The sequence below is a fragment of the Carassius gibelio genome, chromosome B14, assembly GCF_023724105.1.
Source record: "Carassius gibelio isolate Cgi1373 ecotype wild population from Czech Republic chromosome B14, carGib1.2-hapl.c, whole genome shotgun sequence".
Lineage (NCBI taxonomy): Eukaryota > Metazoa > Chordata > Actinopteri > Cypriniformes > Cyprinidae > Carassius > Carassius gibelio.
Window position 1 is genome coordinate 26,159,260 of NC_068409.1, and position 144,179 is coordinate 26,303,438.

The 144,179-nt window shown below is 39.2% G+C and overlaps 2 protein-coding genes across 5 annotated transcripts; both read right to left on the reverse strand.

Moving 5' to 3' along the window:
* Nucleotides 1–33,360: 33,360 nt before the first annotated feature.
* Nucleotides 33,361–34,699, reverse strand: LOC127971295 (uncharacterized; the record flags this gene model as incomplete). Its single annotated transcript, XM_052574181.1, has 1 exon — nucleotides 33,361–34,699. A coding segment is annotated over one exon (1,041 nt), but the record flags the coding sequence as incomplete, so codon positions are not given.
* Nucleotides 34,700–47,099: 12,400 nt separating this feature from the next.
* Nucleotides 47,100–107,021, reverse strand: pcdh19 (protocadherin 19). 4 transcript variants are annotated; one of them, XM_052574903.1, is made up of 5 exons: nucleotides 103,728–107,021; nucleotides 100,594–100,921; nucleotides 71,921–71,979; nucleotides 69,346–69,518; nucleotides 47,100–49,712 (listed from the first exon to the last, which is right to left on the reverse strand). In XM_052574903.1, the coding sequence occupies exons 1-5, from the start codon at nucleotides 105,872–105,874 to the stop codon at nucleotides 49,153–49,155; spliced, it is 3,267 nt and encodes a 1,088-aa protein (XP_052430863.1). In that variant the 5' UTR covers nucleotides 105,875–107,021; the 3' UTR covers nucleotides 47,100–49,152. The 4 variants fall into 4 exon arrangements, with proteins under 4 accessions (XP_052430863.1, XP_052430865.1, XP_052430864.1 ...); XM_052574905.1 differs by having other exon boundaries at nucleotides 100,807–100,921; nucleotides 103,728–106,964; XM_052574904.1 differs by having other exon boundaries at nucleotides 100,807–100,939; nucleotides 103,728–106,964.
* Between the last annotated feature and the right edge of the window lie 37,158 nt (nucleotides 107,022–144,179).

The window sequence follows — 144,179 nt, forward strand, 5'->3', positions numbered from 1 at the left end:
CAAACATCAGCCAGCATGAAGTACAGTTTATAAAAGTACTATAAAAGGGGTTCATTTATTTATTTATTGGCTACATGGCCCCTGTAGGAGCAAAACTACAAAAAACATCAACATATATGGGATTTATAAAAAAAAAAAAAAAAAAAAAAAAACGAATCGATTGACAGCCCTATTTATTAAAAATTGACAACGTAGTTCCTATTAGCCTCAGGGATCTTTAGATTGAGTTATTAGAAGTGAATTGTAAAAAGAGGAACAGATTGGAAAAGCACTCATTGGTATCAGCACAAACAAAAGCACTCTAGCAAATGTCTTTTTGGAATAGCCTCTTTTTTCCCTACTTTTTTTTTTCTTTTTGCCCTTAAGTAAAAATATGGTCTGATGTATTGGCAGCAACAGAAAACAGCTACTTGATTGTGATGGAGAAAAGAACTTCCCATCTGCACTTTAAAACTGATTGTGTTCTGCAGATGTCTGCATGTTCACACAGTGTGCAGCATTACTACAGTCTGCAGTGCTTTGAATAGCAGTCTGCCTGTTGATGTTCAACGTAAATGCCTCTGTCATCAAAACTCTCTCCGTTTATTGCACTGTGCTGAAACGAGGCCACATCAGGCAGATGCGCAGCCACAGGCCATCCCTACCCATCCTCATTAGCAAAATGAATGTGAATGAGCACAATGCCAGCTAGTGGGCTTAAAGAGTCATACACAATGATACTTATCAACTATTGTCATTCAGATCTCAGGGCGAGATTCACAGACTGATATCACACAATACAATTTTGCAAGACGGGACTTGAGAGACTTTGCTTTTGTCATTTTGACAATGGGGGCTCCCTGAAACCCCCACACGTCTCACATGCGTGCATCCCCGACAGGACTCTGAATTAGCCCTCTTAATTAACATTTACCAAACATCTAGAAGCCGTGTTAAGGTAATGGGACACCCTTTAATCATTAATGGAAGCAAATTAACCTTTGAATATCAGCAAGAGGAAGGTTGTTAGTCGTACCCTCATCAACCATGTGCTGTCAGCCTGATTGCAGGTGCACAGAAATGCTGCGGCGCTCGGAGTCTGCGCTGGGCTGCCTCGTTGCAGAACCAGAGATGGGGAGGGAAGTAGCATGTATGTGGGGCATTAAGAAACTTATTATGGTCCTGCGCAATTAAATCAGGTCAGCGCAATGCATCGCAGCTCGCAGGAAGCATGTGATAGCCAGTCCAGAAATGCCTTGCATTGAGTTAATTAGACATTCAGTTACTGAACTTGCAGCTAACGCTGTCACTTGATCGCTTCTTGATGGGGTTTAGAGCAGGAGTGCATTTGTAAATTAGCGAAAGCTTGTCATATCAGTCCGGAGAAGCAATACTTTTCTTTAAAAAGAAGAAGCCTAGCTTGATTTTCCAGGGATCATGTTGAAACTGCTTTTGGAACGAGTCTTGTTGTTCCCCGTCCAAGCCCGTGGTGATCAGCGGCATGGGGATTAATGTAATTGCAGTGGGTCTGACCGCACATCTCTGCGACTCTTACAATATCTGACCTTTAAATATCACACTTGGAGCTGGAGTTTGGCAGTGTGCGACGCTGGGCCGTGTGTGTGAAAGTGGACATGTGGTGATGAGGCTGGGGAATGTTTGACACAGCTGTGAGGTGACAGCTGCCTTCAAGCTATCTGCTGGAGAGAAATAAACACATCAAGCCCGTGTCAATATATTTGCACTGCATATATTATGTATAGACTTATATAAGGTTCTATGATTTTCGAAAAAATAAAATGGAATTGAGTATAATGTGGAATATGATGTAATTTGGAAAAAGTAGAGCTGTATGGACTAGTGTCTGTGAAAAAAGTTCCAAAAGACTGCTGTTTTAATGTGAAATCTTTATGTTCTGCATGCCTCTGAGTGCCACAGTTCTTTTACTACACATACCATACATACTTTAGCAAGCACAATGTCATTGTGTTTTCAATTTTCACTCTCTTACGTCTAACTATATGAGGACACTCCACATTGACTTTATCTCAAGAGCATTTTTGAGAGTCACTTCTCCAGCATTTCATATTTTCAATTGAGAAAACTTGAGAAAAACACAGAGAAACTGAAAGGTCTTCATGACAATCTGTCTAAATAATTTAGAAATAAATTTTACTATTGTGCAGTAAAATGTACTTCTAAAAGTAGTAAAAAGAAATTAGCAAAACTTTATTTTGTAACTTTATTTTTTCCATGTTTTTATTTTAGCAGTAAAACTTTTGTGCAGCACTCACATTTGGAAAGAAAGTGTAAAATATTAAGTGTTAACTATATATATATAGTTAAATTATCAATTAATTGATTAGATGTTCTTTTTGATTGTTCAAATTTTATTATTTCACTGAAACAAGATACAAATTAAAACAGAAACATTTGTAAAAATAAAACTGTGTAAATGCAGCATATCTCAGCTTGCTGTGTTTAAATTTATTTGTTTACTTCCTTATAATTATGTAATATTTTACATATTCACACATACATTTCAGACGTTAATTGTTACATTCAAACTTTCTGAAATGCTAAGTTCTGAAATGCAGCAATGATTGGTTTTGACTTTCAAATGAAGTAACGTAAACCTGATATATCTGATATATCCATTATTCAGATCCTCTCCGCACCATGTGTCCGTATGCCTGTGAGCCCTCGTGAGCGAAAGAGAAGAGCTATTTTGCGGATGATAGTTTAATGCAAATCAAATAGAGTTCGGCCATAATTCAGTCATTCTTTATTCATGAGCGTACTCCATGACTGGCCGCTGCTCTGGCTGTTGTGTTGTGTGGAAGGGAAGGTCAGGGTAAGGTGAAGTATTGGCATGCCTGCATCTGAGGCGCGCTGGAGCGGACCATGACAGAAAGACAAATGGCCGTACGTGTCCGTTCAGGGCTAGTGGCTATGATTGTCTCTTTAGAGATTTGTGGGTGTCAATGAGCAGCTGGGGGCGAGGTGGGCTGCTTTCTCGTTTAGGGGCTATCTCCCCATTACGTTTTGCTCTGTCTTTGAGGCTTAGACTCCAATAAGGAAACCTCGCCCAGCCACTCTGAGCATGAGCGGGCGACAGCTTCTGGCTCTGTCTCCATGATAATAATTATGAAAATTAATAAAATGTGTCAAAGCATGAGAGCCAGCGGTGCTTACTAAATCATTTATGTGGCATTGATTCAGACTAAATTTTATCACAACAAATCAGCAACGCAGCAGAACTTTTCTCATGGACTCATTCTCTCACCCAATTTTTAGAATAATTTTTTCATTATTCTAAGGGCTGCTGATCAGATTAAAGATTGTAGCTTCTGTGTAAGAAATAATAGCTAAATGATGCAGTGCTTTCTTAAAAGGGCAGCATTCTCTCAGGTATTCTCTCTCTAACATTTTACTTTCATCACCAGTGTTTAATTACAAGGCGCCATTAGTTAACGCAATAAATATAGTAGATTGTCTTTTGATCGTCTGCATTTAGATATTTAATTTTAGCAGTCTATGGAATGCTATAGAAAAACAATACTTTTTACTTCCTAGCAATCAGGCGGTGTAAATTGAAAGCTCATTAAGAATGACAGCGTAATTACTCCGTGGCCTTATAGTCAGATTTACACTCATCAATAAATACAGTGCAATCAGCAGACTTTGATTATGGTGGGCTCCTTTTCACAACCTAAGTAAGAAGCTCGATAATAAAAGAGACTATATAATTTACTTGAAGCATGAATATCACAACAAATGACAGTCATCCCTCCCTCAGAGCAGACGTGTGGTGAATCCTCTAATTATTCTACCTGCTTCAGTCTTCTATGCTTCCATCTACTATGTTTAAATGAACAATTTGATACTGTATGTTTTTAAAAAGAGATAGACATCAGATTATTACATGGTTTTGTGTTTCTGGCAATGAGAGTAGCCATCTTACACTCATTACATTAGATGTGATCAAATTGCATGCTTGCTGAAAATGAACACCGTTGCCAGTCTCATGTTTTCACTTATACAATATAGTTTTAGCAGTGGGACAAAATAAGACTTTATTTGCCAGGAGTTTGTCTTAGTGAATTGCTCCCAAGATGCTGATGATATATACAATGGAAAATCAACACATTATACAGTAAAATACAGTGTAATGCATTATTCAGTGAAGCACAGTACACAATAGCAATACAGTACAGCATAAGGCAAAAAAAAATCCAGGCTGGATATATTATTATTATTATTATTATTATTATTATTATTATTATTATTATTATTATTATTATTATTATTATTATTATTATTATTTATGTATGTATTTATTTATTTGTTTTTGTTAACACTTCAACATTTGATAAATATTTAAATTAAGTTTTTTTAATTATGGATTAAAATATTCTGCATGTGATCAGAAGTATTATTTCACATATAGCTGCATGCTATTGTAGTATTATAATAACATTATTATTATTATGATTATTATTATTATTATTGTTGTTGTTGTTGTTGTTGTTGTTGTTGTTGTTATGATTATCTTCTGTAATGAGAGGTGTTTAAAAAAGTGGGTACAAAGCTAAGATTTAAAAACGTATATTTTTTATTTATTTATTTTTCAGGACACTAGTATTTATTTGAAGCATGCATGTTCCTGTATACATTTTATATATGCATTTTAATGCATTTTATTTTCTATGAACGTTTTGTGGGGAATAAGTGTTCATGATTTTAATAAAATACAGAGAAAATCAGATGAAAATCAGGACCTTTTGTGTTAAAAAATATTATATTAATTAATTCTAAATATTTTAGTAATAATTTATTACTACTAAATATCTTTTTTTCATCATTGGTTATACAAATGATTTGTATACCATGTAATTTATTAGCATAATTCATTTGTAGTTATACACAATCCTGATGATGTGTGGTGACAGGTGTGTATAAATTAGTTGTTTTACATTTGCTTTGTCCAGTTGGATGAGCCTTTACTCGTTTTATACAGTAAAACTTTAAGTGCTTCACACTATGTATAGTGTGTCATTATGGATGTTAAAGCATGCGATGGATGTTGTGTTAAAGCATTTACTTAAGATTAAATGCATTTCAACAATTTGTGTCCCATCTTGATATAAAGTGAACACAGACCGACAGACAGACAGACACTCGCCTCGTTCTGTTTAAGGATTGACCTCTTCAGCTGAGAGTTTGAAGGTGCTTGTCTCATAATTGGCTGCGTGTGCCCCCGGCCTTTCAGTTGTCAAACACTCATTAGATAAAGATGTGCATATTAAGCTGTTATTGATGACTTTGTCTGATTTATTTGCATTATGTTTTGATTCGGAGGCACACAGAGGAAGATGGAGTTATAATGAGAATCATCATCAGGGCAATGAGGTTGAAAAGCAATGGAGCCATACAAATGTCATTACCAACTGTGCAGCAGGTACTCAATGAAAAAATAATGGCGCTGGGATGCACTGATAGGCACAGTGTTTTAATGCCCCCTAAAGAGGAAAGGTAACAAAGCAGATAGCAGCGTATGTAAAGAGTCAGTCTCGGTGATAGCAGAAGGAAGAGCTTGCTCTATTTTAGCATAAATAGGGTTTATACATTTTCTGTTAGTAGAACAGAGTTGAGATCATTTTCTCGGGATTTATCGGAAAAGGACTTACAGTACATGTTGTCACTAGAAACAGTTGTATATAATAATAAATACTTTTATTTACATATTTATGTTTTTCATTATTTAGGATTGATATTTATATTTATACAATGCTCGATCTTATTATCATCCATAAATATTCATTCAAAACTTCTATATTTTTGCAGCATCTAAAATATACAACCTTTCATCAAGGAACAAGTGTGCCAAAAAATTACTGTGATTTTTTTTTCTATTATAGTACATATAGGTGTGTGTGTGTGTATTTGCAATGTTCACCTGAAAATATTTCACAAGAATTCCAAAGAATACTAATGTATTACACCAGCTGTACACTAACTATAAAGAGAGATAAACTAACGCTGGTTTCAGTTAACCTGAAATCCTGATGTTCTGCGATACCTGCTGCTTATGCACAGATGAGGAAAAAAGCATTTATACATGCACACTGTATGAGTAATGACTCTCTGAACGCATTAGAATTACATGAGGGGAAGTATCACCAAACACCTTGCATGTACACACTCAATACAACGCCTTCATCTCAAAACAAGAGATAACATATCAAATGAGGATGTCAGAGGGTAGGTGAGGAGCTGCAAGTGTATGAATTTGCTACAATCAAACAAAGAAGTGCTTTGTATAAGAAAGAGGCAGCGAATTCTATGATCAAAGGTCTTTTTTTGTTACGCAGTACAATTTCATTTCCTCCAATCTGTCTGCGAGATTAAGTGCCAGCCCTGCAAATGACTGTTATTCGTTTTGATGTCAGTGAAGGCAGACACTCTGGAACAATGCAATATTGAGCCTACAGACAGGCAGATTGTAATCGAGGGGTATACAGTGGAGACATGGGTCTAGCAGCACTCAGACTTGAGGTATTATCTCTCTTGCATGTTTATTTAATGGGAACAGACACAAGCGTATGCATTATGATGCAGGAGGATGTGTTTTGCATGCTGGGACGATGAATCTGATGTACACTTGGTGGATACAGCTGTCCTTCAGGACCACTGCCGGCTCGTGATGACACAAGCGTTCTGAAAATGTTACAAATTGGACATTAGACAAGTTACAAATGTGTGTCAGACTTGACCGTTTTAAAGTTCAACCATCTTCTGCTTATTTTTCAAGAAAAATAGAAGCCGGCCACTGTAATCATCCAGAGTATTGGAACTGGCTGCGATGTAATGGCATATAACAGCCACTGGCTGAAAAAGGGGCACACATTAATAACCAAGCGGCTCCACTCCTTCTCTATTAATCATTAAAGCATATTGATTCATAAGAGCCTTGCTTTCCTCCTCAGTTTAAATGAAAATGAGCTCCAAATTGATCCATCAGTCCATCATTGGTTGCACAGTAAGCATCAAAATGGCTTGTGCTTGGGCCTCTTGTAGCCTGAAATTACTGAACACTATCAAACAATGTGTTTGATGAAGCCTTTAGGGCAGTGTAAGTTAGCACCACACAGAGTCACTTAAAGGTCAGTTGAAGCTGTTAAGTGCTGCTATTGATAGGACTCTTTACAGCTTGATAGCAAGCACAATGAGATGACAATGGTATGGACAAATGTAAAGCATCAGAATGCTGAGATGTGTGGCGGAAAAATCGAAGGAATCGATCGTATACTGTATTGCTGTTGTTAATAACTTTTAACCTGTGCTGCCTTGGTAACTCAGGTAAATCATTTTAAAACTGGGATGATAGCAGTGAACAAACTTCTGATACTGTATATTGAGTATATATATATATATATATATATATATATATATATATATATATATATATATATATATATATATATTTTTTATGTATGTGTGATTGTATAGATGAATGCGCATTCTGGCTTCCCAGACATTACAACAACAGCAATGATAGAAAAAAAAAATATCCTAAATAAACCATTCTGTATGCTGGAATATGAGCAGTCATTTATTCCGTCATCACCTAGGTGGTGATAGCTTGTGCACGCGCAGGTGAGACTGAACAACACGGATTAATACGTGTTTAAACTAAACTCATTTAAGCTTTGCCAGTTCAAACATTTAAGAGCCAGAGGATGCAAGCTTGCGCACAGTGAGAAGATCTGTGTGTATGCTCATCCGAAGCGCGCAAACCCACGCCTCAGATATTAAGCTCTCTCTGAAGTATTGTGTTTAAATGGACAAATTCACACAACAATTATGTCAAAATGCCCGTCTTGGTAAGTGCCCTATAGCAGACATAGCCAGCTGAATGTAGGCCTACTGTATCAGTGCACTGGATCAGTGCATTCTCTTAAAGTGACTTAAAGTCTTTATTTTAATCGAACAGCAACAGCAAAGTAATCACTCATTGCTCTTGATTGAAAAGCTTTTAGAACTCTAATAAAGAATAATCTTAAATTTTTACAATTCAATATGCATTGCTGTTTTTCACCCGATTACTTTATTAAGTTTCTGTACCTAAAAATTAATGCTAGACCTACCTAAAAAATAAATAAATATATTTATTTTTTTTTTATTTTTTTTTAAGTATAGCTTTTCCATAAACATAGCACATTCCGAACTGTACCGAACCCGTGACTATAAAACCGTGATACAAGCCGAACCGTGCTAGCTAGCTAGCTAGCTAGCTAACTAGATAGATAGATAGATAGATAGATAGATAGATAGATAGATAGATAGATAGATAGATAGATAGATAGATAGATAGATAGATAGATAGATAGATAGATAGATAGATAGAATTGCTGAAGATAGGTAATGTAATGCAATACTCTTCTCAAATGAACAGATTGTTTTCTCTGCCCTCGCATTTTTTTTTTCCTTTAAGGACATAACCGAAGTGTCGAAGGTTAATTTGCAAAACATGCTGGATGTTCGACTATTACAGAGGGCATATATATTAGCCCTAATAATGTGTTGAGTTCAATGTGGCTCTTCCTTCATATCAAGGTTAACATAAATGAAGGGGAATGAGAGATTCAGACAAGACATTAGAGAGAGAATTACTTACTCCTTTGTGTTCTCAACTGAATCAATGCATTGACTCAAGAGTTTCAAGAGTTATGCTTTATTTAAGCTTGCATGATTCTCTAATTGACGACGCATTGTGGAAGAAATGCTCAACATTTATCAGCACTGTTCAGTGGGTTTATTTTGGTCTAACAGGAATTTGAAATAACTGATCATGTAAATTGTATTGTATTCATTTATATACAACTGAAAAGTTCTTGAGGTACTCATTGTCTCTCGTGCTATTAAATATTCATTAGGCTTCTGAATACCCTTAAATCAAGGTCTCTGGCATTATCTGTCTCCTCACGGATGTCATTAAGCTCAGCTACATGCCCTCGTGCTCCACACACACTCTCCGATGCAGAGCGGGCCACAGATGGACACGCACGTGGAGGTGTGTGATGGGAGCATGGCCTCAGACGCAGAGCTGTCCCTCAGAGCCGTGTAATAAAATAAACATTGACACACACAGACACAAAGCATGCTACTCAAAAGTAAACTCAGTGTGTGCGTAGAAGAAGCAGAGAGGATGCAAGGCTGGGCGAGAGGAAGAGGTGGTCCTGGGGAGAGGGTGTGATTAGCGTATCAAGCATGCATCAGAAGCCCTCCAAGCTGTCATTGTGTTCGTGGGGCGTCAAGATAAGTAGCTTTAATATTCCGAGTCGTCACGGCATAGCAACAGTTGCCTTTCCCCCACCTCAGAACGGGGCGGGGGCTTTCCGTGAAGCCAAGCTTTAGAAAGTTGCCTGGCCTTTCCCTTGACCCCGCTGCCCCTGTCTTCTTTAGCCCTGACATCCTGCAAGCCTAGGAACAATGAGCCCAGATTCTCAAAGACGGGGGCTCTTGGGAGACTACAGCACAAAACAGTGCTAATGCTTTCTGTTTATCCATTTTAATCCTCTGTGGAACTAGTCTGACCTTCTGCCCTCTGCTCTGACCCCACAAACACACCAGCAACTCCCCCTGAAGACCCGGGTTACCTCACCGACCAGTCACCAAAGCTTGTGAACAAACCCCAGCCACCCACTCATCAGCATATTCTTTTATTAAATCTTCCGGCATCCCTTAAGAGGCCAGAATCATCCTTTGGAATGAACTGATGGTATTCTAGAAATAATGGATGACCTTGAGTGACCTAGAACCATGCAGCAATGTAGTCAGCATTGTCAGATAGCTCATATTGTTTTCTGCAAGCATTCTAAACAATGATTCTACCATATTTTCGTATTGTGTTACTTACAACTTTGTAACAAACAATAACTCTTTGAATCTATTTTAAACTCATAATCATTTTTTAAAGGTTAAAGTTTTTGAAAGCTAATGAGATGACTTCCTTGACAGCATTTTAATGCACTTCCAGTAGTAGAGTATAATGATTGCTTTCCTCAAAATTTTATGGAAATATTGTACGCACAGCATCCCTCAGGGATAATGCAGTCCCAAAGTGTTCATGATGGTGAGAAGTCGACAAAAATCAGTAAGCGTTCAATGCAAGTTCTATCTTTGCTTTGTGTTTCATGCTTACCTCTTAGTTTTACAACATTGAACTCAAAGCTGCAACTCGTCTGCCCATACTTGCTTCTTAAATGTCTTCTTTATGTAATTGTTAGTGAAAATCATGTAATTTACATATTTTAATGTAGCGCATATGCAAATATACTGTAAATAACAATGTGAATGTTTAATAATGTTAAGGTTTTCACACATACTGTATTCTTCTCCATAAGACAGGTTCTAGCACAAAAGACTATTTACTTATATTAAAACATAAGATTATTAATTGCACATTCATATGTTGTTTTTCATCTGTACAGTGCTTTCTATGAGTTGAAATAAATATTAAGGACACTTGAGGGGTAAGCACTCACCTCTTAGGAGGATGTACTTTTGAGTGTTTTTACAACAAATCTTAAGCCTGGTATAAGATTTAAGAATATTGTAGTAATGTTACAGTTTACAACTTTAGTTCAGTTATGTAGTTTATTGGTACCGTTTACTGGTGTAGTTACTGAACAGCTGTTTTCCTGATTTGACAGACATTTTGATATCTGTAAATTAGTACCTGCACAGCAGATTAGGGTTGGTTTAAGTTTTATTTGTAATTGTGAAATTCAGTTGCTTTTTAGTAGATTTCAGTCACTCTTGAAAGTGCATTTTATTTTATTTATTTTTTTTGGATGTATGATCTTCATTTTAATTAAGACAAAACACAGACAACTTAAACTCATAAAAAATACATCTTCTGTCCTTAAATCAGAAATGATTATTGTACTCCTGGCTTTATTTGTGTGGCATTATTTTGCTGCGGCATTAAGCAAATTTAAGGCTTAAATTTAGTTAAAAGCCTTGTTTAAAAAAGTATTTATAATCTGTAGTACAGTGGTTGGTAAAAGGTAGATGTGCCATCAGCCTTTCATTTTTTATTTTTTTTTACTGAACTGGAATTAAAAGTAGAAAACTGTGAAGATGGATTTGATGAGCAGTGTCCTTTTATTCTGCTGACCAACTTTAGTAAAAATAACTATGTTCTGAAGCTGTCTTGCCATTCCAGCTGGATATCTGCCATGTTGACGGATCCATCAAATGATTAATGGACAAATCTCTTGGGATGGGTCTGATCAATTAAAAATAGATACTGAGACAGTCTGCAAGAGCGATTGAAAAACAAAACGCATCAATTACAGAAGGATGTCGGTTCTTGTTTGGTGAACCACATTGATGACTAGACCAAATTTGCTGTGAAGCCATTTTCAGTTAGTTTCTTAGCTCATGCCTTGACAACTGACAAAAGAGTCATCGCTTTGCTAGAACGCTGTATGCTTGGAAGATTCTCGCTAAACATGTAAGAGGTAATAATTGCAAAATGCTAAGGACAATTAGCACAAATAAAGGAAGATCACGAATGACTGGAGCACAGATGGTGCATGCAAAAACACACTAGCGTTTGTCCAGGATGTCTTGCCAGTTTCTTAGATTAATTCTGGTAAAGGTTTGATTGTCCCTACAAGGAAAGGGTTTCATTAGAGCTCTATCTTCTGGAGCAATCACCACTCGGTATTTATTGAGAAATTGCCACTTTGAAAGGCTGCATCACGCAATCTATAGTCATCATGAGTCCTCTTTTCTTACCTCTGTCTTTTTTTTTGTGAAAGACAGGTTTGAGTTGTTTGAGATGGAGCCTGACTGATGGATGTTTTGGGAGATGAATTATTTGCAGTAAGTTTGCCCTTGAAAATGAATTCACGGGAGCATAGAGGGCAAAGCCACCACAGCAGTGGGAGCTCAAATGAGATTTTAGTCAACTGTACTGACCACTCACTGCTTTATGCTTTGCTTATGAGTGCCCTTAAGTCTTTAGCTCACCCTTTGGTGCTGTATATGTGTACTTTATTGACTCAAGGAAAGAAAGCGTATTTTTCAGGGTAGCGGTAATGGTCTGAAATCTAATGACTCATGACAAAGAATTGCTATTTGTTTGTGTGATCATTTAAGTGTTGTGCCTTTTGATGGATGAAGAAATTCAAGTTATGGACTGCAAGAATATTGGCCTTGAAATGTGAAAGAACCGAACTTTAACCCTAAAGTAAAAGAGGTATTGTACTACTGCTACTTTGCTTTGCTTTTGCGTGTGATATTTCGGTTTTCTCACTTCAGTGAGAAGTTTTGAGGACACAGCACTCCCCCAATTCCTGTTGTGATTTTCCAGCCAAAAAAAATAGACAGCATGTGGTCATTTTAATTATTTAGTGTTTTTATTATTAATTCAGTCAAAAATAAGAGAAATCGTTACAACTGGCAACCAAATATTTCTAAAAAAATATATGTTTTTTTTTTTTTTTTTTTTGTCTTCGAAGTTCAAACTTTTACTTGGAGTTTTCCAGCGTGACCTTTTAATGACATTTGACGATGTTTTTAATCCCGAGTGTAGCTTAACCTTGAAGATCTGGTTGCCCTGCTTTGCTCACCATGATGATTCTTCAGGCAGGGCATTCTCTGACAGGAGATGACATCATGTTTCATCTGTACTGGACAGTCTCTTTGCTTCAATTGCGTTAGTGTGACTTGAGGCAAACCTTTGGCTTTGATGAAACCATTTTGTCCAAAGTTCGTCTTTCTTCCCCATAGAGGTTATATTGGATCAGTGTCAGTAGATAAATTGTTGGTGTATGACTGAAGTCAAGTAAGGTGAAATAGGAACATGAAAAGGAAACTGAGAAAAAATATGGCCTTGTCCCTCTGACTCTCATTAGAAAAGTCGCATGTGGTTGAGTGCACCAACAAAAGGTCAACAATGGCCAGTGTAAATGCAACCAAGAGTGAAATAATCTAATGTGGGGCAGTGCAGCATATTGTCAGATTTTCACAAAGGTTTGAGTGCAATGACAATGCCAAATCAATGTATTTTGCAGGCATCTCTCAGAATACTAATACACAGATGACTTTAGTTTGAAAGTGCTTGATGTTTCTCTCTGCTGACAGGCCTTGATTGATTGGATGACCAAAAGTACCAAAGCATTTCAAGTTTAATTTTGATCATACAGCTTACAGCTTTGCATTTTTTAAAATTGTATTTTAATGTTAGTAAACATTAAAAAAGTGCAATTAGTTATGTTAGCAATTTTTATTTTATTTATATTGATATATTATGTTATACTTCTGTGCCATACTGTATCTACATGCTATAAATGTTACTTTTACTATGGCTAATAATAGAAATGAATATTCCAGGTTTAAGCATAGAAATGCATTTTATTTCACCATATCATGGCTAAAACCCGTGTATTTTGTACAGGGCAGTCTATCCAGCAGGGTTTTGTGCTTTATTTAATGTGAATCACAGTGTTCAGGGAGAAAACAAAAGTCAGCATGTGTTTTCTTATGAAGAACACCTGGTACAGAGATATAGCTAATGATTTCAGTAACCCCAGACCTAGAATATGTAATTATCTACTGCAGGCCCTTTTACTTCATCTGCCTGCTTCACTGTTTTGTTTATACTGAAGTCCATATATCCCTTCTTAAGGCTGGTGTGTTTTTATAATATAATATAAATATCGCATGTTAACACTGATAGGCAACTAAAAGTAAGCCATTGTGTTGATTTCCAAGTAAAAAGAAAAAAGAAAAGAAAAAAGTGGCTACGTGGTGCTTTTAGATAGTTTTTTGTTTGAGTATTTTTGTGCTTCTGTTTAGTTCCCCAGAAACTGCAGTTCACCTTTAATCAAATGGAAACTTTGCAATGTCAGACTTTTCTCCTAAATGACTTCAACCATGGCAGCATGAAGACTGCTCTTCCCAAGTACGGACATCAGATCCAAGGCTCATCCAGACGGGGGAACTTGTTCAAGCACTGTTAGACCCTCATTAAAAGGCCATTCTGAGAGCTATACAGGTAATTGAGATTGTGCTGATCACAACCTAAAGGAAGAGGCTGACGCTATTCAAGTCTACTGGAATTGAGGCCTGGCAGTTGGAGGCATTACAAGGTATGCTGGACTTCACTTACTAACTGGGAAGCTGTAAGCGTGGTATGTGCTGCAGTATGGATGGATGTACTGACACTGTCACCTCGTCTGCCTCATTCTGTGAGGAAATCTGTCTGCTCAAGAAAGCAGTCATCAACAATAATAAGTCCTCTCTCCGGAGATTTGACAGGGCTCAGAAAAGCAAGGAAGTGGTCTACAAATCAGGAGGCAGAATGGAGGACAGGGAAGCTAAATTGAACAAGGATGTACTGTCTGCAAAGAGGGATTGCAAGGAGCAGCTGGACCATGACTATACAAACAACAGCAGTGTGAACATCTCAACAAATAGTCAGCAGGCAGTTCAAAGGGGAAATGATTTCTTAAAAAATAATAATAATAAAAGTATAGGAGATCATGATAGGCATTCACAAAAAGTCTTGTTTTTTATTTTTATTTTTATTTATTTTTTTCCATTCATGTTTTCCCATCCGTGTTTTCATGAGTGCGGCTCATGATCTCCTATACTGAGTAATTTAACAGATTGATGCACCAAATTAAACAGATTGAGTGATGGAAGAGTGCATTGGAACCGGCATTGTAGAACTGCATTCTTAAAAAATAAAAAGGAAACCACAAACGGATGAATGAATGAAACAACAAAGACTGGAAATACAAATCAGACGTACCTAATGTACCATGATAGTGGTTCAGCTGCATGTGCAACACTTTGAGAAAAATCCTAAAGAGGGTAAATGAACAATTGATAATGATTACTCATTCTAGCATACAGTGGTCTTGTTGTTGTTGAATGTATTTCTCTTGTGTTGCTCTTAACCATGCTGTTAACCAGTCATTCACAATGATCTTTGACCATGATGACAAAAACTATATAAATTATATTTAAAGCAATAAATGTTGATATCTATCTTATTATTCAAGTGTTTATTTTCATCTTTGTTACTATGGTAATGACCATATTACTCTTAAACTACAATACCACACTTGAAGTCGACGTTGTGGTATAGTGTTGAGCATCTTAAAAACATTCCTTTTTTTTCTTATTAATTTAAAATCTGAGCTACAAGCTTGTTACTTTTATTTTTATTTTGTTTTACTTTACTTTATTTAGATTTGGAATCGGTTACTTGAAAACATTAGAAATACAACAGGAAGAAAATCTCAAATTTGAAGAGTTTTTGAGAAACAAGTCGAAAGGAAAATAATCTATTTTTTTTTTCTTTTCTCAGTGGATGTTAACAAAGGCTTGGCTGGATTTTAGACTGGCAGCTAGTAGCCAGTTAAACTGTGTACAATCTCTCGACATCCAATTGTTGACCACTGACATGAATAATTGGTTGGTATCATCAATACCATCTGTCCCTACAACTTGCAATATTTTATACACTTGAGGTGCCCTGGAGTTGTTACAAAAGCAGAATACTTTGCTATAATTGGTATAGTTTGAAAACCTACCTTTTAGGGACCAAGTGGGACACAAGGGTAACGATAGTCTTGTCAGCTGATGCGCTTTATTCTTGAAAAGTGCTTGACCTGGCTGGCTCTGGAGTGTCACTGTGCCTTGAAGGATACAGCCAGAGGTTAGTGTGCCCAGGACTCAGGCGTCAAGCCTTGTGGCAAAATTGAGGCTTTTGAGCAAATCAAATCCACCAGCAGACAGTCAGAGACAGCAGAGTTTGACCTATGACACCACACTCAGGAACAGCTATAAATTTGTGCTTTTTCATTTGAGAAGTCTTCACTCAGCCGGCAACATGAATACAGACCCAACATATATATATATTTTTAAATTGTTGTTGTTAAATAAGTACAATTAGAGCAGTTTTCTCAAATAAGCTGTCAAATCTACACTAACAGGAGGTGATTACAATGCTACATGTCTAATACACTCAATGAGCTTTCCAAATAATTCATAACTTGGCTGTCTCTTGCAATTACAGAACAGTTGATGTTGATGTCCTTATGTAAGGTGATATTTTTTTCATGTCTTTTCTGCAATTTCTTGCAGGTTGGATGTTTTCCCATTACTATGCCAGCTATATGAGATGGAGATAACAAATAACCATTTAGCCTTACCTCCACGGGTTTATTATATGATTGGAAATTATAAAATTATATTGGTGGAAAGACCTACCACCTCAGTCTGAATAGCTGAGTCCTTAGCCATCTACAAGAAACAACTTAAGTGAAAAAGTTGTGACATTTGCCAAATATGGTTACCTATACTCAGAATTGGTGTTCTGCATTTAACCCATCCAAGTAAACACACACCCGGAGCAGTGGGCAGCTATAGATCCAGCACCCGGGGAGCAACTGGGGGTTCAGTGCCTTGCTCAAAAGCACTTTAGCCATGGGTATTGAGGGTGGAAAAGAGTGCTGCTCATTCACTCCCTCCCTCCTACAACTCCTGCCAGCACCAAGAATCGAACCGGTGACCTTCTGGTAAAATCTGGCTCTCTAACCATTAGGCCACAGTTAGGTAAAAAACATCTGTTCCATCTTTATTTGACCCTCTAACTCTAGAACTATTCTATTCTATTCTAAATATATATATATATATATATATATATATATATATATATATATATATATATATATATATATATATATATATATATATATTTAGAATAGAATAGATTTTATGTTTTTCAGAAAGTTCCTTATGCTCACCAAGGATGCATTTCTTTGATGTAACATACAGAAAACAGTAATACTGTGAAATAGTATTGCAATTTAAAATGTTTTTTATTACCGTTATTGTGGAAATCATGATCAAGTTTTTATTTATTTATTTATTTATTTTATTCATTTATTTGAAATTGATTTTTTATTTTTTTTTACAGTGTAAAAGTCTACTGTCACTCTGGATCTATTTAATGCATCCTTGGTGTATAAAAAATATCAATCTTACTGACCTCAAACTTGAATGGTAGCGTAAATGCCATGTTGTTGTCAATTAATTTTGCCCTTCTTTATTACATTACCCATTAAGCTGCTAACAGGCTAAAGTATTCAAGTGTTTTTTAGACCGTTTTCTCAGCCTGATGTTGGCATGCTAGGCATGCCATTTAATCATGCTAAATGTCTTTTTGTCACTTAGGCCAGCATGTTAGGAAACTATTTACGCTTCCAAAAGGCAACGGATTGGTGTCATCTCTGCTGTTGATCTTAAATTATATCACACACATCTGTGAAGTGCAAAGTCTGACCCCAGCTGTTAGCTAATCCAGCTCTTGACCCATTATCCATAATTTCATACGGTGCAAATGCAAAGTAATATATAGGTAGATCAGGGCCGGGGCCACATAACATTCCAATCACACTCACAACCCCACACACCATTTATCTCTCATCAGACAAACTGAATGTTCCCTAAATATGGAATAAAATGAGGGGAAAAGTGGTTGCTTATCGAGGAACTCCCAGGTGGCAGTGTTTAATGTATAATTATGGCGTGTGGCATGCAGCTTTCATTTTGAAGAGATCTCTGGTTTAATTACAGAGCTACCTCTGTTGATAGGAGTGTCTCAGCGTCTGCTGCCGTTGTCAGCTAAAAAAACTCTGTGCGATCCCATGTTCAGATACTCCACATGTCTCATTAACCTGCCGGCGCTGCTTGTGTTTTTCCTTGCAGAACTGCAAGACGTTAGTCTTCTAAAAGGCAGTAGAAGAGTTCCTTCAGCAGCCTCAGTGTTTAAATCAAACGTTTGAAGTCCCAGCTCTATATCTGATGACAGTCAACCACAGGATGAGATGCATATGGTAGACATGCAGTTGTGTGGAGAGGTATTCAGTTTTGAATCATCCATATCTGTCTCATTATTGTCAAAATAGTAAAACCATTGAAAGGCTGGCAAAACAATTGTAAATATAACTTCCATGTCACCATGTTATATGTCACTAAATGGCAGTAATTTACAATAAGCTAAAGTATTTTACAGACAGTCTGTATGCTGTCTGTGAGCACATCAAAGGTGCCTGCATAGATCTAACTTCTTGTACTCCTGTTTACACAAAAATAAAAAATAAATAAGACCCAATCGTTCAGTTTGTGATGCTTTTTGCTAAAAGCCATCAGTCTTTCCATCATCCCTGTCCTGTACTAAAGATCACAGTCTTTTCAATCTGATGGCAAGCTTTAGCTGGATGAAAACCATAATATATGCATATCATATGCATTCAGTTTGTGCTAAACTATTGTAGACAGTCGATAGGTTTCTCATTCATCCACAAACTTGATACCAGTGGGCTGAAATTAAATGCTTTGTTTTTAAAGGAATAGTTTGCCCATGAATTACCACATGTTAGATTTCAGAGCTTTGATTCTCACACAAAGCTATCATATGAACTCTGAAGACTTGGAATGAGTTGAGTTTTAAAGACTATATTATGATTTTTCAAAAGGATTTTTTTTCTTTGTCTTTATAGCAATTTAAGGGTATAAATAACCATCTTCTTTTGTTGTAGGGAGAACAGAACCTCTGACATTTTTGCTGAGAGCCAAGATAAATTTAGTGTCATGTTCAATAAAAAAAAGTAAGATTTCAGGAATACAGACATATTGTTAAAGGTATATTATTGCTCATAATAAGCCTTTTTGCATTAATTAAGTTATAGCATTGTGTGTTTTGAGGCATTATGACAATTGAGTTGTAAGCAAGAAACATCAAACAGGCATTCTTTTTAGATGCTTTATATGAGATTTTGCATGGCTATTTTCAAAACTATGTCATAGTAATAAATGGCACAAGACAATACTTTTGCATTTCAAGCATATTGTCCCCCATTGAAAACAGTATCAAAGAACTGCTGTTGATGTGATGTGATGACTTTAATCTCATAATACTAGCACTTAATTCTCATAATATTGACTTTGTTCTCATGAAAGGCATATTCTCATTCACATATTTTTGTAATGGTGCAGCATTTGACATCATGTATTAAGTAAAATAATCACTTCAATAATCACAATCAATTATCTCAATGTTATGACTTTTCCTTTTCATTTATTCAAAATATTACTACTTTAATCATGTAATATTATAATTATGTTGTGAAACCTTTGACTTTATTCTCATAAGACTCGTAATGAGATTAGCATCAAAACATTAAAACAACTTAATCTTACAACTTGATGCTCATAATTTTTAAGTAATCCTCCACATTATTATTTCAATAATTAATGTTATAATTTTAATCTTGAAATGTTTATTGATTGTAATGTTGTTTTTGTAACGTTTTTCTTAATTTCACTAAATCACCTTTTTAATATTCAAGTTTTCTCATCCAAACATCATGACTTTATTCTTGTATGAAATTATTCTTGAAAATTTTGTTTAAAAATGTCTCAAAAAGTCATACCTTTTGTGTTTCACAGGAGAAAGGGGGAAAAACACAGGGTTTGAACCACTGAGTAAATGATGATAAACTTTTTGGGTGAACCATTGCTTTTGGCCTTTGTTATTATCATTTAGCACTGTCAATATAAAAAAGTAATGCAAAGATCAAAGCAGAAAGACAAGATGAACTATTTGAAATGCATTATTGAGTAGTGGTGGATACTGTTGAGACCACCTAGAGCAGATTTTTGAATAATTGCCCCCATAATGGCATTGGCTGTGCTTTTTTGATGTAAAAGATAAATATTTCACATGCTGCTTCAGAACGCCATCATTAATATCACCATGGCATCAAGAGTGACCTGTGGGAATGTGTTCTGAACAAAGCACTTCCTGTGGCATTCCTCTATTTGATTTCTTGCAGTAACCTCGGCGATCGGCTCTTAGGGCCAATTAATTCAGGTCACAGTTTCATCTTATTGGTCCATGCAGCAGAGTACCCAGCGCTGATGCAGCCTGAATACCAGCCAGGAAGAAATGATTCTCCGATCCCCTGGCTCCTATAGGCGCCTGCCCGAAACCACTCCCAAACTGGGCAAGTCCTTGGTCTGAACCCAATCTCAGCTGTCAGACCAGAGACCTTTCAACTTCCCTTTTAATTTACCCAGTATTTCTCTTTTTCCCCAGGAAAAAAAGCTTTTTATTCACAAGTCAATCTTTCGTAAGCCGCCTGTAAAGCTGTTTGTTTCTATTAGCATCTCATGGCGATAGGGTGTAAGAAGACGTCTGCATGTGCTTGTATGTGTTTGCATGAAAAAGAGCAGGCTTGTGCTTCTGTGAGTGGCTTGCAGATTACAAATTAGGGCCGCATCCTTTGCTGAGCTTGTGGGCCTTAGTCTGAGAAGCTCATTACCTATTCAGGTCACTGTGGGACAACAAAGCTGGTCTGCTCAGAATAAGCTGAATATAGCCGATGCACTAAGGGACGCTCAGCTTATTCAGGTCCTTGATTTCAGCTCCTCCAATAAAGTGGCAGCTTTGATGTCAGGTAGGTAGGCCTAATGGACAACTAATGAGCCATCACATTGTGGCCAGGCATTTTGAATACATGTCTGATTTTAGGATTAAAAGGCCCGCACGTCTCCATATTGAGATGTATGCGGCTTGAGGCGCTGTGAGATGAAAGATGAAAATGGCTGATTATTTGAATGATTTTCAAGGCTACATCAAGCCATACATGTTTTAGCTGTGCGTAGTGTTGTTGATGTTTTGTTTATGCATTTCCACAGAAGATTACTTGATGCTTTGGCAAGATGGTTAAAGATTTTGGTCTACATGCTCCATATATGCAAAGTCATATAGAGTGGCTTGGCAATGCCCCACAGTCGTTCATAAGCACTAATTTTACAACCATTTATGTGCCAGTCTACCCAAAATCCTACATTTTTTAGCTCTACAAAGAGTCCATATTGGAGGTTGATGAATTCTTTTCAAATATACATATAGCTTTATTGCTTTCACTCTAACTGTTAATGTACAGGAGGCCATTCAACCCAGGAGACCATCATTTTTAGCCGAGCGAGAGTTAAGAGCAGGCTGTAATAATGCAATACAAATCTGTGAATTAGAGATGATTTGAAGTCTGTCGCCGCTCTCTGTTGTGTTATTTTGAAAGGTTATAGGGTTTATAGCACGGACCGGGCGTGTTTTGTAACCTTTAGTCATGATGTGCCAAGCCCCTCTAGGCTGATTGCTGATGCATTAGTGCTCTCGCTTTGAATTCATCATGCAGCGTTTAGAGCAGGACACACTCACAGTTCCCTTTAAAAGCAGTTGTGACCTCTGCTTGCTGTGTGCTGCTGGCTTTTCAGCTTGGTCCAACACAATACATTAATTTCTATTGTTACAAATCAAAAGAGCTCATATGAAAGGGTTGTGTAAAATTTTATCACTGTTAGGATGAGTAAGAATTTTTCTTGCCACAAGGCTGTTTTCTTAAATTGGTGCATGTGTGCACAAGGACTACATTTATTTCATATAAAAGAAATATTAATTCCATTTGAATTACTTGTCAATTTTCTATGTATTTGTGTGTTGTTTGCAGTCATTACTCCAGTCTTCAGCATCACATGATCCTTCAGAAATCATTCTAATATGCTGCTTTGGTGCTCAAAATACATTTATTTTTATTATCAATGTGGAAAATGGTTGTGCTGCTTAAAATGTTTGAAGAAACCATTATATATACATGTTTTTTTCTTTCTTTTTTTTTTTCTTTTTTTTCGGATTTAAATAGGAAGCTCACAAAAACAGTGTTTATTTCAAATGGAATTATAACATATTTTTTTAGCATGAATGTATAATCTCCCTACTGATTAATTTAATGCATTCTTGCAAAATAAAGGTACACATTTCTTTAAAATTTTTTACTGATGCCAATTTTTTTATTTATTATATTCTGGAGCCCCACACATGACAATGTGGGCAAAAAAAAAAAAAAAAAAAAAAAAAGAAAAGAAAAAAATTAACATAAATTTAACAGTAAAATAAACTTTATGTTAAATGGGTAAAAGTAACCAAAAAAAAAATAGCCAGGGGAAATGTTTAATATGCTTAATATTACTTAATATAACTTACTATATCTTAATATAACTTAAATACTATATAAATATAAATAATATAAATCCTTCATATACCTTTTTTCCAGTTTTGATTCATTACAGATGTTTTAAATTACAAATGTGCATCCCTGTTCTCATGTCCATCTCTTGACCACAGGCATTGGTATATGAAGTATTCTTTTAACCAATTTTTTTTTTAGATCTAGCAATAGCACAGCTTATCCCATTCCCCAGACAATTTCCTCATCTCCCACTAGTGTGTTACAGATTCTGTAGGCCTCAATGCAGGCCTGAGATGAACCCGATTGTCATTATATGACTGCGATGGTGATTCTGAAGAAGCAACTTGTGTAATAACTGATCCATTGAAGAGCCACAGATCTGTGAAAACGCTTTGACGCTTTGCCTTTGTGAATCTGGCAACAGTGTGCCAGTGTTAGAGCTGTACTGTGTGAATATAGATGAGTCTCTGATCCCATTATCTAACCAGTTTAACTTGGAAATTCCCTTGGCTAAGTAATCGCTTTTGAAAAGCCTTTAAATATGAACGAGCTGTTTGTCTTGCTGTAAGGGTTACAGGAGGGTGGATGAAATGATAATCAATTTTTTTATGGTGAAAGGCAATGCTGAAATTAGTGATGATAAACAATTGATGAGTAGAATTATTACAACAAGGAAAATGTATGATTGTGATACTGTAAAATAGGAAAATCAAATTGATCAAAGGGTGGCTTGGCTTTGTCTTTGCCTACTGCACATAGAGCGACAGAAAGAGAAAGAGAGAGAGAGAGAGAGAGAGAGAGAGAGAGAGAGTGTGTGTGTGTGTGGGGGGGCTTGAAGAATTACCTGAAGAGTTAAAATCAAATTTTAATTAAAATCAAATTAATTCTTTATTTTATTTTATTTATTTTATTTTATTTCTTTATTTATTTTTTGTTGTTGTTGTTGTTCTAGTACTCTAACCACTCATACATTTATTATTATGTGATATTATTTAGATATGCAAATGCCACATTTATGGAAAAGTGTCAGTCTGACTCAAGATTACCTCAGACTTCCTATCAATTCACCATCAGTTATAAAAAATAAAAATAAAAAAAATAATAATAAAAAAAATAAAAAAATAAAACCTTTTCCTCTCACAGGAGCTGATTCACAGAGGAAATTGGAGGTCAAATTAAAATGGTTTCCTTATAGACTATTTAAAGACAGAGAAAAATAGATTCATAAAATTGTAAGGGACCTTTATATTCCCTGTGGAAAAACATTCCTCCACTATCTTTGAGCAAAGTTCATAAAGCTTCAATTAACTGTGAGGTTTCAAGTTGTGCCTCATCCCATTTCCTTACAGTTTTCAAGGTAGTTTGGAATCCTCTGAGGTTATTTCTCCTTGTTAATAAAGCATATTATTTTACAATATGCTTTAATAACAAAGCCAAGGCTTCCATTGTACTGCATGTTTGATGTTTGATTGAGTCATCTTTTTCATTTCGACTTGACTATTTATTTTTTTATATTTTGGTGGTTTGTAGGATTGACCTGAATGAGATGCAGTGCAGTTCTCCTCCAGTTTACTGCGTGTGTGTGTGTGTGTGTGTGTGTGTGTGCTATTTTACAGCACGGCTACTTTCCTCCACTAAATCCCCTCCTTGCTGCTCATCCAACCGGCTGGAAATCTTCTAAACACCAGCACAATGTGACTGTGGTGATGGTAGCCTGTTTAATAGGAGCTGATCCCCAGCTGTTTAAATATGCAGTCTGTTTTACAGCTGAAACTTTGCAAGCTTTTTAATTGATACTTAGACTTTTTGAAAACACTTTGTGTGTGTGTGGCACTGTAAGGTGAGATAGGCTGGAATGCCATTGTTCTCTTTACAAATTGGTGGTTTTTAATGGGGACCACCATGTTTTAAAACATTGTCTGTAGGACAATCAGCAACATGTCTGATTGTGCCACCCTAAAGATGGTTCAAGGAAACAGGCTGTAATGCATTTAAATCCCTATGGTCAACAGTGTGGGTTTCAACTATAAGGGTTTATTTACTTTGTCTGTTTTATTGCCGTTGGATCCAGGTTTTTCCATTCACTCTTTTTTTGTTTTTGTTTGTTTTGTGGCACTTTGTCTCCCTTCTGTCAGGGCCACCACCCTCTTTCTCTCTCTCTCTCTCTCTCTCTCTCTCTCTCTCTCTCTCTCTGTTTTATTTTCTTTGTCCCTAACCCTCAGCCACAACCCTCATCTTTAACATTTTATAAAACTCCCTGTCTTGTCTTCTTTCTTCTCAGTTATTGCTTACTTTGTTTCACTGTTGTTTGTGCTGTCAGGTTTCTCCATGAGAAGTGTATTGCTGCCATACAGAATGTATTTGTCTCACTAGGAGGGTCAGTATGAGTAGATGATGGAAGGGCTGTTGATAATGAAATGTGAGTGGGTAGCACTGCAAGGACAGTAGACATATTCTCCTGCTCAGCCTGCTGCATGCACCTGCATTGTGAAAAGAAATGAGCACAAATTAGGATGGAGGGAGTCAGAGGAGATGGGGCGGGTGGTGAGATTTGTGGGAAAGAGACAGGCAAAATATTTGAAAAATCATTTGTGATAAATGTTCCATAGGGAGGTCAGATAAGCTCAGCATTTTGCCATTGCTTTAAAGTGCTGTTTAACCGCACTGACCAAACTGGCATGACTGAAATGAAAAATGAATGGTGTGGGTGAACAAGGTTTTAACAAGGTTCAGAAATTGTACTCAATGTTTTTTTTGTTTGTTTTTTTTTTGAGATTTTTTTTTTTAAAAATCAGAAAAAAGGTTGCAACTTTATGTCTCCAAATTTTTACAGTGTATTTCATTTTTACAGTGTAACTTAAAATCTTACAAATTGTGATTGCTTTTTTACTTTAAATCACACAGTTGCAACTTTTTATCTATCAGTTGTGGTATCTCAATGTGATTTAACATTTTCTGTCTTGCATTATGACTAAATCTCACAATTCTATTTTGTTTCTCATAATTGCAAATTTGTCTTACAGTAGGACTTTAAATCTCAAAAACTGTAATTTTGTTTCCTTTAATTACTGCAATTGTGTGATTTAATTATATATTAAATCACACAATTGCAACTTTTTTTTATTTTTTTTTTAGTTTTATAACTTCAGTGTGACTTCAGAGTGAAATCAAAATTTTACAATTGTATTTTTTTCTCACAGTTGCAACATTCATATCTCACAGTGAGACTTTATTTTAAACTTATCACATGAAAAGGTTCTTTCAACAATTATGAATAAACTGTTTTATTCTGCATCCATGGCACTTGCGTCAGTAAAAGTCCAAGGCAACAGCCTTATGTGCACCATAAATGCTGAGAGCATCAATTTATTGCACGGCAGCTTAGCACAAAGACCGAAAAACTGAAAAGCTGCTTGCATAGGTTTTGATTGGCTAGATAATGCTGCCGTTATTTGAGGCTGAGATCTGCCCTGGCCTGAACCACATTTCTGAATTGCATCATTAACGTCCCTCACCATGTCCACTTTGTGGAAAATGGACATTGCAATTGGTGGTTCAGCCTTGCTTGTAAATTTGAAGGCAATCAGAAAAAGGAGCTTGCATTTACCTGTCCCCTCAACCTTGATCAGGTCAATAAAGCTCCTGCAGTGGATGATATAAGCTCTATGATGGGCACAGATGTAATGAGAGAGCTTTAGATGCAGAGTTGAAGAAAATTAATCTGACCTGATAGAACTGAAAGGGAAATGAAACAGCTAAATATCACCCGATAGAAAGACCAAGATTATATCTCTCACAAATGAAATGTCACTGACAGTACTTCATTCAGACGTCCTCACCTGAATATCCATCAAACCATCACTCACCTTTTTCCCCCACTTTCTCTTATCCTCTTATGCACTTCCAAGTTTTACTGTCTGAAACTATCTGAAACTCTGTGCAGGGGAAATGGGCATTGGGGTGACCTATAAATCCTTCATCGCTCACACAAGTCCAATCAATTGCCTGATGTCTCCTAGCCACTCCAGAGTGTTAAGGTCACAAAGTTGAATGTCCCCGAAGCTCCCGTCTTCGTCTCACTCTGATTCTCCTGGCACTTTTCCCCAAAATTTGGCATGCTGCCTCACTGCTCCGGACCCTCCTTCTCTGACTCTAACTATCAAAACAACAGTCATTAGGCAAATTTGCTTTGGTGCAAGATTATGTTAATTATCGCCAAATTATCTCTTCATTAAATCGGGCAGAGATAAATTATATTTTTGATGAAATGGTTGGAGAATGGGAAAATAATGATCCGACTAAAATAAATAAATAAATGCAGTCTTGCGCAAACGAAATAAATAACTAATCAGGGGGAGCAGGCGGCAAGCCGTTCTCTCGCAGCACAATGGGATGTGACAGAATGAGTTTTGTAGAGAGAGCCGAGACCACCCATTCCTTCCAGAAGCCTGCGTGTACTGCTTTCTATAGTGGGACCCATACACTTTCCTAATTGAGGTGTACATTAATCATTCCAAATACCAATTATAATGAAGGCCTTCATCAGCTTCGCACAGCACCCTTTGTTTCCAAAACAAAGTGTGCTGCTCCAAGGAAAGACTGTGGTATAATTTTGTAGATTGATGTCTCCATAATAATCATTATTATTGTAGGTATTATCCTCATGACAAATTTTGCTCTGCTTCTTTCGGGGCGACGCAATTATGTTTGAATGCCACCGCTGTTGAAAACACGGCAGTGGAGGCATTCAGACTTGTTCTGAGATGCCGTAGCCTACCACATTATACCTGAATGTGTGTCAGAGGAGATTATAACGGTGGAGCCAGTGCCCAAGTACTGTATGTTCTAACTCTGGTCTGAGAACGGTGGAAAGATTGGATTGCCATGGCAACGTCAGCAGGACACCTCATTCCCTGTTGCTGGCCTGTGGTTGGTGGCACATAAAAACAGATGGAATGGGTTTGGCTTCAGAGCGCATACGCTCAGATTGGTGAAGTCTCTACGCTCATGTTAGGCTTTTGTCCTTAATCCAAGGAGGTGTGAAATGTTTAATTGTAGCCTAGGTACAATTAGTATTATTACCGTATTTTTACTGTATGCACTTTTTTAAATGCCTTACAAGACTAAGGTTTTAGTGAATTTCTTTTTTGGGTTAAATGCAACCCAGCACTGGGTAATATATGGACAACCCCAGCGATTGGGTTGTTTTGACCCAGTGGTTGGGTTACTACCGAGATGGTCGGGTTAAACATTTAACCAAACCATTGGCACAATAGAGCCCAATCACTGGGTTAGGGCTTATATTTTACCCAGTGTTGAGTTGTGTTTAACCCAGCATTTTTTAGAGTGATGGTATATTTTAAATATGTGTTTAATGGCATCTTTTTGCAAGTTATCCTATTTAATGAAGACCAGCAGACCTATCATTGACACCAATAATTCCTGATGTCTGTATTTAATGCATTTTCCCCTCGCTTTTAGCCATCATAAATTGTAAACCCATAAACTAGACCTTGAATTGAGATTCATCTTTATTAAAGCTACAAAACTCTATCAGCAAGCAGAGTCCATTCAGGACTTTCCATTCTAATATGATGATTTGGTGCTCAAGAAACATATCTAGATATATATATTAGGCCTAAAGTATTATCATTGTTGAAAACTTTTGAAGATAGTTTTGTAGATACTTTGAATAAAGTCCAGTTTTTGTGACAATGTAAAAGTCTTTACTGTCATTATTTATCTATTTAATGTGTCCTTGCTAAAAAACAGTATTAATTTATTACTGACTTTTTGGAACAGCAGTTTAAATATAACCAGGCATGGCATAAATTAAAATATTTGACCTCGTTGTACTAAAAAAAAATCAGAGAAATCAAGATAGCCTTTTTCAAAAAAGAATGGTTGCATTTGGCTGTCTTTTCTTATAATGTATTTTCCTGTTGATGTGAGCACATTATGATTATGTTTGGTCTGTTTATTGTGCAAGAAGTTTAATTCAGCTTGCCTTCTGTCTGTTAAATCGTAATTACTGTATGTTAGTGTGCATGTTGACTAACACAAAGCTTTTGCTTCTCAAGCCAGTGTTCAGTTTTCTTTGACATGACAGCATCTTAAATCTAGATTTCAGAGTGCAGGAAGATGAAATAAACTGTTGCCTTTGGCTGAGCTGAATCCAATGCTTTTGCATTAAGATCCCTGTGACTTCATGCCTTTTTGCCTTTCCTTTCCCTCCACTTATCTTTTCTCTTTCAGCCAAGCAAGGAAATTGCTTCTCTCAATCGGTCGCTGTAGTAGCCCAGTGAAATGTATTTTCCTGATGCTCTTCTGTCTGTGCAAACTGAAACTCAGTGGCCGTACTGTAGATCACATAATCCCCTCAGGGTCCACTGTAATGGCACTGCAGTGTTCCACTGAAACTCACTCACTCACCGGTTGCGTCATCTGAATATAGGTATGTCTTCCTGTTCATTTGAAACAAGTTGGATAAGGTTTGGAAGGAGATTGAGCAGGCGTACGCTTCTCAAGCCTCTCCTCTGTAGTTATTTACCATCGTCATGAAAGCAATTCGAGGGACCTTATATAACTTCAAGTTAAGTGATGTGAATAAAGGCGCTATAGCAGCAGAGCTTTACAGTTCCCACTTCCCACAAACTGTAGATTGAACCTGCGACCTTTGTGTTGGCGGTTGAGATGTTTTGAGTTTGGCATATGATTTGGCCACCGAGATTAAATAAACATGGCAGTCATTGTGAACTGATGGTGGACTCCATGCCCTACAAGGTTATGGAAATGTCCCGGTAGTAAAGTTGTTTATGGCTTATAGACCTTTTTGGTTCTTCTGCCAAACTGCCATGCTGAAATATTAGATGGAGCAAAAATAAACATCAGTCTAATGGGAGACTACTTTTCTATGTACTAGTCGATGACAATACAGCTATAAATGTAATCTACTGTATAATTTGCAACTATCTTTTCTCTTTTTAATACAATTCTACCTCTGATGATCTTCCAAAGTCAGGCTCAAGAGACACAAAATCCAATTTAGTCCTCCCGCTGTACTTTGTACACCTGCCTCTGAGCTCTGGGCTCATTTTCAGCTTTTTGTTTCCACCTTTAATTAACAACTGAGAAAACAAAGGTAACATGCACCACTAAATAGTGCGATGTCACACAGTTCAGCAGAGACTTCCATCGACCACAATTTTACTCTCAAATGGAATTAATCCCATTCTGGCACACTCGCGAGCAAAGTACACTAATGCTGTGTTATATTATTCATTTCTTCATGTGGGTTACCATGGAAATATTGCTTTTGTTAATTGCCAGGGATTTTGTGTTTACAGTTGGTTTAAATGCATTTCGATTTAAAAGGCATCTCAGATTTTGTGCCAGCAAAACACATACCATATTACTTTAGTGGTGCCATTTATTATATTATTAGCATAATTCAAACTATGCACAAACAAATGTATTATATACACATACAGTTTAGATTATATTTCTTTAGTATCACTCATGTTGTGCTGGTTTATATTAAATAAGGGATAATATTTTACAATGTTTTAATTGTTAACAGTATTTAATGCATCCTGTATCATGAACTAACTTTCCAGGTTAATATTTATATATAAATGTATAAAAACAATGTATGTGTTGGATTAGATTCATAAGTATTTGTACCATTGACCTTAAAAATAAAAACAGTTATTCATTATTGTTTATAAAGTGGGAGAAAATGTAAAAAATTAAGTGTGCTACAAATGGTTAGAAAACCAAAAACCACAATGGCAACCATTAAGAGTCTGTTAACAGGTGCATGTTATTGTCTTGTGCACTCTGGCATCCACGGTTCTTGTCCTTTAATTGCACACTTGGTTTTTGCACTTGAGAAATGTGCATCGCTAATGTCTGATTGGGAGCTGATTAGTGAATGAGATCTCCATATCCCATGAATGGCGTTTATTTGATGCAGAGTGTGGAAAGTTTTAGTTTGTGATGAATAGCTTGTGATTCAGGGACCATTTTAATGCGTGATTTGTAAGAGTCTGAAAAGTCAGTTGCTACAGTGACATGCACAATTTTGGGAAACCCTTGCAGAATCTGTGAGGATGTGAATAATTTTAACTGAATAAGAGAGCTCATAAAAAAAATGCATGTTATTTTATTTTTATTTTTTATCTACACTGTAAAACTTTTCACTGTACATTTACAGTAAAATACTGGCAGCTGGGTTGCCAGCCACATACTGTATTTTTACAGAACTAGTACTGTAAACATAATTTACAGTACTAGTTCTGTAAACCGTTGTACTGTAAATTTACAGTAAAATACTGGGAGCTGGGTTGCCAGCCACATACTGTATTTTTACAGAACTAGTACTGTAAACAATTTACAGTACTAGTTCTGTAAACCGTTGTACTGTAAATTTACAGTAAAATACTGGCAGCTGGGTTGCCAGCCACATACTGTATTTTTACAGAACTAGTATTGTAAACAGAATTTATAGTACTAGTTCTGTAAACAGTTTTACTGTAAATTTACAGTAAAATACTGGCAGGTGAGTTGCCATCCACATACTGTATTTTCCTGTCTACAGAAAAAAAAAAAAAAAAATTTTTACAGGGAAAACATTATACTCTGAACTTTAAACAAGAAAATAGAAACCAACAACATTATCTGTGTTTTAAAACATTTATTTTAAAAGCAACGACCAGACATATTGCCTAATATACATTTGGCTGAAATGCCAGCTGGTTTTTTTGTTTTTTTTTTTTACATTTAAAATGTAAGTTGAACACAACACTTTATAATATAGTAATCTTGTTGACATTTAACAAATTTCCTTTTTTTTTTTAAGAAATGTAAAGAGTCAAAAAAAAAAAAAAAAAAAAAAAAAAGAATAGAACCTCAAAATGACTGAAATGGCAGTTGTTTTTTTATAAATGGAATTAACGATGCAGTAATCTTAATTACTTTGAATGTACTTGCTGACAGGTTCTAAACAAAGTTCCATTCAAAGTCTGCAAGTTTTCGCAGAAGTGAGGAAACTGGTGGGCTTACAGTTGCGTTCTTTTTTTGCACGACTTGGCCAGTTTTCTTTGAAGTCACTTTTCCTTTTTTTGCTTTTGATCCACGTTCAGGATTGATGTCAACAAAGCGTCTAAAATGCAGAAAAGAGGAAAAAAAACACAATGAGATATTATAGACTGTGCGTATATATATATATATATATATATATATATATATACACACACACGCACGCACGCACGCACGCACGCACGCACAATATAATCCCCTCATCAGGTACTGAATCAGGGCGTTTGGCTCAATATCATGGTGAAAATGACCCTAGGTTGATTTTACTCTGAACCATCCCTTTAAATACCCTTATTTTACTAAGGCCTAGACCTGGCTTAAAGGGTCAGTTCACCGAAATATAAAAAATATGTCATATATGACTCACCCTTATGTCATTCCAAACCCGTAGGAACACAGTTTAAGATATTTTAGATTTAGTCCGAGAGCTCTCAGTCCCTCCATTGAAGCTGTGTGTACGGTCTACTGTCCATGTCCAGAAAGAGAAGAAAAACATCATCAAAGTAGTCCATGTGACATCAGAGGGTCAGTTATAAAGCATAAAAAATACATTTTGGTCCAAAAAAAAAAAACAACAATTACGACTTTATTTAAAATGGTCTTCTCTTCCAGTTCTGTTGTAAGCGCTCTCACGAAGCTGCTGACGTGTTTTCTGGTGTGCCCAATAACAAAGATAACACGTCAGCAGCATCACTGCAGTGTTGTGAACGCACTCACAACAGACCCGGAAGAGAAGACAATGCTGAATAAAGTCGTAAGTGTTGTTATTTTTGGAGCAAATTGTATTTTCGATGCTTCAAAATATCTGATGTCACATGGACTACTTTGATGATGTTTTTCTTACCTTTCTGGACATGGACAGTATACAGTACACACAGCTTCAATGGAGGGACTGAGAGCTCTCGGACTAAATCTAAAATATCTTAAACTGTGTTCCAAAGATAAATGAAGGTCTTACTAGTTTGGAACGACATGAGGGTGAGTTATCAATGACATAATTTTGCCATTTGGGTGAACTAACCCTTCAAGCTAAGCCCTGTCTGCACTGCAAAAAATGCTTTTCTTTTTGTCTGGTTCCCTGTCCAAATATCAAAATCAAATCCTAAATCTAGATGCATTTACTAGATACGTAAAATTAGATAAGATATAACGTCTTGTTTTCCAAGGGAATTACTCCAAATTAAGTTTTTTTTTTTTTTTGAGACTGGAAACAAGACAAAAACACTACGTAAGAAAAGCATGTTTTGCAGTGTGTGAAACCAGGTCCATATTGTTATTCGCAGTAGTCAGCTGTACAAAACATTTATGAAAAAAAAAATGAAGTCCTTAACAAATACTGTCAAGACAAAGGTTAGTGACAATTGAGTCTAAAACATATATTTCAAATATGCCAATGACTTACCTCTGAACAAACTCAAGGGTGCATGCTGCCTCTTCCTGGTACTGTAAATTGAAGTTATAGAAGGAGGCAAACAGCGCTGCCAGTCCAGTGATGAAGTTGGGCTGTGCTCCTTCACACACAACTTGACCCTCCAAACTCAACATCCAGCGCTGGTTGCTCAGAGATTGACCTTTAATAAAAATAAAAATCTGAATGAAAAAGTAATAATGCTATTGTGGGTTCCAATTTGGTTCTATGTAGTTGTCTATTCATAATTCTACATAACTGTTAAAAGTACTCTGTTCACAGGATACACCATTTCATTCTGCCTTAATAGTGCTTTTGGGTAGGGTTCATCAATACAGTAATACTATAATTTAATTTATATGTGCAATTTCCTATTTAGAGGAATAGTTTTCCCTGGTTAAATGAAAGTAATATTAGGGTTAGTTAGCTGGACTTCACAACCACACAATTTTGCTGAACACAGTTGATTCTTCCATACATATGTTGCCAATTAAAATCTGTTTTTATATTTCTCATACCATCACCACTCTCTTCCTGAAAATGTAATACTATATTGGAACAACACCCCAATGCAAAAAATGCTTTTCTTAGTTACTATTTGGTCTAGTTTCCAGACAAATAACTATAAGTTCTTACATCAAGAATAATAAACTAGACAAGTAAAAATTATGTTTTTTTTTTTTTTTCTTAAAATTGTTTTCTTAAACCTTTTTTATTTTATTTTTTTGCAAAAACATTTCGGAAAACAATATTTTTTTTTACTTGTCTAGTAAATTCTTCATGCAAAAAAGAAAAAAATGAAAAGACACTTGGGAACAAAAAAATAAATAAATAGAAGTTAATTAAAACATTTTTTTGCAGTGGGGCAAGTAAATGATGACTTGCTCTTCACTTTATAAGGTTAAACGACTTTAATGTTAACATACCAAGAAATATAAGGCGTGGACTCTCTGGCAAATTAAGAGAATGCTGGACATCAGATGGAGTTGCAAATTCCTGAAACAAATTTTAAAAAAAAGATCAACAGACCAATCCATAAAAGAGATTATAGATAAATTAGATTGGTTGAATAATCTCTACTTACATCTGCTTGAAGGAAAACACCATCTAACTTCTCTTTGAAGTGTGCAAGGAGTAGTTGTATGACCATGGCATCCACATCATTTTCACCTCTGGAGAGAATGCTTCGAATGTCATCATTGGTTGGTTTGCTTTTGAAAAATTCAATTATGATTTGTCCACACTCCTGAATAGACAATTCCAAACATCTGAGCACTTTTTTGTCAGTAAGCTGTTCAAAATGTCCATATATATGCCTCTGTGTGAAAAGATATGGCCATTTAGTTTTGATATCTGCAATTGTAGGGGATGGGGTTGCATTGATCATGTGACGCTGAAGCCAATAGGTTTCCTCCATGAGCTTGCAAACGTCTCCTCTCTCTGCTCCAGAGATTCCTTCATGAAGATGCATCTCCTCCATCTTCTGACGTTTCACTTCAAGACTGTCATAAGTTTCCCTAGGTGGAAGATCCGGCTGCCATCTTGTACAACCATACGAGTCAGTGGAACTTCGTTTTCTAGTAGTTCCGGTGTCACTTCTTTGGATCCTATGATGACTTAGTGTATTTGTTCGATTCAGGTGCTCGATGCGTACTTTCAGCTGTGAAAGAACAGATTCATATCCACCCCCAACCTGCTTGTCACCCAACATGTCAGCAAAAGACTTTGGATACTGGCTCACTATTTTGCGACTAACAGTAAGACACTGTGATCTGGTGGGGTTTTTGTCATGTTTTCTCATTTCATCAGCAAGGATTCTAATCATTTGTCTTCGATCAGAAGGAGAAGGTCTCTGTCCATTCTCAACAGCACTCTTTATACCGTCTGGCATTAAGCTCCAGGGAACTTGGAAATTTTCAGTCCATGAATGTGTGACACTGGCTGATGCTAAACTGCTTGATGTTGGCCTTGAGGAGCTTGATGGAGGTGAAACAAGAGTAGTGTTTGTTTCGGGGGGAACCGAGGGGAGAACCTCAGCAGGTGGCAGTACGACTGTGCAGTTCTGATGTTCTGTGTTTATATATATAAATAATCAGTTATTGTATCAACTTACATAATAAACAGTACTAGAATGCATTTTAAAGGATAAAAGGGATAGTTCACACAAAAAAATTTAACATTCTGTCATTCATTTCTCACCCTCACGTCATTCCAAACCAGAAAGACTTTTGTTTACTTTGGTACATAAATGAAGATATTCCTGATAAAATCCAAGAGACTTCTGTCCCTTTATAGACAGTATACTCAACTTCCACTGTCAGTTGAGTATACTGTCTATATGAGTAATCTATAGACCGTAATCTATATGACTCCAGTGGTTTATCTTTAATGTTAGAAGTGGTTTGTTTATTTACAAAATAATATTTACAAAATAATAATCTAAAATGTGTGTTCACACAACAATGTCTGCTCTCATGTCAACACAGCATGGCATGCATTATGGGGCTTTAGTGAACATGCCTTGGAGATAATGTTGTAGAAAATAAAGATTTTTAGGGGGGGAAACAACACACTCATGTTGCTTCATAAAATAGATGTTACACCCCTGGTGTAACATCCATTAATCTAATATCTATGGAGTGACAAAAGTTCTTCAATTTCATCAAAAAGATCTTCATTTGTGTAGTGAAGATGAAAGATTGTCTTGCTTGTTTGGAATAGCTTGAGAGTGAGTAATTAATGACAAGGTTTCCATTTTTGGGTGAATAAATCCTTAAAATTTCCATATACTATATTTGTGTGTGTTTTTTTTACATCAACCTTATCTTTACCTTGATTTTTCCATGAACTAAGAAGTTTTCTGCATTGGATAGGTCTTATAAACTCCAAAATGTCATCTTCTTTTACATAAACCAAATCATCCAAGCCTTCAACACCTTGGTCCATGAGCTTCTCAACAAGCTGGTTGGTTACATCTGGAGATAGGCTTGGCAACACCAACAGTACAGCATCTTTCAGGACTTCTTTCATTCCAGACATTATTCTAAAATTGGGAAGGAATGATGGAGAACAATTACTGACAAGCCACACAATGAATACTCAGGCAGAGGATAGTAATCCAGTAGACTGTCTTGATTTATGCATAGGTAGCCTTGATCTTGTGGTTTCAAGCAATGAACTCCCTGGTCTATAAGACAAAAAGACTGACTTTTCTTTGTGACAAAATACACATCGCAATTGTCATGTACAATAATTAAATGAATGTTCCCAAACACAATTCCCTCATCATTCTTCTGCAAAACAACATGCATGTTTTTTTTATAAAGTGTTCCCTTTACGGTCACTTCATTACATGCTACTGTATTCCCTGCAACCAGCAACAGATCCTTGAATGTCATCATTGTAGTCATTAACATGAAACTCTATTCCCCTCTCTGCCACAACATTTTCAGGGAAAGGGCTTCCAGCATGTAGGTAAGCCTGAAGAAGTTGATGTCTTTCTGCCAATGTAGCACTCAAATTCTTGAAGTTGTGCAATTTTCTCGCACACTGTTTAAAGTATGAGTGCTTACTTTCAAAGCGTAGTGTCCAGAGGCGAATAAGTGGACCAAAACGACCAGTGAGCTCAGGATAATGACACAGGTAGTGGTGCTTTGGCTTAAGGGGATGATTTGGAAAAACCACCTTTCGAGTCTCAATATACTCCTCTATTAGCACTGATAAATATGCAATCTGACCAATATTAATGGAAGGAGCACAGATGAGCTCTGCTATCTGTCTGAGTTGAAGTACTAACTGCCATACCTCATTTTCAGTTGGACTGACAATCTTTTCCCCAACCAAAAGAGGTAAAAGCCGGAGAAAGCACCAATTCTGAACTGCATGTCCACTTAATTTCCCAGTACCAGGAGTCATCTCAACTGGTTTATCACGCGCATCATTCCCAAGATACTTAAACTGGTTAATACGATGATTTAGTTCAGTGTATGTGAACTGTTTCTCCTGATTCACAAGATGATCGATATACAAAGCAAGGTCAAATGACACAACACCTTCAAAAAGATCGTGTCCAAGACAGGGAGGCAATCCTGGCTGGCAAACGTGAAAATATTTCAGGTCATTAAAGGGAGAATTACATTTGACACCAATTGCAATTTCAGTTTGATCAGCATCCAAATCCTTAAGATTTTGCTCATACGACTCCACAGTTCTTGTTAATGCCTTTGTTAGGGGAGCTGAGTTAAATGTTTGGCGGTCAATTTCACAGTATCTGCAAAAGTTTTTACTTTTACTGAAATTCTCAACAAAGCCACCAATGTAATGTGATCCAAGGTTATCGCCAGCTATGGCACACAATGTACCTTTGTGCACCTTTCCATCCGCTAACTCAACACCATTTTCCTCCAGGTCTTTAAGGTCTTTTACCAGAGTTGCAAAGACCAAATCTTGTCCAAAAAATCTAAAATCTTGTTCCCTACACAGCAGAACTAGCTGCATAGGGTCAATGCCTGACCTACAGTGAGGCAGCAGGTTTGCAAGTGTCATGTAAACGGCAAGAATTTTGTGCTTTTTCTTACCAGAACCAAGTGGATTGGCAACTTCAAAAGCATCTTCATACAAGATTAAAGCTAATGAATCTTTATCAGTTTTGAACAGCATATTTTCATCAATATTGTTGCCATCCCATACATCAGAGAGGATATCTTTGGCTCTGACTTCAGATCGTGAATTATTATGTTGTTCTATCACTGATTTACAGCAGAACAGTGCTTCTAAGCTTTTCTTAATAGGAATGTATTGAGCAAAGCTTTCCTTGCCAGATTCATTTTGACCAAGACAGACTGGGACAGGATCCACAAACTTAAAATTGTCTTTATAAAAAGACTTTCTTCTCTTATCAGTGCTAAGTGTATTAATAATAGACCTCCGAAAAAGATCATCAGTTTGCAAGACATCCAAAACACTCTTTATATCATTTTCAGAAATACCAAGTGCAATCAATTTTTCCCCTAGCTTGAGTAGCAAATCAGACTGGCTAATATCATGGATGTCTTGCATCCCCTCAATTACCGACTGAATCACAGATGATGGGAGAATATGCTTTGCCTGTAACTTGAGATAAAACAGAGCCATGTTTTTCAAAAAAAGAGATTCATCTGCATTATCTGGCAAAAGTACATTCTCCAACTGCTCTATGCCATCACCACAATCAAACAATTCAGACTGTGGATGTGAGAGTTCGGCCATGTTAGATGCCTCACCATGCGGCATCTGTACTGAAACATTTGACTGCAGTATACTATGACGCAAACTTTCTGCTGAAGAGTTTCGATGTTTTCTGGATAAATGTGAAGTCAATGTAGACGCTACAGAAAATTGTTTATTGCATGTAAATGGACATGGCACTCTGGTGCCTTCTTTGATATGATTTTTCAAGTGTAAAACAAAGTTTTTCAAATCACTGCACTTTTCTTGACATGTTCCAATATAACACACTAAGGCATCAATTCCTAACTGCTCAACAGATGACTTTGAGGGCCTGTCTTTGTGATCCCTAAATATGTGAGCTTTGAAAGCAGTGAACTTTTTAAATGTTCTGGAGCAATCCGGAATACCACATTTGAAAACGTTATTTGGAACATGACTATGGATTTTCATGTGCTGGCAAAATGCTGACAACGATTCAAAAGTACAATCGCAGAACTGACACCATGGCATTTTTGCACGTGGACTAGACACTACTAAACCATTTACTTTAGCACTGGATTTTTCATCAGATTATTAAACCTGAAACGAAAAAAAAGGAGATAATATAAATGACATGGTAAATCACTCGGTGGAACGAGTGATTTTTATTTTCGCGATTATTATTTTATATAAATTATATAAGCAGGTCATGCAAATGAAATGGTATGCTGGCTGTGTGAAATGTCGAAGTTAAGTTAACTTACTTGGTAAAGAAGGAGTGTTTTTTTCGCGTTAGAAAACCACGTTCGCAAAATCAAACTATTCGTGTAACTTAATGTAGAAAACCGAACGTAATAAATAAATAAAAATAGATTGGCTTACCGTATCAGTCAATTGAACAGTCTTCTCAAGCTCTAAAATCCACTTTTGCTCACAGATGCATGACCGACGCTTCCTCCCGTCTTCATGAACTTCATGTGACGTTAACCGTTTCTGCTGCGTCACAGGCAATATTTGAAAGACGCACACAAAAGCTCACAAGAAACGAAGCTCACACGAAACAAAAAGCTTAATTACAAATTCACAAAAACTCGCACAGTTGGCACATCAGTTGGCGTCATGTCTCATCTGAATTTGAGCGCGAATAAAATCAATCCAACAATGCAATGCATTTACAGTCTGATACTGTATTACGAATTTATCGGGAGGAAAACAGAAATGTGCTGTATGTTTACAGCTGCTCTGTAAATTATACAGCCTTATACTGTATTATGGAAATACAGTACAATTCTGTAAGAAATTCGCTGTAAATTTACAGTAAAGGGTTACAGTGTAGTACTGTCCTGAGTAAGATATTTTACATAAATAATGTTTACATTTAGTCCACAAGACAAAAAAATAGCTGATATTATTAAAATAACCCAATTCAAATCTTCTTAATACTGTGTGTGGTTACCTGGATGATCCATGACCCTTGTTTATTCTGAACAGTTAAACTGAGCACTGTTCTTCAAAGAAAAATCCTACAGGTCCTGCATATTATTTAGTTTTCCAGCATCTTTTGCATATTTGTACCCTTTCCAGAAGTATTTTGATTTTGAGATCCATCTTTTCACAATGAAGACAACTGAGGGACTCAAACACAACTACTAAAAAAGGTTCAAACATGCACTGATGCTCCAGAAGGAAACATGATGCATTAAAAGCCGGGGATGAAAACTTTTGAATTTGAGGATCAAAGTAAATTGTATTTAATTTGTCTTCTGGGAAACATGCAAGGATCTCCTATTGCTTCCCAAGGGCTGTACTAAAAAAAAAAAAAAAAAAGAGAAAGAAAGAAAGAAAGATATTTGAGCAAAATAAGAAACATTTGGACATCTTCATCCTGTTCAAAAGTTTTCACCCCTCGGCTCTCAATGCATCGTGTTTCCTTCTGGAGCATCTGTGAATGTTTGAACCGTTTTTAATAGTTGTGTTTGTGTCCCTCAGTTGACTGAAGAATCTGCAGAAATCTTTTCTTTTTTTTTCCTTTCTGAAGAACAGTGCTTAGTTAAACTGTTCAGAATAAACAAGGGATCCATGAACAACCATCACAAAAAAACAGTGTATCATCCAGGTTACCAGAAAAGTTTTAAGAACCAAGGGTTCCCAGACAAGGGTTCCCTCATTGCAATTGTGAAGGAGGGGGGAAAACTTACATCTAAGATGAGATGGCAGATTTTCTTTCGTTGTAGTTTTTCAGTTGTTTTGCTCAGAAACATGAATGAGTTTGGCGATCTGTCTTGTAGGTAAAGATTAGACGTCAAATGTCGCCTTCCTAAATAATGAAATGTTTATTGTCTTTACAGATAGGCCAAAAGTTTCCCACTGTGTAGATTTACTTGCTTTTTTGCTGTACCATGATCAAGGCTATCTCACATCACATTACTTGGCAACATATTATGCATTTTTAGTATATCCAAAACTGAGCATCAGCATCAAGGCAAACCGCTTCCTATTGATACTGAACATTTTATTTGGATGTGAAACAAAGCTAAAAGCAGAAGCAAAAAAAAAAAAAAAAAAAGCTGCATTTGAGGCTGGAACCAGAAAATTAATTAGAAAACAAACTGGAATGAACATATGAATCTTAGTGGCCAAGCCAGTGTTTCATCTGTTTACTGTTTAAATCAGAGAGGCTGTTTGTTTGGCATTGTCGAAATATTCTGTATCCCTGTTGCTTCATTCTGCTCTCCTACAGATGGATTTCTCTCTTTGAGCTTACTGGTTTATCGGCAGCAGTTCAACATTGTGATAGAAACTTTGGCTGCAGAGAGCACAATGCTTTTTCCCACTGGAGCGAACTTCAAGATGTTGAGGAAGAGCACAGTAAGTTTACTCTTCTCAGGGCAACAGGGTCACCATAGGGAGATATTTCCTTCCTCTGGAAACTTATAACAAAATGCTGAAATATTTGCTCAGTATGCTGTGTGTTTCACTTCGCCCTCCACAAAATGAATGCCCTGGGAGAAAATCATTATTTCATTATATCATGCATATCCATTGTAATCTTTATCAAAATGACCAGATGAGCGCTTTGAGCTCTATCATCATTTAAAAGTCTTTGTAGCATGGAGAGCAAATTCACAGCATTGTCTGTTTTAATAAACAAATACAATCAAACACATATCTCTGTTCTGAAATCTAGTGTGCTGCCTACATAGTCTGTATTTCAAGGCATCATGGCCACATTTCTGACATTCCTAAAAAGATAGTTCAATTTTGTATAAATAATTAGTTATGCATATTGTGTATTCAAACAAAGAGATAATGCTATGTTGCAATGGAAAATAAGTGTAGGATTTATTTCAGGTGCAGGTAATAATTTGATCTAGTCTCAGGATGAGTGAATACTAATCATTCGTTACATAAGCTATCCCTGGTGTTCAGCCATTAACACATGCTCCAACACCCTGCCAAAAAACCCTGCGTGCCATCCAAATCTCCCCAACCCAGAGCTGTTCACCTTCGTATTGTATCACGTACACCCCGAGCTCGTCCTAACCTTGGGCCAACTCAAGACCCCAGTCTCCTTGTAATGAACAGGGTAATTAATGAGAAGTGTAACCAAGCAGTGTGAATTATGTTGGCTTTGTTACCAGTACTATGGCACACAGATGTGTAATAAACCTTGTCTAAAATAAGACCTCTTGCTCAAACATAGACAGAAAAGCTATTAATACAAGTCATCATGGCTGTAATGACTCATATGCACAGAGGAGGACAGAAAGGGGTTTTAAAGGTTTTTAGAACTAACCTGAATATATATATATATATATATATATATATATATATATATATATATATATATATATATAATTTATTAATTTAGAATGAAGATCTTTGTTGAGACTACCTTGAAATAAAATATATTTTGCAAATAATTACAAATAAATTAAATTAAATTATGTTCTTATTGAGTCTATATATCTGTATGCATACCGCAATTGTATATGAAGAGAGATGGTTAAGTAAGAAGCCTCTGTGATTTTAGCCAACCTTTGCACATTTCTGATCTTGCTTGAAAGTGCCATCCATCTTGTCGAATTACTGTAATGTTGAAAGAATAGTCCCAATCATTTTTCAACCCTCTCCATTGTCACTTTTGGGTTTGTATAAAAGGCTGTTGGCCAAGGAAGAAAGGAAAATAATAGCTTTGATTCAAATGGAGAAGACGGAAAAAGATCTCATAGAATCATTCGATCCCTGTCAATACAAAAGCCTCAGGTGCTCTTGTTCTTTTAGTGTGTGATTCTTCTTCTCTGTACAAGGCGGGTTGTCATATCTGCCATCTATTTTTTGCTACCGGGAGAATGTAGTTTGTACTTGATATTGAGAATGTGTATATACTTGAGAATGCACTTTTTCTTCTCTCTTCTTTTCAGATTATACCAAGCATGCAACATATGTTGCTGGAGTATTCCACTTTCACGCAGAAAGTTTAGGTCAACTAATCAACCCCTCTTTACAGTCCGCCTGAAGGACTAGCAGGAGAGATGCTTCACTCCGATTGGCATGGAGAATAATGCAGGCTGTGAAAGGCCAGTCTTTAATTTCCAGCTCTTCTGTTGGCTCTTTTGTCCTCTCGAGAGGGGGCATTGGCAGCTGTTTTCTAGGAGCTTTGGCCCATGGCCTACATGCCCTGGACTGAGAGGACTGGCCTGGGTCAGGCGGTGAGTACGCCAGCTCAAGACTGGCCTCTCTAAAGGCCACTGTCCTCAGACAGCTGACTCAGGGAGTAACAGCTATCAGGGAATCAGACGTGGTTATGATATCATCTGTCACCTTTAGCCCAATTAATGCATGGAGGCTTCCTCCCAGAGCCACAGTGAATCTGGGCAGCCAGCGGTAAACACAAAACATTGTGTCATTTCTCATTTGCAGGGCTGATTAGGGTTGTATTGTGGGGACTACATACAGATGAGGCAGCATTTGTCAGATTTGTAATAGTAGGTGTGAAATGGAAGGGGCTAATCAACCTTGTGACTGACAGTAATGATCGACCTCAAGTCCTGTTGGCGTGTAAACAAAGTGCAAATTCCCCTGTGATGCCTCTTTTAATGATGTGCCTGAGCATTTAGCCTCGCTAGAATAACTTCTCACTTCTTTACATTACTACAAATAAGTACATATCTGTATAACTCGTTTGTCTGGTACATTCAAGAATGTCGTCACTGTAGTAGATTAATCTGGCCCAGTAGATTCACGTTTGGTTGGTTTTATTTAAGATTTGTGAGACAGCTTTTTTAAAAAATATCACATTTTGCTGTTTGTGGGCCCTACAATAAAACCTTTTTAATATATATGAATATTCTCAGCATTGTTTGACATTTGAGGTAGAAAATAGGATGCAGAATTGTAATTTGATTTGTAATGTGATAGAGTAAAATTTAAATGAAATGAAGTTCAAAGCAGTACATATAGCTGCGTTTTGATCTAGAAAAGTAGAGAAAAATAGGTTCAAGACAAAGGGGAAATATTGTTTCAATATAAGAATTTGTATACCCCATCATGGTTATTGATAAAACATTTTTGCACCAGAACAGAAGAACACTTAATTTCCCAGAATGCATTACCTGTGTTGAATTTCTCCTCCTGAAATTTCAATGGGGTATGGCCATTTCAGTTCATATTCTATTCAGATGTCATAAAATGAAGACAAGCTAATTTTTTTTTTTCAGTTCTGAATTTTGCATGTTTTGTAAATGCCAATTAAGCTCTCATTCTCTTGCTATGTTCATTTCTTTAGTTATTTTATTTTTATATGTAGATATATGTGTATATACTTTATTTACTCCCAATTTTCCCTGAGCCATTTGAGATGGACCTCTAAGGGTCCACAAACATCAGTTTGCAAAATTCTGGCACATGTAATGTTGCCTGTGAGACAAGTTATCTCATTACTCTGTGCAGTTCTTTTTTGGCACTGGATTTCAAACCTGGCTACAGTTTAGCAACTGATTGAATTAGTATTGGCCACATTATATGGGTACATTTCCTGGCAGACACTCTTTTCCTTCCTTCCATACTCTTTGGACCCATTGTTTTGCAACTTGTAAATCTATAACCCTATTCTCTATTGTAATGAACTCTGACTTCCTGCAATTCACACTCCCGGATCCTTCCCCTGAAGAATCTCAGAGTTATAAGATGGGTACAAGAAGAGCATAGGAGGCACTTAACATGAATAGTCTTCAGCAAATAGAAATCAGATCTCAATTTGTGGCTAAGTTAAATTTTTTTTTTGCAGGTGCAGGGCCTTTCCTTGTTGAGACGCACTGCAAGGCCAGTCCAACACATAGCTCTGTGAGTTAGACAATAGATCAAACAAAGAGTCATCTCTGTTTCTTTAGTCCTTTGATTTGTATCCTCATTCACATCACACATGGGCTTCTCAGTTCTTTGTTAATACCGCAATTCCCAGTGTTCTTCACTTTCAAATGAGTCTGACCTTCCAGCACAGAGGCACTCCTCCTCTAGCCTACTGTGCACCCCAGGCATCCCTGCACCTCATGCAGATGGGCTGTATGGCTGCATGCAGGTAGACTCTGTGCTGGCTTCAGGTCGATCCGATTACTCTCCTGTGGTGAAGATAATGGCCTTGCCTGAAGGTGTGGATCTTTAGGAGAGGCCATTATCTGCCTGACAAGTCCTCCTTGGTCTTCTGCACAAGGCCAAAGTGTCTAGGCCAGAAAGGTAGCCGGTCGCAGCAGCACCTCAGTATATCACGTGCACTTAAAGTGACAACATCCTACACTGCTGATGGTAAATAATGTGACATAGTTTTTTATTAAGGACAGAGAGTTGCAGGGACAGAGACAGCTATTTAGTTTAATATAGTGTGTCCTCCTCTTGCCGGTCTTAAAGGGCTAGTTCACCAAAAAATAAAAGTTCTGTCATTGTGTACTTTACTCTCATGTTATTCGAAACCCCCCTTTTTTTAAGGGTGGAAAACACAAGCCTGTTCTTATATTTAAAATCAAAATAATTTGGGACTGTGTGGGGTGTACATTAAACAATAAAAGTTGTTCATATAACTTGTATTCTGAAACGATACATGGGGATAAATATGAAGAAATTGACGATAAAAACGTAAAAAATTTACTTCTCAGTTAATATTTTGATGTATTAATCAATGAAACCTCAGTTTATTCCTCACACAAAGCTATCGTATAACCTGCAACAGAGAGTGTGACTTTTGGTTCGTTTTATGGTGCATCTTATTTCATTTTTATCGAACATTGTGTAAGTGATAATCTGCAATTGTTACAGTACCTTAAGGAGGTAGCTCTGGTGTAACCTAATTTGTTAATGTTGATTCAGCGATGCAAAAATGTATTTATTTGTCTCCAGAACATGCAAAAGATTAACACTGTTTCTTATTTTTTTTTTTACTTGTTTGGATGTTTTGGGACAACATGAGGGTGACTAAATTATGTCAGAATTTTCATGTTTTCTGTTAGTGTCTCTTTAAGACATCCATAACTGTGCTGCTAGCTGTGGCCCAGTCCTTATTTGCAACTCTATGCCGTGATGTGTTCCACAATTAGCATCCAAATTAAGAGTATAAAGAAAGAACATTGGCCCAGAGATTTATTGCCCTGTCCCAAAATGCACTCCCACAAAGGGCACAGCAGGGTGACTGGGTTATAGCCCTGTACTGACAGTGCAAATGCTTTTTGCTGCAATAAAGTGTATTTCTATAATATTAAGCACAGCGGTTGGTTTTGATATCATTTTTTAATTAGTAATAATAATAAGCTTTTAATTTTTTACATTTGAATCTTAAAGATAAATTATTTTTTAAATCCTTTTTTTTTTTTTCTTCCTCTGAAATTTCATTTTGCCCTCCAGCCATTGCTTGGTGGGTATGGGATTCAGAACTGGTCCCAGAGGTTGGCCTGAATGAACAGTGGGTCACAATGAGCCCTTTCCCCGCTGCTGGAGCAGCTGCGGTCCTTTTGATAGAATGAGGTCAATTCAGGAATGGAGTTGGCTGGAACTGATTGAGGGGCCTACTCAAAGGAATAAGGTACAAACTGTTTTGTATCGGTAGAAAAGAGTAGCACCCTTCCCCCCTTTTCCCTCCCTGCCTCCCTCTCTTATTTCTTTGCATGTCAATGTCAGGAATAAATCATTTAAATTGTTCTCTGATTCCCCCTTCCACCATTTGGCAAAATGATAATTGAAACATTAATAGGACGTTAATAGGATGTGTGTCCCGGTAACCTTTGAGATAAATCTCTGTATAATGGGAAGAATTCACCCTGACCAACAGCAATCCAGAGTAATTAAACATGAGGTGACGAGGCTCATTTGGGCATGCCTTATAATTCATTTGTAGCTCAGAGCAGTGTGCGCTGCCATTGGAACTGATTTAGCAGTCGGAGGAAGAACGTATTTGTTGGTCATTATGCTGGGTTTGTTTGCAGAGCTAATGATGAGGCCTACAAGCCTTTTTGAATTAGATGCTCGACTTTTAAGCCTTGGGTTAAGTGTAACGTCCTATGAGTGACCCTGATTCTGAATGTCATTAAAACATCATGATATAGTGTAGTGCATTCACTATATTAATATGTTGCTTTTGAGTTTTGTGAAGGGACCTGTTTGTAATGAGGCTCTCTTAGTGTTATTTGGGATCTTTTGTCAGATGTTGTTTTGACAGATAAGTAGCATTGAATTGCACTGGGTAGGAATCCAAGCAATGTTGTACTTGGCCACTTGCGTGCATCATCCACTTCAGCAAAGTAGAACGATCAGCCATTTGAAATTGACACTCCTCAGTTGGATGATTCCCAAACGGCTGTTTTATTTGGCAGCACTAGGTGTATTTTCTGCAGTCGTTTTACATTTTTGCAATTAGCCAGAATCAGGATATCTAAAAACGATGTGGCAGAATGATTCCATGCCGAGGCAGTTCTTCAGATTGGACTGCAGCGAAAACTAATTTTCATTTGATTCTCATCGCTGCAGCCGCCATCGCCACGCACATTAGCATATTACTTTCAAGGAAAATTAACAGTAGATATTCATATCACATTATAGATTTTAATGAATTATGGCAAGACAAAAGATCGCTTAAGAAAGGATAATTGCTGTATGCTGAACTCGGGTTGTGCTCATTACTTTTCAACAATGCCGTCTCGCTCTCTTCCTCTCCAGTTGAGGCGGATCTATTCCATTATGAGCCATTTGATGGCAAATTAAAAAGAGTGTGATGGAAACATGCAGAACTGATAAATTTAGACAAGGAGACAAAGTGGAGAACATTTAATAGTTTAATAATAAGCTGCAGTATACATTCAGTGATAATTCCGTTTTTCATGTTGCCAAAAGCTGTTTGGTGAGACCAGCAAAAACATTCAGCTACTAGATCTATATCTTTTTCACACGCTGCTGCTGTTTGTACTTCCCACAGTATAAAACAATTACGGTAAAGAAACTGATTTTGAAATTTATCTCCATTCCCCGCTATGGCAATTCCACCAATTATTTTTTTTCCTCTTACAGAAAAAAAAAACAAACTTGTAAGGTAGGGCTTGGTACAATGTTCTTAAATGATCTGGAAAAATGAGGGCTGTGCTTGATGAAAGATAGCAAAACTAGTCCGTCTCGGAGCAACTGGGTTTGCTTTACATGTAACTTATATCCATTTAGCGCCTCTCAAATGCTTCAGAAATGAGTGGAACTGCCTTGAGGGATTTGGAATGGTAGTGTTATTCTTACCCTTACTTGAGTATTACGATTTAACAACAACCTGTTATCTTGAAAGTTTAATGTTTGCCGCAGTTTTTTTGGTTTCTTTTGCTATCTCACTCTAAGCTCATTGTACTGACACACTACTGTTGGTGTTGATTTTTATTTTTTTTATTTATTTTTTTGTCTTTTTTTTGTCTTTTTCTCTTTTTTGCCCACACAGAAACTTGATGGCACAAGAACTGACCAATAAGAAACTCTTTTACAACAAGGTAGACTGCAATCAACAGTGGCCAGGGGTAACACAGTGAACAAAAATTCAAGATCAATTAAGAAAAAATAAAATAAAATAAGAATAACAGAGTCAATAAAAAGGGGACAAATAAAGAAAAAAAAGCCAGTTAATTTCAAGTATAACTTACTGATAAAAGAACTACACAGCATTAAATATTCTCATTATACATTTTAAATTATTTATAAAATATATTTTGGCATATATGTTTTTTTTTCCTTTTTGTGTTTGTGTACAAACGCTACTGTAGCTTTAGTTGAACACCAATGTTTATTTTTTTCAGTTTTTACTTTCGCAACAAAACATTAAAGGGATTGTCACATAACAACAGATTATTAAAAATGATAGTAGTAAACCCTAAACAGAGTTTCACATAGCAAGACGTAAGTGACGACCCCTTCTATCCTAGCCCCATAGTCAAAATCCAAAAAAAGTACAAGACCAGAGCACAAAGTTCTAGTAAACTGCGCTCCACTGGCTACAATCAGGAAAGGGCACAGGAGACTTCAAAAGCAACAAGTCTGATGTTTTTTTTCTTCTTTTTATCCATATATATATCTGGCTGTAAGTCTGGGGGATCGGTCTCTCCCTGTTCCAGTTTTTTCGGTGAGCTTGAGCTGATAGCGCAACTTCATTTAGCTCCATCTGTGATAAAAAATAAGCACTGTAACGTCCTCATGGTTTGCTGACATTGGAATGTCTTGAGGGAAACAGAGAAGGGTTGTCTTATCAGACCACTGAGAAGTCACTGAAATGAAATGAGATCTGCAGGAGTTTTCCTGTGCATCCTCCAGCGATCGGTCAGACTGCTCGTGTTAGACAGGAAGAGTCACACCATCCGAAGCGTCAGAGAGTCCCGAGTCCTCTTCGGGAACAGTGAGCGGTTTGGCAGCTGAAGCAAAAACTGCATACCAAAGAAGGCATTAGAAGAAAGTTAGAAGTCTCTTTAGAGTCTACAAGGCATGACTGTACTTGGGTGTCACCAGCGGTGCACTGGAAGGTCTTTCTCCTCTAAGGGTAAGACGTGAGGGCAGGGTGAAGCGTGTTGTGCAGCACACAGTAACCAGCCTGTCCACTGCTGATAGACAATTGCAAAGAATGTACAAGCGTTGCTGTTACTACCAAGCCACGATGACAGTCTGAGCTCGCAGACACATTTTCAGCTTCATTTGTTCGATCTCTGGAGAATACGTTGTGCTGCACATGTGTCTCCCATCCCTAGGCCCGTCGGCTCGACGCTTGCAAAAGCACACAAATACACACACACGCACATGTCGACACACACTCGTAGTAGTGTATGCTCTCTGTGTACACGTGGGAGCCGGTTAAAGCACGATGTCCTTCAGCCGCTTGCTGCCGGGGGATTCCTTCTCACGGCCATCCTGTAGGAGCGTGTTGATCTCCCGTATGGCCGGCTCACTGTCTTTCCCCTCCGGCTGTCGCAGCAGACTGTGGTTGGCTATGCGCTCTGCGTCCCGGCATTTAAGCGTGTTGTAGGTGGAGGGTGGTTTGGACTGAGGGCTCTTCAGGTGCACTGGGGAGGTTATGGGGCTGACGGCCTCCCGGCCATTTCCAGCCTCGCGCACGGTGCCATTGGTCTTGGGGCTGCAGACGGCTGGCTCCGCCGTTTGCCGCCTGCCCCTCTGTTCGGCCCGCTCCTCATCCGACCCATCTTTGCCAAAGGTGGCAAAAGTCCTTTTGATGGTGCCACAGTCTTCATAGTGAGGTACGTCAACAGTGGTGGCCTCGATGGACAGAGCGATGACATTGCGGCCGTGTTCGGGGGACTTTGCTCTCGCTGGCATCGGCACCCGGGGCATCCAGCAGCGGTCCGAGTGGCCCAGGATGCGACATTCATCTTGGCAGTGGAAACCCTCTGACTGATCTGCACAGAGAGAGACAGAGGAAGTAAGAATTAGTTTTATTGTCTAAATCGTGCCGTTTGCACAGCTTCTGCTTATTTGCAGTTTCCTTCATGGATTCCAGGCACAGTTTGGTTTTGAGCTTTCATTTTTTCAGCACATGTCAGAGCAAAGACTGTGGCATGGTGAAGAGCTTTGCTCCATTTTTACGTAAGCTGGCTCTACTGCTTCAACAAGTCTCAATGTTAGAACTATCGAAGGCCTTTTAATAAAGCATTTAAAGTGTGCATTGCTAAATCAAAAGTGGAGTAACACATCTTGTGAGTAACTGTTTCACTCTGTTGCCAGGCTTGATGAAAGGAGGGTTTAGAATTGCAATCAGAGATTTCACAGTAAGGGACACTGGGAAAGTAGCCTCACTGTTAAATGCTGAACATTTCTACGTCTCTGTCATCTAGCTGGCAGTTATAAATATGTAATGATATTTTAAAGCTGTTGTGGAGTTAAAAAAAGAAAAAAAAAGAACGATTTGTCTAAGGCAGTATTAATACAGATCTGTCCTTTGTTGTGTTAGAGGGAAGGGCTTTCAAACTGCTTTTTGAATCATTATAACAACAAAAAAGCTGATCTTTCGCTTGCTCAAGTTGAGGAGCTGTCTGCCTCTTTCTCTTCCCTTTTATTTAAAAGAGACGCATCTGTAATAATCAAGGCAGCTCTCTTTTTATTAGCAGTCAGCCCAAAACAGCTTTCTGTGTGAGTCCTTTTGACTCCATACATATTTCATTATTGGCCATCTGGATAGACAAGCACGACAAGGGCACTCTCTCTGCTTAAATGTTTGCTAATATACACAAATGGCATTTGCATAACAAAATCGCTTCTTCAGAATGCCGTTTCCACATGCACCACTCACATATAAAAAATAAGAGCAATTATAAGAATAATTATAGATTCACTGTCATTAAAATTCAGATCAAGAGCGATAATACTAATTATTTATAATGTCATTGCTGAAAAACAATAAATTACTGATATGTGTAGTTAATTTAGGCATCTGAATTCATATTTGAATGTAGGCCACACAACATTTAATCATGTACGTATAATACAAATCTTAAAAATGTTAAACACATTTTATTTTCTTAGTATTTATATGGAAATCGTGAAGCCTTTTATTTTTTCAGGATTTCTTTGAAAGTTCATAAAGTTCAAACGAACACTGTTTATTTGAAATTTGAATCTTTTTAGAAAAATGTTAATGTCATTAGTCACTTTTGATCTGTTTGCTGAATAGATGTTAATTTATTTTCTTTTTTTTAAAACATTGCTTTCCCCAAACTTTTGAAACAAAAAAGCAGAAAAACTGATTTCAACATTTCTAAAAATAACTAATTGTTTCTTATATATATATATATATATATATATATATATATATATATATATATATATATAGTATATGCAACATTGTGTGCATATAGTAAATAACTGTTGACTATATAATGGTACTATATAATGGTACTATATATGTGTATTCCTGTAGCACGACATTCCAAAGGCACATCAATGAATGTTAATATTGAACTAGCAGTATTTGTAAAGCCATCGGACACCTGTTATTGTTGTACAAATGATTTGTTGCATGACAGGTTCTCACCCCGTCAATAAAAATAGTTGAAGAATCTACCAGACAGATGTTTGTTGACACGTTTTGTCAGCTCCCCTATTGGTAAATCAGCCCAAGGGTTGAGACCTTGCTACACACTCATAGCCCTCAGTGACAGCAAGAGATTGTGGGAAGGATTCACACATTTACATCTGGCACTCCGAGCTTGACGGCTCATCCAATTAAAATCACTAATTATCTGCTTTTCCTGCTCTTTCAGGACTCCGAGGGACAACACAGCTTTGGGCCCTGAATCAATATTTAAAGATTGGAGCGTTGCTTTCCAAGATCTCCGCTGCCAAATCTGTCACTCTTTTAAAATGTGATCTGATGTGATTGACAGATTACTGGCTGAAGTCTGGTGACACTTCGGAACTCCTGCGGCACATGTGAGAAGATGAGAGCCCCCGTGAGTTTGTGTATCCGTGTCTCGGTGCATTACGACAGAGGTTTGACCCACATATATAGACGGCAGCATCCACACCCACATACGTGCATGCTTCCTCATACTAAAACGCAGGCGAGCAGCAGGGAGAATGGAGAAATTAAATTGAAAAAGTAAAAAAAATAAATTGGAAAGTAAAGCTCTGGATCGACTACGGTATCTCAAGTGGCTCAAATTTAGCCCATAATTACCAAGCCCTGTGAACACACACACAAGTCCACATCTTGAAAGGGCTTTTCATCACAAAAAGTCAATGTTATCACCATAGCAACAAGGGTGAGTCTCACCATTATCCACACATACAGCGAGCGACTGCCGAGGACACCACACCTGCCAAGTCGCACTCTGCCTACCCAGAATTCCTTCTTCAATTTCATAAGAATCTGCGTTTCTACAGAAGCATGGATTTATCTGCATCCTGCGGATCAATAGGAGGCACTTTAACAAGATTCAAATCGTGTTCACCTCTTGAATGGGCAATGTATGAAAAAAAGAGCGCGTTTTCCAATTCCCGTTCCTTACGACAAGAGAGAGACACGTACATACATTGAATGTTGTCGTTTTTTTTTAGTCGCGGTCCTTTAGGGGGTCTCCCGTGGAGCAATTCTCTTGTAAATTACATCGGCGTGAAAGCAGAACGCCATTAACAGCTCTCTCGCATCCTGTCAGTGGTTCTCCACAAAACTCACAGATGTTTCTCTCAAAGGTCTGTGCTAACCACAAAACAAATTGCAGTGAGACATGACAGCCTGTCGACCCCTGACAAAACAAGAATCTCTTCCTATCTTCTTTGCCCTATTACTATGAGAGATAGAGAAATATAATGCCAACAAATGGAGCAATTAAAGCTTCAATGCAGCCGATCTTTGAGTTGTGCAGAAGAGAGCAGCGAAAGGCAGACGGCCCTCCTACGGAGAATGTCTATTGAAAGTCATCAGGAAAATACGCTTGCCAATCAGTTCCGGGAAAAGACTTAAAATACAGTCCAGAGCACTATGTCAGAAGGAACATTGGCTGTCTATGATTTAAAGCCTACTAATTATGGTCTTGGCTTTGGCTGGAGGCGGAAGCTGCAATGTTTTCTCACTCTTCCACATTTGTAAGTAAAGCACAGACTTTATGAAAAATGTCACAGGGATGAAAGTCCCACAGCAGTGCTGACTTATTGGAAATTTTGGAGTTTCATTTTTGCACACAGAGGATAAAAGAATGCATGAGGTGTTTTAAATTTGTGTACTGCAATCTGCATTCTGCAAGGCTGAAGAATAATGAATAATGCCACTTGTGATGCAAAGGCTCTCTTGTGAAAACCCAACACTGCTGTCAGCTCGAAACAGAACAACATCAGTTTACTTCATGAGAGAGGAGCCTAATCAGATGAGATGGAGAATCAACCTTAGCTTGTTTGGTTAGCCCCGGCGACTGCAGGTCAGAGGTCACAGGGAGTTTGAAGGTAGACATGGCAGGTAAAAGATTGCACTTTGTTCTCTATCCATATCAGGGTTATGCTCCATTCAGAACTCAAGTGAGAATTCAAATTCACCTCCTGAATTTGAACTGATGTAGCAAACTGGATACGGAATTCTCATCTGAATAGAATTTAAATGAAAACAATAATTCATTAAAAATATAACTCTACATTTCTAACTAGAATTTTTAACATTTCTAACTAAAAGGTGGAAAGATGGGACACTTCAATTTCCAAAAATGCATTACCTTTGAATAGCAGAAAATCAGTATGTTTCTCTTCCTGTCACTCCAATTCTAATTCAGCTTCCTGAACTCCAAATTTCAAACATCACTGCTCCATAAAGTAGGGTTTTAATTCATTACAATTTTTTTTGTTATCATAAATATGGCTAAATTAGCTCAATTTGTGTCTGGGCTGAGTGTTGCATACCCCGGACAAAAGGAATGGCTTTTAATTTGGAAAAAAATTCTGAGCATCTTTTGTGTCACTGCCAGACTTTCATCTTGTTTGGAAGCTATTATGCTCTTCCTTGGAAAACGCACTTTCTTTTTTTTTCAAAAATACAGGCACGAGTGCTGGAGGTCTGCAGTGTTGATGTAATGCGGGAGAGGGCCAGAGAAAATGCCGCTAATGTACCTGTTTAAATAGGCTCAGGCTCAGAGAGTATATGAAGGAGAGTGGGCATACTCAAATCCTCTCAAACACACTCTGCGACTGGGGATGTAATTGCAAACATGGGGCCCTGCAGTTTTCACAATGACACTATTCAGTCACTTTGGATTTACAGGCTCAGGGAAAGAACGTCATTTCTTTGAGGAACAAGGTGAAACAGCCGAAGAAACAAGCAAGACGTTCCTAATAAATCAAACCTTTCTGCGCTACACAATGATGCATTGGTTTAAAGATTAACTATATTAAACGTGAACGTGTTTTGATGCACTTTTGAGCATAAGGATCGTATAAATCATATTTAGACACATTCTGCCTCAAAAAGCATATTTTTCTTCTCGTTTGTCTCTCGGTATTGTTGTTCCGTGTAGACTGATGAAACAATACAGCTGCAGCCGGCTCCTGTGAGAAGTAATATGCTGGAGTCAAATTAGTCTATCTATCTATCTATCTATCTCTGGACCTTGCTGCTTTCCTATTCTTTGTAATAGATGAACCATTAAACCATATGCCAGGTTTATTTGGATATGTAAGATTTGAATAAATGTTTTGCAAGCATCAGTCATCTCATTCCCGTCATTCATTGCAGGGAGAGGAAGAGGCCGGGAGGTCCTGGGTGGCTTTGCGGCACGTTGGCCCAGGATGGGGGTCATGTTGGGAACCCTGTCTCCACACTAACACTATCGCAAGCTGCCATGCACAGGCTCCGACAAGCCAGGCAGACGCTGGGGGCTTCCCACGAGGGAGAGTCCAAGTGCTGCTGTCATCCCAGCCAGGCAATTCAGTCTGTGCACCATAAATCAGCCGCGAGCCCTCAGCCCTGCGGGACCACAAGATGGAGTGTGATGGTCTTGTTTTTACAAACAGTGGAGGAGGATGCGTCACTGAGCCACGAAGACGGCACTCGGTGCAGAGACCTTGCCATCTAGAGCAGCTCTCCAGCATTCTCACTCCATCTGCTCGCTCCCTGTCTTCCTCTTTTTTTTCTCCCTCCCTCTTTCACACCATTCAGAAAATAATGCTGTTTCTGTCTTACCCCTGTACATCTGCTTCTCTCTGTCTTCTCCCCTCAATTCTGTGACTCTTTCAGGAAAAGTGACCTTGACGTCCTCCGTCTTCCTTTGGCTTGGATATTAATTATTGAGGATATTATACTCGCTGCTTTGCCTTGTTAAGGACTGTCACACGGATGGCAAATCAAGGATTCCCTGTGCCTGCTTCTGTGTCTTAACATTAGTACCAGTCAATTTGTCAGGAAATAAATCAGAGTCTGGTCTATCCTGCTCTGGTAAGTGTGTCTGACAGCCAGTCTCCTCAGCGAAACCATCTGCAGTCCTTTAGTCTCAAACGCACATTGACAGCCAACTTACATCTGTGGTTTACCGCCGCACCCTTCTTTTTCGACCACTGCCTTTGTGTGAATTAGTGCCATGGCTCCAAAATATGTCTCCCCCCCTGTCCTCCAGCCCCATCAGACCCTCTGTGGCTGGTCCTAGTTAAAGAATGAATTTCTAAACTGGCGCTGACAAACAATGCGGTAGCCGTAGATTGGTACAAACAGCTGTGTAACTGCATAAGGGAAAAAGTCATTGTGATGCTGTATTATGAATCACTTCGAAGCAAAAATGAGCTGCTTTATGTTGGGGAAGAGGATGGTGGAGGCTAGCAAATGGACTGCTTGATGTTGTGGTAATGAGCTGAGAATGTGCTTCACACAGGTACAATCTATTTCTTTACTTTATGGTGAGAGACAGTTTAGTAGCATTATTTGTTTACAACAGCATTACGGTGTAATTGTTACAAATGCATTTTATATAAAGCTATATGTGATGATTCATTGCTTTCCAACATTTACTATGAACTCAGTCAGATGATTTTGAAGCTTTTTGATACCATAGACTGCCAAATATTATAATCTGCTTTCTAGAGACCCCCTTCCTAAAATTAAACTAATATAAAAAATTACTGTAAATATATTATGTAATTCCTTGATATAATATAATACATGTAGCTATATATTTTCAGTAGAATAATTGATCAGTAGAATATATATTTTTTACGAATTAATGCTAACAGGCAAGGTCAAAGTTTTTTTTTTTGTTTTGTTTTTTTTTTAGCTACCAAATTGCATGAGGAAATTTAAAAGCTGAAAGTATGAGCAGGTGATGACATGGAGCCATTTTGTGCATAAGGCATCTTAAGCATAGTTTAATCATGACTGTTTGCAATGATTTAATTTAACCACTGAAATTAAAAGGTTGATTATGAAGAATGAATGTTTTCCATGGTAACTTCCACAATCTTTCTGCACTTTATTATATAGAAATCCAAAGCTTCAGAGCCACCATGTGCAGCTGAACTGAGCTAAAGGGTTAAAGTTCCTTGAGGAAGGCCAGAGACCGACGTCATCTCCCTGCTGCCGTGCCACTGCATCCTTACAGCTCTCCACTGAATAGTGTCATGGCCTGAGAAGTAGATAGCATGCAAACACAGGGTCAAGCGACCTCTTAGAGGCCACTGATATAAAACATGGGGAACTATTTGACAGAAAAAAAGGATTTTATGACTGTGAGTTTGGAAATTACAGATTAGCTCATTAGTGAACTAGCACAGAGAAGGCCATTGTTAGTGGTACTCTGTGTTCTCGATAATGGCGACCCCAAAATTAACCCTACTCATAGATCTGGCACACACTGAGGCACGCATACCAAAGCAGCCAGTCGCAATAGCCAGCTCTTCTATTCCAAAAGGATTGGTTTGTAGAGGACATCTTTAAATACTTTTACAAATGCTGCATTCTGTGTTTAAGCTTGACCGAGCAATGTAGCTAATTTACTCAGAAACCCTTGAGTCTGAGAAGAGCGAGAGGGGCAAAGTAGACAGCAAATTACATCTGTAAGGGGACGGGCTGGGCTTTGGGGGTTGAGGGTTTGGATGGGTGGGTGGGGGTGGGGGTGGGTGGAACGAAGGATGCAAACGCACTCACAGCAGTGAATTAAATCATTTGCAAGAACCACATTGCTGAAGTCAGTGAACACCCCTGAATTCTACTTGAAGCAAGCCTATGAGATATTCTTCTATTAGGGATTTATTTGCTATTCATAAAGCATCCAGCCTAGAGAATGTAACTGGCTTTAGGGCATGGGTGGCAAAAATAGATTTGTGGGTGGCTGAATGTACAGTTTTTCTTCTGTTTACTCTGTCTCTTGACCTTCCTTGTTTTCAGCTATTTTATTCAATTAATGCTTGCATACAGCTTGAGTTTAGAAAAAGATAAAAGAAAAATTCCCTATAATTGGCCCTTTTCATTTCAGACGAATATATTATGATTTTTTTTTTTTAAATAACTGATTTCCATTTCAATATATTTTAAACTTGTAAAACAAAAAACAGTAACGCAAATGTCTCTACTCTCACTTTTTATGAATTTAATGCATCTTTGCTGAATAAACGTGTTAAATTATCTTTCTGACCCCAAACTTTTGAATGGTAGTGTATATAATCAGACATATTATTTATTAATGTATATAAGATATATATCATCAAAAGATAAATGATTCATGGACTGACCAAAGCAGAAGTGGCTATTTAAAGCCCAAAAGAATAGTTAACTTCCTCTCCCACTGACTGCTATTGCTTCGTCTTCCTTCAATTGTGCTATTGAAATGTTTTTAGGTTGTTTTTAAGCATCTTGTTTTATTCAGTGGGAATAAAGCCGATGCCCTGTTCCTGTCAAGCTAAGACTGACACAAACACACCTGGACACAGTGCAACCTGAGTGCCTAAAATCAATGTGTCTTCTCTTCAACAGCTGGGCCCAAATGCGTCAACCGAATACTAATCTCTCCAGACTGTCATTCCCTGTGCGACGCATGAGAGCGGACTGCTTGTATAGACTCTGTTACATAATTAATGCAGTGTGCCTTCTCATTCAGGCATGTTCATGGTGTCAGTCTTGGCTATGCGTTTTATATTCCATTTTATCTTGTTTTTCAAGCTGGCCTATCTCATTTGCTTTCTTTCATTCTTTTGTCTTTCTCTTCTGCCTCTCACTCTCTTCTTCCTGCCCATGTCTGAGTCTTTCTCCTATTTTCTTTTAACCGACTCCCTCATTATTTCCAACGTGCCCCTTCCGCCTCTCTCCTTCTTTCACATTCTATCTTTTCAGGGAGACTGCACACAGTCCGACTGCTTGTTAATGTCCCATTCAACCTTATTTTTCAGAGTTGATTTACCTTTGCATATAAAGACGGTTGGGAAAGTGCTACCTCTTACAGAAGAACCGCCTCCCATCATATCGTCATTGCTCAGCATGACAGGAGATGGCAGCCAATAGGAGGAGCCCTGCTGGGTCACCTGATGCTTAAATTGGAGCTGAGGTGTGTCAAAACCCAGGTCCAGGTGCACTATAGCCATGCAAGTCGGTAACCGTCTGGCCCCTCACCAGGGACGTCACACACCTATTTCTTTTCACATCCCTAAGGAGACTTAAAGTCTCCCTTTTAATTAGTATTTCAATAGTCTCCACATGCCCAAAAACAGCAGCTCTCGCCAGCCATCGCAAATGCTGTGTAGTACTGAGCAAAATTGACAGGCGGATCGGCACTGCAGCTGAAATGGCAGCAGACCTTGCCTTGAATCGCAGCCAGACGGTGGGGAGGGGACATATGTGATTGCTCATCTATATGCTGCAAAAGCTTACCTTAAAGAAAGCATGAGTCATGCAGCTAGCAGAGACTCAGCAGTGGGGCGTATTCCTCAGTGAAAACCCTGAGATTACAAACAAGAGGAAAAACAGCATAGACGAAAGTCAGACTGAAGTCAAAGGAAGTTAGTGGGTCAGTGGCGATGGAAGGCACCCGGTTGTGCCAGAGGGGTGGGTGGGATTGCGAAAGGCACAATGTGGGCAGTGCTGCTGTGGCTGAAGTTAATTGGATTTCCCCGGTGCCCACTCCTGGCCACATGCAGGGCCGTGACATTAAATGCCCTTACCCATGACAGAAGAATAAGACAGAGTACAGAGAGAGGCACTCGTCTTAAGAAGCCCTACTGATGGTCCCCAGTCACCTCTCGTGCTCTTTCACAATTCCAGCTCAACTGGGGTGGTGCTGGACTGCAGGGGTCAGCAGCTTGGGTTTATGCTATAAAAAGTGGCTGCAGAAAGTATTAGGACACTTGAATCACTTAAAAGATATGAATTTTTGTTCAAGACTATTACAATATTTACCTGGAAATGACTACTCATCTAAACCAAAATGTTTTGTTGTCGGTGAGATTAGGGTTTTGAGAACTTTGCATTTCTTAAAGAATTCTGTAACAATTTATCAAGGTTTCCACAAAAACACTGATTGATATTAATAATAAATGTTTCATGGGCATCGTATCAGCAGATTAGAATGATTTCTGAAAAACCATGTGACTCTAAACACTGGAATAATGGCTGCTGAGCACAGCATAGTTTTTTTCAAAAACTATCATCTTACCCACCCCAAATTTAGAGAGTGAAGTTAGCTCACATTATTGTTCTTTTTATTTTACCATCTACACATTTTTAATTCTGGTTTTCTGTATTTCACAACAGGGTAGCATTCTGCAGGGTCAGGAGCAAAGCCTATGAGAGGAGTTTGACATGGGAGCTAATGATCCTGAGATTAAATGAGACATCTATCACCAATGGGAATCATGCTAGTGACAGCTCAGATTAGGATGGAGACATATTGGAATTTCTGCGATGTTAATGTGACAGAAATTATGAGTAAGACTGCATATTATCCTTTAACATGGGAAGACAAAAAGGGTCTGAGCCCCTGCTGTGATGTTTAGCCCATTTGGTTGCGTTGATCACCAGTCTTGCAGTGCAGCAGCCCATTCCAACCCACTCTTTAATGGATAGTGCACGAGAGCTGGTGAGCATCATTAAAAAACCCATTTTGAGGCCTCCTTGTCTCCCATTAAACTTAACAGCCAGCCTCCCCCATTAGTTTTTATCTTCCTTTTTAAGAGGTTGGGGGCAAGATCCCTAAAACCATGAAGGTTAATTGGCTACCCAGAGGATAGAGTGATTTAGTTCAATCTCCACTTTTTGGAAGCCTTGAAAACAGACCATAGGGGCAGAATGCAGAAAAACAAAGTCTGTTGCAGTGCCACACTCAGAATGCACACCACATTTTTTTTCCTCTGAGGAAAACGGCTGCTTAAGCTCTGGGGAGAGCTGACCACTTTGAAAGGAAAAAAAGGAGGGAATTTGCACGTAAAAGGTTTGCTGAGGTTTTCCGCATTGTGAAGCTGACTTTATACAGAGATGAAGCCTTTGGGCAAGGTGGGGAAGCTCCCAGGGTTTGTGGCCGTAACTGATCTCACTCACCAGTTCCTGTCTTTAATCTTTAATCAATAGCTGATAATATGCTCAGCTGAAGTCATCTCTATGCAGGGGGAATATAAACTGAATTTTAACCCACTGAGATCATCTGCAGTGGGCTGAGGGAGGATGCAGTGAGGACAGAAGGATGAAGGGGTGAGGAGATGAAGGCATGCCTGTGAACTCTGTCAGTCATTGCCCATTTTATGATACGCGTGCGTATGCGTATCAGCCCATCATTTCATGTTTACACCAGGGCAAATGAATATACATCAGAGTGGCAGGACACAGAAAGGCCAGCTGCCCAGGGTTTTAACCTTTTCGGAATGACTGTAATTACCTCAGACGGGCAGGAGGCGTCAATTTACTATTGCGATTCAGGATGAGTCGTAATACTTAATATGGATTAAGTATTACGGCTGTATGAAGACAAAACCGGAAATATAGCAGAGAAAGGGATTGGTCTAGAGCTTCTCTGCACTCAGATGCATGCTGCGTTATTATAAAGGGGATTAAAAGAAAAATTCTCACACTGCCGCAGTGACAGAGCAGCCAGTTCTCCCTTGTATTTTCCATCCTTTTCTCCTCTTTTTTCTCTCTCTCTCTCATTCACTCTCACTCCCCTCTCTCTTTTCTACCCAGCTGCAGTGATAAACGTCTCTTTGTATTCTGGACAGAAAACTGCTGGGTACAATGTACATGTCAGAAGACAGCTGATTTTTTTTTCTTCCTTCACCGCTGCAGAGTTTATTCGTAATCTTTCCTTGAGTGTGCGAACACTGGCGCTCCAAGAAACAAAGTGCAGTACACAACTGACATCTGCTAAAGTAAATAAGGTGTGCAGCAGATTATAGTGTTTGTATAAGCGTGGGTGTGTTATGTATGTGTGGATGGCTCTTGTAATCTGCGCGCATTTCAGTGGACACGCGTTTCGTTTTTGTCCGTGAGCGTGGATCAAGAATGTCGAGATTTAGTGAAGCGAGCTGAGCTATTCTAATGGGAGTTAATGGAGTTGAGTGGGGCTTGCTGTGGGTGCTTTGGGCTTCATGCCAGCAGGGATCTCATCCTACCGTCTATTAAACCGCCTGCCCACCGATTGCGGCTCACTTTTTGGCAGCACTCGCCACACAGTCCAATCCAATCCCCGTCAAATAGAGAGCGGCTGTGAGGATGAAGGGTTCAGCTCGGCATCGGCATTGATGAAATTTAACTGATTGGATAAATTTCTTAGTTCTCTGTGTGTGATCTGCAATTTACGTGACCCTTACAGGGCTCAAATATATATTTATATTTCCTTTCTTTATATATATATATATATATATATATATATATATATATATTAGGGGTGTAACGATACGCGTATTCGTATTGAACCGTTCGGTACGACGCTTTCGGTTCGGTACGCGGTACGCATTATGTATACCGAACGGTTCGTTGGAGTAATTAATTATATTTGAAAAAAAAAAAAAAAGAGAGAGAAAGAAATATAATGATATGCGTTCAACAAGGTAGCCCAATAACCCAAACAACGTAACAGGCAACGCCCCTGACACTCCCGAAGAAGAAAAAAACACCATCTTATATGTTTATGTTAGGCTACTCAGCAGGCGCTCGCTCACTCAGTACGCGCTGAAGGCTCGTTGCAAAATAGCCAATGCGTTTAACAGACTAGAAATGAGAAGATCCCCCAATAACCAACAGGTCTGGTGTTTGGGTGCACTTTGGATTCCCTTTAAGCTATAATGGTGATGGCAAGAGAGTGGTGGATAAAAAAACAACGGTATGTCGCATCTGCAACATGACAGGGTACACCAGCGGGAATACAAAAAAAAAAAAAAAAAAAAAAACACCAGCGGGAATATCTGGGATATATGCGTCAGTACTATCTGGGAAAAGACGAAAAAAAGGAGAAACATGCACGCAGCAAACTATCCCTGCAGCATTTAGACACTATAGCTTACAGGGAATCCAACCCAAACACCAGACCTGTTGGTTATTTTAGGATCTTATATTTCTGGTCTGTTAAATGCATTAGACATTTTGCAACGAGCCTTCAGCGCGTGCTGAGTGAGCGAGCGCCTTAGGGGCCGTTCACATATCGCTCCTAAAAACGCGTGGAAAACGCTAAGCACGTCTTTCTCCTCCTTTCCAAAGCGCTCGGGCAGAAGCGCTCATGAGGCGTCTGTCTTTGCTAAGCAACAATGACGTGCTCTCTCCATGAGACGCGGAAATTTCAGCGAAGGATGAATGGATTTGCAGCTCTAAAAATCGCTTGCAGTAGCTCTGCTACTAAATTTATTTCAAAATTGCAATCCATATACAACTATGATCAGCTGTTCCTTCATCTTGGCTGAGCTCTCAACCTTGTTACGGGAAAGGATGAAGCTGATTGGTTGGTTCTTGTCACATGACCCGCGGTGCGCTTGCGGCATTCTGAAAAGTTGAGATGTTTTTACATTTTGCTGTATCTAAAACGTATCGAACCGAACCGAACCGAACCGTGACATCAGTGTATCGTATCGAACCGAACCGTGAATTTTGTGAACCGTTACACCCCTAATATATATATATATATATATATATATATATATATATATATATATATATATATATATATATATATATACTTCTGCTGGGCCTGCCAATATTTCCACTGACCCCGAAACAAAAGAATTATTGATTTTTTTGGATTTGAATTTGGATATGTCTACACTGTAATATAACTGCATGAATTCATAAACATATTTTTGCTGGAAACAGCGGGATGAAATACAAAATATTACTGATTTGTTTGTAGATTTCAACAAAATATCTGGAAATTTGACAAAACTTTTTTCTACCAAAAAACTGTGTTTGCAATCCATGGATAACATTATCTTGATGACATATCAGCAAAATATTGAAGACAATTTCCACCACTTAAATAAATTAATAAAAACACATTTTTTATTAATAAATAACTATCATATGTCAATTATTAGGTGAAAATTCAAAATTATGAGTGTGAATTAAGACAAATTCTGACAATTTTTTTTTTGTCATCATTATAACTTTTTGCCTATTTTGTCTTGATAATTTTCTATTTTATAATTTTAACTGCCACAATTTTTGATTTTTTTTTTTTTTATCTCATAAAAATGGTATCTCATATCTCATAATATTGACTTTGTTGCACGTCAGAATTTCAAAATGGTAAGTTCGAATTATTTTTGTTGTGGAAAAGGGCTTCCATAGTATAATTTTCTAACAATAGTGCAGAACAAATCACTGAAAACCAAGTAGATGGATGGATGTAAAATATCAGTGAATGTAAACTTCTCAGTGGCAGGGACAGTCTGTCAAGAAATCTCTCACACTGACCAGCGGACCATCCTAATTCTGAGCAATGCTCTGCTTGACCTGGGTAGAAAAATCTGCAGTTGTTACAATGAGCCCATTACACATGGAGTGGATGCAATAGCCCTCCACTGGGATGGACTTTGTCTCACCTCACTATTAGTTACGTTCCGGTTAGAGCACACTAGGGGTGCAATCTGGTTAGTTTCTTTTTACCTTTTGCACCCTAGAGGATGCTTTGCCCCAGGCTTAGTCACCTGTGGATTTTCATGAGTTTGAGAGAAAAAGTAATGTGGATTTGGGTGAGGGCCACGAGTCTGGAAGGGCCAGGAGGGTACGGAGCAGATGGACGTGAGGATGAAAGGTGGTTGGGCAAGAAATCCAGGGTAGTTAAAGACAACTCTCTAAACAAAAAGATCAATCAGGAGAATACAATTTTGCATGCTGAAGATGGCTAAAACCCTCACTCAGTGCTTTTCCTTTTTTACAGTCTCTCTCTCATTAACCCTTAGATGCACGCTTTTTCATTTCTCTTTCCTTTCTGTCTGCCAAATTGACTTGAGATTGAAGAGCAACGGTTCGTGCTCACCGTGACTATCAAAAAGCACATTACCTTGCCTTAATCTTCTCCTCTATGTTGAGCACGAGGCCAATCTCCCAGCATTCCTATCTTCACAAAATTGCACACAGTTACATACATGTCCAACAAACAATTGGGATTCAGCCTGTTTTCTGAGGAGATTATTAACATGCAGCCACAGGCATTGGTCCTGAATAAGCAATGAAATCCTGAGCCCACTTTTCCTCACTGTCCCGCTCTCTTTCTCACTTTCCGTGAATCAAAGCCAGGATTGTCTGGAAAATGAGCTGTCAACCGAGGGTTTGCAATAAGATACATCAACCTCATTGCCAACCCTACAAATAATGAACCGCTCCCTTTTTCCCCCTCTGATATGTTCAATAAGCTACCCATAACAAAGTGCAGAAAGATACGAAGCCGCCTCTTGAGCTGATTAAACCCCATTCTGAGTTTTCAGAAGAAGGGTTTTGGAGACTGGGGATTCAAGGCAAAGCAGAGATATTCAGAGTTGTGTGATTGTATGAGATGTTTTTATGTTTTGAGAGGAAGGCACACCTTCAAAGAGAACGACCCCAAGGCCTGAGTACGGCATGGAAGCTCTGAATAAAAACACGATTAATTTCCTCATTTTTACACACTGTTGTGAAGGTAACCGCTGCAGAGTTAAGCTCCAACACCTTGCAGTAATACTCTGACACCTTATAGAGAGAAAAATGCTTGAATGCAGGAAAAATAAACAGCACATTTAAGAGGCATTCACACAGGCACTCCGTCTGTGCTATTTTTTTATCACTATTCTATTTTACACAGTTGGACCTGGCCAATATACACGTCCTGTTCAAATCCATTGTATTTTGCCTAGCTTGTTTTTTTTCTTCTTCTTTTTTTTACACAAGAATACAAGAATCCACCAATAGCCACACAAACATTTTAAAGTAAAATTCAGTGAGCCTTTAATGTCTGATTCAGTCAAATGTTCATATTATTTTTTTAGGGAAAGTCAGCTGTCATGATGCACCCTTGAGGCTGCAGTTCAGTTCAGAGTCGAGAGAAAACCGCCCCAAACTGTCAAAGACATCATTTCACTTGTTCTCTGCACCCTGCTTACCTGACTCTGAGTCCTCTCTCTGTCTTTCTCTGTTCCTGTCTTCATTTTGACATCTGTCAGCATTTCCATTAGGTGATCAGAGGCCCCCATGCAATGAATAAATAAAATAAAAAATAAATAAATGTTCACCTAAAAGTTTAGGGTGAGTATGCAGAGCAAAAACTGATTTTTATACTTGTCAGTTCCTTTAATATGAGGAAAACTGTCTGGGAAGTTGAGCAGTGTGGGCACGTATACAGATCTTGCCAGTAGCGGATTGGAAAGAAGGAGAGGGTGAATGAGGGGGAGAGGTTTGGAATAGGTGGGGAGGGGTCCATGGGGGGTAATGGAGACAAAAAGGGAAACTCTTTTATCAATTTCATCAAAATCAATTAGAAGCCGGAGTCCGTTGATGGGGCACTGGGTGGTGGAGGGAGTGTGAAATCCCGGGGCATGGGAGGAGATACAAGCCCATGGGGACAGAGGAATTGATGAATAAAAGACTCCCGGAGTCGGGGACACTCTGAGTGGAACATGCTGAAACTCAGCAGCTGCAAATTGAGCTGCCAAAGCTCCTCAATCTCCTCGGGGGGTGGGAAAAAAGAGAGCGGAGAAGAAGAGCTTAATGGTGACTGTCATTTTGTCTGGTGGGACTGGGAACTCTACAAATAGCCTTCAACCAGACCTCTGGCCTAGAACAAACAGTCGGTCCTTGAGATTCAGAGATTCGTTTGGGACTGTGAATGCTCTTGAAGGGATGCGGAAAGTAAACGCACAAATATTTTTCATGTTTATGTGCTATTTATATCAGACAGCATCGTCCTCAAGAGTCTTTTTCTAGTAAACTGATGTATAATTCAATGCAAGGAGGCTTTAAAGGGATCAGTCAGTGACGTCCACACTGTAACACATTCATCACCGTTTCACTAAGCACTGTAGGTAATTCTGCCCTAATGCAATCATTAGTCTTGCCTCTTGACCACTACGGGCCTGCTACAGTAGCATTAGCACCGTCTCCCACGATCTCCTGTCAAGGACACGCCATCTCCCAATAAGTACAATGTTTTGTGTCATAGAAGCCACTATAAATTGCCCTATTCTTGAAAGAATAGAAGCACAAACTGCAGGAAAAGAGACATAGATCCTGGTAATAGAATAAAAGGCTATGAAGGAAGCACCCCTGAGGAAGTGTTTGTGTATTGTGTATTAAGAGACTACCATCCTAAGAGGGCTTTTTCCCCCTGTTCTCACACTCCATCTCACAATGGAAAGAGAAATTGGGGAGGAGTCATTTTAAAACCGGAGGTAACACTGTGTCCCTGGTGCAAACGTTACCTTTTCAAAGAGCTGCGTGAATCATAAACATTTACACTGCTCGGGAGCCTGGGGAGCCAGACGGGAGGGAGCATGCTATCCCTCAACTTCCTGCCTCTGTTTGTTTTCAGGAAGAATGAGGGTGAAAAAAACAAAAAAAAACATGAAAAACAAAAAGCAAAACGGGGCAACAAAGAAGAGTCTTTATATCCTGAGCCTCTGTTTATGTCCTTTGGCAATTGCAGTTTAAACTTGTTTCACTGTACTAGAACACTAAAATGGTAGATCAGAGGTATTCCCACTATAACCGCTATATGCCTCAGTGTCCTGGTGAATGAGTGTGTCTGGTTCCTAGCTGGGAATTCTGCCTCATGTTGGTTTTCAGTGATTCTGTGATTGTCTAAATTTATTACACTTACATCAGACTCTAGTGTAGCAACAAAACCCAACAAAATAAGTTAAAAGAGTAGAAAAACACTGGAGGTTCTATCACAATTTTCAGCAAATGGTCTACCTGAGGTTTCTTAGTCTCGTCCCAGGATTGAAATTCTCATCCTGGGTATCATGTTTTGGGCCAATTAAGTCAGTGAGTCAGCAAGCAACTTAGTAAAGCGCAACAGCGCCCACATACTTTTTCAGCAGCATTATAACCAAACTGGGCAGCTACGAGATGAATCACAGCACTGTAAACTTTGAGATAATGTAAGAGATAATGAAATAATGTAGGCTGATGATTTCGACAAAAGCATATACCATTGATTAGCAACAATATAGTTAGTTACCAGTACTGTAGGTCTGTCTTTGAAGGTTTAGAAGTTATTATTGAAAATCAATTACCTTGCGAAGAAAATGGCAGAGTTTTTCAGGATTGCAATGGAGGATGAATTCCATTATATTTCTGGATATGTTAGGACGATGGTCAGTTAATTTCATATTTTTCAACAAGCTTTAAAAATAAAAATAAATGGCTTTGCCACACGTGTGGCTAAACAAATGAGAGCTGTATGTCCACTGCACTGCATTTCATTGGGGACAAAGGGCCTGTAGGTGCTGCAGAATAATATGATAGAAGACATGCCTCAAAATGGCATTAGTGTCTGATACTTGTCACCATCTAATGGTTAACTTTGGTTAAAACTGATTGCAGTGATGTTTAAGTGCTTGCTAATTTTGCTTATCTGCTGTCCTTTATTTTCAATATTTCCTTGCTCATGAGCAGATAAGAGCTTTGCTAATGATAAAATGGCTGACCTGGAAAGGCTTCATCTACTTGTAACGTTCTCTGTGTACATATTTCTAATTGTGTCCAATTATGTGAGTGCCGAGTTGGAGGGTTTGTCAGAGTGCATTTTTTAAGTCCTATATATATGCATTTCTCTCACCAAGAGACGTCTACAACAGCTTAAACTGTAGTCATGAGACTCGCTAATCATTGTTCATTATACGTTGACAGAAAGTTGGCAGGGGAAGAAATGCAGAAAGATCTCCATCGTGGAAACCCAGAGGCTTGTAAATCCTCTCAGCGGTTTCCAGAGCTCAGACAACACGTGGATGCCGCGGCAAGCCTAACGACACTCAAACAAATCTGCTGATGCATCTGACGCATTTACATATAAAATGTAAATGAGAGGAAGTTTCCTCCTCTCCGGTTGCCAGTTAGCCATACGTCTTGCAATTCATCTGGAGAACAAACCGGCTAATTAGCCTGCTGGAATTAGCCATAGAGCACACGATCTGGACCAAATGAGATCTTAATTGGTTCACCTGCCAGTTCTACATAATTCAAGCTCCTGCTTTACAGAGGGGAAAAAAATACAATGAGGAGGAACAAGCTAAATTCTTTTATAGCCCTTAACTCAGTCTTTTCTCTTCCTTAGCTCTCTTATTAGGCTCTTCTTCCCCAAGCAAGACGCTGAGATCTGTAAGCAGTACTATGAGTCAGACGCAGCCAGGCTTGATTTTGCACATCGCAGGCAAGCCACAATGCCTCATGTTCTTTAAACTCCAATCTGAGAGACCGTCCTGCCGATTTTAATGACCTCGTCTCCCTCAGAAATGCTCTTTATTCTGCTCTCATTCTTTTCAGCAAATGTCAAGCTCTCATTGTAATTCAGAAAATTGGTTGACTAATTTCCATCCGACGAGAATAGAGTTCTCACTATTGACTATTAGCGGCCGCTGGAGGTGTTCAATTGTTCTAAATTACACAGATCAAAGGCTGATTGAGCATGACAACACAAAACAATCGGTGCAATAAAACCATTCGGAGCCCTCTTTTGGTCTTCTCCGCGCTTTGATTCTCCGTAGCGCTGCCACTCGTCGCTCTGTAACTTTGTAGCGTTGAGTGGCAGTAGCTGAGAGAGAACATGACCTCCTACTGACTCCTGCCAACATACCGGATGTCTTTTACGGCAGTCGAAAAAAAAGAAACATCAACATTAATTCCCTGCTAAATGATCCTCGTGAATTATGCATGAGGAGACTGCGTGATATGTAGATTTCCACCTTCAACCTTTGTCAGTCTAATTGCTGCCATTTAGGTCTGGATCTGAAGTGTTGCAGTCGACTGTAGATGTGGCTCACATCCGTCAATAATGTTCCCGGGCTTGTATCAAAGACACGCCAGGAAGAGAAGTGCTGCCGGTGCATTAGCAAGGCGCCTCAAGGCCGACTCTGTCTGCTTGCTACTTTTTTTCTGGATGCTTTCAGCTAGTCGAGACCTTTCCGTCTTACCTTGGTCAGGTAGCTGCGAGTTGTTGGGGGGAACGGTCATATTCAGTACGTCATTGACAGCTGTGTCGGCGTAGTGCCCTCTCTGTACATCATGTTCGCTGTCGGTTTGGTCGCTCTCCTCATGGCCACTGTCCTTCAGACTGTTTCCTTCCATGTCCTTGAATGTTGAGGTGCTATAGCCAGGTGAAGTAGAAAAACGAGAGAGAAAGAAGGGAAGTGTTATTTAACTGTTAACTTTGGTTTCATCACTCTTCACCCAGTGCTACCTTTATTTAGCTCTTAGCCACACATATGGTGAAGCTGAAAAGAGGCGGCTTTTCTCACATTCTGATATGGTGGGGTAAAGGGTCAGGGGTGACTGGTTTATAGCTGTGCAGAGCTCTTATGTGTTGCTGCGGTTAAAGTTCATTGTATATAGACCATGTCAGAAAACTGTCTTGTATATATGTTGGTTGTAGAAGCACCAAAGGGATAGTTTACTCAAAAATGAAAACTCTGTCATTATTTAAGCACTCAGACAATCAAGACTCTATAATAACATTGTATTGTATTTGTAACACAACATGTGACTACTAAAAGCACAATCTGGCTGCTCTAGAACAAAAATGAATTGACTAAGGCTGTTAAGGTCCAAAAAAAATAAAAATAAAAGTTCCATATGGCTTTGCTGCTTTGTATGAGGAACGGACCAAAATTTAGGTCATGTGATGATAATGTAGGTAATGAATTGCAGTGCTGACATATTTGATTTTCTGGGTATTTATTTTTTATTTTTTTCTGACTTTTTTTCTGATAAAATTAATCTTCTGGAATGGCATGAGGGTGAGTAAATGATGGCAAAAATGGAATTCATAGGTGAACAAAAAAGTATGACTTTAAAACATATTTCCATGTTAAATGTAAAAAAAAAAAAGGCTATCAATATTTGAGCTATCAATATATTTCTGGAAAATAAAAGCTTTTTTATTATGACAAAAAGCTACAAATATTTGATTTAATGGGGTTTTCAGAGTAAAAAAAAAAATTAATGAGGTCACTTCTTCTTATTAAGGAGAACTTATTTTGGACATACATTTAGGGAAGTTTACGTAGAGGTATAACAATTTGAGCAAACTGTGCTTTCCTCCTTTACCCTCATCCACTGACATAAAAGAGTGAGCGGAGGGAAAAAGCTGCCAATTGACAGCTGCAGTGCACAAGCCTGATTTCCCTTAATTTGATAGTTAGCCCAGTGGAACACATTCTGCCTCTGAAGCAACAGTGAGGATCAGAAACGCATGCGTACACATACACACACTGACATACAAAGACAAAAGCTTCACTGTAGCCTCTTCTAAGGAGAAAGATAGGAGGAAGAGAGAGAGCGAAGGATTCCAGCAATGTCACTGCAATGGTGGTAGTGAAGCCTCTGATTTTATCAGTCTAATTGCACCTGTCCCAGTCTGTTCGCCCACAGGCTCCGGAGGGGATTTCTTTGTAGTGTCGCAGAGCCAAACAGCCGACACTTGAATACTCTTTGTTTATGTAAACATAGGCAATGCTTTTTTCAGAAGATAAAATTGCTGTAATTGGTTTGAAAAATGCAGTACTGAGGTAAACTGCAATGTTTTTTTTGCTCCAGGTAAGAGAGGCATTGCGGTCCCGGTGCACATCTAAAGAAGCCGGGCCCCAGGCGGCTGAGGACCTTCATTAGGGATGTCTGCATGCCAATGCTCTTTGTCAGTCAATAGCCTCCTTTTAGGTGGACTGAGGAATGCTGGCCAAGTCCTGCCAGTACAAAAGATCTATTGTCCTTGCTCTTTTCTTCCACAATGCAAAACAAGGTTACCTTTTCCTTATCTCTGTAGTCTTACAAAGCCCTCCTTGTGTACTGAGGAAGAATCCCTTGGAATTCCAGGATTTCAATTCTTGTAGATTTAGCTATCTGATTAACATCTACATGGATGTAGCTTAAACGCCCAAAACTCTGCTCTGGGCTACAGCTTTAATATTCTCTAGCATGTCATATGTATACACATTTTTGCAGGGATTTGATGAAATTATTAATACGGGAGAAGAAAGCGATGAGGATGTGCTTAAACACTTGTGATCCTAAATTATTAAAGCTTAACATTGGGCATTTGTAAACATGTTGAGTATTAATATCTAGCTTACTGTATGTGGCCAAACCCTAAGATGGTTTATGAGCCAAAAACATATTTTCTAATAAAGATTTTTAATAACAAATGCAATCTTTTTTTTTTTTTTTTTTTGTGCGCGAGATAAAAAGATACTAATGTATGTACAAATGTACCATAGTATAACTGTATGTCCATCCACTAAAACTAAAATGCAAAAACATCTAATTCTGAAATATCCATCATCAGAAACACGAAACAATAAAAACTTAGTCCATCTGGTCAAGGTAAGAGAAAGCGAAATCTATAGTACATAAATTGTATTCTATTACACATGCAAATGGTGAGCAACATAAAACAGAACATTAAACAGTTACAAAAAGGTATGATCTTGCCGCTTTAAGAATGCATCTAAAATGAGTGAGATAAGTTAATCTGATTGCTGTATAAAGACATACCTTTTAATTAGGTGTGCTCTGCTGTTTACATAACTGGAGTCAATGGAATAATTCTCCGTCTGGGGGAAAGAGACAGAATTAAAGAGAGAGAGAGAGAGAGAGAGAGAGAGAGAGAGAAAGAAAGAGAGAGAGAGAAAACAAAAAATGAATTTAATTACGCAGCAACCAAAATAATGTCACCAGTAATTGCCTTTCAATAGAAATGTTATTTTACACAGAGACTCTAGTTAGCTGCCTGGGCTTTCAAAGGCAAACTCTCCCATTCTCTTTCTAAGCACATGTGGCCTGTTCTGCTGCAGTGAGTCTGCTCCTGTCGTCACTCCTCCAGCCTCCCCCCACCCACAAAACCATCCTTAGTCAGACCACGCTCCTCAAAATGTCATTAAGCCAGATAGGGGAACAGAAGGAGGGGTTTGGGGTTAGAGAAGAAAGTTCCCCATCGAGGGAGAGACGATGCGTCGATAACGCTTTGGGAACGCATTCTGCGTGAGTGCGTCTGAAGCATCCATGTCAACTAGTCCAATGGCGAGAGTGAGCGTCAGGAGTGACGTCACGACCAGGAATTGATAAAAACCCCAACCGGAGCAACCGGTGTTAGCTTTCTGTGCCTCAGCAAGCGATCTGTGTCAAACCTGTCTGTCATATTTACTGTTGTCTTGTGCAAAGTTTATATACTATGGCTAAGCAACTATTCAAACCGTGTGCTTCTCCCTGCCCGCGTTATTTAACGGGTGGGGATACACACGAGCTTTGTGTAGTTTGTTTGGGAGTGGAGCATGCGTTATCAGCCTTCGAGGAGACTGATTGCCCGCATTGTGAGAAGCTTTCGCTTCGCATGCTCCGCTCCCGCTTGTCACTCTTTGATGAGAAGAGCGGCGAGCCTCGCGCTCCTCAGGGTGCAGGACCCGCTTCTGCCGAGGCAGAACGGAGAGTGCATTCCTGGGGTTCGCAAATGGATCTCTCAGCGGGGTTGGAGACGGGTCCGAGGGCTCTTTCTCCTCCCTTACCTGGGAGATCCATAGCTCAAACTCCGGTGTCGGAAGCCCGCCCCGCGGCTTCTTCCGCCCGGGGGGAGAGCCCATTGCTTCGTTGCTCTAGCTCCGAGGAGTTAGATGTAACGGGCAGTGAAGGTGACACAATCAGGGGGGAAGAGGATTCAGCCATCTCTTTCCCCAGCATATGAGGAGTTGGTTGATGTATTAACACGAGCTGTAGATAAATTACATATATCTTGGCCATCTGATAAACAGAGCGCTCGTCCTAAAAGCAAATTAGACGAGCGTTTTCTGTCTTCTAAAACATCGCCTACATCACGGGGTCTCCCTTTTTTCCCTGATCTTCACAGTGAGCTGTCTAGATCGTGGAATAAGCCATATTCATCACGTCTTTTCAGCCCTCAAGTGCGCATTTATTCTGATATAAGAGGGCTGAAAGAAAATGGTTATGAAGCGATGCCCCGGGCGGAGCAGACGCTCGCGAGCTATCTTTCCCCTGGTTCAGCGTCATCTATTAAGAACCCGACTTTGCCCACGAAGCCTTTAAAGATCACATCTAATTTAGTGGGTAAAGCTTACACAGCAGCAGGTCAGGCTGGAGCTTGCCTTCACTCGATGGCTTTGCTTCAGGCTTATCAGGCTGAGCTGCTGGGGGAGTTAGATAACAGTGAGGGAGTCAGCCGTGACGAAATTCGCGAACTTCGTCGGGCTACGGATTTATCTCTCAGGGCGACTAAAGCAACAGCACGTGCTATTGGTAGATCTATGGCTGCTTTGGTTTCTACAGAAAGACACCTTTGGCTTAATCTTTCAGATATTAAAGATAAAGATAGATCTTTTCTTTTAGACGCTCCCATTTCTCATGAAGGTCTGTTTGGTGATGCTGTGAATGAAGTGGTTGAAAGATTTCAAGAAAATAAAAAGCAATCTGAAGCTTTTAAAAGTTTTCTCCCTCGCCGTTCTAATCCTGATGCTGCTGGGCGTGCAAGGCAGCCCCAGCCATCATGCTCCTCATATCGTGTTTTTCAAAAAGAGAGTGTTGCGTCTCGCGCTCCTCCTCAAAAATCACGGGGACCGAGCCAGCACTCACAGCCAAAGCAATCTAAGCAGAAGCCGGATCTGAGGACCGTTCTTCTCGCTAAGAAAGCTTCGGCTCAGAAGAAAAGGTCCTGACGCCAAATGGGTCAGACCTGTGAGGGCAGCCCCAATCGAGACAGTGCGGTGTACACCTCAGTATACGGTGCCCGTCCGGTCTCGGTGCTCTCACGGGGCCGTCCTGCCAACCCCGCCACCCTTGGTGCCTCGGGGCGCAGCGGTCTCCAGCGGGTCTCTGGCGCTGTGTCTCCCTGACGCTGCGTCAGGCTCGCTCCCTCTGAGGGGGGTCCAAGAGCAGTTAGCTCGGGTGGTTCCTGCGCTTCGGCTTCAGGTCCCCGAACTAGCTGTTCTAATTACACCAGAGGCCAGCCTCGAGAGGCTGGTTCCCTTAGTAGAATGTCTGACAGAATGGAAAAGTCTGCCGAATATATCTCAATGGGTCCTGCAGATAGTAGAGAAGGGCTACAGAATCCAGTTCGGTTCTCGTCCCCCACGCTACAACGGGGTGTTGCTCACAGTAGTGCATCCCGAGCAGGCTCTGGTCATGGAGCAAGAAGTGAAATCTCTTTTAGCGAAAAATGCTATAGAGCAGGTGTATCCTCCCGACAGGGCATCGGGTTTTTACAGCCGTTATTTCATTGTTCCAAAAAAGGATGGAGGGCTGCGTCCCATTTTAGATCTTCGTCTGTTGAATCGTACAGTTCAGAAATTAAAATTCAAGATGCTGACACTCAAACAGATCGTGACTCAAATCAGATCCGAGGACTGGTTCGTCACAATAGACCTAAAAGATGCGTACTTCCATATCTCCATCCTCCCTCAGCACAGGAAGTTCCTAAGGTTTTCTTTCGGGGGCAAAGAATACCAGTATCGGGTACTTCCCTTCGGTCTAGCTCTCTCACCCCGCACATTCACGAAATGCGTAGATGCAGCTCTGGCCCCGCTCAGGCTGCAGGGCATACGTATTCTGAATTACCTGGACGACTGGTTGATTTTAGCAGAATCAGAACAGTTGGCGGTTCGGCATCGAGATGTCGTCCTCGCTCATATGCAAAAGTTGGGTTTGAGGCTCAATACCAAGAAGAGTGTGCTATCTCCATTACAGAGGACCACTTTTCTTGGGGTGGTATGGGATTCGGTCACGATGCGAGCCTCTCTTTCGCCCGCTCGTGTAGCCAACATCCTCGCAGCCACTTCGGAGCTAAAGCTAGGCCAGTCACGCACTGTAAAACAGTTCGAGAGATTGTTGGGTCTCATGGCAGCAGCGTCCAATGTGATCCCCTTTGGCCTGCTGGGCATGAGACCTTTACAGTGGTGGCTCAGGACCAGAGGGTTCTCCCCGAGGGGAAACCCACTTCGTACGATCAAGATCACGCGGCGGTGTCTCCGCGCCTTGGTCATATGGAGAGAACACTGGTTCCTGTCCCAGGGTCCGGTATTGGGAGCTCTTTGTCATCGGGTTACCATCTCGACAGATGCTTCCCTTACGGGCTGGGGAGCGGTAATGGAAGGCCGCTCAGCTCAGGGTCTGTGGGAGAGCCATCATCACTCTTGGCACATCAACTGCCTGGAGATGATGGCTGTCTTCAAAGCTTTGAGGCACTTCCTGCCAGACCTGAGGGACCATCATGTGCTGGTCCGCACAGACAATACATCGGTGGTCTCTTACATCAACCGTCAGGGGGGTCTGCGCTCGCGCCCACTCTGCAAATTAGCGCACCAGATCCTCCTGTGGTCTCTGGGGAAATTACGCTCTCTGAGGGCGATGTATATACCAGGGACTCAGAATATTGGAGCAGACACCCTGTCGAGGCAGGTGCTGAGGCCAGGGGAATGGAGGCTTCACCCGGAGGTGGTGGAGCTCATATGGGAATGTTATGGCCAAGCAGAAGTGGATCTGTTTGCTTCTCAGTACACGACGCACTGTCCACTATGGTTCTCCCTTACTCATCCAGCCCCCCTGGGGTTGGACGCTATGGTACAGACGTGGCCGAGGCTACGTCTGTACGCCTTTCCCCCTGTTGCTCTGCTCCCAGGAGTTCTGGAGAGAGTCCGCCAGGACGGAGTAAGTCTACTTCTCGTAGCTCCACACTGGCCGAGTCGAATCTGGTTTGCGGACCTGATTCATCTCCTCGACGGTTCTCCCTTGGAGATCCCGATCAGGAAAGACCTTCTATCTCAGGCCGGGGGCACTATATTTCACCCCCGGCCAGAGATTTGGAAGCTTTGGGTGTGGCCTCTGAGGGGGCGCAACTCATAGAGAGTGGTCTCTCAACTGAGGTTGTGGAGACCATTCTTAGCTCCAGAGCTCCAGCTACGAGGAAACTTTATAGACTCAAATGGAATGTTTTTTCTTCTTGGTGTTACCAACATCAGTGTGACCCCGTCCACTGCTCTGTTGGCTCAGTTCTTGAGTTTTTACAAGACCGCTTCGCTTCTGGTCTATGTCCATCCACCTTAAAAGTTTACGTGGCGGCCATCTCGGCTTTCCACGCCCCAGTGGGTGGTGCATCTCTGGGTCGAGACCCTCTTATCTCTCGTTTCCTTCGTGGCACCTTGAGGCTGAGACCTGCAACTCGTTCTAGAGTGCCGGCCTGGGACCTGGCTATAGTTTTAGAAGGCCTTTCTAGGGCTCCGTTTGAACCCCTAGATTCGGTTTCTGAGAAGTTTCTTTCGTTTAAGACTACTTTTCTCCTTGCTATTTCGTCCCTTAAAAGAGTCGGAGACCTTCAGGCTCTCTCGGTTTCTCCCACCTGCCTTGAATTTGCACCTGGGATGGTCAAAGCATTTCTCTACCCGAAGCAGGGATACGTCCCTAAGGTACCGACCGTTGTCCCGAGACCTATTGTTCTGCAGGCTTTCTGTCCTCCCCCGTTTGCATCGTCGGACCAGGAAAAGTCTAACCTCTTGTGCCCGGTGCGAGCATTGGACACTTACGTTCATCGGACTTCTTCTTTTCGGAAATCCGATCAGCTGTTTGTTTGTTTCGGGTCACCTAAGATAGGTCTTCCTGCCACTAAACAGACACTTAGTAAGTGGATAGTTGGGGCTATCCTTCTTGCCTATGAGTCTTCTGACCTACCGTGCCCTTTGGGGGTCAGAGCTCATTCTACTAGGAGTATGGTGGCCTCTAGAGCCTTATTATCTGGGGCCTCTCTTCAGGATGTTTGTGATGCGGCAGGCTGGTCCTCGCCACTCACATTCGTCAGGTTTTATAGCCTAGACCTGGACGCTACTCCCGGGTCTCAGGTTTTTAATTCTAGAGGCGTTGGGTTTTCTGTCTGACACTCAGGCACTTGTAATATGGCGGTTTGGGTATTCTCGTTCCCAAAGCGTTATCGACGCATCGTCTCTCCCTCGATGGGGAACGTCTCGGTTACGTCTGTAACCTCGGTTCCCCGAGAAGGGAACGAGACGATGCGTCTCCCTGCCATACTTCCTTCATTCCTGTGATCGACTTGCTTCGGCACTGTCGAAGCTAACACCGGTTGCTCCGGTTGGGGTTTTTATCAATTCCTGGTCGTGACGTCACTCCTGACGCTCACTCTCGCCATTGGACTAGTTGACATGGATGCTTCAGACGCACTCACGCAGAATGCGTTCCCAAAGCGTTATCGACGCATCGTCTCGTTCCCTTCTCGGGGAACCGAGGTTACAGACGTAACCGAGACGTTTCCTCTCTTCCAGTGCTGCTTTTCCTCAAACCACTTTTGAGGATGCTAAAATAAACATATCAAAGAAATACATGGAGGAAGGAAATTAAGAGTATGCCAGGGGATTTTTTAACTTCACAAATGCAGATGAAAAGGCCTCAATGATCTGCATACGATGACTCTTTGACCCAATTTGAAAAAGAGACTTCAGAGTCCTCTGGAAAGAAGTGCTTTCTGAATAAATGAATAGAAGTACACAGTAGAACTGGGTGAAATATATATCAAGTATTTGTAGTATATTTGTGGTGGTATTAACAGTGTTATGAAATTAAGCAGAACAATGAATTATGCAAAGACTTTAATGCACTTTATATTTGGCTACAAAATTTTGCAAACAGCATGACTAATTTCACAATCCTCTTTGTCTTTTGCCTTGCAGGAATGAGAATGTTCTTAAGTCAATGGTATAAACGTTGGTAAATTCTATTCATTTTCATCAATCAGTTCAAATTTTCAATTGAATCAGAACTCTAGAACCCAACGGTTCATCCAAATGGCATTTTTCATATTTGCCGTTATTTGGTTAACAAATATATATGAAGCGTTCATTTGCAGATAACTCAGGTTTTTTTTTTTTACAATTTCTCAAAAATCATGTTTTTTCATTATGCATTAGATTTAATCTCAACAAACTGCAGCTGGGATATTTTGATGAAGTAAAAATAACTTAAAAATACAGCACAATAAAACGCAATGAAAACATGATAACAATAAACAACAAAAACATTTAATTATCTGTTTTTGCAAATAAACTCTTAATATGTAAATCATTTTTGCTGTTAATGAATATTGCTCTATTGGTGAATATAATTAAATGTGATTAAATATTATTCCTTGAGTTCATTTGGTTTTGTAATTGTAATTGTAATTTGTAATCTAACTAGCTAGCTAGATTCAACATGCAGGTATTTTCCATGGGGAGAAGCCTGCCTTCTCTCTCAGCTTCAACTTCATCTGATTCTAAACCACGACAGAAAAAGAAGTCGATCGCTTCCTTCCAGGGGTATGTCTAGCCATCAGCCCCCCTGACAACAGCAGACACCCAGACGATAAGAAGGTTAATGCAGACAGTGCAACACGACCAATGATTATGCCGCCAGCCGGGGACATTCATACTAGCTGCTGGGAGACAGATACAAGCTATCATAAATCACAGATGGAATAACTCTGCATAAAGATCTATGATCTCAAACACATGCGCATTTCCCCCATCTGTGTATATCAACAGTGGCTAGGAGATCCCTGCAGCATGTGATGTGCACGTCAAGAACCATAAACACTTAAAAGTGACATGTTAGTGGAATTAATTTCAAAAAGGATTTATGGAATCCCACTTTTACGGTTTTTACTAATTATTTTTCTACTGTCCACCGTAGACCCTCCATCACCAGACAATGCGCTGCTGAGTACCGTCTCAACTCCACACTCTCTAATTACTGCTACACATGATAACGTTTTAATTAGAAGTGACAGCTGACCAGGCGTCGAACTGAGATTTTTGAGCTGGTGAAATCTGGACCCACTGAAGGTTAACGCTCTCTTTTGTGTATATCTGTGCATGCCTGTGTGTATGTGTGCATGTGTATGTTCTTGTCTGCGTGGGTGTTTGCAATGGCTCTAATTAAACCTTAAGTCATTGTAATCAAGGAGATCATTTGTAAAAAGCCATTTTAATTAACATTATATCAGCAGACCACAATTTGGAACATACTCTTGTTTGTTCTCGATGCTGCTCGCAAGGTAGTTATTTGCCTCTTTGTTCCTGACCAGCTTGACTCCATTAATATCAAAGTAATGGGCATGAGCAATTATTTCAGTACTCTAACAGGGCAGGTATATATATATATATATATATATATATATATATATGCAAAAAAAATATTTTTTATGCCACCTGTGCTCTACTTTAGTCCCTGTGAGAACTCATTACAGATCCTTTCCATCTCCACGGTCGTCCACAAAAAGACTAATGAGCAGCAATGGACTGAGTAACAAGGGGAAAGCTTCATTAAAAAGACAGTATACAAATTTCCAAATGATCTGCCTCTGTGTGGCCGGCCCATAATTGGTTCTGAGCAGCTCTATTCGGAGTTCTTCAGGGAGGATGAGATTCCAGGCTGTCCTTCTTGTGCGTCTGCACATAGGAAGCTTTGCTCTCGCTCTCCTCGGCTGTGACACTTAAAACAAATGAGAGCCCTGTTGAAATGCAGTTATGCTGCGCGGATCGCTGACCCTTTTACGAGAAGAGTCGCTATCGATGATGCAGGCTCAGTCATCTCAGCAGATTTCCTTCTGTTGACATTTTGATCTCTCTGCTTATATCAGAGTGGGCTAATTGGAGTAATAGCTTCAGTTATGCAAATGCGGCTGCTGTTCCACCGAGGCATCTCACTGCTGGAGATTACGAAACACGCTTCAATACCGTATTCCAGCAGATATCAACATGTTCTTTCAAGAACATGACAGATAAGTGCTATTATTCCACAACAAAAGCATCTATTGATGTGTGGTGATGATTCGCTAATGGATCGTCATAATTAGTACGCTTCACCCAAAAAGGGATATCAAACTGTATTATGCAACACTCCTTTGTGTGTTTCATTAATTCAGGTTGATGGCCAGAGGGCATTTAAGAGGCGCCCTTGGCCCTTAGAGGTCTTTATGCCAGAGAGCTTCCATGCATTAGCAGCAATCTTCCTGTAAAGTAATGTACTGTATGCCTACACCACTGACCGCCATCAAATCATAAGGGCTATCAATATTTCTTTCACAGAGGTCGGGTTTCAGACTCGGAGATGAGGGCTGCTTAAACTACAGACGAGCTGCCACAAATGGCTACTTAATCAGGTTCTACAATGTGTTGTTATGATCCGAGTGGCCCCAGTTTGGCTGCAGTGTCACCCTATCCCCTTAATTATAGTTGTGTTTCTTCCCACATACTTGAGGGTCCGGTGGGCCAAATCACACCCTAAGAGCTCTGTGAACAAAGGCGGAAGGGCCGGAGAGGAAAGTAATGGAAAGGGCACGGTAAACGAGACCCTAAGCTCATTTTTTTCCTCTCTCTCTTTCTCTCTAACCCACAGACTCTAACCCCAACAGCCCTCCCCACCGAACTCCTCCGACTTCAGCCAGCGGAGAGGAAAAGCAATCTCCTCGCTTAGTTGCCGCTGTGAGATTTGATTTGCCTTCTTCTCAGCGTGACAATTGGTTCCCTAGTCCGGATGTGAGAGCATTCATCGTACGGGGGCCAGATGCACCGAGCGAGCGGAGCAGGAGGTCTTTAGGTGTCAAAGGAATGAAAAAAAAAAAAAAAACACTTGTCACACCTCCGCTGCAAATTATACATTGTCTCTTCTGAGATTATACAACAGCCTGTACCTGAATTTTCACATTCAAATTATGCAGTAATTCAAACTGCACACTATAACAGCAATTAATAATTATCAGACTGTACCCTTGTTTTTACAACCGCAGAAAAAATGCCTGTTAAATCTGATTTCAGGAAACAAAAATAGTTGAATTAAGGCTTGAAGCAGTTTCTTTTTTCATTTTAGGGAGTGGTTGGGAACAAAAAAAAATATGTGTCTTGAAGATCAAGCGAGTCTCCTTTTTCTTCTATCTCCACTAAAGTCCAAATGATCCTAATATGTCACAGTCAGAGGCAGAAAAGCATATTCTCACTGCACTTCCTCTGAATTCAAATGCTGTGGCTAAACACATATTATTTAAAAAAAAAAAAAAGCAATATGTATTACATGAACTAAAAGAAAAGCAATATGAAGGACCTCAATTAAAATAAAACCATTCCATTTACTCAATTTAACAGCAGATCTGTACTCGGTGTTATTTGGAAGCTGAATCTTCAGTCATCTTAAGGCTTATTTACACAGTCCCCAGAGTGCTGGGAGGAAATTGGTACTCATAATGAGTCCTGTTGTTTATTTACCTCCGTCCACAAGGAGCTTACTGAAGAGAGGTTATCATGAGGCAAAGGCAGGTAGCGCATAGCTATTTTCTCATTAACCAAAAAAAAAAAAAAAAAAAACCTGGAGACAGGCTTTGTTGAGCAGGGCTTAGTGATAGCAGCAGAAATGAGCCTGTAGCAAGGGTGGCATTTTCCACGGAGGCTTAGGAGATGTCTATATGTCTACAAATGTAGTGCTGCAGTGAGGCTGCATAGAAATTATGTGTTTACCGTTTGACTGCGTGAATGGAGCAGGGGAGTCTCACACCCACCAGCACACTGAAAGCCAATCTCAACATGGAGTCGCTCTTCACAGACATCACATACTTTCCCTTTCTTCTTTCTACGACATGCATGACTTCCTTTACTTTTATTTCCATTGTTTTTTTGTCTCCTACCTTCTCAAAGCCTTCCCTTTTCACTACACCATCTCTTTGGTGGATCTATGGCATCTCTAAACTGCATGGCACCCATGACGACAGGGACGGACCACCGCGGAGTCATCTCCACACCTGGTAGGAGTGGATTTATCCTTCCTTCCCCAGCTCAGAGAAACATGGCGCTCCTTAGCCCGGTGTTAGGTTGCCAACCCCTGATTATAGAATTTCCCATAGATCCTCTGCCATCTGCTAGTTTATAGATCCCCCCCCCCTTCTCGTACAGACCGTGTGAGCCCTCAGGGAGGCTCGACGGTATAAATGGAGGTGAAGGAGTGCCTCAGGCTCGCCCTGGCATCGGGATGAGATTACGTTTTCTATTTCTGCCTCTTCGGCAGGAGCCGTGATGAATATGAGGACTTGTTGACGTTTAATAGCGGCCGGCTACCTACAAACACAAATTATAACGAATCAATCGCTACGGGAGCCCATGTGACAAATAAGCTGCCATATCCTCGAGATCATTCCACTTCATCACCTGTCAATTCACACTCAACTCAATTTGGCCCGTTTCAAATCCATCTTATTATGAAAGGGAACCATTTTCAAGGGTAAACGCTTTTGGAGCTTTAAAAACTGGCTGTTTTTTTTTTTTTTTCTACTTAGTTGGTCCAAAGTGATTTGTTTTTTCCAAAAACAATTGTAAAAAAAATAGGTAAAGGAATAATTTTTAAGTCGACATCCTGCAGTTACATCTGTATACCCTTCTTCGCATTATTCAACTAACTAAAGCAGTGCTCCGTGGGGACAAAACAGTGTGTTACAAATGAGAAAACAATACGCTTCCCTACCTCATTCATTCAGAGTTGCTTTTCCTGCGAACTGTAGCAGATATATTTCCTTTAAGAAAACAATCACAAAGCTCTCATAAACAACGAAAGCAGGAACGGGTCTTTCCCAGATCAACAGCTGCACCGTTAATCGAGAAGGGAGAAAGAAAATGTCCTTCTATTTGATCCTGTAGAAGACTCAATCTACATATCCTAAGGACTATTAGCTTCATTCATTTTGTGTGTGATTAATTATGCATACATTAATAGCAACTATGTTAATAATTCATACAGTCATCATATGTCAGAACTCTGCCTTTTAGCATGATGATAAGATTTAAATAACCTTTCCTACCATGCATATCTGCATTTCAGCGAGTGTCGTACTCTTGTGTTGTTTGCTAATGTAAGGCCGGATTCCTGATGTGACACTACTCTCTGATCTACTGTACTATGTGTATGTAATTTCTCTTTTACAAGAAGACTTGGGTTGTTGTTGGCCTGTGGTGTTTGGGAATTGATCAGATACTCTGTCCACTATAAATAGTTCTTTCGACGTTATGATATCCTTCTCAACCCGCAGTGTGTGTCTGTGTGTGCGTTTCATAGATTCACAATCTGCTTGGATGTTTTACAGGAAGCAGACTGGTCATAATAGAAGGTGTATGTGTGAGTGTGTGATTGTGGTAGTGCGTGGGTGGGGGGACTTGACTATCGCATTTCATTTTCAAAGGACAATTTAGCCATAGAAACTAATGAAACTCAAATGGCTGCAACTAGCAGAAGTCAGTCCAGTGGGATGTTATTCTAATTCAAATGCCTGGGCTTAACGACATTCACTCCTTTCATTCAAGCGGCTCCTCATATCCACCTGGCCTCACCTGGGATGGAATAGGAGAGTCTTCTTGATGCAAGATAACAGCAGTATATACAAACCTGTGCTGTTTCGCTAGCTTTTAGATAAATGGATGTGACACGCACAGGTTATTCAGTTAGAGTCTTTGTTTTCTTACAGCAAAACAGCTGCTTAATATATATCTATATATTTCTTTTAGAATTCTTTGATGAATAGAAAGCCTTTGCTGTCACTGTTTTGATCAATTTATTGTATCCCTGCTGAATGAGAATAGATAGCGTTGATTTCTGACCCCAAACTTTTGAATGGTTTGTGTAAAAAAATATATATATATATCATAAATTCGTAATATAAAGTCATTTTCAAATGATTAACCTAGCTTTTAATTAGTGTTATCAAATGATTAATCGCGATTAATCGCATACAACATAAACGTTTTTGTTTGCACAATATATGTGTATAAATAAATATATTTCATATATAAACATAACCTACACAATAAATATACACAGCACACATAGCCTACATATAGTATGTAAACGTTTTTAATCGTTTGACCGCACTATTTTTCATTTAAATCCTTAAATGGCATTGTTTGTTACATCTAGCATTTTTTATGATGCTAAATTAGCTCATTCTTAAAATTACAGGTTTGCTCATTATAGATAGAATGAAAGAAAGATAGATGGATGCCAAAGAACTCTAGCTGCACTTTTGAACATGAAGAGAGTGAGTGCTTCGCCTGTTATATTCACAGCTCAGGATGAGCACCATTGAGCCATTTTACACCATAGTCATGCATCTTTCTGTTTCTCTCTCCCACACAGACACACTCACTAATACACACAGAGACTCATTCGGCGGGCGTGAGTGGAGATGAGCGATGTGAACACCTTTACATCAGTGTAATATCCAGCACTGGGCTCCAGCAGGGAGTGCCGACTCATCCATTGTGGATGCTGCTTTTGTTATGAGTGTAAATCATATATCCGCCTGACACTTTGATCCAAAATAATGACATAGTATCTCAGGGTATGTTCTCCCAAATATCTGTCAGCGTACTGAGATGTCTAACAGACGGTCCAACACCCCCACCCCCCTACATTTTCAGTCCATTCGCCTCCCCCGCTGATAGCACGGCATCTCTCTTCACAATGACAAGGCACAAAAGCATCTTTCCAGGCTTATTTTTTTTCTCCTGTGGATGGAAATTTGCAGCAACTCATTACAGACTCTTAGTCTCCCCGGATATACTGACTGTCTGTCTCTGCCTCAAGTGCACTTTCTCTTTCTCACTGTGTCTTTTTATCTCTCTCTTCCCCCTTCTCTAAGATGGATTGAGCCAGCCTCCTTATTGACATCTCCTTATTGACATCCTTTACAGATGAGAAGGCGTGCGTGGAGATGCAATGTGATGCAATGTGCAAACAGGAAGCGGTGCGGTAGGGTGCAGACGGAACTTCATCATCTTTTGCTAATCCTTCCAACCTTCCCCACTTATTCAAACAAACAATGTTTACCGAATTCTTGGCTTCGGATCCCAGGCTCCACAGGTATGATGTAGCTGTTAGCACACAGTCTAGACACTTAGAAAGACTCAAGCTTCTCTATCTCTCCAGTATCTAATAATCATAAGGATTTTTCATCTATCGTTAAATGAACCAATGCAGGTTGTGCAGCTTTGTTTTTACTTAAATGCTTTTTAGAGTCTTAGTTCTTAGTTCATATAATGCATAATGTTTTAACCTTTTAAATATGTATTTTGTATAATTAAAATAAAAAATATAGATATGTATAAATGCATTTTTATTTTTATTATTACTAGCATTATTAAGGACAACATCATTACAATGTTGTTGTTGTTTTTTTTTCCGTTTTTCTAGTATTAAATAAATAAATAAATAACACAAATGCAACAACCTCTCTAAATGCTGCCTGTTGCAGTTTATGCCCTTTTGCACATTTCTACCTTACTGCGCGCTACTGGACGACAGATGTAGTAGTGGCTGGACGGTCCCGTGATGCCCTAACAGACAGATGGGCGGATAAAAACTCCACTGTAATCATAACAAGCTTGACCCAATCAGCACAATTCATGATGCAATACTGTAAGAGTAGTTAGCGCTCAGATTTAGCCACGCCAGACACATCTGCTTCTAATATTTGAAATGGCCTTTTTCAGCAGCTGTCAGCATCAGATCGAGAGCGATGCTTTACCTCGCCACACATCAGTGGCTCATCTGTAGAGCGATGAGCAGATGTTAATCAGGGTGCTGACAGTCTGCTATCACCATCGCACAACAACGTCCCCTCTCGTTACACGAGGGACTGGCAGCAGATATGGGGCTAATTCGAGCATGCATTTCTTCGGATTTTCAATTAGCAATTTGCTTCAAAACCTCCTCCCCACTGTATCGCGACACTTATTTAACACCCTTTCCCTACACTCCTTTAACACTGTACAAACAAATAAACCTACATTTGCAGCGAGACACTTTACATGTGAGCTGACAGGCTCACACCCTTGTTTTACATTCCCACATCCTGGGCCCAACCACGTGTACACACACACTCCTAAGTGGGCCAGTAGGGGTGTTGCTCTGCTCCAGCTCCCAGAGAGAGCAGAGCAGCTTGTGGCGAGGAGGGCCAGATGCTGCGGGGCTTGACCCCACGCGGCCACAGCAGCTGAAACACACCAGGATTATCTGTGCAGACTTTCTTTAATTTAATTTGTATTAGACTGTCTTTAGACCCAAACAGGTTTGGGGGGAGGATGGCAAAGGGGCCGTGGACAAAAAAAAAAACAGAAAACAACAGCATACGGCCCAGAGCATCACCCCTTATGTGTTCAAACATCTGCATTCCTGCTGATAAAGAGATAAAGATCACTTGTATTTGGGCATTAAGCTACTGTAGTTAAACTATCTTCACCATGACTTCCTCGAAATAAAGAGCTGAAATCATTTGGCTTGCACCGTAAAGGATGCGTGGTAATTGTCTCTTATCAAAGCCGTCTAGGTTTATGTGGGTGTGCGTCTATGTATTTTGAGAACCCAACATATCTAAAGCTTGTCTGTGTGACTGTTCAGATTCAGATTGTGCACGTTTGTGTTTGTGGTGAGTCATTTTATTAATCTCTTGTTATTCGGCTCCTCCTGATTAGCAGCCAATTCCGTTTTGTGCAGGCTGATAGAAAATGTGATATCCTATAGAGCTGGACTCTTTTTATTTATTCAGAGGGCTCCGGCTGTGGCCTTTCCATTTAATCTACAAGACATTTTTTCAAAAGCAAAGTGGTGAAATCCCTCTGCAGTTGGACAATTTAAGCTTCAAAACCCAACACTTAACTGGGATTCAAGCTAAGCTTGGGCAAAAATGTTCCCCCTCCATATGCGCAGCGTGGCTGTATCTCTAATTTAGCATTTTAATGCCACTCTCCAGAGAAGGATGACAAGTCATAGCCATTCTGCATGAGGAGCTGCAGGATTCTCTTTATGTTTTTGTTCAGGTGGCAGATAAAGCTTATTGATAAAGCTATTGAGCACTAAAAAAAGCACAGGAAAGCCACACACTTGTGCACACGCAGAGGTTGTGTCAAAAAAAAAAAAAAAAAAAACCTTAAGAAACAAATAACATCAGTGCAGCATAGACAGATCAAGAGTGTGAACATCTATAAAAAGATAGTACTGCTGGAGAGTGTCAAAGTGGAGAAGAGTTAATCTTCCTCTGTTTTGATGGCAAGTGGAATAATTGGGCTCTCTTACACTCATTACACGAGAATAATGCCAACCTAAGAGTTCTCCAACAGCTCCAATTTTGTTCAGTTCAAGCTTTGAAAAATAGCACTTCCCCTGATTAGCAGAAACAGAGGAGATCTGACACCTGGGGTCCCATGCTGTAGGTTAATAAGCAATTTAAGACATTTTTTGAAATTGAGAGTTTTAAAATGGAGTTGTAACATCTACGGGGGAATTTGATGGAGATTTTAGTAGTTTACGCTCAGGTAATTATTGACACAAAATATGCTGTTTCATTCTTTGACTGTATTTGTCTTCAAAGTCCATCTCTTATTTAAAAACACTCCACAAAACCATTCAAGTTTTGTCCAGTTATGCCAACAAACTGCACTAATATGCTAAGTGAAGCTGATTTTTCCTTTTAATGAGTAGAATCCTTGTTATTCTCTCTATTGTTCTCATTATAATTATCACAATCAACTGTCTAGCATCATAGTTCCCATACTGGGAGTGTGGCTTGACAAACCTGCCAAGACTGGCAAACAGCCCCTCAGATAAATGCGACATAATTACTGTCCTGGTTAACAGGCCCACTTTAATAGAGATCATTAGTTAGACTCGAGCCGAGGTCAGCTTAAACAATACAGTGAGACTATCGAGTCTAAAGACAGAGAGAGAGAACATTTATCTCTCCTTTTGTTCATACAAAACCAATACGTAGTGATTTCTGACCATATGAATTTCTTGTACATTGATAGGTGTTCTCATGAAAACCTGTACACATCGGTTAGTACGGCTGGATTCTTTGTTAATAACACCCAGAAAAAAAAGTAACTTTAAGGTGAATTCAGAGGGAAAGAATCAAGTGACGTCCCTCTCCCAGTGGAGAACAGATGCTCTCAGGAGCATGCAGTTAATAGGAGGTTAAAAAGGTGTCACCTTGTAAACAAGAATCTACACACACGCACCTCTATTTTTGCATTGCTCCCTGAGAGATTCTCTCCCCACTGGATACTCGCTTTCTAGACCAAAAAAGGTTGTGCTCTCTCTGCCTCTGCCCCTGCGGAGTCCTATTTCTCTCGCTCTTTACCCCCGTGAGACACATGGCAGCTTCTCGCTTTCATGCAATTTCAAACAACACGTATCCTGACGTGCTGCATTAGTGCTTGTTGCCCTAGCAGCCCTCACAGTGAGACAGGCAAAAACAAAAAAGAAAAAAGTAACACTTCATTAACAGCGCTTTAAACAAACAGGCTCATTTTGGATGCATTCGCATTTTGCTCTGTGCCTCACTGCTGTGAAATAAAAAAAAGAGAAAAAGAAAAAAAGAAGATAAATAATTCAAGTAATGACAACCGCAGCCTTTGTTCACCAACTTCCTTCCAGATCTAAGAGTTATCCACTTTACAAATGTTTGCTTTGCGGTGTTACATCAAGCGGGTAAATAAAACTTCCAGCCATCTTGCCATCATTCCGAATAAGAATTGTATTCAAAGTGAAAACTGAAAGGGTGTACATATGCAGTCCTGTCAATTCACTTGTCAGTCCATTCCCTTGAATAAAATAAATAAATAAGAAATAAATAAAGGCATAGCAAAACAGTTGTGTCTGGGTTTATGAAAAGGATTATTTTACAAAACCTCTGTATTCCAAAACACACCTTTCAGGGCTTTATTGTGTTGCCTTAGTATTTAGAAATGAAAATGTGGGTTTAATGAAAAACTGAGATAAATGTATATCTATAATAAAATTAACAGACTTTATTTTTTAGGGTAGTTAAAGGGACTCATTTGGACTCAAATTGCTTTTGGTCCATAAATTAGATAAATTAGGTCCATTGATTTAGTTTTAGAGGAATAAAACATTCTAAAAAATTCAAATCACTTCACTGTAGATGGTGTAGATGTAGCTTTTGAAACTATACTAGTGAAGTATTATTTGTTTAATTGTACATCATTTTGGTCAACGGTTTGTGTTTTAAATGTGCTAAAAGGGTGACAGATTTTTGTTTTTCAGAGAAGAAAGAAAGTCATAAAGCTTTGGAACAACATGAAGGTAAACTAAAAATGGTTATCCTTTTAAGAATGTGATATAGTAAAATATATGTTGTCTAAATAGTAACAAAGAGATAAAACGTCCTACTGAGGCTAGATTATACAAAGAATAAAATACTGACGGCTGAAGGTCTGGAATCCATGGCAACTTTCTTTGTCCAAGGCCTGCCCATGAGGCCATTTGCCCGTCATGCCAAACAACCAATCACAGTTTGTTTTCGGCGTGGAAATGTCGCCACAATAAAACTCTGTTAAAATAAACTCATGTGCTGCGAACTTTAAATATTTCACATATACTTTAGTGAGTTTTAAACATGACGGCTTTCTTCTTTCATGAGAGGAGTTTGGCGCCACAGCATCTTTTAAAGAACGTTAAAGAATGCGACACACGTGTCTCCCGGAAATCCTGTATAATTCAACCAATCCAATATTTCCACTTTTGTGTGCCGTATGCATCAGAGGTTCAGCCAATGGTCTGTGGGCATGACGTCTAAGGCGGAGATTATACGTGACCAATGGAAAAGGATTTATATTTAGAGGAAATTTAAGAGTTTCAAACAAATCTGTTGTTTAACAGAAAACGGTTTTAAGCTTCCTAGCATACTGTTTTCCTGCCTTATGATTTATTAGCTCGCTACCACTTGTTTTACTCATTCACACCGATATTACATGATCTCAGTAGTTTCAGCTTTCATGTCTACGTATTCTGGGTGACACATAATCGCTAATAAATGGCCACATTATCTGACTGGAACCAGTTTCATATATACACCTTTTTGAAAGTCACTAGGAAGTGTTGAGGGAAGCACTGATAAGCAGCTCTTATCCTTTTAAGACTGCCCCTTAATCCGACAGAGGGGAAGCTGCAGCTTTAAGAGATTTAGCCTGGATTATTGCTAGTCTTCCAAATTAAACCAAAAGTCAGCTTTCTGCGGTTGCTCATGCAAGCTACAGCCCACCACAGCACTGTGACTGGAGTGTTATAATTAGAAACACTCCCTGTCTCTCTCTCTTTCCCTATCCAGCCCTGTAAGCAGCACCCAGGTAACATCTCTCTACTATATGTAAGAGGTTGCCTGCCCATGGTCTCAAATTCTCCAACCTGGCAGCCTGGTCATTCTAGAAGCCAAACCTTGTAAACCAGGGTGAGTTGTCTCGGACACAAGAAGGTCAAATCTGGTCTTAAGCCTGTCGATGTAATCATTATTAAGACATGAACAGATGAAACAGAGTCCTGAGAGTCTCTCCGATGTCCCCTAATCTGTCAGCCGTGCTTGTCGACGGTGCAATAGCACGTCTATAAAACATGCGCAGGACCGCAGGGCTATCGATGGAAGGAAGGGCTCGCAAGAACCTGTGTTCTGTCTAATGGCGAGCAATGTTTTGAAGTAACTAAATCAGCAGGGGCCATAAAATATGAAAATACCATAAAGCAAACACTGTCAGCGGGAGCCCCGAGCTACATTGTCAAGCTACCTCTCTTGCACCTTCGTATTTCAGGACTCGACATAAAAATAGACCACAATAACAATTAATCACGCTCTGTGGGGAGAAGCTAAGAACCCCTGAGAGAAAACTGTCTCTCTCCATTTGTTATATGAAACACCCAAGACATAATAAACAAGAGACCAACAGAGAATAACACCCCTCCGCACACCACCCCCTCCAGTGATATTTGTGACAGATCAACTCGTGCATTCGGGGGGTGTTTTTTGTGGCTTTTTGTCACTATAACGGGCTCTGTCAGTTTGCTTTAGGCTAACGACATCTCAAAAGTTTAGCCCGCTGAACGCACGTCTTTGGAGTGACCTGCACCCCCAAGGACAAATTAAATCTGTATCATTACAGTCATGGAGCAAGACTCCTTAACCACGTGCGACTCCAATCTGATGTTCGCTCACATTCTTCATCGTTTTCTTTTTCAGAGCAGCTGTCTTGTCAGAATGTGGTTAGAGAGGCTGCAGCCCCTGCTGAGAGCACAGTGCCCAGAAACAGAGCAGCAAATCAGAACACACCGATCTCATTCATTAACTTTGGCTCTCTGGCTGCAGGACATCAAACGCTGGACGTGACGAGGGAGTCAAAGCAAACTTCCTTTTGTGCCTTGCGGAGTGGGCTCTGAAAAAAGGGTGGCTTAAAATCTTTTTGCATTTTGTATTGAATTATAGACATTCAATTTCAGGGGCTTTTCACTAGCTGATGTTTATTTTGGTCTGTTAGGTTTTCAAGCGCTTTTGGCTCTGCGTATCTGAGGGTTTCAGGTAAAAGAAAAAAAAAAAAAGAAAAATCTGTGAAGTAGGCCTACTGGAATCCCATTTATGCAGGAGGTTTGAGCAATCAAAATGCAAACAAGCCAGAGGAAAAATCTCACAGCATCTTACAAATAACATCAACATATTTCTTACTAAACTTCAACTTTGTTTCCAAGATTCTCATTGGCCCATATCAACGCTTTTATTTACTCGCTCTCATGTCATTCCAAACCTATATGAGTTTATTTCTATCAAGAAAACCAGACAAAGAACAGCCAGAAGTGAGTGCAAGGAAGATGGGGATACTGGGGTCTTTGAAAAAGAAAGTCGAGGGGGAATGGGCGAAAGCAATGATTGGAGTGGCTAAGGCCCCTGGAAGGATGAACCTGGTCATAGCCCATTAGGAAAGACGTGAGCGGGTGCTACAGCTCATTACATGCTCTGCCTCCTGTTCTATGGCTGAACAATGCACAATTATGTTGGCCTGCTGTTTTCTCAGTGCTACAGCTATACGTGCCTGCCTGCCAACAATCTTGCTGTTCATTAAGCCACCTCACCACACACTCAGCACACCCTCCCTGCCTACCAAGACAAATAACCAAGTTGCCAATAGACCCACAAAGGGGCTGGTTATTCTTGTTCTTGTAAACCCAGTGAATGCGGAAATTAATCTCAGCAGATATATGATGCAATTTCTCTCAAGAGAGACTTTTTTTTTCCTTTCATAAATGGAAGAAAAGCAGAGGCAAGTAATAAGGAGGAGTTCTTGATATGTAATTGACTCAATACATCAGAAGTTTGTATTAGACGCTGAAAAGTGAGGCAAGCGCAGATCAATACGTAAACAATTACATGTTCTGATAATAATCTGTGAAAATAAAGGAGCAAAAACCAACTGAAAAAGCAATATCACACATTCTAACAAACTGCGCCAGGCTTTTGTATAAAACTTTGGAGATAAAAGAGCTAGGAGGTGTTATGGTAAACTTTCATTTTTAACTTTAATTTTTCATTTATCCAATTTATGATAATGCATGCAGTCCCTGGTACTGAAAGATCAATTTAAAGTGAAAAGAAACGTAGAAAAACAAATCCAGTTCGGCCCCTTCAAAAGGTCACTCTGTGTTTGTCTGAGATTATAGCTTGGAAAACAATATATATAATGGCTGTTCTTTCTTTTCTTGTCATAATGCCACAAGAATGTCCAATACCTTCTGATTTTTTTTTACTACTGGGGTTAGGGAACATCCTGTAAACACCCAGAGTAACTAGCCATCAATTGATGGTTAAATACAAATGAATACACTACATTTTGTGTTTTTACTATCTAAGGAACATGTTTAGGGCAAAAAAAAAAAAAAAGTAGATTCATCATTTTTTTAAATGCCGTCGATTTGATATCGATTCTCAAAAGCCATGAATCGATCTTTTCCAGTAGTTATTTCAGGAAACATTTAAAAGAAGATCTGATTAATGTGAATCTTTTCATTAGTCTTCTCCACTAAATGTCACCCTCTTATTTACCTTGCGCAATGTTACAACAGAAAGCCTGTCACTCATTCAGTACTAATCGTGACGGAAATACTGTTGACAAGAACCAAGAACAAGGCAATATGCGTGATTTGCAATGCTAAGGTAAAATTCTATAATAATACTACAAATCTGCAGAAGTATTTGATATCACGCATAAAGGCGGCATAATTTCTGCAATGAATGAATGAATGAATGGCGGATGGTGCAATGCACTGTTTTGTTTAGTAAAGTGCAGACCACGCTTGTGGTGTTTTCAGCCTCTGTCGTCTCACTCTGCTGTTATTAATACATGAATATCAGCTCCAGTCACTTCATTAGCATTTTACCGTTTAATCTGACAAAACTACCGTCATATCACATACACAGCTGCTGCAAGTTCCACATGGCAACCCGTCAAAATAAAAGTTTAATTTTAAAATGAAGGAACTGTCAAAATATATTACTATTTAGCAGTCTTAAGATATAAAACAATGCTACTACTACTATTAATAATACTTATTATTATTAATAAATATTTATTCTTAAAGGAATAATCACATTTGTTTTCATTTTAATTTTAACAGTAAACCTCTGTTGTGCAGTACTTTGTTTGCCAAAAAATAAAAGGGCTTTTCATTTGATTAGGATAAATTCAATTGTTTTATGCCTTCATCTGATTACCAGAAAAATTAATAGGAACATTTTATATGGCCCTATTATTGTTTAAAAAAAACCTGTACCAAAAAAAAAAAGTTTAAAATACAGGCCTGTGGCTCTTAATTTCTTTTTATAAATTCACCATTTGTAACATCAAAAGCATTTGTATTAAACCTATATTTACTGAATGTAATAAAAAAAATAAAAATAAAGTCGAGATTCAAATTGAGAGCTTGTTAATTGATATCGAATCAAATGGAGACATCTGAATCGATCCCCAGCCCTATGTTCTATAAAAGCACGTTCCACCTCTGTACTTATGCATATTTATAGCCTCCCACTATATTCAGACAACACAGTTTAAACTGTGATGCAAATTACTGAACGTGAAAAACAGAGAGTTAAATAGATATTCAATTTCCCTAAAAGGTCTATCCATGTGCAGATCCCCTGATAGTTTAATTGGCAAGTAGGTATAAAAATATTTGGAAGGACATCTGCTCACACAAATCTGATAGTTTGTACAAACACATACAACCCACCAGTTTGAATTTCACCCACTAGGATTTTTTTTCGTATTTTCTTTTCTTTATTCGCTCAGGACAATCCACATACACATACAACTTTCTACATGGTTTGTCACAGTTCATTGTGCTACAGATGTAACTGGGAATATTGCACATTGGTCTAGCATTCACTACACTAGTATTCTGAAAACTCATGTAGAAAGTTGCCTGTTCGTCATTCCCTGTGGCAATGCCTTGTGTTAGAGAATGTAGGCCGACCTTTCCTATCCTATTAATTTAACCACAGGCATTTTCAGTGCTGGCAGCTAAATCTGTGTTAATGAGAGATGAGGCTAAGAGAGAGAGAAAATCATTTATAAAGTTATTTTCCTCTCTTGTGGGTCTCAACTGTATCTGTATCTGGCCAGCTACTTTTCCATCAGAAGTCCTTTTCACAGGTTCCATCTTGTCGCCCTGATCTAAGTGATATCACACATTATGTGTTACTTTGCAAGAGTGTGAAAAAGATTCTGTTCTCTTCCAACTGTTTTTTTTTATTATTTTTTTTAAGTAAACCTGCAAAGCTAATTTCAAAAGTCCAAACATGAATGTATACAGGATCTTAATATATATAATAACAATTCAGTCATGTACAAAGAATGAATAGAATTGTTTGAGAAACACTGAAAAAAAAAACTATAAAATATGCTTTTATAACCACTCCAGATAATCAATAAACATACTTTTTTTTAAAAAAATGCACTCCCTCTTGCTCACTCACTCTCTCACTTTCTTTCATTCATTAATTGATTTATTTAATAATTTTTAGTCATTTCTTCTGATGTTTTTTAAAGGATAACTAATCTAAATGTGATGGAATTACTTTATATTTTCAGGTACTGTAAAATATTTAATAGAGATACCTTATCCTAAAATTTGGATTCTAAGGTTTTACTGCACCAGTATATACAAAAATGCGTAGCATTATTTAATTTAAATATAAAATAAATGTTTTCTTATTACGGCCTCTCTTCCTAACTGGTGATAATACGTTGTCTTATTTTGTCTTAAATAATTTGAAAGTGGACGTTATATGAAAGTTGGGCATTCTGACGCGCTTATGTCTGCTCATGACTGGAGCCACAAAGATAACATTAGGGTTTTTTCTCATTATAGATGAGGCTCGGAATGCCTCATCTGCAGCCTACAGTAAAACAGTTTAAAGAGAATGAGTTTGCTCGACTATATTGCTCTAATAATGTCTCACTTGAACGTCAGAGTTCAGCAAACGATTGAACATTCGTACTATAATGGAACTGTGGCCCTTTTATTAGATCGGGAAATGTTCCTGTTAGTAGGCGACTCTTGAAGGCAGAATGCCAGCAGAGTCTGTGGCTTACAAATATAACCTTCTTTGAAAACTCCCATCTTCATCTGCCAGAATCCAATCAGAACGCATCACAAGGTACTTGAGATAAGGCGTATCTCTCACTTCCTTATCCTTTTTTCTTCCTGCTCTATCTCACGAACTGTCTATTTTGCTCTTTGGCACATAATATAAAAGAAAGAACGGGAAAGCTCAAGTTAATAAAAATATTACAAGTTTAGGTGTAGTTGGCAGTCTGTGTTGTTTTTCTGAACTTCTTTTTTATTTTCTTTCTTTCTGTTTATTAATTCCCCACCTAACTGAAAGTGGCTAAATCCAAGTTCTTCATCAGAGCAAGCCCAGTTCAGTGAAGCTTTCTGAAAGCCCTTCAGGGAGGCAGCATGCTGTGGCCTTTACCTTATCGTGTATGGGATTTAGAATGATTAATTGGCTCAGTCTGACGAAAGTCAGAGAAACTCAAAAACCCAGCAGTTCAGCTAAGTCAAACCATTTTTTAAAACCCTGACCTGATAGGTGAAACAAATGGTTTTTAAAAAGCTATTTTGTGCTACAAAACAACGAATGATGGAGAAGGAATTAAAATTCTTGCGTGCCGTTTTAGGACTACGGGGCAAACATGGGGAAAAAATGATAACTGCAACAAGTGGTATGCAAACAACAGATAATGTAGCTCTGGCAAATCTGAGGGTTTGGTAAACAAAAAGCTCACCAACAAAGGTTTAATTACATTAATAAGGGCTAATGTATTCAACAGCCACTCTTCAGAAATGGAGTCTAAACATTAGACATAGCCCTAAGTGGCTGAAATGATTGGCAGCATATGAAGCGAATGTGTATGTTTGCGTGGCATGACTTTGCTTTCTATACACAAAGTGACATGGAAATGTGTCTCATGCAGAGAAGCCTTATTGTCAAGCTATAAGTGCATGATGGATATGCTACAGATTAGTTTGACACCCTGGAGAACAGGGCTACATAACATCTACACATAGCTTTACTTCATTATAATAAAAAGGTCTACTCTCATGTTTATATGTCTGTATCACTGTGGTACATAAGAGATTAAACTAATCAAATATACAGATCCTTATTGACAGGCTGATCTCAAATATTAAACTGTTTCTAAGTACCATATGCTAGCATTGGGATTTAAAAGCTAATTTCTTCGGTAACAGAATGCTGGCATCTGGACGAGCAGTGCTTAAATTATTGTTCCAAAACTGGAGAGGGTTTTTCTCTGACAGAAAATACAAATAGCAAAATAACAACTTCTTTTTTTTTTTACTACATTCTCCTAAATTAGAATTCTAACATTCTCATAAAGTAGCAGGACGCTTTCTCCAAGCAGATCGATACTTGGTAGAATTTTAGCTTATTACCAGTGACACAGGTGGAACGAAGCCTCATTTTAGTTTAAGCAGGCTGTCATGTACGCTTATGCTGCAAGAATCGCTACTGATCTTGTATAATCAGCTAGAGAGCCGCATCTCTATTATGGCCTGAACTTTATTTTGGAGACAACCAAAGACAGGTTAACCACATGGCTTTCTGAAAAAGAAAATGTGTCTGGCTCCTCAGAGACTGGCACCACAGAACCATCTCCAGAGAGTCAGTGTCATAAACACAGAGCTTACCAAGAGCCTTGAAACACAAATTACTGTTATCACTTTATATATTTTATATTCTATAAGTAAATGAATACATTTTTTCATAAATATTTTTATTAGTTCTTGTCTTAAGCATCTTTCATCCTCTATCCCGCATGTTTTGTAGCACATTAGCACTAATAAATGACTTTACATTAGCATTAATAAGCTACATAAACTGGTGTCTCTAAAACATTTTACATCCATTAGTATCGGAGGCTGAGTCAATGAATTGTAAATGTTGCATATTCTATGCTGCTGAACCTGTTATTTCTGACATACATTATTATCTGCAATAATAAATAGATTTTTAAAAAAGTATATTTTAACCCCAAAACTACTCATCTTTTATCTTTAACACGTTTTTTTTTTTTTTTTGTAGCAATTCTTTGTACTGCATAATTTCTCATATTATAGGAATCTGTATTATTTGTAAATCAATAACAGTCTGCTAAATAAATAAATATTAATCTTGGACAATAGTTTTCAGCCTTATTATGTGTCTGGTTCGCTGGTGGATGTAGATAAAAGGTGTATCTTTCACTGCTGTTGTGCTGTTCACAAAAAAAGCACACTGTGCCTTTCAAAAGCATGCTATCAGTAGGATGAAATGATGTGTGCATCCACTATCTAGATTATCAGATTAGTTTCATTATCAATAAGCCGGCAGCGTGTAATTTTAATTAAAACTATGCAATATTTCTTCTCCTGCTGGAAAAATTGGCACAGCACTCTTCCAAACATACATTTTGTGAGTATAAACTCCAACTGGGACTGTAAAGTAAACAAACAAACCACATCTCAAAATCATGTCTGATTCATGAAATGCCGGAAAACAGCCTTCAGGCTTTGAGATTTCAGGGCAAGGCGATGCGCGGTTAATCACAACTGTGTACCAACCAGTGTGTCCTCGGCAGACCTCTGGGAAACCCTGACTTGTAGAGTCAAACGCTTCCAAGCCCAGACTCGTAATGCATGACAGAGCTATTATCGGTCATTTAACAGCTGCAATATTTGATTGTGCCCCACATAAATGGATGTGTAATTATACGAACAACATCTTTCATATACAGCATGTTGAATGGGAAGCCACTGTATTTTGTAAATGTCACACCACAGTGGAAAGGATATGGCCGACTGTATTCAGCCCGTCTTTGCCCTCTGGTGAAAAAATGTGCAGAAATGTGGTCAATGAGATGTTTGTCAATGTCAGGTGGAGCGCTGCGCATGATGAAACCAGCATACAAATAAACCCACACCTTTATCAAGCCAATCACTGGCCTACATGAAATTGGAAAATGTGCTGGGCCCAGACATCTGACATTAAGATGCATATATACACTGTCTAGCTCTCTCTCTCTCTCTCTCTCTCTCTGTCTCTTCTAATGCTGCATTGAAACAACAAAGCTTTGCATTACAGTTCACTGTACTACCACACTCAATCTACAAGCTTATTCGGCCCACGCCACCCCCCCTCCGTTAATTCTTTGTCTTTTCATCAGTTGAGAAAAATAGATGTTCTTTAATCCTGCTGCTTAGGTAGTTTTATTAAAGGATTACGCTACCATGCCTAGCTACTACATTTTTGTGTTACACACCGTAATTCCTTTGTCCAGCCAGCATGCAGCTTTAAGTCTTGTTTTAACCTCTGTGTAGTCTGACCTAGATGATGGTTTCTGTCTGAATATTCCTCCACTAGTTGGATTCTAAATTCTAAATATCTCCAGTACGGTTTTGAGCATCTGGTGACATCTTAAATATATTAGCGCTTTATTAACTGTGTTTCATTGATTTCCACAGGCTTTGCAAACGACGGAGAGTGCTGGATCAGCCAATCAATGGATCAGTGAGAATTTTACATCTCATCTAGCCAGATGTGAAACTCCTTATGTGTGCTGTAATCCACCCGACAATTCAAACAGCTGTACCACTCGCTACAGTTGAGTGCACAAGTTTGCCTACTCCTTGCAATATATGTTATGTCTTTATTATTTAATATTGCCCTTCATAATTTGTGTAAGATGTTTACACATTTACATTTATACCCTTGGCTGGTGCTTTTATTCAAAGTGAGTGACGTGACATTCAGCCAAGTATGGTGACCCAATTCGTATTTGTATACTGTATTCAAAGTACACATTTATTTTATTTTCCAAAGGGATAAATAATAAGTGAAACCAATCATCCTTCACAACAATGAATACCTCTTCATTGAGGAAGCTGCACTGTCATAAGAACTAAGAATAATTTGTGTAATAATCTGTTTTATTATTCATAGAATCTCTTCTGAAATTTGTAAAGAATAATTGTATTTTGAGAGCTTAATCAGGACAGTACTAAATAAATAAACAAAATAAAAAATTTTCATGATCCATCTAATTTTCCGAACGATAAATCATTATCTTGCAAAATCTGAAACATGTTTATCATAAAAAAATAAGATGCATTATAAAATGTTTATATAGAGCCTACTTTGTCATTGCCACTGTGGTCTTAAAACAACCCAACTGGTTGATTATGTCACTGATGATTACCCTTTCATCATGATAAAGCAACTTTGCCTTTCATTTCAGAAATCCATCACAAGCCACTGCATGCCACCTATGGAGACTGAGAATTTAGGTGCAAATTGTTGTTTCGGCAATGATTGTTTTCAATGGTTGCACCTAAAATTTCATGCAGCGCTAACGATTAGCCAGGTCAGTGCATTTGGCAGATGTTCAGGCTGCAGCTCTTTTGCTCAGCATGCAAAAGAGAGTGCAGAAACAGAGGTGGCCAAATAATCCACTTTGGCAACTGTCCAGTGATGGCTTGCTCACTTTTTTAATACACCTATTCCTTTTCCTAGGTTTTAAAAATGACAAATTATGCATGTAAGTATGGATATGTAAGAACCATTAAAGGCTTAGTTAAAAGAAACTATAGAGTATTTCCACTTTCCTATCTTGTAGAAAAAAGAACAGCAACCACAAATCACCCAAATTCCAGTAAAAGTAACCGCTATCTATGATGGTTTTCCCTAGACCCCACCCTCCCTTGCCGCTGGTAGCCGTGGCAGGCTGAAGGATGGAGCAGACTGGAGCAAATCTCACCTCAGGCAGCGGCATGCCGTTGATGATGAGGTCAGGCTGCTGAGGGCCCTGCCCTGTGAAGGTATGGTGGTAGCCATGGTTGGGTGCGGCATTCCTGGAGTTCTGGTTCTCCACGTTGAGGAAGGTGCTCTCGGAGCGCCTGCAGCCCAGCGGCAGAGTCTGCTGGTGGTAGTCGAAGTAGTTGAGCGAAGAGGTGAGAGACGAGCAACTCACCACATTCATCTTGTCCGTCTCCTCCACGTCCCGTGGCACCAGCCGGATGTCGTTCTTGCTCAGCTTCTTCTTCTTGCTGGACTTCTTCTGGTTGCCGTAGGAGTACTCCGCCACCCTGCGCAGGTACAAGAAACTGAACAGACTCAATAAAGCAGTGCTCAGCATTCCTCACTGCATGCACAGCCGGCGCCAGGTCCTGGCCTGGCTCGGGCTGAGGTGCCAGACCCATATTCAATGGCGGCACAAGAGAGAGCGGCCACATTCGAGCGACCTCCAGCCGCCAATGGAGCCGACGTCCCTCATTTGTTTGCATTTCCATGCTCGGCGGCTCGACTTGTCACAAACACATATACACAATGCAAACATGCCAAACCACAGAAGCACACACAGCGACACATGATATCAAGCGTCATTGCGAGCATAAGTAATAATATTCAAAGTAAGGCCCGCTTTTGTCTGCTTTTTTTCGCTTGTGTTACACACAAGCCCGCTGGCAGGTGGGTTGTGAATCTCAATTCTCTGAGCTACGCTCTGTGGCTACTGCTAACTTGATTTGAGGGTTTTGATTCTAATCACAGTAAATGAGAAACTCTGAGGTCTTGCCCCAAATGATGCTTGGGTTGCAATCTAAACTAAAACTTGAGTGTTTATAAGGAAAGTCAGTGTAGTAAACAATCTTTGTCTTAGCTATTCCCCACTGACCCCTCTCGCTTTTTCCCATGAGGATCATTAGATCTTATAGCCTGAAACAATCTTACACTTATTTCTTTTTATGTCCTCTGAAGGGCACACATTCGCCCTAACGTACGGCATGGGCTTAATAGGACGCTCGCTCTGCCTGCCCAACACAAAGCTCCTCTTTCTGTGCTTTTCATTTGGATGCAGGCTGTGTCTCCCTGCTCCTTACTTTTTTCTGGCTCGGAAAATGATAACGGTGCAGGACCTTATCTTTTTAGGGAGGCAACTAAAAGCACTCTCACTAACCCCCTGTTGGGAGAGCTGAAAGCCTCCATCAGGTTTCTATCTGGAGAGGAAAATAAATGTTAACGACAGCAATCTAAACACAGGCCATCTCTTACCATCTTCCGATCACGGCGAGGTAGATATGCCTAACCATCGTGAACACAATGCGGCCTTCTTGAAAATGTTCACTTACATACGTCTCTGTTAAGATGGATCATTTACCGTGTGCTGTTGCATTAGACAGACAGAAACGTCAAAAACAATTTGAGGTAAAATTATGGTAATGGTTTCAGGTTAAATTTGCAAAAGCAATTTATATGGAAATGTTGAGTGGTAATGTAGCAGAGGGAAATCAACACAGTGGCCAATGTTACAGATTGATAAGTATTCATACTACAGTAGATTAACAAAATAATATTCTCCACTACACACCATGTGTCAAAGACTATTACCGTGCTATACATTTGCATGATTTACCTTTTATGAGTGTAATTATTTTTATGATAGTGTGATCGTTGACAGTAATATTTGGTTGCCTTGGCCTTGCTATTGTTTTTGATTTAGTGACCTCTACGATCACAACCATAATATGTTGCCAAATCATGTATGAAATCTACAGATTTGAGCAACAAGTCAATATTTTCTATTTTGATTAGCTTAAATTTGAGAGAGGACCTAAAGGTCATAAAATTACACCAATAATTTATGCAAACACTCGTCTTAATGCAGAGTGTGTTTGAGGAATCAGACATCAAGCAATTGTTAATTTTCATTTTTAGATGACTCTATCATAAGCTTGTGTACTTTTTCATGGCAATATCAAAGTAAAAAAAAAAAAAACTATTAAATTTAAGATTGATCTGTTTTCCTTCTGCCACTTTGATCTGGATTATGATAAAGACAGCTGAACTGAAACTCTGAAAACTCCAAATCAAATAAAAATGTCAAATTATTGTGACATTTCCTGTGGTGTAAAATATTTGTTTTGTTATGCTATTACAGTACATCAGATTTTTTGTTAGTATCATGATATTTATTTTAAGCTCATGTAAGGGCCTCCATATATATCATCATAATTTGTGAATATATGTAATATTTTTAGTAATATTTAAAATAGTGTATGCATAATAATCACAATAAACAAGTGTAATGATCTCCTGTTATGCTTGCTTCTGTTATCAGCAATTGCAACAAGCAGGGCAAGGCCCGAAGCACATGCACAGTTGAAGACACAGCGCGTACACAGCCAAGATACACATCAAACATGCTCTGTCCTTATTGCTTAATCATTGTATGCTAAATACATTGTATGGTAAAAAAAAATTAAATTCATTAAAATAATATGCTTGATAACTAGACCAGGGTGCGGATTATGGGAGGGTTGGTGAGGTATGTAAGGCCTGAAATATCCACAAGTAAAAACTACAATATTTTTAGGCCTATACATTATTACATTAAGCCACAATTTAATATTTTCTCTAAAACAATGTTAGGGAATTTCTGTCAGTAATTGTTGAGGCACAATTACTGGAGGTTAGTCTGTCTCGTAACAAAAATTATTCTTTGGCGCAGCTAACTACTGTAGCTAACTGTCAGTTACTTCAAATGACTGAGAAAACCTTTTTGTTGTTACTGTTTTCATGATATGTAAATAATAATAAGTTATTCATGTTAAATGTGATACAACAAACAGTAGGCCTACTTATGTTTTGCCTATATTACATACTGACCATACCATTGAGACCTCGAGTAACCTACTGTTGCTATGGTTACCACCTCAGGCCAAAGCAATTTATGCTCGTGAGCAAGTGTTTAGCGCAATACGATTTTTATGGTTGGCCATTTTTCTTGATTCTAGCTCGTTTTGTGGTTACCCCTCTGAAAGGTCTGTGAATAATTCGCACACTGAACTAGCTGTGTTTAACTTTAAACAGATGTGTCAACAATTGTTTGGGTACCTGCAGTTGTATGTTCGGATTTCCTTGTTATCCCTTTTGCACTTGACTGCCACAAAGATCATTGTGACAAACAGGATGACTGCAATAGAGCCCAGGGCAATGATGAAAATGAGAGACAGGTTGACGGGTCCGATTTGCTCCTGTGCATTGAGATCAGGAGAGAGATAAATGACAATATAGGCAGAGGCAGACAGAGAGGTTTGGCCGTGGTCGTGCGCCACCACGGTTATTTGATAGGATGGTTTCGCATTCTCTCCAAACGTCTTTGTGGTTCGCACCTCGCCGTTTATCTGGTCTATTTCAAAGTATGCCATGTCGCCTTCTGAAATTGAATACGTTAACCTTCCGTTTTCCCCCTCATCGTAATCATCGGCTTTTATTTGTGTAACCAAATAACCAACTCCAGCGTTTTTAGGAATGGACACCTCCGCGGTGCCGTTCACCAGGGGCGGGGTGGTCATCACAGGTGTGTTGTCATTTACATCCAGTACAACAATGCGCACGGTGGCGTTGCTGGTCAAAGGTGGATCTCCCCCATCCTTCGCGGAGACTTTGAACTCAAAGGTCCGCGTATCTTCGTGATTAAAAGCCCTAACGCCGTATATTTCGCCGTTTGAGTTCACGGTCACGTAAGATTCCACAGACATGCCCCGCACCTCCGATTTGATGATCTCGTAGGACACGGTGCCGTTCATGCCCAGGTCTGGGTCCCTGGCGGACACCGCCAGCAGAAACGCACCTGGGACGTTATTTTCGAGGACCATGGCTTGATAGTGTGGCTTGGTGAAATACGGGGGGTTGTCGTTTTCATCCGTTACTTTAACTGCGAAAGATTTCGAACTTCTAAGCGGGGGGTACCCGCTGTCCTCGGCTAGAATGGTTAAATTGTACGTGTCTCTCTGCTCCCTATCCAGACGGCCATCAACAAGTAAGGTGGAGAAGCTCTCAAACTCGTTGAGTCTAAAAGGCACATTGCCCTGCAGTCTGCACTGCACTTTTCCATTCGCTCCGGAATCATTGTCTGAGACTCTCACCAGAGCTATTACATATCCGAGAGGAGCGTTCTCGCTCACCTCTACCATCTCGCTGTTTTCTGACAACAGTTTGATTTCTGGCGCGTTGTCGTTGATGTCGATTACATTAACAATCACTTTGCAATGGGCAGGGATTGAATTTGGACCCAGATCTTTGGCTTGTACGTCAATTTCGTGGACGGGCAATTCCTCGTGGTCCAAAACGCCATTCACTGTTATCACGCCTGTTCTGGGGTCGATTTTAAATATCTGTTTGGTCAGGTTGGACACGAAGTTTATGAACGAGTAGACCACCTCGCCATTGGTTCCTTCGTCTGGGTCTGTGGCGTTTAAATCTATGACTAAGGTGTTAATGGGAGAATTCTCCAGCACGTTAACAGTGTACACTGGCTCATCGAAAATGGGGTTGTTATCGTTCGAGTCAATGACTTTGATGTTAAGTTGCACGGTTCCAGACTTTGGGGGGTCTCCGCCATCCTCCGCGGTGAGTTCAAACGTGTACCGAGACTGCGTCTCTCTGTCTAAAGTCTTTTCCACCACAAGTTCTGCGATTTTGGACCCGTCCCCCCTCGTCTTAATCTCAAGACCGAAAATATCATTAGGGGTTATTGTGTACGTCTGAATGCCGTTGCTCCCGGAGTCCGGATCGCTTGCCCCCTCTAGGGGAAATCTGGTACCGGGAGCGGCGTTTTCCGAGATTTCTATGTCAATGTGGCTGGTGGGGAAGCGGGGCGCGTTGTCGTTCACGTCGATAATCTCAATTTTAATCACGCAGATCTCCATCGAGTTTGACATCACCTCCAACGAAATAAAACACTTCGGTGTCTGTCGGCAAACAGCGTCCCGATCAATTTTTTGCTTTGTGATGAGCAGTCCGGCGGGGCTCAGATTGACCCATCGCGGCTCGGAATTGGAGATGACCCGCAAATAAGGCTGTCGGTTTCCCAGTGCAAAACCCGCATTTTTAGCGTCCGCTGTCACATTGGCTATCTTTGTGCCTGCACGCAGCTCTTCTTCCACGGTGTATTTCAAATTGTAAACGGCATCTACTCCAGTCCAGCACAAGAGAAAGCAGAGAAACATTTGTACGAAATCCATGTCCTTGGAATGCATTATACCTGTTGATGTCTGCCTTCACACGCTCATTTGCATGATTTTTTATTAACATTTAAACTTATGCACGTTCGGTCGGATGTACAAAAAACTCCCAATAAGTCAAAGGAATAAAATCACAGTCTGGTAGGCATCCTTTAAAGTGAACGAAAATGTTTATGTCTGCGATGAAATTCATCTGAATTACCCTGCTGATTACGCAGTTGATAACTTCCATTTACTTTATCGAAATCTTATCAGGCCACCCATTGCATTATTCTTTGGGGGATTTTTTTTCTTCCGAAGAAACCTGGTGAATGATTCTTCATATAGAGAATGTGAAAACATTGTGCGAGAAAAACATGGCTTCAACATGAACATTTGCGTAATTCAGGGTAACCGAGATGTAAACCGACCATTTTGAGCCAGTGAGAAAAAAAGAAATAGAAAAAAAAAATCAGTAAAAATGTAGGCTAAATGTCCGCTGGAAGGTCCTCAACTTGTGAATGAATGAAAGGAAGGATCCAATTCAAAAATATTTGCTCTCGGTATCATGATTCGTGACGAATAGCTACTTGCCTGAAATTGAGTTTAAAACATTGTTCATACTCAATCAATCCATATAATGATGTGAAGTTAGGATGTCTCCTCCTTGATCCGCATTTATGTCCATGCACATATCCAACTGAAACGACAGATTCCGATTTCAGAATCAGTCCAGTCTTTGAAACTGGAACAATATGGCAAACCAATATTTAAATATCAGTCTAGTCCACAATTCACTGATATCCCCAGTCGAGCAAGAAGTGGGTGCCTTGTCCACTGAAGATTTCTCTCAACAAGCATACGTTTCTTATATGAAGGTATTTCAGCTGGCCTTAGTCCAGAAAGAAAGAAACTAAATCCGTATAAAGCACTGAGAGAAGATCAGTGAAGAAAAATCAAGCATTTGCTGCAAGCTGTGCTCTTCTCGCCCTAATAAAAGCGTCCGGTTTGAAATATCCAGCCTCTGGATGAAACGAAATAGTTCTTGATATAGTTCTTAAATGTGGCTCACTGAGGTAAACGCACGGCGCGCATCTTCAACGCATACTGTCGAATGCACAGCTCAGTGTCTCGCGCTCAGTCTCAGGACCCGCAGTCCCCACAGCCAATCAGAGGTTACACTGGAGAGCTGGATTTGCTGGTGGGTGGGGCAAAACTACAGCTATGAACTCGGCCAGCGAGCTCTAGTTCTCGCAACGCAGTGCATGTTATCCGTTTTAGTTATGTGTGGACATACAGTTTGTCAATCCAATTATTGGATTTTGGGAGAGTAACCTTTTTATAAGGAATTTCCGAAAAAAAAAAAAACCATATGTGCGCCCAGTTCACACAGCACATATAATTGTCTTCTTAAACAAAACACCAAGTTATTGTAATATATTTTTCCCGATATAAAAAATAATAATAAATAAACAAACAAATAATTGATATAAGCTATTAAAAAAGTAGTGAATTAATTGTTTCATTTGTTTTGTTAAATGTTTCCTCTGACAATAAGCTCTAGTGGTCGGCTGTTGTCATGGTTTCCTCCATAAACTTTTCTTTCGACTTAATTTGGTCTAGATTTAAGTTGACCCTAATTTAGCATATGGTAATGATAATAATGGGTTTAATGATTTATAATCAATATATTCAAAATGAATTAAGTAGATATTTTCTTTACCACTGGGTGCAGCTAGCATACAGAAGTTTCCCTTCAGCTGTATTCTTTGATAGTAAAAATATTAATGTTGCTGCCTAATTTTAGATCCGTCATATCTCAGTAGCATATTATTCACGTCATAATACGCCTAACACGTTTAATTTCGGCAAGAAGACTACGTATTTATTGACTTGTCTGTTCGAGATTTAATAAGCTATTAAATGTTGTTCACGTGTTGCACTAGTTCTAGAGATTAAATATGGCAGTAGCCGTGTTGAGAAATATTAATGGCATAGATGCCTAAGAATGGGAGCACAACATAAACACTACTGTTTGCGTTTGGATCATGCTTTAATTGCGAATCTTTCATGGACCTGCCTTTCATTTCCATCACACATGACGATCACAACATATCAATCTCTCTCTCTCTCTCTCTCTCTCTCTCTCTCTCTCTCTCTCTCTCTCTCTCTCTCTCTCTCTCTCTCTCGCTCGCTCTTTCTGTGACACACAAATACACAGAGACACAAAGGCGCTCTTGGGCGTAACATGATATGAAATGCTATGAGATTTAGATAATTATAATAATAATGACATTATTATTAATAGTTATGGTATTATTATTAGTTACCTTGTGTTTTTGCATCTTACAACGTGTGTTGTTGTTTTTGTTTTTTAGTGTGGCTGAATATTCCTCGTCAGTCTATAGCATAGGTTATAGTGCGCGTGTTTATATTTGTCAATTCCTTAGTATCTGGTTTATGAACATGCACAAAGAGACAGGAGTCATGTGCACACGACAGCATGTTGAAGGTAAATCGTGTTTAAAGTCACAAGGCTGACACCTAGCGGCCGACACCACTTTCACCTCATTTGTATAGACAGTAGCTTTTTTGTTTGTTTGTTTGTTTTTATTTATTTATTTGTTTTTGCTCAGACAAATATTGGAAAATTAAAAATACAAAAGTGCAAACATATGGTTTCTAAATATTTTATATAAGTATTTTTAAATAGCAAATGTTTGAACAAGATAACATATTTGCATGGTCCTGCATGTTAGTTAGTTAGTTAGTTAGTTAGTTAGTTAGTTAGTTAGTTGTGAAAAAACACTAATACAAGTAAGCAGTGCTGTATATTCCTGAAGAGTGGAATCCATAAGATTTTACTTCTTTCTTGTGTCATTTCACTTGAAATGCCTGAATACGTCATATGAGGTTGACTAACCCAAAGACATTGCTTCTTTGTTTGCCATAAAGCCGTGACATCATCTTTAAATATTCCAGTTCATGTTTGTTTCCAGTTTGCAATGCTTTAGGGACAGCTGTCAACCTATTGCTCTGTTGACTGTTGAAACTTGCAGAGCTTCCAATGCAAAAGCAAGATAACAGGTGTATTTTCACAGCTATTTTTTTTCCTCCTAATAAATTCTTAATGATATAGAAAAAGGATGATTGTTGTTTTTCCTCTAGCCTTTTACATTTTTGCCCTGGTATGTTGGACTCCTGCTTGACAAGTTGTTGTTATCAAGTGAGCTCACAGGTTTTGACACACACCTTCATTCTGACATCAAGGTTAATAGATTTAGCTGTTTTTGGCAATGTCAACACACGCCAGAATGCATTATGCTACAAATTGAGTTTTCTCGCATGCACTGCTGTTACAAAAATGCTCAAATGAAGAATGTGGTGATTTTTTTTTTTTTTTTTTTTTTTTTGTGCAACGTTCTTCTAGCACTTAGAAGTTTTTCTTTTTTTGATTTCCTTCATTCTTATAATCCTTTGTGATATGACGATGGCATATGGCTGTTTTGATTCTCCCTGCATATGGATGGTGGTTTTAATCTTGCTGTGTTTCATATGTTGTAATGGAACGGAAATGACCATCAAAGTGAATTCAGCCCAGTGTAAAATGGACCCTGCATCAAAAAAGCAGCGGTGACTCTCAAATAAATAATAATATTGCTCAGCACATCAATGCTTTGAAGTTCTTGGAAATGAAGTAAACCATAAAGTGCAGGGGAAAAAAAACAAGAGGAAGAGGAAGGGAATCTGTCTTTCTTTTTTAAAGGAAAAATAAAATATATTTTCGTATGAGCAGTAAATTCTTAGTGCTGTTGCTGTATTGTTTTCAGCCAAATACCCCTCTAACTGTTAGGACCCTTTGTGTAAATTGCTAAGTAAAGCAGCTCAAAGGTGCACACAGGCTGCAGCCCAAGCTACTTTGTGCAGCGGGAGCCACTCAATCATGCAGTGGTTTTGAACTTCTTTTTTGCTCCAAGCCTTGAGCCAACACTTTCCACAGTACATAGAGAATAACTGATTTGATGCTATATTTTGCTGCTAAAGCATGGCACACTTCTATAGCCAGTCCCTTCTGCTCACTTTGAAAGGAATATCTGAGCTCGGCCGATATGTTGCTCTCTTATTACCCTGTGCAGCAGTGAATAGCATGGGTGCACATTGAAACTCAAGCCTACAGGTGTCCATTGGAAAAGAGAGTGTGTGTGATTTGTTTGAATTCAGACAAGATGGAGGCTCTTTCTTTGGTGGGATATGGCTACAAAGAGGTCAGTCATAATGACCATGGCTGGAAGCATGCAGCAATATGACTGACAGGCCCATCTCCAGTGTTGCCTTGCCCTGCTATCTGTGCCTTGATACATTGTGTTAAAGCATTCTCTCTCCATCTGAGCCCCCCTGCTAAGCTGGGAGGGCACTGTTGCATCAGTGATGGAGCTCTCGATATTGAAATGCTCATTGTTCGTCTCTTGGTAGAACTGAGTGGCAAAGGGCAGTTGTTTTATTTACTCTGAGAAGAGATTTGAATTACAGGCGATTCATTTTGAGCACATTGTTTGGGTCTGCATCTAAATCTTTGACTTTTGTTCTGTATGCATATATTTATTAGGAGATTGAGTTTTGTTTCCAGAGACTCACTATTAGCACCTCGCTGTGTCTGGTACAAACTGCTAAGCAGAGGTCATGATAAAAGATTTGGTCTACTGAGACGAACTTCCCTGCATTGCTCATGAGGCGCATCCTTAAATGTTTTATTGACAGTAAAAGTAATAATTCTCCAGCTTAGCCTTCTTTTTCATTTTGCCACAGGCAGGTTGTGCAAGTGGATGGAGAGCTATTTAGCCTTTCTATTGATACATGATATTAACATGTTGCATTAAATGCAACGACTGTATCCGCTGGAGCCTGTAAAAGCAATTATAAGGCGTTAAGAGGTTTTAGCGACGACTGTATTTAAGATTTCATTAGGAAGAAAAACTTGTTTATGGTGTGAAATGAAACTGCTGTTAACTGTTGTTGGCAACTGTTTACACAGCCTGAGTAAAGACTGGCACAATACCAGAAAACCATTTGCTTCAGTCATCATTTTCCGACAGCGTTTATTGTGTCATGTTTTTACAGATGTTGTACTTTGAAGACATCTCATTTCTATTGTGAATTACGTGTGCAAAACTGAATGGCCTTTGATAAAATAAGTCATCAATGCATTTGCATGTATTTAGATTGGCAACTTGTACTCTGTTATTAGATTAACGCTAAATTAGCAATTAGTCATTTTAAATGATTTCAATAATATGGCCAGCTTGGCCCCGTAATGTCAAAGACTTATCAGCACGAGCTGGAGAGGGAATACTCAAGGGATGAAATGCACACAGCGGTGCCAGTCACGTCATAGGATTCATCACTGTAACTGGCACTCGGCACAGCTGCAACCAATTAGATTTCACTCCACTCTAGGCCCAAACAAGATTGAGCTGTATTCACACTTCATTGTGGAACTTATGACGGCTGCAATTGAGACTAATAATTAGTAACCCAACATCCCATTTGCTTTTAGTATGACGTGTTTAAGAGCACTGTGCACGATTAATTTGAATATTTCAGCATTTAGATAGCAATTAATACATGTAGTTCTGCCATCTTTATGGCAAATTTAATCCCTGTAAGACTCATGTCTCTCTAATGCCGTAATGGTTTTTAATACGTACCTCTTGATGGTATGAGTTTTAAAAGATTAAATAATTTAATTACAATTAATCCTGCCAAAATGCTCTTAAAGGAATAGTTCCTTGGATGATAGGATCATCAAACCTGTATGCATTTGTATGCATAAGAGCCAATAAAATGATCAAGGCTACAACATTGCTAAGTTAGAATTTAGTGTAAAACTGATGAACTTTTTAATATAATAAATTGCATACATGAGTCAAAGTTCCTGCATAATATGCTTATAAATCTATTTGCAAAGATCTTGGTGTACAGTAAATGAGTCCTAATTTTACACCTGTAAAGCAAATGAAAGCCCTGCCTAACACTGTATCATACACAATTAGGTTGCTTTGAGAATTGAGACTGAAACAGTCGAACACCTGGAAAACCTGCATTGCTGTGCCATTTTGTTTACTTATACACATCTTCTAAGCATTCGATGGAATGGTTAGCGATAACAGTTTGGAATATCCAGCATGCTACTGACTTAATGGAATGCAGCATAGAAGCCACGTTAAGTCAAATGAAGCCAAGCGTTAGTTCCTTCCCGGAACAGACACACAGTTTTTATAAGTTCTCTGCCTTTCAGCATTAAAAGGACCCTGAAAGGCCCAGTTTCTACAGCTCCTAATCTCTCATTTGTGGGCTAATGTTTAGCATTCTTTTCTCACCTTACACCACCCAGACAATGAGCATAATCATGTGTTCAATACACCATGAGAGGCTGAAATTCCAACTCTGATTAGGCCTTTACACAGAAATCAGTGGCCTTTGTTTAGCAGTCAGCACAAGTGCAAAGACCACCGTGCACAATCATTACCACTCAAACATACAGTAGCATGGCAGTTCATTCTCGTTGCCTTTGGAATCACCTGTTCTATGGTCATTTATTATGATTCAATGATTATTTTTCATACTTTTTCTTAGCTCGGGGTCTGATTGATGTCAGAACATGTAGCCTAAAACACCTGGAAATGTGCAGCCCTGGGTGGGGCAGCCCTTTGTCTGATAGCATCAGCAGGATGGAGAGCTTATCAGCCCTCATCCCCCTGGGTGTGTGTTTACAGCTGTTCTCTAGTCAAGACAAATTAGCGGAGTATAAGCCATTAGGCCACTTCAGATGTTTTTTTGTGTGCGAGGTTTGTGAGCCTGTGTGTCTTTGTGTTCTGTTTCGATCACTTCAGGTAAATGAAAGCTGGTGGGTGGTGAAAGTATAATCGAAAACAGGGCGCAGACTTGAATTGGTCTTGGGCACAGCTTGACAGTATGTGCAGAGAACATATGTGACATCAAGTGTATTTATTCACAAGGGCTTACCAGCAAATGACATATTGCTGTTGTTTATTTTCCTTCTCTAAATCTGGCTGTCTAATCTAATATCTAAATATATATTTTTGAGTGGCTGGGCCAGCTTTATCCCTCATATTACTGCAAATCTCCTTCGGTCTCTCCATTCAATTGTTAGCTTAATCCACAGAAGAAGAAAAAAAAGATGCATTGAGCGGAGTGCAAGTCATCGCTCTGAATGAAAGCATGTTTATGTGCTCTTACAGGTCAGGAGAAATCGTTAGATAAATTAAAACACTATGCTCAGGGATGGTGTTAGTTTAGAGTGCTTTATATAATCAGCCTATTTAATCACACATAGTTCTTCTTGAATGCATGCTGATATGTTTTTTACATAAGGGTCAAACAGCACCTGTTATATAAACCTAGTCTTACTATCATCATAAAGCCTCGTCTACTTTGCAATTTATTCTTGCCAAAAACCACCCACTTAAACAAGATCATATGAAAAATTCTGAAAGCACATTCTGTATTGTTTCTGCATGCAGTTTATGTCATTTTCTAACAAGATATGCAGTAATAACGTGACAAGCCACTACTTGCCCTTACCATGCAATGCTGCATATCAGATGTGTTTTATAAAATCGAACATAACTAATTCTGCATAGCCATGTCCATATCGAAAGCTCATTGGACCTGCCACTCCTTGTGTATATTAATTATCGAACATGGATGGGCGAGGCTGATTGTGCAAGTTTAATCAGATATTAAAGGTGAATCTCAACAAATCATAATTTTGTGGAAATAAAGTTGATTTATTTCAGTAATTCAACTCAAATTATGAAATTTATGTATTAAATAAATTAAATGCACACAGACTGAAGTAGTTTAAGACTTTGGTTCTTTTAATTGCGATGATTTTGGCACACATTTAACAAAAACCTACCAACCAAAAGAGTGCTTTCTGGTGAAGCATCGTGGATGTCATAAAGTGACAAGGTAGCAATGAGCACGCAGATAGAGGGAAACTGTTCTGAATGATTATGTTTTGTTACTAGGCTATAAAGTGTTGCATCACATTTTCACATCGTCATTTTTGATACATGAATTTCTAAGGCATTTAAATTATTAAAACAATTAAAACATGCTTGAAACCTGTTGCACAAAATATACTACATCCTAATAGTTATTTTTTTTAGTTATCTTTTAGTATACTGCTGAAATAATCTACCTTCAGGTTGTAGGCTACATGTGACTACTTGGAGTCTAGGTTTTTATAAAAAATATAAATTTAGGAAAAATCATAAATATCATATATGATACAGCAAGCCTTTGCTGGATGTTAGCACACCTCTCAATCATTGTATTTGTTGAGTTATATATTTTGTCCCCCTTACCAGAGCTTTGATTATAAAACTAAACTTTTAAATATAATATAATATAATATAATATAATATAATATAATATAATATAATATAATATAATATAATATAATATAATATAATATAATATAATTCTGACAACTATACAGCAGTGTTGGTCTGTCAGCCAATAAACTTTGTTCACAGAAATAAACATAGTAGTATCTAGTTTATTTGTTACTTATTGCTTGAAGCTTATTGCTTGTCATATTTCAAAGATGTATTGCTACTAACCTAGCAAACTTTAAAATGTTAGTTATTTGCCCCCACTTTCCCCTAAATACATACTTACAGTGTTAAAAAAAAATACTACATTTCAGGAAAGAAGCCATTAAAAATGTATTAAATGCAACAATCAGGGCCGGCTCCTGTCATAGCAGCAAATATTGATGTTGCAGGATATTGGACAGATGATATAGGTTTATTACACACTCCACCACATATATCAATTTTCCCTTTTTTTCATATTTTTCCTCCACATCTCATAATGTTTGCTGTCTACAACAGCTTACAACAAACCCATGAGAGAGCCCAGACAAACATTGCCAGAAAGGAGCACTGTGTAGTGTGCAGTAACTGGGGAGGTTTTGCCAACCAGGCCCCACCAGACTCCCCCGTCCAGATGATGTGACAACGGAATTGCAGTTTTTTTTTTTTTTTTTTTTTTCTGGATTGTGATATCAATAAAGGTACCAGTCCGCCGGGACTACTGTCAATCCAATTCCCTCTACCCAAAGCAGAGTTATAAATGGCTTCTGTGTTGTTTACGTGAGCGATGTGCTCAGAGGTGTCTCAGCAGACTTTTTAGATTCCACACATGTACCCCACAAAGCAATTTGCCCTTCTGCCATTGGACAAAGCTCACGCCAGTGCGAGAATTAAAGGGGAAGGCGGAGAAGAAAGAAATTAATATGGAAATTAGCCCGTATAATGCCTCAAGCTATTAAGGTGCTTTAAGGGCCAATGAGAAGGTGGCAGTTTTCAGTGCAGATAGCTGCTGTACTGCAAACGGAGGGATATAGAGATTTCATTTCTTGGGAGGATCATTCTCCTCCCTGCTGTACGGATTAAGGAAATAGCTTCTGAGAGGCATGGCATGCTGTTTAGTGTGCGCTAATTGCACATCCAGTATTGAAAAGTCTGTTCTGAGCAGATTGTGGTTTTTGTACGTATTTTCCATTTTCTCTCTACCCCTCTCTTTTTCGTTCTTTTGCTCTCTGCAAACTCTCCGTATGAGATTTTTGTTAGGCTTTGATCAGTAGAAGCGGTATACAAGCAAGACTAGCTTATGGCTTGACTTGATAATGCAAGTAGATACAGCATGCATGAATATATTTGCTCCTTATGAGGGTAGGAAGTCCCATGGTGCATATGCACACTAAGAATGGGTCAAAGTGTGATCGTGGGTTGGCTTTTACTAGATTGATCTGTCTATTCTTATCCCCTGCTTTTTATCTGAGGTGGTCCACCCCACCCAGGCATATCCTCGGGGCAAAGTGCATTCGTAAACATTGGTTCTCGCATGGTAATAGTAGCGGAGATGGCTGCTGGCTTCATTATCTGGCTTTGCAGGTAAAAGGCATTAGTGTGCACGGGAGGATGGGATGGCCTCTGGTTACGGGAATTCCTTCACCATCAGTGGCAGCCAATGTTTACACATCCCTCAGGGACAAGGGAGGATCACAGGGTTTCGAGACCCTTGGGTCCCAACGTGTGGGCTGTGCAGACGAATAGAATTCCCCTTAGTGTCAACATTTGTTTTGTTCATATGTAATTTTCCCAGAGCTAGCGTCTAATGGAACACACGCACACGTACACAAACACAATATAAAAAGGAAAGGCATTTCAGCTGTCTTTCCAAACAGCATGCTTTTTTGACAGCAACAGAATAGTTCAGAACATATTACCCAACGAAAAACGTTATTTACAGCCCATTGTGAACGGATGCAGTAAGAAAGACGGCTCTAAATTTTTGATGTGTTTCTTTGTCTTTTTTGTCAACTGTTTCATCCCAGAATATACTCCAAATATACGAGATATTTTGTCAAACTTGGCATCACTGGAGGTTACAAAGACATTCCCCTGCTGTTTTTATATCCTTCTAGAGACAGAACACCCCGGGAATCCTTGATTTGATATAATTATTGTAGTGACATTTTGTAAGGTTGATGTCTGTGTCGCTATGATATTTTGCTACATAATACTTTCTAAGAACTCACAGACACACGGATAACTCGCTGTAAGGCTTTTCCTTATAAAACAGTACCACAGAATACTCATATGATTTTATTCTTAAATAATGTGATGATAAAAACAAGCTAAGCTGTGCCTCCCTCTTCTCTAACATCAATATCGATTATTAATACAAGTTAAAATGGCTGTTCTTTCGAACAACAGGCGAGATTCGCCTTTTGCTTTCCTGTTTCTACCATCTCCAGTTTAGATCTAGCATTAGCGATAATTTCAGATGACACCAGTACTTGCGAAGACTCTAGATTATGCCAGCTTTGGATAAACACTGACACAAGCTTTTTCTGTAAGGCTACTTTGAAACAGTATTGTGAAAATAAACTTGAAATGACGAGAAGGTGTGTTGTTAGCTATGGTTGATGTTTATGTCCTCTCGGAAATAATAATTTATGTGAATAGTATTTTTCTCTGCATTTGTGTGCATTTACCTATTAGGAAGTTTATGAGTCAACAGGGTCACCTCTCAAAGCTTAGTTTGAGTAGGAAGGGGAGCGGCAGCTGAACAGGTGACCTGTACTCTTGAATAAAAGTATGTGTGGGCGTGTGCACAATATGCAGAGAAAATGAATTTGGTTTCTAGAAACCTTGAATTTCAAGGCAACCTAATGCCATATGCTTTCACACACGATGTATACAGTACATGTTCCTTTCATATCTAAAATGTCACACGAGTGCTCAGGGACACATCATTTTAAGCGTTAGCGTTTTTGAGTAGCATGTGCCAGAGTCTTTGTTTTAGCATCAACTGTGGCTGTTTCTATTCAGTCACACTCCCTCACTGAGACCAAAGAGATTTCAGTTTTTGATCAAAAAGGCCAGAGCAGTAGTTGTTCCCCATCAGAAAAGATAAATTGTGGGTGCGAAAGGCCAACATCGTTCGCCATTGTTTACTGAAACGGTGGCGCTTGTGATAGATGTGACTGAAAAAGAGATACCGTAGCATTTTAAATCTGGCTTTGAGCTGCAGTAAATGCTTTAACTAATCTCTTCGTGCTGCATGCGCATATTCCGGGCTGGCTGATTTTCTCTGCCCTCGGGGTGGGCTCCCAGGACAAGAGAAGAGGGCCGAATTGCCTCGCACAGCTTTTCCTATGGAGGACATCAGAGAAATGTCTGCACATGCACAGATACAGATAGATACACAAACAAACAGTGTTGCACACTGCCACTTCTCTGAATTCAGGGGTGATCTTTGCCAGCGCTGGTAAACAAAGGAGGGAAGCCTAATCCGCCAGTAAATCTGAGGATCATAAGTAAATCACCTATTTTAGAGATTAACTCCCATAACCATCTGAAAAAAAAGAGGGAGATGAGTAGGAGGGGCTCATTTGCAGGTATTTCTTAAAGGCGGCACGGTCTCCTCTTTCTTTGTCTTCTTCGCTTGTCTCCCTCACGTTCGTTCGCTGTTAGATAAGAATGTAATGTGATATACTCAAAGCTGGGTAACTAATCTGATATTTCACCTCGGTGAGAGATAGGAATGATATAAAAACACATTAGGAGTGGGCACTAAGAGGATTACAGTATGGAAACGGATGTGTGCTGGCTGTCTAATCCACTCATGTTTAACCCTTGCAGGCTAGTCAATCCAACGCAAGCAAATTATTATTCTTTGTCTCCTCTATTGATCCCGCTCTTGGTTTAGGCCAATGCCGACTTGACCACCCTCTCTGGAATAAAAGCCGACGGGAGCAAGCCTCGGCCTGATCTTGATTAACACCCTCTGTCTGCTGACAGCCCCGCACTGAGTTTGGGTGTGCGAGCTTTAATCTGCTTGGAGACTGTCATCGGGAGTTTAGCAGGGTTTTACATCTGGCTGCTGGAATATTTGCAGTGGAGTGAACATGTGTGTGTTTTGTATTTATGCGGATTTGCGCAAGTGTGTGCTCGATAGCGATTGTTCCAAACTCTCATTTGCACGGCATAGCACACTTAATCTTTGTCTTCACCTTAGCTTTTTGATACCATGACTGGAGATCAGATGCACTCAAACAAGCCACTGCAGCACTGATTGGCTTAACCCACAGTTCAAAGCCTGTTGCTTGACATAGCTGTCATTATAGCGGTGGCTATAAAGCCAAAGACTTGAGAAATTACATGGAGGTGATAGTCGTTTTACCCCTACGGGGCGTTCTTTAGAAGTTATAGATCCTGGCTTGAGGCACTGACCTTATAGTCTCTTTCACACAGAAATTCCAGAAAATACACAGATAATGTGTCCTGGGATTTGTCCCGGGATCGTTTGATTGTGGTTCATTCACACTGCCAGTGATTTTCCGGAATCTGTGTGTACGTTCACACACATCCCGTGAAGATCCCGTAAAGACACATGACATTACGTTGAGACACGTTCTGTTTCACTTAAGCTGGCGAACGATCTCAACTTCAGCGCAGATAGTAAGGAGCTTCCTGATCTTTGCTTTTATGTGTTGATCTGCCTTCAAAACACCTGTTAAAAGAGTCTCACGATATCGTGTGCCATCACTACGACACACCTTTTGCAGCATTGGTTCTGGCATTTGTTCATACAGAGCTCGGCAATTTTTTGACTATTTTTTTAAGATTCAATGTGCATTGTGATAGGGGTAAAAGTCACCTCCCCTAATTACCACATATTAGAGCCGTGTGACCTTCGGGAAGGCCACAGGGTTCAGTTATATCCCTGAAATAACAGCTGCCAGTCTTCATTAAAGAGGATCTGCTACCTCTCAGAATTCTTTATCAATCATCAATTAAGAGGAATGAGAGTGAGGACACTTGTAGCATGCGACATCCTAATTAATTGCACCTCAAATGAGTAATTGACACCTCCATCCTTTCCTACCAAATCCCCTGTGTCACCTTGGACTGTTACATAATTAGCTGGAGTGTAACGTAAGGTTCCGGTACATTAAACAACCCACCGTTGGATGATCCCGAATGTGTATGTGAGATAATACATAAGTGCCGATGAATTGTAATGAGTTTAAATCTGTGTGGATTGGTATGCATGATATGTGTGAAATACCGTGGCTTATTCTGCTTCATTAATAGACTCTGGCAAAGAGATATAATGCAGTGGTGCTGTGAAATCACAATTGGAGTTCCATTATCAGATTAGATGTGGTGAATTAAAAGACATGTCTTTTGAATGTTTAGTTGACCCTCAAACTTCATGCATTGCTGAAATGCAAAACTGATCTGACCATTTTTACCGGCTGATTAGAGACTACTCACTCAAGAAATAGATGTAAAATAATCAAGAGAGGGGAAAAAAGGCTTCCCATTGAGCAGCACTTGAAATACAGACATAGAAACAGATATAACAGTGCTTCCTCACTATAGTAACACAATGGATGACACCGTTCCTCGCTAGGCTCCACTGTAAGTCTCTGCTCCAGTTAAGCTTATCCCTTCTGGGCTGCGGTTCATTACTGGGCCAGGTGTCTGCATTCTGAAGGGAGCTCATTGACTCTGGGTTCCCTAGAAAGAGAGTTAGGCAGTACCATTCATTTTCAGATTCTCTTTACTCTATATACAGGAATGTATTGTAAGGCATCTTCTTCTATTTTTTTCCCCTCCAGCTGAAAGCCAACAGTAGGAGTAGAAGTAGTAATATTAAACCTTATGCACTCAAGTGCTGTGAAAATCCAGCTTAAATTAATTCAATACCCTGTCATTTTCATTGATCAGGTGTCCTTTTGATGTTTTAATGACGTTTCATTCATAGGCTATCCCATCTCCACTGTGCTTGGCTTCTTAGCAAATTGTCAGACAACTTGCTAAGTGAGTTATGGGGCCCTAAGGGGGGCTCGACAAAATGCGCCATTGGCAGTTTCTACCCTGTGTTGCCGCGGGGCCAGTAATGCCATGCCGATCAGTGTGATGACAGCCCGCTGGAACCGTGTCTGGGTCTAACACTCTAAATAACTCAACAACCAAACACCTGCTTCAGAGACAGAAGATGTCTCTCGGGTCAGGACTCATGTAAATTCTGTGAGAGGTTGCAAGCGTTATTGTAGCTGAAGCTCCGTCGCTTTAGGATGATCAGATGGTAATGGTGTAGCCTGTCAATAAAAGCAGGTGCATTCAATTACTCTACGGTTCTTTACAAGCAATGGTAAACCCTCCAGAGAGTGTTTGGCACTTCAAGATTAAGAGCATGAATTTAATTACATTTCATTCATTATACTGAGGTGTTTGTCTGAGACAGCACAATGCAAATGTGCAATAGTATGTCTTTTGGTGTTTATTCTGCATGTATTATTTTGGCTTTTTAAGTCATGCTGATGATTATAAAGTATTCCGAACCTGAAAATGTGTTGATATAAAATGTCCGGGATCACTCAATTGAAAATAAATGTGAATTTCTTAAGATTTGCTATTTAAAGTATTCAACATGACATGACCTCCATAAAAAAATAAAAAAAAAATAAAGATGAGTTCACATGATCTGTGTCACAAATGATTTGATTAGTGGATTTTAAATAGTAACATTAAGCAAGATTAAGATATTATTAGTAATATGTGATCTCTGGGATACTTGATTCTGGTTGGTCAAATGCAGCATTCAGCAGTCAGATGTTTCCTAATATTTGTCATCATCCATAGTAAAGATGTATATACTTTTGTGTGTTCTTGCTTCACTGTTTTAAACAAAACGTAACTTCTGCATCTAACATCTCAGGTGTTGACTGCAGTACACTGACCTCAGAGGACTGTTTTATCTGTTACTGTTATATCGTTGTACATTGTAGTAGTTTACTCTAAGCAAAAACTTTTAAGATCAAAATTGTCATGTGTTTATTTCCACTGTATTTTCATGTATCACACTGGAGGGGTTAATTTTACAATAACAGGGTCCCCGCGGGTCCTTAAAAAGTCTTGAAATGTCTTAAATACAATTTTCGATTTTTAAGGTCTGAAAATGTCTTGAATCCTGGAATTTTCCATATGAATGTCTTAAATTTCATGTGGGATCTTAAATTTCATGTCCGACTCGTCATTTTTATTTATTTTTTCAACCGCAATTTGACCAGCGTAACATTTGGGGGCAGCACTTCGTGGGTGCAACCTGCATCATTCCATAGGTGACATACGAGTAAGTGATTGATGAACGCGTTGCGTTGATGGTTCGCCACCACGGCAGTTTGCGAAATCGCAAGCATGGGCAAAGACGATAAAGCTGTGGACAAGAACACGATTGTCAGGTCTCGCTATCTTGGTTCTCAGTTTTTGAGCCCCTCAACGGCAGAAGACTTGCTGGAGCACTTTAAGGTAAGACTCTAAAAGTAACATTTAAAATTATTTGAATATGTTAAAATGCTTCATGTGTTTTTGTTATTTCCTAATGAATATTTGGGACAATATATCGATGCGTCACAATTCTTGGATTGATTTAAATTTTTCTGAATGCATTGTGAATTGATTCTGAGCTTAGTTTTTGCACATTGCGCTCTAGGCTAGTTTTTAACCGAACACTCAAATGCTCACGACGAAGAGCGCTCGTGCGTTCTGCTGAGTCTGATTATGTAATTGATATATTGCTTTTATGACGCGAGATTAATGTAAATGCCCCACTGCAAACACACTTGTACTTCGCTTCAACCTTTTCGAACTGTATTAATTATTATTTTATAGTAGGTTAAAGTGGTGTGTGTAAGGCATCTAAAGCACGCAGTGGCATCTGCTGTTAAAAACTAAACTAAGAATCGATTCGAGAGAGAATCGCGATGCATTCAGAAAAATTGGAATCGATCCAGAATAATTTCTCGATTCAAAATGCATCGATATATTGTCCCAGCCAATCAGTTAAAAAAATGTTGTGGGTGGGTGACATCTAGGCATAGGACTACTGCATGGATGGAAGGCAGTGCTGTAAATAACTTTATTATATAAAGCATTCAATATGCATTATGCTTCTTGCATTTTTTTTTATGTGAAAAGTAAAATTGAATTGAATTAAATAATGTAGCCCAGTTCATGGTTAGACTCCACATATCTGTTTTGTGCTTCTCAATTTTAGGTTAACAACGTTGACACTGAACCCTATCACATAGGCCCAATTTGTGAGCATTCACTATTATGGCTTAACTTGTTTCTCAAACATTTTTTCTTTCAAATCAAGGACCACTTAGCCAATAAAAAAAAAAAAAACAATCTTGACATATTTGGCTTAATGATCATCCCTAATGCATGTAAAAATGTAGGCCATTTTAGTCTTCTGAAACCATGGCTAACTTCACCTGCTAATAATGTGCATGATTAGAAAACAAGTCATGAGAAGTGAATTGGAAATGTTCAACGGTGTCACAGTCCATGCCAGTCATTTTGGTTGATGACTTTTGCTCACAGACCCTCCTTGGTAATCTGGCATACGTCCAGTGGTCCCCAGACCACAGTTTGAGAATCACTACTTTAGACAAACCATCTAATCTAGTGTTCCTGTAGCTCAACTGGTAGAGCACTGATCTAGCAAGCAAGCAAGTTTGGGGGTTCAATTCCCCGGGAACACATGATATGTAAAAATTGTCACGGGAGGAGCACAAGACAGACACAGTGGGCGTGGCGTCAGGCCTCGGAGAGGCTTTTATTAACAGAAATCATAAAACAAAGGGAATAAAAGTGGCCAAAGGGGGAAAGTGTCCAAAATAACAGGGAATCTGGTGTCCTCGTTGTGCTGCGGGGTTTGTGTGGGTCGGGCAGTGTTCACCGAGGAAGGGTCCAGGCAAGGGGCGGAGTCCGGCGGCCGCACGCGATCCCCTCCTAGGTCCGGGGCGCGAGGGGCGGCGGCTTCTCCTAGCGGCCGCGTCTCTCTCATTGGCCGCGGCGCTGGTAGGGGATGGACGGCCCGGCATCCTGGCCCGTCGGCCGTGTAAACGGGTGCGGTTCTCCTCCGGATCGCGGGTCCGGCAGCTCACGTCTTGGTGGCGCGGGAGTCCCTCAACGCTCCCTTCCTGGACCCACGAGGACACCAGCGTGCATGCACGGGGAAGAGACCGGTCTCCTGAGGAGAGGCGCGTTGGGCTTTTAAACAGCGGCGGTGATGAGGCTCCATTCCCTTCAGGTGTGCCCCATCACACGCCGCCAGCCCTGACTCGTCCAGCGCCCCTCCTCTCACACACCCACTCCAGTCGGGAGCCTGGTGAAGGGCGGCGATTTAGGACGGGGTGCCGGTGATAATCAGGGAGGAGGCAGCTGACTCGTCACATTCCCCCTCCCAAGCGACATCCCCGTCATCAGGGCGCCGCCCACACGGGAGTGCTACCATCCTCAACCAGGCTCCAAACGGTCGGAGTGGGCGGGGCTTCCTCTCCGGGCGGTCCTCCCTCTCGCAGCGCACCAGAACAGGGACAGAGAAACCGGGTTTTAGTGACAGCCTCAACCAACCACAGGGTAAAATGACAATGGAAAAGTCGCTTACCCCTTGTGTGGTTGGGAGGCTGTCCCCAGTTTTCCTCCGTCCCAGTCTGGGTTCTCACGAACGTTTGCAAGCGAGAGGGAGTGACGTCACCAGACGTTTCCCAACTGCGCTGTCTAGGCTCCGCCTTGCCCGCATTCTCCACCAGTGTCACGGGAGGAGCACAAGACAGACACAGTGGGCGTGGCGTCAGGCCTCGGAGAGGCTTTTATTAACAGAAATCATAAAACAAAGGGAATAAAAGTGGCCAAAGGGGGAAAGTGTCCAAAATAACAGGGAATCTGGTGTCCTCGTTGTGCTGCGGGGTTTGTGTGGGTCGGGCAGTGTTCACCGAGGAAGGGTCCAGGCAAGGGGCGGAGTCCGGCGGCCGCACGCGATCCCCTCCTAGGTCCGGGGCGCGAGGGGCGGCGGCTTCTCCTAGCGGCCGCGTCTCTCTCATTGGCCGCGGCGCTGGTAGGGGATGGACGGCCCGGCATCCTGGCCCGTCGGCCGTGTAAACGGGTGCGGTTCTCCTCCGGATCGCGGGTCCGGCAGCTCACGTCTTGGTGGCGCGGGAGTCCCTCAACGCTCCCTTCCTGGACCCACGAGGACACCAGCGTGCATGCACGGGGAAGAGACCGGTCTCCTGAGGAGAGGCGCGTTGGGCTTTTAAACAGCGGCGGTGATGAGGCTCCATTCCCTTCAGGTGTGCCCCATCACACGCCGCCAGCCCTGACTCGTCCAGCGCCCCTCCTCTCACACACCCACTCCAGTCGGGAGCCTGGTGAAGGGCGGCGATTTAGGACGGGGTGCCGGTGATAATCAGGGAGGAGGCAGCTGACTCGTCACAAAATGTATAGCCTGAATGCACTGTAAATCGCTTTGGATAAAAGCGTCTGCTAAATGCATAAATTTAATCTGAGTGAACATGAATGAAAATGTTATCATTCTTGAGGTGGACTTTGTTTTGATTTTATTTTTTTTATAATTTCAGGAGGGCACCAAGGAACTTAATTTAAGGAACATGCTTTCTGTGTCAATGGATGGACCCACAGTAAATTGGAAAGTCATGGATCTCCTACAACTGGAACATGCAATACATTTCTGATCCTGATCTTTCCTACAATTGTCTGTCATTCATTAGGTCTATGCATAGATTATTGAATGTGCTTGCATTTATCTGTGTCTGAAATGACATAGAAAACACTAATCAGACCCTGAACAACATTTTCTTGGGGGAGAACCCCCAAACCCAGCTCAAGACTATTAGGCAGCAACATTTAACCATAATTTAGATCAAGTATGATGAAATGGGCTTTTGTAATGTCCTGGGGCTGTCTTCCATGTCTTTTTCAAACTGCTATGAGGGGCCAGAATTTAGAAATTACCTGAAGTACCTTAAAGGCTGATAGTTTATACATAGTCAACCATGTCAGGGTTGTAAGGTCAATCAGCACTTGGTATAAAAGTTTTCGCGCCCCTTTGACCTGTCTTGAGCGTGGTTCTGATGAGTTGTGCCACACTAATGCTTCGCCACATCAATCTGTGTTGTCGGACTGAACATTTCCCCTTTTTTTTTGTTTCGATAAAGTCTTAAATTTTCCTTTTAGAGGACTTAAAAAGGTCTTAAAAGTCATTAAATTTGCTGTTAAAAAATGTGAAGATACCCTGAATAATGAGAAGTTAGAAATTTAAAATCTTTGAATCTCAGATTTTCTTAGCGGTATCATATTTTCATATTTTACCCACAGTAAACAGTTGGTTTGAGTTTTACACTGTCTATCAATCAGTTTAAAAAAAAGTTTTGAACCATAATACAAATGCCTGCAGAAATATAAATACCTGCAGACTAAAGACATCTAACCATGTATTTCTGCCAAATCCTCCTTAATGTAGTGCAACCGTTAAAAAGTGTAGTGTGGATTATTGCAAAAATCGTCAAATGAATAAAGAACACAATTCAGGTCTAGTTTAAAGAGCTGTGTATTTGATGGAGGGAGCATTTGTCCTGATTCCAGCACAGTGTGAGATAACCAGCAGAATGAAAATGTGTTGCCCCATAAGCGAGACTTGTTCACGAGATGAAATATTAATGCTTGCGGACGGGAGCAGTAAGCATTTGGAGACGCTCGCCTGATGAACGATCACTGGGCTGTATTTGCATTGGAGATGAAAATGTTGAACAAGATTCATGGCTGCACCGTTAAAACATAATATATGTGACTGCACAAGAGAGTCTCAACTAATCTCGTAGTCTATGTCTTAGCTTTCGTCAAAAGAACACACAAACTCAAGGGGGAGGGAGACCGTTGAGGCATGGAGATATAAACACTTTGAGATCGGAGGGGATTTTATTGGGGACTTTTTGGTGAAGCTGTGTTTTTATTAGGTCATCGTCTAGCTCTGTTGTAATTCCGACTTCCATTCTGCTGCAGCCTCACAGCTGTTGCACTAATATCCACATTAATTTAAAAGTGACAGCTATTAACAGAGCAACTAAGCTCTAGGACCGAAATGAGAGTTTTTCTTTTTGGTGGAAATCTCACAGTGCTGTGCTGAAATTAAGTGAGGGTGCTCACTGGATCTAAAACAACTGCAGCTAGTAAATACCTGCGCTCTTGATATGATATACTCACAACATTATTTGTATTTACTAGTGAACTGTAGGCAGAGTATATGGACTAAATGCTTGGGCACACAATCATAATTTCAGTTATAATATTGTGGACTTCAGCTCGATTGACATCTCATTTTGGAGATGAATAGATTGATCTGTATTTCGAAGTGGTAAAAAAAAATAATGGACCTTTTTCTGACAGTTTACATTTGGAGTGTTTTTTTATGACCAATTTTCACAATCAAAAAATGTTTTCACACATTTCATGATTGAAACCTAATGACATTTTTTGGGGGGGAAAAGGGTGAGGGGAGTTTAATAAGCACATCAATCACAATAACATGAATTCAGGTAAATTGGGCCATTTAGTCATCTCTGTATTAAAAGTGTCCCAAATTTGTTAATGCTACATCAAAGGACACCATTGAGCTTAATGCAGACTAGATCCAGTCCCTGATTGGTTTCATCATTTTCATCATTTTTCATAAGTTTGTATAATTAGAAACAAGCATAATGTATACAGCATGCCGGAAACAAGAGGCCCACTGATTGCGATGACAACCGAGAGCCTGGTGTGGTGCTACAGAACTAGATCGCTCCTATTATAATCAACAGAGCTGTCACCACTGCTCCCGCTTCATTTGACGGGCACCGTGTTTCTGTGTTTGATCAGGTTTTTTTACCCTTTCTGACTAAAATAGCATTTTGTTGACAAATATCATATCTGTTTGTTGATTGCTAAGAATAGTAAATGTAGTTAATGTTGCTTCAGAACCTCAAAATGAATACATTTTAAATTGTATTTTGTCACAATTTTACTGTATCTGTGATCAAATAAATGCAGTGATGAGCAAAAACTGTTTTTATTTTTTATTATAAATCCCAAAACTTTGAATGGTGTTATGTATAGTTTGTTTTGCTGTTGTTAATATGCAATTTCAAAGAAATCTGATAAAGAAAGAATACAGTTAACAATTTGTCAGTGTACATTTGTACATTTGCCAGTGCCCTTTTTTCATTGTTTTAAAAATAATTCTTATTTTCCATCATTTCAGCTGTTTTATGCTTTTAATGTTAAAAAGTATTCCAATAATGTGTGTCCCTTATTTCTGTAGTTTTTCAGCCATGTAAGCAATATTGACTACTGAAATGGTTGTAAGGAAATGTAAATTCCAAACTGGAATAGCCTTCCCATATAACTGCAATAATGATTATTTTGATGCATTTTATGTAACCCACCTTTCCCCCTAAACAGTCTATCCTCATCAATGTCAGCTTCTTGTTTACACTTTTGATTCTCCATGCGGCCTGCAGCCCGCTGAGCCAGCCTGGGCTTCATCAGCTTTTTGAGACGGCTTAATCTTGTCAGTCTTGACAATAAAGCCTGATCTCCTCTGTTCTCTTTGACGGCAAAATCGGCCTACAGCTCAGCCTATTCAAACAGCCCCGATTCCTGCTGAATCCGTAATCATTTCTATTAAGAATATGAATGTATCCGACTTTGAGAAGTGAAGGCAGAGATCTGCATTCAGCTAAACATAAGCCAGTCGGAGGGAATACAAAATGACTTCTAAATTCCACCAGCTTCAGTACTTAGCCCAAGATACGAATAAAGGACAGAGAGAGTGAGAGAAAGAAATAATTTCTCCTCAGAAAATGAGAGTAGAGACAAATGTCTTTGGGAGCATTCACAGAATGGGTGGCGGAGGGAGAGAGATGGAGCTTTAGGATCTGTATTAGCACAAGGCCACTTACGCCGCTCTGCAGAGGGCACTTAATCAACCCATTTGTAATGGAGTATTCCTTTCCTCTCCCTGACTGTGTTCGAAAGCACACTCACACGCATCGAAATCCAAAACTGAGAATATCAGCTCGAAGCCGTCTGACTCCTACAAAAAAGAAAAAGAAGGTGAGGTTCATTCAAAATATAGCCTTCTTGTGATTAATTCTCACGGCTTGAAAGTAATGCACGTAGGAAGTTGTATTTTGCTCAGAGATGATCAAAGAGGAGTACGATTTCATTTACCGTGATGATTAGTCATGAAATACTTAAGAATATTTGCCAGCGTGAAGTGCAGCAGTGCATTTATTGTCACAGTTTAGCTGAAAAGCCTGTGAATGCATGTGCAAGAGTGTGTATTTTAGTCAATGTCGTTGCATGGGAACAAAATGATAATTAAGCGTCATCACCTTCCTCTCTCAAATCTTGGCAAGCCTGCACCCTCTCACAATATCCTCCACGGCATTTCAAATAGGACAGCGGGTAATGTTTGACTGCGAGCACACTCTCAACCACAGAGTCACTTAAAGATCCAATCACTGCCTGCCTCAGAGAGCTCACTTAGTAATTCTGTATCACTGCATCCTACCCTTCCAGAATCTTCCACTAGAAAGAGAGAGAGAGACTTTCCTCTGCCAGTCAGTGATGTGATGTCTCTGACAATGTATTATCTTCAGGTAAGGTCTGTTACTTCTTACCCAGTTACTGTGAAGCCTCACGTTTTCCCACTCCACTGAATCACGCGTAGTCATCAGTCAAAGGCGCGCTGCGTCCCTTCGTCTGTGGGGGCGCTTTGGAGTAAATCTTGCAGTAAATCGTAACCTTAAAACTATTTCAGCAGATAACATTTTTGTTCGTTGGACAGAGTTAATGTGTCCCAAAGCGTACATCAGATATCCTATTTTACACTGCACAAAGTTTAAATTTTCACCTGTGGTGTTTGCAGCATTGATCAATGCTAAGGGCCCAACTGGGGCCCATTAAAAAGACGATAAATCAATAGCTAAATAGAGTTTTAAGTTAAAGGGAAGGCAGACAGTTGTCAGGTACCTCGGATAGATTGAATCAAATTGGATATTGCATTTCAAGTGACAGCTGCAACCCGAAACAGTGTATAAACATGCCACTGTAACTTAGTAGAGAGGCAGTTGTCAGGCCTAGGACAGTTTGTGTGCCGGGAGAGAGTGACAGTGCGATATGGAGGTGTTGCACATCTTTTCCTGGAGTAATGGCCCACTCTGCAACAAGCCACTGTGAAGGAGGAATAGAAATTGGCTTTGATTCGAAAGGGAATGGATGAAGGCTGCATCTGTCTCTCTGTTTCTCTGGCTTTGTAATGATGTCTTTATATTCCTCATGCGGAGGGGATGAGCTATGTTGGCTTGGAGCCCCATTGTAGGTATCAGGTGGTGTGCTGGTTTCCAAACACGTATTTCCAGCTCACATCTAAGCTAATACAAGCTTTTATTCTTAAATATGTTATAGTGGAATAATTTAAGCCTGCCCTGATTTTACATGGGGCTTGAACATTTCTGTCACACTTGCACATCTGATTACCATTCAAAAGGAGGGCACAGACCTTTTCAAAGACATTTTTCTTTTTGGAAAGCACATAAGCTTTTCCCATTTTATAATTAGCGAATTTCACCATCCGTTACACCTACGCATATATATGTTCTGCGTAACCCAAGTGTTATAATTGGACGGATATTTGTAAAGTGTACCTCCCGAAAAGATCAGCATGGATTTCCAGGCTGATTAATGCTGGTCTGTTGAACTAAAAATATTTATAATGGTTTCTACAAAAATATTAAGCTGAACAACCATTTTCAAGATCTATAGTATTAAGAGATGTTTCTTGAGCGCCAAATCAGCGTATTAAGGATCATGTGACACTAAAGACTTGAGTAATGACTACTAAAAAATTCACAGGAATAAATTATATATTTTAAATTGATATTTCACAGTATCACTTTCTTTACTATCCGTTAACGCAGCCTCAATGAGCATGAGAGGCTCATATATTTAAATGCATACCAATATTGCTTGCAGTCCTTCTAATGAAGATGTCTTGTCCAGATCCAGAGCACTGGCATCCAAAACAGCAATGCTGGTCTTTTGAGCATGGATGTTATACGATGTATTTAACATATAGTTTTATGTATTTGACAGAAATTACTTGCACTTGTCATGCAACGTTGCAAACAAAGACACTCAACATTAATGCTGGGGAAACAGACACAAATGCTATTGTAAACATTTAGTATCTTCCGGAACATGCGTTCAGCCAAATGTTTACTTGTTTTCAGACAATACAATAGTAAGTTTTAGATGATAAATTGGTCAATACAAACATGACAATTGATTGTGATTTTATTTATTTATTTTTAAAAAGAAGAGTTTAAAGACTGAATTCGAATAACATTTGGCTGAGCATTTTTTGCTAAATCTATTGTCCTCATAACAAGCTAATTTACACTTGTCAAATAATACATGTGGTGTAATAAAAACAGTACAACAAAAGGTAAACACAAGTGTAGGTACTGTGACAGCTGGGATAGCTTCTTACTGGAAAGGATGAAAATATAATGCACATTGTTTAAATGTCATTGCAACACATTTTTGTCTGGCATAAAGGAATTTGGTTTACAGTTTTCAAAGCAATTTTGTCTAATGTCTTGTCTAATGTTTTTGTCTAATGCCTAATGTCTTGATCCCTGAGCTAACTAAATAGTTTCTTTAATAGACCCATGGCATGACATGCGACAGACAGTAAAACTCATTCCCATCTCTGCTGCACTATCAGAAGAACATATTGACGTAGATAAATGCGGTTCATTCTGGTCTTCCTAATTCACTGGGTCCATTCACAGTCAGAATGTCTACCTAATAGTCAAGGAGAAAGAATAGATTGGAAAGAGAAGGCAACCCATTTTTTGTCTACCAAAGATGAGAAGATCACAGTGGCCTCTAAGGCCAAATACAAATTGTTATGCTTGTCACACCTCGATTGAGTCCTTAATCCAGTTATTTAGCTAATCAGAGATGGAGTCGGTTTTAATGCTAATTTTGGATACTAGTCTGTCTGTTTCCACTGTTAGTTTCCTGAGGTCTAATAATGGCCACCCATATGTTACAGTTCAGAGAGAGCAGCTGCTGTATGAATCTGGATCAACAGTTTATTAACAATTTTCAGGTGGAATGTAGCCAACTGTTAATAATAGTTTGGTCTAGAATAGCAAAATCAGTGGTTTCATGCTGTAGTTGTTTGTTTTCATAAAATTTAATTTAATGAATCATTTCATTTAATATTTTACTGTACTTACTGTAATGTCTTTAGATACAGTCATGTACTTTTATTATTTAAAAAGAAGAAACTGCATTTGATGGTGCTTTGTGATGCCTTTAAGCTTAATAAAAGGATAAAAACATAAAAAAAATAATAGTTAAAATAGCACATAATGCATGGGTTTAATACTATGAATAAATGTGATGTGCACATGGCCAGAGGTTGCAGAGCACCAAGGCATAATCAAGGTTGACTTATGGTGTTACACCTTGGGTAGTGATAAAGACAAGCCATAAATAATTCACAAGAATAGAGACTTAATTAGAAAAACCAGGTTTGTGTCAATTAACATACAGAACAAAGATTAATGTCACATAGGAGTTTGTGATATGTGAAATCCCTGTGGCTTAGTATATGCTAACCCCTTGGCTTTGACTGCAACTCACATCTATTTTACAGTAAATGGAATTCACAAGATAAACAACAGTAATAGTCTTCATCAGGGTTGCTCAGTCCTTGACAATATTGATGATAAAATTGTAAAAAAAAAAAAAAAAAAAAAAAATATATATATATAAATGAAAAAAAATAAACAGTAAATGTTCTGCAACATCGTTATATTATTTAATTATATTATATTGTCATATTGATTAATTATAACATATTAAATGCTGTCATGTTTTCTTAAGTCTCTCTAATTCATCAGAGGATGATTGTGTAAATATATGAAGACAAATTCTTATTTTCAGCCTTTAAATTAGATATTGTTTCTTAGATCCTTAATGTGCATGAAAAGCTGATAATGTGCAAGTATTTGATTTCTTAGAAGAAGATTAAAACAACCAACCTTTTTACTGTTTTCTTACTGCATTTATGTAAGTTGAAGTGTTCCTGTTTGCGGTCGGTAAGATTTTTTAAATGTATTTGGAAGAACATTTTTTTTTATTATTTGATTAGTAGAATAGAATAGAATAGAATAGAATAGAATAGAATAGAATAGAATGGAAAGTTAAAAGAACAATGTTTATTTGAAATAGAAATCGTTTGAATAAAAAAAAAAAAAAAAAAAAATCTTACTAACCCCAATCTTTTCAATTGTAATATATGTGTATATAAATCTTTGAAATCATGTTCACATTAAGCTGATACACATCTTATTGAAGTAAGGAGAAAAACGATAAAAATATTGCATATGAAGCCTTAAAGACTTTTTGAAGGAGACTTTTGTAGAAACAACCTAGATATGTAACATGCACCTAAGTCTGTGGTAGGGACGCACTTTTAAGAAGTTTGTAAACGGAGTTTAAGTCAACGTCATGTTTTTTTTTTTTTTTTTTTTTTTTTTTAGCTTCTGCTAAATAAAGCTATAGACCCTGCAGATTTATTAAAGATTTACTAAAGTAACGCAGGAACAGCACACTGAGTGTAGCAGAAATCCCTCAGCATGCTGTTGATTTGGCACAATGGAGTAGACCGTAGGATGCTACGGTGTCAAACGTTCAAGTTGTCAAGTGTTGTGCTGAAAGTTACTCTTCTGCAAAGTTTAATAACACATCATGACTCAGACAGATATGATGTATGTGTTGCGCAGAAAAGCTACAGCATCCCAGTTATTATAATGTATTCTCCAGTGCTTATGTGCATAAATAAATCCATAATCAAATAGTCCAAAAATATTCAAATACCTCAAGAACAGCACTAAACCTCAAGACAGCATTTTAACTGAGACATCATTAGATTCAGCATTGATCAGAAAGGCGTACGATGTGTTCCTAAAGGTCAGTATATTTTTACCCACACAAATTAACGACCATCTGCTTGTGTCCTGGATGAGACCATGTAAATGTTCCAATTTAACCATATTTGGATTTGACACATTTCTGCAGTAATGTTCTCCCAGTTTCCCATGTGAAAATGCTTCTGCTTGCATTTGCAGAGATAGCGCCTTTTATTTTTCAAGGGTGAGAATGAAATAAACCCAAATACCGAATAGCATTGGCCACAGATGTGAATTAAAAAAGCCGGGGTGTCACGTCTTTTTAAAGCTGGCTTATTGAAATGCGCTCTAAATGAGACTTGCTCTATGGCGAAACCAGGCTACACATCTATGAAGCGACACAGGGAGGCCTGTCAGAGTCAGTCACGGCTCAGATGTTGCTACTGCTGGGCTATTAAGGCTCTGCTTATTAATTCTGCCGCGAATCACTGCGGCCCCTGTTTTCGTCCGGCTAATCTTGACTTCATAACTGGTACATATGGCACGAGTACAGTTCATTACCGTTCAGCTCCGGCTCCTTGGCCAAGTGGTAATTTAATCCCAGCGAGGCGCCAGGTGAACTGAGACTGCCTGAAGATAGCTGCTCTCTCTCTCTCTTGTGGATGTGCACAACAAGATGCACAGGTGTGTGCTGCGGTTCCGATGAGAGGAAGCATGTGCTTGGTGTCATCGGAATGTGAATGTGGTTCCTGTATAGCTGCTGGAAGCTGCCAGAGTTTGTTCTGTGCTGAGAAGTGAGGTGAGAAATGTTTAAACAGAGTGCGACTTCAAGAGATTCTTCACCCAGAAATTAAAAATGAGTCATTACAACAACTTTTACATACTTTCTTCTGCTGGACACAAAAGGAAATGGGAATAGCCATACAATGAAAGTTAATGGTGACCAGGGGCTGTTAAGCTCCAAAAAAAAAAATACTAAGCTTTCCGTGACAAACAGACTGACGCAAAGTCATTATTCACTCTCCCCCATAGCTCTCAAATCTCATTTGTGTGATCTGAATATGTGCATATTTAAATTTGGCACATTACAAGACACTCGAGGACCGATGATGGTTTGCATCATTGACGTCAAACGTGGCATTAGAAAAATGAATGTCATATTTGAATTTACGTAAATGAGATTTGATTGCTGTGTTAAAGCTGTCAGAGTGAATATAACTTATTTGGGGGCATTTTCTCACAAAGTGCTTTGCATGGGTTGATGTTTGTGATATTGACTGCTTTTATTCTGCATTTTGTTATGTTTTGAACTAGCCGGCTCTAGGTCAACCATTAACTTCCATTGTATTGAAAAGAACAGCTGTTAAACACCTCTTTTTGTGGAATTCACTCAGGTTCGGAACATGAGGCTGAGTAAATGGCGCACAGTATTCCATTTTTGGTGAGCTATGCCGTTAAATATATATTATTTCGCTAGATAGAGTGGGAGGGAGATGGGAAGAGAGATTTTGGATTTTGTTGACAAGTATACTTGTCATGAGATCTTGACACCCATGGATGTCTCACGGGAGAGTGACAGTTGTTGTGACTGGCGTACCACAACCGTAACAGGTGTGACAACATTAATCTCCATGCAAGAATTGTATTTTTATTTTACAGTGTATAATGTCTGATTCTACCCTCAATGTTTAAAAAATAAATAAAATAAAAAAAGTTACATTAATGGCATCTGTACTTGCTAATATTATGTTATGCAGGGCAGGTCATGCATCTACTTAATTCTTTATTTAATAATTTATTAAATCCATTTTTCCCACTGATGCACAGTATTATGACATATCAGCTATTGCTTTTAGGGCATTTTGTCAGTCTGCATGTCGACATTTTTTTCCTTGCTCGTCGTTTAGAGCTATGTCAAGAGATGACTGTTGTAAATAATTTAGTTTTCAGCTAGAAATGTAGACACGAACCTCACAGTGATCATCATGCATATTCATGTTTTTTTCCCTTTTTCCCGGGCAGTTGTACAGTGAGCTTTTTTGTCATTATTCAAAAGCTGTCTCACAAACATTTATTACACATTGAAAGCTGCAGTGCTCTTAGAGACCTGTTGATGAAGGGGTCTGCTGGGTAAAGGGAAGGGTCTAATACACGGCCAAACAGATATGCCTCCAACACATGATCGCTTTTTGCCAGGAACTTATTATTTACAAAAGCAGCTGCCAGTCACCCATGTGTAAAGAAGCGTGAATGGGGAATAGAAGGGGATTTACTCTCTTGGATTAAAGCTTGCTTGCTGTCAACGACATTTGAGCAGCAGGACAGAGCATCTACCATGCTGTGTGCACTGAAACAAATCTAAAACAATTAAGGGCTTTCTGACTGTTGAATATATTTTAAACCCCAACATCTTTTGTTAGTCGTCTATATCATAAAGAAGCTTTTATCATCTCCTCTCAAAGCACATGGTGTTCAAGCAGTAATCTCACAAAAGGCATGATGAAATCAGTCTTTTCTCTTTTAAGATCATTTCTCTTTTTAGACATCATATTCAGAAATCAATTAAAAATTATGTTTCTGAAGTTATCAGTTTATGCCCACCTCCCCCCCCCCCCCCTTGTTGCAGCAATCAGCAGTGTTAAATACGAATGCAGTGCCCGTGGATTTTGAATTGAACCACCAGGGGGCAGTACACATGTAACACAGGTTCCCCAGGGTAATCAACGCCAGCAAAGTCCCCTCTACATGTTACTATACAAACTAAGCAACTACTGTAATTAGCAATCAGTGCCTCGGATTCCTACCAACACAACCACATTCTGCAGACTCGGGTCAGAGCAGATGGGAGGAAAACAAGCACAGACAGATAAACTAGACCTCATATTAAAATTTTGTGTGCTCTTTCCTGGCCACACCTGACTGCATACACACACACTTTGATTCTTCAAAATATGAAACCAGTTTTATTTTTTCTAACGTCAATATTTCCTCTATTAAATCCTGTTTAGAGCTCTGAGAGCCTGGTGAGGGATGTTCGTGACTGGTACAGAGACTCCTGACAGATGCAGTGTAGGTGATGCGAATTGTGCGCCTTCACTCCCGCTGACACGGCTTCCTGCTTTCAAAATCCGCGCCATGGGACCTGAGAGACTTCATTCAGACAGCAGGTGTTTAGCCAGAGAGATGGATCACTTTGATGACACCTTGGGATTGTGTTAAGCTTTGTTGTTGCTGTTCACATAAATTAGGCCAGCCGGTCTTTGCTCCCTGAATTCGCTAATGGATGCTGATTAGTGTGTAGACACAAACGCTCAGAGAAGGGGATTTGGCTTGTCAGACGATGGCTGGCCAACGACCTTCACCTCAGGGTCAAGTAGCAGGTAAAGGGAGAGGGGCACTGTGCATCGCTGAAATCCAATTCGGGGATCAACACCTGCCTGTATTTGGATTAGCATACAATGAACTCCCCATTTATGCAGTGTATGTTAGGGTTGCCAACTGCAGAAGAGGAAATTAAGGGACAATCAAGGTTTTTCATAAAAAAAAATAAAAAAAATAAAAAAAATATATATATATATATAGAATCCTGAAAGAATCCTGAAAAAATATCACAGGTCCCAAAAATATTACCAGCACTGATAATAAATCGGCATATTAGAATGATTTCTGAAGGATCATGTGACACTTAAGACTGGAGTGATGATGCTGAATATTCAGCTTAGCTTCACAGGAATAAATTATATTTTAAAATATATAAACATATAAAATGGTTATGTTAAATTGCAATAGTAGGCTATTTCACAAAATAATAGTTTTTTTTTTTTTTCAGTAATTTTGGTCAAATAAATGCAGCCTTGATGAGCATAAAAAAAACTGATCCCAGACTTTTGGACGGCATTGTATAGGCCTATATATAAGCTATAGGCAAACTACTTCATGAGTGGTTAAATGTTCTCCCATTGTGCAATAAAAATATGTGCAATAAACTTATCACCCTAAATCCTACATCCTACATCCCAAAATCATTTTTTTTCTATTCATATTCTACAGTATTTTATATATAGGACACCTGTACATGTGTGTGTGTGTGTGTGTGTGTGTGTGTGTGTGTTTATAATCTGTGTCGTTGATGTTGTCACCGTGTATTGGATGCTTGTGACACTAAAACAAATTATTTACAGTATATGTGCAAACAGACTTGGCAATAAAGCTCTTTCTGACTTCTAATATGCGTGTGTGTAATATACAGTAGCCTAGGCCTACTAAAAATGTATATTTTTCAAGTAAAGATAACATAGAATTAATACGGACTGCTTTGGGTGTTTGACACTTCATAGGTCATTTTCTGTTTAAGAATTATGTTAACGTTGTGGTTAAGCATACGCAGGAAGTTATTTAAATATTATACTATAGCATATACATTGTTTAACAACATTACCTACATTAAATAAATATGTCTTCCCTCAGGTTAAAAAAAATGCATGTTTTCTTGCCTGGCTGGATGTTGGATTCACGTTGTTTGACTCGCTCAAACTGATTTGCTTAAGTCAAAATGAATGGGAGTCAATGGAATGCTAACAGCAGGTGGGGGTCTGCTAGCCAATGGCGGCACCCAGGGGTGCTTCAAAAAAATATGAAACCATGCCCCCCTGGGGAAACCCCATCTACTTATATAAATCGGATTTATGGACTTCCGATATGAACACAAGGAGGGTATGTAAGTAATGATGCACCGAATTCTTTAGAAAATGCGAGCAGAAAATATAGGCTACATTTATTTGGATAATTAGTCCGAAAAAAAAAAAAACCCTTACATCTGATTCTGTTCATAGAAGTGAATAAAAAACAATATATTGATATTTAATATTACTGTAAGGTAACACTTTACAGTAAGGTTCCATCAGTTAATGTAACTAACATGAACAAACAATGAACAATATATCTATTACAGTATTTATTAATGTTTATTAATTCTAGTTAATGAGAATACAGTTGTTCATTGTTAGTTCATGTTAATTCAGAGTGCATTCACACCTGTTGGTTTTAATAATGAATTAGTAAATTTTGAAATAAACATGAACTAAGAGTAATAAATGCTGAAGAATTATTGTTCATTCTTAGTTCATTATAAATTTTGTTCAGTTTTATTGTGTTACTTTCAGTTAAAGTGTGGTCATTTTATTTGCTTGTGGTTTTTTTTTTTTCTTCTTCTTCTTCTTTTTTCAGTATCAATAAAATTTAGCTAAATGTAAAAATTCTTACAAAATTACTTTATATTATTTAATAAAAAATAAAAAAAATCATTACAAACCATTTTCAGTTTTCGGCCAAGTGCATCCAGAATTTTCGGTTTCTGTTTCGGCCCAAAATATTTGGAGCATGCCTAGATGTAAGACTACATGGTTTATTTAATTTAATTTAATTTTAACAGTAATGTACTCTCAAATGCCCCAATTGCTGAAGGGTCTGCACAACTGTTTTGCTCAAGGTCCATTGTTATATCGCGGAATATAACTGCACAGAATGTAGTAGCATGTTAGTATTCCATTCTAAAAGGAAAAGGATTTTTTTTTTTGCTCTGAAATTGCAGAACTTAAAAATAATGGTTTGTTGGTAAAGAGCTCATCAGTGTGTGTGTGTGTGTGTGTGTGTGATAAATGTGTGGGATACATGACCACAAATCCACCACATGGTGTTATTTTCAACATTTGTTGTTGGTGGGAAGTGCAAAATTAGCACGTTACTCTCACCCTCTCACCTCATAACGATTAGTGGTCTACATAGCGCTCCATAGAATGGCTGCATTATACATTAGAGCATTAAAAAGAATAATTTCTCATAAAAAGGGGTTTTTCACATTTATCTTTTTTTTTTTTTTTCATCTCAGTATGCTATATGGTACATATATAATTTGGCCCTCATTCTGCATGGGATAAATCAATATCATCTGTCAATGCAACCAGATTATTTTAAATTAACGCAGCAGATACATGACCAAGTGCTAAAAATATATATATATATATATTATACTAAATAAGGAGAGGAAAATACATGCAGTTCCTCAATTGTGAATTGTGGATGAAGCAATGGCACAAAACTAGACTACTATACTGTAAATGATTGATGGTATCAGGAAATCTGTCCTTATTTAAGGCACTGATTAAATGTACCTTCAGTTCCTATTATCTCTCTTTGTTTTCAAGGTGTGATATATTTCAATCTGTGTTGTCAAGACTTATACTTTTCATAGCACAATAAATACCTGATCCTTTCAGTCTAATATCTGAAGTTCTGACGGAGAGTCTTCTAAACTCACAAAGTGTTTTGTTACATTGACGAGATTTTTTTTATTATTATTGTTTTTGGCAGTAGATCTCCCTCACTGCTTTGTTTGCTTGCTTTAATGTCCTCCATTTGCATGGAAATCTGTTTACTGGAATTTTATTTTAGGCAGCGCAGGGATCCGTAGCAGCCGAGCCTGGCGAAAAGGGGAAAAACTTGAACCTGCATTCATGATCTGAGCTTAACGACTGCATATGTAGTGTGTTCAGCTCCTTTTCTCGACGAGTCATGGGCTAAAGAGCGGTGACTAGCATGTAATTCACACTTGATGAAAAAGCATCAAACCAGGAGTTTATTTTCTTACACTTGGCAGCGGTTTCATTTCCTCCAGTTGCCATGCGAAGTCGGGGGAAGAATGTGGAGCTCCCAGCCAGTCGGTTCGACCGTATTCATTACCACTGGAGCATAACTGTCAATGTTTATAAAGCTGCTGAAGGAACGGAGAGAGGGGGAGACAGGTGAGGGAGCCGGAGAGTTTTTTAGATGGGACAGAGGCAGACCGCCTCTCCAGAGTCTTGCGGCACGGCTGATCTCTCCTCAGTATGTTTGCTCTTATTCAGTGCGACAGCTGTGGGCAGCACATTGCCTCTGCTCACCTGTGCTTCTCGCCAAGCCCACCAGACTGGGACATTCATCAAACCAAACAGCCTGCGTTTAATTGGTCCACATCCCCACCTGCTGTCACTCACCTTCGCGGCACGTGGGCGAGGGATACAGACGTGCCGGCACGAACACAAACCCTCGGCAGCGGCAGGGTCATCTGAATTGCAGATGGGGAGCTGAAGCTCTCCTTTTCTCCTGCTCTGGTTGGGTTTCTACAGGGGTGTGTGTGTGTGAGGATGGTAATGATGTGCCCTATCAGTTTACCTGCAGTCACCCTCAGCATCCCAGTATGCCCTGGGGCTGAAGGCATGAGAGTGCGCTGAGCCTCCTTCGTCTCCAGCTAGCGAGACTTCTTTAGTATTCGACTCTTCTGCTACTTAAAGAAAGTTTTCTGGAACCAGCCTAATAACTCCTAGCATAATTCCCTCTGTCTTATTTGAACGGCGCATGGCACTTCAGATATGAATTGCATATGCCCCATAAGAGCCGCATGGCACCAAGAAGCACCTAATGAGCCTTTTGCATTTTACTGTTAAACCTTCCATAAAACATCCGGTGTGTAGATGGCTTCAAGCAAATTCCATGGTTTTAACTTTTTGGCTCAATAGACATGAAGCCAGAGCGCCATTTATTCAGGCTGATTTTAAATAAATAAATGCTCAAGCTCTTTTGGTCAAGTGTAGATGAGGCCAGGGCTTTAACTTTGGCGGTCTGAAGAGTTGGTTTAAATGCGGCACATTTACATTTTTTCTCTTTGTTCATCTGCTTTGTTTGAGTCTCTGTCAAACTATGCAAATATGGCCGTCTGTATCCATTACCGTCTGGTGTGATGGAGACCGGCGTACTTTCTTTTAAAATGAGTGAGGAGACAGGCACTGGCCTGTGACTTTGAATTACATTGCCTACTTTTATGGCCTCAGATGTAATTAACCTCACGAAATGAGCAGTTTTTCAGGAAAACTGTTTTAAAGGAGCTATAAAACCAATGCAAGGCTGAACTTCAATGGAAAAGGTGAATGCAGAGTTTTTGTAACTTTTTAGATCTTTTTGTGTATTGACCTGGAAAGAAATATCTGCAGTGCAATCCAGGAATCATACAGCAATTTTTATGCCCAACCAAGTTCTGTTAAAACAACTGAGCCTCAAAGATGGATGGATAGAAACTTGTAGAGAATAAAAATAAGAAACTGTCATATTGTTTCATCATTTTGTTTTGTTTAACAGTTTGGTTAAGTAATAGTTATATTGTTCAATTTAAAAGCAGCTCGTTATGTTAGGTTGCTATCTTGTTCTTATCTTTAACGCCTGATGTAGTTTTATGATGACCTTGGTTAAGTCTCCACATACCACAACTATTTTTTTAATAGGCCTGTTAAATGAAATACATGCTTATTTTATTTTATTTTATTTTATTACAATAATAACAATGGTAGTATAGTAGTAGTAAATAATAGCAGCTGCGTTTGTCAATAAAATAGGCATATTACACAAATAAATACTTATCTATTATTAATAATAATAATAATATTTAATGCTCTTGAAGAAGAAGAAGAAGAAGAGGTAGAACAACAACAGCAATAGCATTAAAAAAATAAATAATAATATTTAATGCTGTTGCTGCTGTTCTTCTTTTTTTTGAAAATTCAATCATTTGTAATTTCTTTCTAAAACATTTTCTTTTGTTTTCTGCAGAAGAAAGAAATGCATACAAATTTGGAATGACACAAGAGTGAGTAAATTGTGACATAATTTCTGGATGAACCATAACTTTAAGTAGAAAAAAGATAAGACCAATGCTATACATACAAAATGCATTTTCTTCAGATTAACATTAGTCAGTGATCAAAGCATCACAGAAGAAGGGTTAGAATCCTGACATGACCACCGAGGAAGTTCTTTGAAAGACCTTGAGCTCAATCTTTGAACTTAGCAAAGTTCAGAGCAGCAATAAATGTAAAATATTATGGCCTATTGGATTTTTTCCAGTAGTCTCCATCATAGTGCTTTTGCCATAAACGTACTGAAGCAATTTAAGATCCTTAAGAGGATGAGAATTTAGTCCATAAGGACAATGGCTCCTTTAAGCGCCACTGTGTCTTTTTGCATAATGGTGGTTCTGTAAGTCCAGTAAGTCGCCACAGTTTTGATGAGGACCACTATTATGTGAGACTCGTTGACAGAGGTGTAGCTGCCTGCATTCACCAGCCTCATTAAAAGGCCGTCCAATTAAAAAGGTGTAATTGATCATCTGTTTGCTAAATACTTGCTCTGCTCTCGCAGAGGTGTGCTGGAGGTCAATTTCAAATGCCCCAAATGCCGAGAGATGGTTTGTGTCCCCACGGCCGGGCGCTGGCCTTCCTCCACCTCCTTAAGAAGACCCTTAACATCTCCTTTATAAAAAGATGAGTCAGTCCACTTAACAACTCCTGCCTCCCTTCTTCACATGATATCACAGACTAATTCACTGAAGGACCTGGTGCACAGGCTATGCTGAGGGAGCTTTAGTTGAATGCAAATAAACCTTTCATGGAACCTCTTGTGCCTTTTGATTAATAGCAGAGATACAGCAGATATTTGGGGCCTAGTGTTTGTCAAGTATAATGCAAATCTGGGCCTCTAGGTGACAGGAAATGTATTCAGTGATTTAACTCAGTCAGTGGAGCCTAAATGGTAAATCAAAATCTGTATGTGAAAGTGCGCGTTCCGCAAGTTTTTTTTTGCTGTTGATGTTTTTGGGTCAGTGACATGACACTCCGTTTTCTCTACCTATGAATTTATTCAAAAATACATTAAAATGCAGGTATTACATGCAAGTAATTGAATACGTCTTTTTTATGCATGTATTAAGCATGTTTTGCTTTATATATATATATATATATATATATATATATATATATATATATATATATATATATATATATATATATATATATATATGGAGATGGTCCACACAAAACTGTGTAGTTATCTAGCATTTTTCAAAACTTTTTTTTTTTTTTTGCTTTTTTTGGAATGACATGCGGGTGATTAAATGATGACAGAAGTTTAATTTTTGTATAATTATTCATTTTATTATTCAAGTATGATCAACATATTTTTTTATTTATTTTTTATTGATTACACTCACTGATCTATAAATGACTGGATCGCTCATCACGTTTTAAACTGCCAACAGACAGTGAAGCCACCGGAAGTGTTCGATCTGCCATCTTACTATTCCATATCGACAGAGAGGACCATTGAGACACATGCAAACCTCTTACCTAAAATCACCCGATTTGAAGCAAAACAGTCAAACAGGATTACAGTATTTTCCGGACTATAAGTCACACTTTTTTTCATAGTTTGGCTGGTCCTGCGATTTAAAGTCAGGTGCGACTTATTTATAAAAATTAATTTGATATGAACCGAGAGATATAATTAAAGGGGGGGTGAAATGCTTGTTTTCACTCAATATCCTGTTAATCTTGAGTTCCTATAGAGTAGTACTGCATCCTTCATAACTCCAAAAAGTCTTTAGTTTTATTATATTCATAAGAGAAAGATAGTCTGTACCGATTTTTCCCGGAAAAACACGACCGGCTGGAGGCGTGACGTGTGGGCGGAGCTAAAGAATCACGAGCGCCAGTAGGCTTTTGAGTTGAGAGCATTTGGAAGCTGTGACAGCTGTGAAGGCTGAAACTGAAAGAGAGCAGCAGCAGCAACAACTCGCTCCGAGCGGGGCTCGAACCCGGGTCTCCGGCAGGGGAGGCGGACGCACTAACAAGGAGGCAGAGATATTTTAAGCAGTTTTACTCACCGCATGCGGTTCCAACACACGATCGTGACCCTTTTTCGTTGGGACTGCATTATCCTTAAGAAATAAACGATGTGCAAATCCGGTGTCAAACTGGATCTTGTTTGTAAAACAAGCATCTTCGAAATGCAGGGAACAAACAAAAACACTTGCAC

What these genes read in the sequence shown, in the direction of transcription:
- pcdh19 (XM_052574902.1), bottom strand. Translation starts at nt 105,874, where the DNA reads ATGCATTCCAAGGACATGGATTTCGTACAAATGTTTCTCTGCTTTCTC. An exon ending in ATCCGAACATACAACTGCAG is followed by an intron (nt 100,940 to 103,727) that starts GTACCCAAACAA and finishes GAGTCTGTTCAG; the next exon opens with TTTCTTGTACCTGCGCAGGG. An exon ending in AGAGCACACCTAATTAAAAG is followed by an intron (nt 69,519 to 71,920) that starts GTATGTCTTTAT and finishes ACCTGGCTATAG; the next exon opens with CACCTCAACATTCAAGGACA.